At 49.5% G+C, this 144,179-nt stretch overlaps 1 protein-coding gene across 4 annotated transcripts; it reads left to right on the forward strand.

The window, feature by feature from the left end:
• Positions 1–8,619: 8,619 nt before the first annotated feature.
• PEX6 (peroxisomal biogenesis factor 6) lies at positions 8,620–105,411 on the forward strand. Of its 4 annotated transcripts, none has more exons than XM_073671653.1 (17): positions 8,620–9,765; positions 29,083–29,234; positions 30,901–30,984; positions 52,515–52,611; positions 54,190–54,326; positions 54,397–54,508; positions 54,580–54,788; positions 54,875–55,070; positions 55,280–55,356; positions 57,647–57,770; positions 58,525–58,730; positions 58,933–58,994; positions 60,700–60,808; positions 68,204–68,320; positions 82,885–82,962; positions 84,389–84,528; positions 96,051–96,292. In XM_073671653.1, exons 1-17 carry the CDS (start codon positions 8,629–8,631, stop codon positions 96,275–96,277), a joined length of 3,264 nt encoding a protein of 1,087 aa, XP_073527754.1. In that variant the 5' UTR covers positions 8,620–8,628; the 3' UTR covers positions 96,278–96,292. The 4 variants fall into 4 exon arrangements, with proteins under 4 accessions (XP_073527754.1, XP_073527756.1, XP_073527758.1 ...); XM_073671655.1 differs by having other exon boundaries at positions 54,400–54,508; XM_073671656.1 differs by lacking the exon at positions 96,051–96,292 and adding an exon at positions 100,381–105,411 and having other exon boundaries at positions 8,621–9,765.
• The last annotated feature ends 38,768 nt before the right edge of the window (positions 105,412–144,179 follow it).

The following is a 144,179-nucleotide window of genomic DNA, read 5'->3' on the forward strand; positions in this document are numbered from 1 at the left end:
GTGATGGGGGACAGCAGCTGTACAGCCATAGTATACTATAACTACAGGATGTGATCACTGGAGGCAGTGATGGAGGACAGCAGCTGTACAGCCATAGTATACTATAACTACAGGATGTGATCACTGGAGGCAGTGATGGAGGACAGCAGCTGTACAGCCATAGTATACTATAACTACAGGATGTGATCACTGGAGGCAGTGATGGAGGACAGCAGCTGTACAGCCATAGTATACTATAACTACAGGATGTGATCACTGGAGGCAGTGATGGGGGACAGCGGCTGTACAGCCATAGTATACTATAACTACAGGATGTGATCACTGGAGGCAGTGATGGAGGACAGCAGCTGTACAGCCATAGTATACTATAACTACAGGATGTGATCACTGGAGGCAGTGATGGGGGACAGCGGCTGTACAGCCATAGTATACTATAACTACAGGATGTGATCACTGGGGGCAGTGATGGGGGACAGCAGCTGTACAGCCATAGTATACTATAACTACAGGGTGTGATCACTGGAGGCAGTGATGGAGGACAGCAGCTGTACAGCCATAGTATACTATAACTACAGGATGTGATCACTGGAGGCAGTGATGGAGGACAGCAGCTGTACAGCCATAGTATACTATAACTACAGGATGTGATCACTGGAGGCAGTGATGGGGGACAGCGGCTGTACAGCCATAGTATACTATAACTACAGGATGTGATCACTGGAGGCAGTGATGGGGGACAGCGGCTGTACATCCATAGTATACTATAACTACAGGATGTGATCACTGGGGGCAGTGATGGGGGACAGCGGCTGTACAGCCATAGTATACTATAACTACAGGATGTGATCACTGGAGGCAGTGATGGAGGACAGCAGCTGTACAGCCATAGTATACTATAACTACAGGATGTGATCACTGGGGGCAGTGATGGGGGACAGCGGCTGTACAGCCATAGTATACTATAACTACAGGATGTGATCACTGGAGGCAGTGATGGGGGACAGCGGCTGTACAGCCATAGTATACTATAACTACAGGATGTGATCACTGGAGGCAGTGATGGAGGACAGCAGCTGTACAGCCATAGTATACTATAACTACAGGATGTGATCACTGGAGGCAGTGATGGAGGACAGCAGCTGTACAGCCATAGTATACTATAACTACAGGATGTGATCACTGGAGGCAGTGATGGAGGACAGCGGCTGTACAGCCATAGTATACTATAACTACAGGATGTGATCACTGGAGGCAGTGATGGAGGACAGCGGCTGTACAGCCATAGTATACTATAACTACAGGATGTGATCACTGGAGGCAGTGATGGAGGACAGCAGCTGTACAGCCATAGTATACTATAACTACAGGATGTGATCACTGGAGGCAGTGATGGAGGACAGCAGCTGTACAGCCATAGTATACTATAACTATAGGATGTGATCACTGGAGGCAGTGATGGGGAGGACAGCGGCTGTACAGCCATAGTATACTATAACTACAGGATGTGATCACTGGAGGCAGTGATGGAGGACAGCAGCTGTACAGCCATAGTATACTATAACTACAGGATGTGATCACTGGAGGCAGTGATGGAGGACAGCAGCTGTACAGCCATAGTATACTATAACTACAGGATGTGATCACTGGGGGCAGTGATGGAGGACAGCAGCTGTACAGCCATAGTATACTATAACTACAGGATGTGATCACTGGAGGCAGTGATGGAGGACAGCGGCTGTACAGCCATAGTATACTATAACTACAGGATGTGATCACTGGAGGCAGTGATGGGGGACAGCGGCTGTACAGCCATAGTATACTATAACTACAGGATGTGATCACTGGAGGCAGTGATGGAGGACAGCGGCTGTACAGCCATAGTATACTATAACTACAGGATGTGATCACTGGAGGCAGTGATGGGGGACAGCAGCTGTACAGCCATAGTATACTATAACTACAGGATGTGATCACTGGAGGCAGTGATGGAGGACAGCGGCTGTACAGCCATAGTATACTATAACTACAGGATGTGATCACTGGAGGCAGTGATGGGGGACAGCGGCTGTACAGCCATAGTATACTATAACTACAGGATGTGATCACTGGAGGCAGTGATGGAGGACAGCGGCTGTACAGCCATAGTATACTATAACTACAGGATGTGATCACTGGGGGCAGTGATGGAGGACAGCAGCTGTACAGCCATAGTATACTATAACTACAGGATGTGATCACTGGGGGCAGTGATGGAGGACAGCGGCTGTACAGCCATAGTATACTATAACTACAGGATGTGATCACTGGAGGCAGTGATGGAGGACAGCAGCTGTACAGCCATAGTATACTATAACTACAGGATGTGATCACTGGAGGCAGTGATGGGGGACAGCAGCTGTACAGCCATAGTATACTATAACTACAGGATGTGATCACTGGGGGCAGTGATGGAGGACAGCAGCTGTACAGCCATAGTATACTATAACTACAGGATGTGATCACTGGAGGCAGTGATGGAGGACAGCAGCTGTACAGCCATAGTATACTATAACTACAGGATGTGATCACTGGGGGCAGTGATGGAGGACAGCGGCTGTACAGCCATAGTATACTATAACTACAGGATGTGATCACTGGAGGCAGTGATGGAGGACAGCAGCTGTACAGCCATAGTATACTATAACTACAGGATGTGATCACTGGGGGCAGTGATGGGGGACAGCAGCTGTACAGCCATAGTATACTATAACTACAGGATGTGATCACTGGAGGCAGTGATGGAGGACAGCAGCTGTACAGCCATAGTATACTATAACTACAGGATGTGATCACTGGAGGCAGTGATGGAGGACAGCAGCTGTACAGCCATAGTATACTATAACTACAGGGTGTGATCACTGGAGGCAGTGATGGAGGACAGCAGCTGTACAGCCATAGTATACTATAACTACAGGATGTGATCACTGGAGGCAGTGATGGAGGACAGCAGCTGTACAGCCATAGTATACTATAACTACAGGATGTGATCACTGGAGGCAGTGATGGGGGACAGCGGCTGTACAGCCATAGTATACTATAACTACAGGATGTGATCACTGGGGGCAGTGATGGGGGACAGCAGCTGTACAGCCATAGTATACTATAACTACAGGGTGAGATCACTGGGGGCAGTGATGGAGGACAGCAGCTGTACAGCCATAGTATACTATAACTACAGGATGTGATCACTGGGGGCAGTGATGGAGGACAGCGGCTGTACAGCCATAGTATACTATAACTACAGGATGTGATCACTGGAGGCAGTGATGGAGGACAGCGGCTGTACAGCCATAGTATACTATAACTACAGGATGTGATCACTGGAGGCAGTGATGGGGGACAGCAGCTGTACAGCCATAGTATACTATAACTACAGGGTGTGATCACTGGAGGCAGTGATGGAGGACAGCAGCTGTACAGCCATAGTATACTATAACTACAGGATGTGATCACTGGAGGCAGTGATGGAGGACAGCAGCTGTACAGCCATAGTATACTATAACTACAGGATGTGATCACTGGGGGCAGTGATGGAGGACAGCAGCTGTACAGCCATAGTATACTATAACTACAGGATGTGATCACTGGGGGCAGTGATGGGGGACAGCAGCTGTACAGCCATAGTATACTATAACTACAGGGTGTGATCACTGGGGGCAGTGATGGGGGACAGCAGCTGTACAGCCATAGTATACTATAACTACAGGATGTGATCACTGGCGGCAGTGATGGGGGACAGCGGCTGTACAGCCATAGTATACTATAACTACAGGATGTGATCACTGGAGGCAGTGATGGAGGACAGCAGCTGTACAGCCATAGTATACTATAACTACAGGATGTGATCACTGGAGGCAGTGATGGGGGACAGCGGCTGTACAGCCATAGTATACTATAACTACAGGATGTGATCACTGGGGGCAGTGATGGGGGACAGCAGCTGTACAGCCATAGTATACTATAACTACAGGGTGTGATCACTGGAGGCAGTGATGGAGGACAGCAGCTGTACAGCCATAGTATACTATAACTACAGGATGTGATCACTGGAGGCAGTGATGGAGGACAGCAGCTGTACAGCCATAGTATACTATAACTACAGGATGTGATCACTGGAGGCAGTGATGGGGACAGCGGCTGTACAGCCATAGTATACTATAACTACAGGATGTGATCACTGGAGGCAGTGATGGGGGACAGCGGCTGTACAGCCATAGTATACTATAACTACAGGATGTGATCACTGGGGGCAGTGATGGGGGACAGCGGCTGTACAGCCATAGTATACTATAACTACAGGATGTGATCACTGGAGGCAGTGATGGAGGACAGCAGCTGTACAGCCATAGTATACTATAACTACAGGATGTGATCACTGGAGGCAGTGATGGGGGACAGCGGCTGTACAGCCATAGTATACTATAACTACAGGATGTGATCACTGGAGGCAGTGATGGGGGACAGCGGCTGTACAGCCATAGTATACTATAACTACAGGATGTGATCACTGGAGGCAGTGATGGAGGACAGCAGCTGTACAGCCATAGTATACTATAACTACAGGATGTGATCACTGGAGGCAGTGATGGAGGACAGCAGCTGTACAGCCATAGTATACTATAACTACAGGATGTGATCACTGGAGGCAGTGATGGAGGACAGCGGCTGTACAGCCATAGTATACTATAACTACAGGATGTGATCACTGGAGGCAGTGATGGAGGACAGCGGCTGTACAGCCATAGTATACTATAACTACAGGATGTGATCACTGGAGGCAGTGATGGAGGACAGCAGCTGTACAGCCATAGTATACTATAACTACAGGATGTGATCACTGGAGGCAGTGATGGAGGACAGCAGCTGTACAGCCATAGTATACTATAACTATAGGGTGTGATCACTGGAGGCAGTGATGGAGGACAGCGGCTGTACAGCCATAGTATACTATAACTACAGGATGTGATCACTGGAGGCAGTGATGGGGGACAGCGGCTGTACAGCCATAGTATACTATAACTACAGGATGTGATCACTGGAGGCAGTGATGGGGGACAGCGGCTGTACAGCCATAGTATACTATAACTACAGGATGTGATCACTGGAGGCAGTGATGGAGGACAGCAGCTGTACAGCCATAGTATACTATAACTACAGGATGTGATCACTGGAGGCAGTGATGGAGGACAGCGGCTGTACAGCCATAGTATACTATAACTACAGGATGTGATCACTGGGGGCAGTGATGGAGGACAGCAGCTGTACAGCCATAGTATACTATAACTACAGGATGTGATCACTGGAGGCAGTGATGGAGGACAGCAGCTGTACAGCCATAGTATACTATAACTACAGGATGTGATCACTGGGGGCAGTGATGGGGGACAGCGGCTGTACAGCCATAGTATACTATAACTACAGGATGTGATCACTGGAGGCAGTGATGGGGGACAGCGGCTGTACAGCCATAGTATACTATAACTACAGGATGTGATCACTGGAGGCAGTGATGGGGGACAGCAGCTGTACAGCCATAGTATACTATAACTACAGGATGTGATCACTGGGGGCAGTGATGGGGGACAGCAGCTGTACAGCCATAGTATACTATAACTACAGGATGTGATCACTGGAGGCAGTGATGGAGGACAGCAGCTGTACAGCCATAGTATACTATAACTACAGGATGTGATCACTGGGGGCAGTGATGGAGGACAGCAGCTGTACAGCCATAGTATACTATAACTACAGGATGTGATCACTGGAGGCAGTGATGGGGGACAGCAGCTGTACAGCCATAGTATACTATAACTACAGGATGTGATCACTGGAGGCAGTGATGGAGGACAGCAGCTGTACAGCCATAGTATACTATAACTACAGGATGTGATCACTGGGGGCAGTGATGGAGGACAGCGGCTGTACAGCCATAGTATACTATAACTACAGGATGTGATCACTGGGGGCAGTGATGGGGGACAGCAGCTGTACAGCCATAGTATACTATAACTACAGGATGTGATCACTGGGGGCAGTGATGGAGGACAGCAGCTGTACAGCCATAGTATACTATAACTACAGGATGTGATCACTGGGGGCAGTGATGGAGGACAGCGGCTGTACAGCCATAGTATACTATAACTACAGGATGTGATCACTGGAGGCAGTGATGGAGGACAGCAGCTGTACAGCCATAGTATACTATAACTACAGGATGTGATCACTGGAGGCAGTGATGGAGGACAGCGGCTGTACAGCCATAGTATACTATAACTACAGGATGTGATCACTGGAGGCAGTGATGGAGGACAGCAGCTGTACAGCCATAGTATACTATAACTACAGGATGTGATCACTGGGGGCAGTGATGGAGGACAGCAGCTGTACAGCCATAGTATACTATAACTACAGGATGTGATCACTGGGGGCAGTGATGGAGGACAGCAGCTGTACAGCCATAGTATACTATAACTACAGGATGTGATCACTGGAGGCAGTGATGGAGGACAGCGGCTGTACAGCCATAGTATACTATAACTACAGGATGTGATCACTGGAGGCAGTGATGGAGGACAGCAGCTGTACAGCCATAGTATACTATAACTACAGGATGTGATCACTGGGGGCAGTGATGGAGGACAGCAGCTGTACAGCCATAGTATACTATAACTACAGGATGTGATCACTGGAGGCAGTGATGGAGGACAGCAGCTGTACAGCCATAGTATACTATAACTACAGGATGTGATCACTGGGGGCAGTGATGGGGGACAGCGGCTGTACAGCCATAGTATACTATAACTACAGGATGTGATCACTGGAGGCAGTGATGGGGGACAGCGGCTGTACAGCCATAGTATACTATAACTACAGGATGTGATCACTGGAGGCAGTGATGGGGGACAGCAGCTGTACAGCCATAGTATACTATAACTACAGGATGTGATCACTGGGGGCAGTGATGGGGGACAGCAGCTGTACAGCCATAGTATACTATAACTACAGGATGTGATCACTGGAGGCAGTGATGGAGGACAGCAGCTGTACAGCCATAGTATACTATAACTACAGGATGTGATCACTGGGGGCAGTGATGGAGGACAGCGGCTGTACAGCCATAGTATACTATAACTACAGGATGTGATCACTGGAGGCAGTGATGGAGGACAGCGGCTGTACAGCCATAGTATACTATAACTACAGGATGTGATCACTGGGGGCAGTGATGGAGGACAGCGGCTGTACAGCCATAGTATACTATAACTACAGGATGTGATCACTGGAGGCAGTGATGGAGGACAGCAGCTGTACAGCCATAGTATACTATAACTACAGGATGAGATCACTGGAGGCAGTGATGGAGGACAGCAGCTGTACAGCCATAGTATACTATAACTACAGGATGTGATCACTGGAGGCAGTGATGGAGGACAGCAGCTGTACAGCCATAGTATACTATAACTACAGGATGTGATCACTGGAGGCAGTGATGGGGGACAGCAGCTGTACAGCCATAGTATACTATAACTACAGGATGTGATCACTGGAGGCAGTGATGGGGGACAGCAGCTGTACAGCCATAGTATACTATAACTACAGGATGTGATCACTGGAGGCAGTGATGGAGGACAGCAGCTGTACAGCCATAGTATACTATAACTACAGGATGTGATCACTGGAGGCAGTGATGGGGGACAGCAGCTGTACAGCCATAGTATACTATAACTACAGGATGTGATCACTGGGGGCAGTGATGGAGGACAGCAGCTGTACAGCCATAGTATACTATAACTACAGGATGTGATCACTGGAGGCAGTGATGGGGGACAGCAGCTGTACAGCCATAGTATACTATAACTACAGGATGTGATCACTGGAGGCAGTGATGGGGGACAGCAGCTGTACAGCCATAGTATACTATAACTACAGGATGTGATCACTGGGGGCAGTGATGGAGGACAGCGGCTGTACAGCCATAGTATACTATAACTACAGGATGTGATCACTGGGGGCAGTGATGGGGGACAGCAGCTGTACAGCCATAGTATACTATAACTACAGGATGTGATCACTGGGGGCAGTGATGGAGGACAGCAGCTGTACAGCCATAGTATACTATAACTACAGGATGTGATCACTGGGGGCAGTGATGGAGGACAGCGGCTGTACAGCCATAGTATACTATAACTACAGGATGTGATCACTGGGGGCAGAGGCTATGTGAGGCCATTATACTGTTTCGGCTGCAGAGTGCGCGCTCCCTGGGCCGTAGTGATCGGCTGTAGTGCGCGCTCCCGGGGCCGTAGTGATCGGCTGTAGTGCGCGCTCCCGGGGCCGTAGTGATTGGCTGCAGTGCGCGCTCCCGGGGCCGTAGTGATCGGCTGCAGTGCGCGCTCCCGGGGCTGTAGTAATGAAGGGAACCGCGTCATTCCTGTGAAGTATGACGTAATGTAGCTACGTTTTTTACGCCTAAACAGTGACGTCATTACCTTAATGCCCCGCCCAGTGACGCTATCAGGGGGCGGGTCAGTTTAGCGTCATTTTCGTTTTTCTTAACTAACATTCACGCAGTTTTCGGCGACGGAAGTGATGTCAGAAGGAAGCGCCGTTTGCACTATGATCCCGGAAGTGTCCGCTATGGCGGAATCCCGGTGCCTCGGGGGGTCTTTGTTGTTTGTCCGGACGAGGGGCCCCCTGACCCCTCGGCGCCTCCTTCTCAGCTCGCCTCCTACCCTGGATTGGGTTCTTCTGGGGGTGCAGAGCCGCAGGACGCCGACACCCCGCGGGCCACTGCTCGTCCGCCGGGGAGAAGCGCTGCCTGACTGCGGAGCGCTGGTGCTGGACACCCGGCCAACCCTGCAGGGCATCCTGGGGCCAGAGACCCGCATCAGCCGCATAGCTGTCACAGGGGACGGCGCGGGGCGAGGAGGGGGCCCTCCAGTGACCGAGGGGGGAAGGGGCTCTCCTGTGACCTTAGTGGGAGGGGGCCCTGCAGTGACCGAGGGGGGAAGGGGCTCTCCTGTGACCTTAGTGGGAGGGGGCCCTGCAGTGACCGAGCGGGGAAGGGGCCCTCCATTGACTTTAGTGGGAGGAGACCCCGCAGGGACCGAGGGTGAAAGGGGCCCCCCATTAATCCAGCTTAAGACCGTAAGGGGCCCTGCATTGACCCGGGGGGAAGAGGATCAGAGACCCCAAGTAGTGCAGCTGGAGGAGGGGCCCCCGTCCTGTCTAGGGCCCATTGCCGCTCCCTCTTCGGACTCTCTAGTTGGGGATACTTCGGTCAGTTTTCTGGACGTCTCAGTTGGCGCTCCTGATCTTCATTCTCCTCTGGTCTCCAGTTTTGCTCGGACCCCGCTTCCTGTGAGGCTCCGTGTGGCCCCCATTAATGCAGAGCCCTTGGTTCTGGCCGGGAGGCTGCAGGAAGTTGGGGGCCCTGTGGATCGGGGCTCTGCCTTGTGGGTGAGCAAAAATCAGCTGCGATTGCTGGGTTTGTACCACCGGGAGTGGGTGTGGGTGTCGGCACCAGCGCAGGGGAGCGGGAGGCGCAGCCTGGCGATGATAGTGGCTGCAGAGCTCTGGTTGGGGCATCCACATAAGTACAACCACCTGCTGAGCAGCCCCTGCCTGGCACCAAGGGACGAGGCCACCGGCATCGCTGTGATCTCCGCCACCCTCGCCTTCAACCTGAGCAAAGGAACCGGCGCAGTCACTGAGGTCCTAATACAGGTGAGACTGGGACTGGCCCCCACCGGGACTGGTTCCCAGGCACATAATAGCCTCCCCCCACCGGGACTGGTTCCCATGCACATAATAGCCTCCCCCCACCGGGACTGGTTCCCATGCACATAATAGCCTCCCCCCACCGGGACTGGTTCCCATGCACATAATAGCCTCCCCCCACCGGGACTGGTTCCCATGCACATAATAGCCCCCCCACCTGGACTGGTTCCCATGCACATAATAGCCCCCCCACCTGGACTGGTTCCCATGCACATAATAGCCCCCCCACCTGGACTGGTTCCCAGGCACATAATAGCCCCCCCCCCCCCCCCCCCACTGTGACTTGTTCCCATGCACATAATAGCCTCACCCCCCCCCCCACCGTGACTAGTTCCCATGCACATAATAGCCTCACCCCCCCCCCACTGTGACTAGTTCCCAGGCACATAATAGCCTCACCCCCCCCCCCCACCGTGACTAGTTCCCATGCACATAATAGCCTCACCCCCCCCCCCCCCACCGTGACTAGTTCCCATGCACATAATAGCCTCACCCCCCCCCCCCCCCCCACCGGGACTGGTTCCCATGCACATAATAGCCCCCCCACCGGGACTGGTTCCCATGCACATAATAGCCCCCCCACCGGGACTGGTTCCCATGCACATAATAGCCCCCCCACCGGGACTGGTTCCCATGCACATAATAGCCCCCCCACCGGGACTGGTTCCCATGCACATAATAGCCCCCCCCCCCCCCACCGGGACTGGTTCCCATGCACATAATAGCCCCCCCACCGGGACTGGTTCCCATGCACATAATAGCCCCCCCACCGGGACTGGTTCCCATGCACATAATAGCCCCCCCACCGGGACTGGTTCCCATGCACATAATAGCCTCACCCCCCCCCCCCCACCGGGACTGGTTCCCATGCACATAATAGCCCCCCCACCGGGACTGGTTCCCATGCACATAATAGCCCCCCCACCGGGACTGGTTCCCATGCACATAATAGCCCCCCCACCGGGACTGGTTCCCATGCACATAATAGCCCCCCCACCGGGACTGGTTCCCATGCACATAATAGCCCCCCCCCACCGGGACTGGTTCCCATGCACATAATAGCCCCCCCCACCGGGACTGGTTCCCATGCACATAATAGCCCCCCCCACCGGGACTGGTTCCCATGCACATAATAGCCCCCCCCCCCCCCACCGGGACTGGTTCCCATGCACATAATAGCCCCCCCCCCCCCCACCGGGACTGGTTCCCATGCACATAATAGCCCCCCCCACCCCCCACCGGGACTGGTTCCCATGCACATAATAGCCCCCCCCCACCGGGACTGGTTCCCATGCACATAATAGCCCCCCCCCACCGGGACTGGTTCCCATGCACATAATAGCCCCCCCCCCACCGGGACTGGTTCCCATGCACATAATAGCCCCCCCCCACCGGGACTGGTTCCCATGCACATAATAGCCCCCCCCCACCGGGACTGGTTCCCATGCACATAATAGCCCCCCCCACCGGGACTGGTTCCCATGCACATAATAGCCCCCCCCCCACCGGGACTGGTTCCCATGCACATAATAGCCCCCCCCCACCGGGACTGGTTCCCATGCACATAATAGCCCCCCCCCACCGGGACTGGTTCCGATGCACATAATAGCCCCCCCCACCGGGACTGGTTCCCATGCACATAATAGCCCCCCCCACCGGGACTGGTTCCCATGCACATAATAGCCCCCCCCCACCGGGACTGGTTCCCATGCACATAATAGCCCCCCCCCACCGGGACTGGTTCCCATGCACATAATAGCCCCCCCCACCGGGACTGGTTCCCATGCACATAATAGCCCCCCCCACCGGGACTGGTTCCCATGCACATAATAGCCCCCCCCCACCGGGACTGGTTCCCATGCACATAATAGCCCCCCCCACCGGGACTGGTTCCCATGCACATAATAGCCCCCCCCCACCTGGACTGGCCCCCACCAGGACTGAGCGGTGACTGAGACTGTGCCGCATACTGCCCCCCACCAGTATTCGGCGTCTGGGGCCCCCCTCCCCCCTGTCACGCTGGGTGAGGGAAGGAATAAGTGTACAACGATGGGAAGAGGTGGAGGGAGCCTAACAACTAGGCAAAGGGGGAGTGGAGACCCCTAGGCCGATCTAATATCACCCTGACTACCCTATCGTCTCTATATAGGTTCCACACCTATTGTCGAGCAGGAACCTAAACCGTGAATGTCCCTAGAGCTTGGCCCTAGATAGGGAGGGACAGAGTGAGCACTGATCAGGCCCCACTACAAACTAAAGACAATAAGGTAGACAAACAAAGGGGATAGACTTGGCATTATCTCTCTGGTGTCTGCTCAAGCTAACTGTCCTCCAAGTGCACCAAAGACTAGACTAGCCGACTGCTAATGCTCCAAGCCTGCACAGAGGTACATAGAACTATCACCGGCGACTCTCTGGAGAAATTGAGAGTATTTAACTACCAAGCAAGGGTGTATCAATTAGCAGCAGAAGATGGCGGTCGCTGCTGGGTCCTAAAGGAAGAAAGATATAACTATACTACAGAGATGAGAGGATCAAGAAAGCGTCTGCAATGCCAAGCGCAGTGAACTTCTACAGCCAGATCCGGAGCGACCGTCATGCATTCCTGACACCCATGACAGTACCCCCCTTTCCCTTCTACGAGTGGCCTCCGGATAAGAGGTGTGGAATGAATGAGCCAACCTGGGAGCGTTCACCTCTGATGGTGAAACCCACATCTCTCCTCTGGAGCATAACCTTTCCAGTGCAACAAGTATTGTAGAGAACAACGTTGGAGACGAGAATCTACAATCCCCGAAATCTGAAACTGCAAATTACCATCAACCATTATTGGGGGCAGTGGTAGAGGTGAGGACTCAAGAGGTTCCACATATTTCTTTAGTAGAGACCTGTGAAAGGCGTTGTGTAGCTTAAGGGCCTGAGGAAGCTCAAGATGAAACGCTGCTGGGTTAATGACGGCGGTTATTTTATAGGGACCAATAAACCCAGGTCCCAACTTCCAAGAAGGAACTTTCAATCTTATATTCCTGGTAGACAACCACACAGTCATTCACATTCAGGTCCGGACCTGGCAAGCGTTTTCTGTCAGCCATATGTTTATACCTGTCTCCCATGGTCTTTATATTACACAGAACCCCCCGCCACACCGAGGAGAGCGTAGAGGATTAATTCATCGCACACTCATAGGGTAATTGCAGTGGGTATTTATTAACAGGCATAAAAAATTATAGATCACCATAGGTGTGAAAGCGACAATTTTTGACTCACAAATTGTCGCTTTCACACCTATGGTTTGATCTATTATTTTTTATGCCTGTTAACCCCTTAACGACCTTGGGTCTTTCTGTTTTCATTTTTTGCTCCCCTTCTTCCCAGAGCCAGAACTTTTTTATTTTTCATTCAATATGGCCATGTGAGGGCTTATTTTTTGCGGGACGAGTTGTTCTTTTAAACGCCATCACTGGTTTTACCATATCATGTACTGGAAAACGGGAAAAAAATTCCAAGTGCAGTGAAATTGCAAAAAAATGCAATTCCACCTTTGTTTTTTGGGTCCTTTTTTTACCTCGTTCACTGAATGCTAAAACTGACCGGCCATCATTATTCTCCAGGACATTACGAGTACACGAGACACCAAACATGTATAGGTTCTTTTTTATTTAAGTGGTGAAAAAAAAAATCCAAAGTTTGCTTAAAAAAAAAAAAAAAGACGCCATTTTCCGAGACCCGTAGTGTCTCCATTTTTCGGGATCTGGGGCAGGTTGAAGGCTTATTTTTTGCCCGCCGGGCTGACGTTTTTATTGATACCATTTTGGGGTAGATCCGATGTTTTGATCGCCCGTTATTGCATTTTATTGCAATGTTGCAGCCACCAAAAAAACGTAATTCTGGCGTTTGGAATTTTTTTCTCGTTACGCCGTTTACTGATCGGATTAACTCTTTTTTTTATATTGATCGGGCGATTCTGAATGTGGCGATACCAAATATGTGTATGTGTTGTTTTATATATATATATATATATATATATATATTTATTTTGAAAGGGGGGTGATTTAAACTTTTTTATATTTTTTTTATTTTTTTAATATTTTTTAAAACTTTTTTTCCCACTTTCTGCATGCTTCAATAGTGTCCATAGGAGACTAGAAGCTGCAGTTGTCTGATCACCTCTGCTACATACATGCGATAGCAGATCGCCTGTATGCAAGAGAAATGCTCAACCACAGGCGTCTGCTGCAGACCCTGGGTTGTCATGCCCATCCATTGGTGACCCCGCGATCACGTGACGGGGTCACCGATGGGCGGGGCTTAGGACACACTTCCCGGAAGCGCAAGTTAAATGCTGCTGTCAGAGATTGACAGCGCCATTTGACTAGTTAACAGCCGCGGGTGGATCGCGATTCCACCCGCGGCTGTTGCGGGCACATGCAGTGCACAAGAAATAGGCTGAACTGGATGGACGCTTGTCTTTTTTTCGGCCTTATAAACTAGGTATGTCAGCTGTAATAATCAGCTGACGTCCTCGGTTCAGTGCGGGCTCAGCGCCGGAGCCCCCGCTGAACCGGCCTTCCCGATCTGGTGCATACTATTACTGACCAGGTCGGAAAGGAGTTAATAAATACCCACTACAATTATCCTATGAGTGCGATGAATTAATCCTCTACATGACCCAGGCATTACAGGCCTGTTCCATCAGCACCTCTCTATTATAACTGAGTGCACGCTAATTATCTACGTACAGACTAATACCGATGAGAGCGACAAAGCAAACCGTTCCTCCTCAGGAACTTCTGAAGGTACCAAACTGTGGGTGATAACTGTATGCACCAAAGAACGGTGACCTGCCGGTGGATTCTTGACGATTATTATTAATGGCAAATTCTGCCAGTGGTAAGTAGGATGCTGTAGCAGTGGCGTCTCTGCCTCCTGCCAGGCAGAGACGCCGTCCCTCTCACCGCTGCGCTCCCCGCTCGGCGTCCTCCAACACTCCTCTTCCTGCTGCTGTCGGCACGCGCAGCTTCCCGGGCACTGTGCTTAGGGGGCGCGCGCACACTCCCTCCCTCTTAAAGGGGCCGCGCGCGCCGTCCTAAGGAGTCCCCGGCCAATTGCCGGAGGTCCTCCCATATATAAGGCACCGCCTCTAAAATGGAGGTGCCCGAGCAATAGTTGTTGCACAGTGTACTTACCTCTGCTTCAGCCCTCAGGTCCCGCTGCCAGCCTGACTACTAGTCCTGCCTGCCAGCCTGACTACTAGTCCTGCCTGCCAGCCTGACTACTAGTCCTGCCCGCCAGCCTGACTACTAGTCCTGCCCGCCAGCCTGACTACTAGTCCTGCCCGCCAGCCTGACTACTAGTCCTGCCCGCCAGTCTGTCTATGGGCTTTGCCCGCCTGCTTACCTGGAAGCACCTGCCCGCTACCTACCGTGCCTACCTGGAGGCTCCTGCTTGTCACCTGCCGTGACCACCTGACAGCCTACCTAGAGGCTCCCGCCTGTTGCCTTCCGTGTCTGCCAGTCCATCCACCCGGATCACTAGTCAGCCTGCCTGCTGTGCCCATCTGCTATACAGGTCAGTCCCTGCCATCTGTACCGTGGGAGCCACCTGCTCCTCTACAAGGTCGTCCCCAGAGTAGCACCTGGTCCCTCTTCTCGGACTCTCCCTGGTCACGGAGTCGATTGAGCCGCCGTACGACCTAGGTCGCTCCGAGTTGATACCTAGTTACGCCCCTCTGGTCCCTCCTTGCACCGCAGCACAGAGGTTCCACCACCCGGATCCGTAACTGATGCCCAATTCTCCTGATTTTCGGAGACGAAACACCTGAGGTATGTCTCCAAGTTCTGATTGGACAGACCGAGCGGGTCGTTCGACTGAGGGTGGAAGGCAGAGAAAAAGAACCGCTGCACCCCCAGTCGAGAACAGAATTCCTTACAGAACTTGGAAACCAACTGGGTTCCCCGATCTAACCCCACATCGGAGGGAACCTCATGAAGCTTCAAGATCTCATTTATAAACACCTGAGCAAGTGTCTTGGCATTTGGAAGTGCAGGTAATGCAACAAAGTGAACCATTTTACTGAACCTATCTACAACCACCAAAACCACCTTTTTGCCTGGAGAAACCGGTAGATCAGAAATAAAATCCATGGACAAGTGTGTCAATGGCCTACTAGGGATAGGTAGCGGAAGAAGAGTACCAGACGGACGGGTATGTGAAACTTTAGAACGTGCGCAAATACTACAAGCAGATACATGTTCAACCACATCCCGATGCAACCCCGGCCACCAAAAACGACGAGAGAGGGGGTCCGCGGTGGCCTTACCACCTTTATGACCAGCAAGCGCAGAGTTATGATGTTCCTTAATTACTTTACGGCGCAGATCAGATGGTACAAATAACCTTCCTGAAGGGCAGGAGGCAGGGGCGTCCCCCTGAGCCTCCAACACCTCACCCTCTAGGTCAGGGTACAGTGCCGAAATGACTACCCCTTTCTGTAATATCAGGGCAGGGTTCTCATGGTCACCACCACCAGGGAAGCTCCGGGACAAAGCATCAGCTTTGACGTTTTTGACCCCTGAACGAAAAGTGACAGCAAAATTGAACCTAGTAAAAACAGGGACCGTCTGGCTTGCCTAGGGTTGAGACGTTAAGCTGACTGGAGATATGACAGGTTCTTATGGTCAGTCATAACAGTAATAGGATGAACAGCCCCCTCCAACCAGTGTCACCATTCCTCGAATGCCAATTTGATCTCCAAAAGTTCCCTATTACCCACGTCATAATTTCTCTCAGCTGAAGACAATTTTTTAGAAAAGAAGGTGCATGGACGTCATTTACCAGGGGATGAACCCTGAGACAACACAGCCCCAACCCCGACATCTGACGCATCAACCTCCACAATAAAGGGTTGAGAAACATCAAGTTGACGGAGTATAGGTGCAGTGGCAAAATGATTCTTTAGGGAGGAAATAGCCTGGAGGGAGGTATCCGACCATTTAGAAAGATCAGACCCCTTAGTCATGTCAGTAAGGGGTCTCACAATTACCGAATAATTTTGGGTACATTTCCAGTAAAAATTAGTAAAACCCAGAAAACGTTGTAGGGCCTTCAGGTTCTAGGGACGGTCCCAATCAAGGACTACACGGATCTTCTCCGGATCCATCCGAAAACCAGAAGATGACAACAAGTACCCCAAAAACTGCACCTCCTGAACAGCAAAAACACATTTCCCTAGTTTGGCATATAGTTTATCCCTTAATATCTGGAGCACCTGTTTAACATGCCCCCTATGTGTCTCAAAATCAGGTGAATAAATCAAAATATCGTCCATATAGACCACCACAAACCTCCCCACCAAATGATGGAAAATATCATTTATGAAATGCTGGAATACCGCAGGTGCATTGGTCAAACCAAAAGGCATAACCAGACTCTCAATGTCCTTCAGGGGTATTGAACGCTGTTTTCCATTCATTCCCTTCTCTGATTCTAACCAGGTTGTAGACTCCCCTTAAATCCAACTTGGAGAATACCTTAGCTCCAACAACCTGGCTGAACAAATCAGGAATCAGAGGAAGAGGGTATGGATCACGGATGGTAATTTGATTTAATTCCTGGAAATCTAAATAGGGACGTAGACCGCCATCTTTCTTTACAAAGAAGAACCCTGCCGCCACGGGCGAAGATGAGGGTCTGATGTGTCCCTTCTCCAGACTTTCCGCAATGAAATCCTTCATGGCTTGTCTCTCAGGGCCAGAAAGATTATACAGTCTGGACTTGGGTAGTTTAGCTCCAGGGGTCAGGCTAATAGGACAGTCATATGCATAATGAGGAGGCAAATCCTGACACCCCCTCTCAGAAAAAACATCCTCAAAACCAGACAGAAAAGCAGGTAATATTTCCGTAAATCTCCCCATTCAATAATCTCCCCAGTTTGCCAATCCACCAACGGATTATGTTTAACAAGCCAAGGTATACCCAAGACAGTCGGTGTGGGAAGATTGTCCAGGACATAGCAAAGGATTATTTCACAATGAACTGACCCCACCCTCAGTTTTACATTATGTACAATCTGAGTCAGAGCTTTCTGTGCAAGTGGCGCCGAGTCAATTGCAAAGATGGGAATAGGCTTAGCTAAAGCACAGCAAGCGAGACCGTGAGTTCTCACAAACTCAGCATCAACCATGCTGAGCCCGGCTCCACTGTCAACAAACAGACATTTTCTGTCCTGTTCTCTAGCACCACCTCTCTGTCAGGACAAACCGAGAACTACAGGTTGACGACAAACATGCCTTATTTATCCTTCTCCAGACTACCAAGGGTTAATCGAGTTTTATTTTGCTTTGGAATTGAGGGACAGGCCCCAATACAATGTGCACAAAAAAAAACATTCCCTTTTTTTTCGGATCTCAGGGGAAATGTATGAAGCAGAGGCACCCCCTAACTGCATGGGTTGTTTCACCTCCACCAGTACTGGTTCACCCCCAGACTGCCCCCTTCCCTTCTGGCAAAGGAGCATTACCCCGAAAAGAGGGCTCCGGAGAAGGTAGTCGCACCCGTCTATCCCGAAGGCGTCTATCAACACATATAGCCAAAGACATGGCAGCCTCCAAGGACTCTGGGGTTTCATATACTGCCAAGGCATCTTTAAACCTTTCTGAAAGGCCCTGACAAAATTGGCTTCTAAGCGCTGAGTCTTTCCATTTGGTATCAGTTGCCCATGTGCGCAATTCAGAGCTTTACGTCTCCACTCCCCGATTCCCCTGCTGAAGGCTACGCAGCCTGGACTCAGCCAAGGAGATTCGGTCAGGATCATGGATGAGGGCCAGAGCCCCGAAAAACCCCTCCACTGACTGGAGACAAACAGAAACCTGGGGCAAATAGCCCAGGATTGAGGATCCCCTTGCAACAGTGAGCTCACAATCTCCACTTGCTTTGTATGCACTTCCGGTGATAATGTTGCGCAAGGTGAGGGAAGGAATAAGTGTACAACGACGGGAAGAGGGGGAAGGGAGCCCAACAACTAGGGAAAGGTGGAGTGGAGACCCCTAGGCAGATCTAATATCACCCTGTTTACCCTATCTTCCCTATTTAGGTTCTGCACCTATTGCCGAGCAGGAACCTAAGCCCTGAATGTCCCTAGAGCTTGGCCCTAGATAGGGAGGGAGAGGGGTAAGTACTGGTCAGGCCCCACTACAAATTAAAGACAACAAGGTAGACAAACAAAGGGGATACACTTAGCTTGATAAGACACCAGAGAGATAATGCTAACTGTCCTCCAAGGGCACCAAAGAAGAAACTAGCCGACTGCTAGTACTTCAAACCTGCACAGAGGTACATAGTTCTATCACCAGTGATTCTCTGGAGAAACGTAGAGTTTTTAACTACCAAGCAAGGTTGTGTCAATCAGCAGCTGAAGGTGGAGATCGCTGCTGGGTCCTAAATGAAGAAAGATATAACTATACTACAGAGATGAGAGAATCAAGGCGTCTGCAATGCCAAACACAGTGACCTTGTACAGCCGGATCCAGAGCGACTGTCTGCCACACCTGTGACACCCCCAGTATGTGGCGTTGTTGTATACTGAATGTTATCATTGGATGGGGCCTCCAGGGTCATCCTGTCCAGCCCCTGCTCAATGCAGGAGTCACTAATCCATCTCAGACAGATGTCTGTCCGGCCTCTGAAGACTTAGATTGAAGGAGAACTCACCACCTCTCGTGGCCGCCTGTTCCACTCATTGATCACGGTCAGGCCTTCCTCCACCCCCCCCTCCTTGATGCAGTAATTAATGCAAAAGGAGCCCGACTAAGTATTGAGGCATTTACTGAACAGACATTTCAGTAGGACGACATTGTAGATTGTAAAAACATTTCTCAAGCTGTTATAAAGTATTCTAATTTACTGAGATAATGACTTTAGTGTTTCATTGGCTGTAAGCCATAATCATCAACATTAACAGAAATAAACACGTGAAATAGATCCCTCTGTGTGTAATGACTCTATATAATAGATCCCTCTGTGTGTAATGACTATATAATAGATTCCTCTGTGTGTAATGACTCTATATAATAGATTCCTCTGTGTGTAATGACTCTATATAATAGATTCCTCTGTGTGTAATGACTCTATATAATAGATCCCTCTGTGTGTAATGACTCTATATAATAGATCCCTCTGTGTGTAATGACTCTATATAATAGATCCCTCTGTGTGTAATGACTCTATATAATAGATCCCTCTGTGTGTAATGACTCTATATAATAGATCCCTCTGTGTGTAATGACTCTATATAATAGATCCCTCTGTGTGTAATGACTCTATATAATAGATCCCTCTGTGTGTAATGACTATATAATAGATTCCTCTGTGTGTAATGACTCTATATAATAGATTCCTCTGTGTGTAATGACTCTATATAATAGATTCCTCTGTGTGTAATGACTCTATATAATAGATCCCTCTGTGTGTAATGACTCTATATAATAGATCCCTCTGTGTGTAATGACTCTATATAATAGATCCCTCTGTGTGTAATGACTCTATATAATAGATCCCTCTGTGTGTAATGACTCTATATAATAGATCCCTCTGTGTGTAATGACTCTATATAATAGATCCCTCTGTCTGTAATGACTCTATATAATAGATCCCTCTGTCTGTAATGACTCTATATAATAGATCCCTCTGTCTGTAATGGCTCTATATAATAGATCCCTCTGTCTGTAATGGCTCTATATAATAGATCCCTCTGTCTGTAATGGCTCTATATAATAGATCCCTCTGTCTGTAATGGCTCTATATAATAGATCCCTCTGTCTGTAATGGCTCTATATAATAGATCCCTCTGTCTGTAATGACTCTATATAATAGATCCCTCTGTGTAATCGCTCTATATAATAGATCCCTCTGTCTGTAATGGCTCTATGTAATAGATCCCTCTGTCTGTAATGGCTCTATATAATAGATCCCTCTGTGTGTAATGACTCTATATAATAGATCCCTCTGTGTGTAATGACTCTATATAATAGATCCCTCTGTGTGTAATGACTCTATATAATAGATCCCTCTGTGTAATCACTCTATATAATAGATCCCTCTGTCTGTAATGACTCTATGTAATAGATCCCTCTGTCTGTAATGACTCTATGTAATAGATCCCTCTGTCTGTAATGACTCTATGTAATAGATCCCTGTCTGTAATGACGCTATGTAATAGATCCCTCTGTCTGTAATGACGCTATGTAATAGATCCCTCTGTCTGTAATGACGCTATGTAATAGATCCCTCTGTGTGTAATGACGCTATGTAATAGATCCCTCTGTGTGTAATGACGCTATGTAATAGATCCCTCTGTGTGTAATGACGCTATGTAATAGATCCCTCTGTGTGTAATGACGCTATGTAATAGATCCCTCTGTGTGTAATGACGCTATGTAATAGATCCCTCAGTGTGTAATGACTCTATGTAATAGATCCCTCTGTGTGTAATGACTCTATGTAATAGATCCCTCTGTGTGTAATGACTCTATGTAATAGATCCCTCTGTGTGTAATGACTCTATGTAATAGATCCCTCTGTGTGTAATGACTCTATGTAATAGATCCCTCTGTGTGTAATGACTCTATGTAATAGATCCCTCTGTGTGTAATGACTCTATGTAATAGATCCCTCTGTGTGTAATGGCTCTATGTAATAGATCCCTCTGTGTGTAATGGCTCTATGTAATAGATCCCTCTCTGTGTAATGGCTCTATGTAATAGATCCCTCTCTGTGTAATGGCTCTATGTAATAGATCCCTCTCTGTGTAATGGCTCTATATAATAGATCCCTCTCTGTGTAATGGCTCTATATAATAGATCCCTCTGTGTGTAATGGCTCTATATAATAGATCCCTCTGTGTGTAATGGCTCTATATAATAGATCCCTCTGTCTGTAATGGCTCTATATAATAGATCCCTCTGTCTGTAATGGCTCTATATAATAGATCCCTCTGTCTGTAATGGCTCTATATAATAGATCCCTCTGTCTGTAATGGCTCTATATAATATAGGAGTTTCACTTTTTGGATTGAACTGACATTAACTTTTTGATGATATTCTAATTTAGTGAGAAGCACCTGTATCTCCACTCTTCTTTGGCCCTTTGATGCCAGAGCTGTCAATCAAAGAGGAGGTGGGGGGAGATGGAGTGAAAGCAAGCAGGTGGGAAGGTGTAGTTAAATGAGGGGCCGAGTGTTGGTACCTGGTGTGCACTGTCATTCTGTGCTGACTGTCCCCTTAAAGGGAATCTGTCCCCCTGGGAGATATCTGACCTCTACTATGGGCATACAGGTGATAGAAATGTAACTCTATACCTACCTGTATGGCCATAGTAGAGGTCTGATGGGAATCTGCCCCCCCTGGGAGATATCTGACCTCTACTATGGACATACAGGTGATAGAAATGTAACTCTATACCTACCTGTATGGCCATAGTAGAGGTCTGATGGGAATCTGTCCCCCCTGGGAGATATCTGACCTCTACTATGGACATACAGGTGATAGAAATGTAACTCTATACCTACCTGTATGGCCATAGTAGAGGTCTGATGGGAATCTGTCCCCCCTGGGAGATATCTGACCTCTACTATGGACATACAGGTGATAGAAATGTAACTCTATACCTACCTGTATGCCCATAGTAGAGGTCTGATGGGAATCTGTCCCTCCTGGGAGATATCTGACCTCTACTATGTACATACAGGTGATAGAAATGTAACTCTATACCTACCTGTATGGCCCATAGTAGAGGTCTGATGGGAGTCTGTCCCCCCTGGGAGATATCTGACCTCTACTATGGACATACAGGTGATAGAAATGTAACTCTATACCTACCTGTATGGCCATAGTAGAGGTCTGATGGGAGTCTGTCCCCCCTGGGAGATATCTGACCTCTACTATGGGCATACAGGTGATAGAAATGTAACTCTATACCTACCTGTATGGCCATAGTAGAGGTCTGATGGGAGTCTGTCCCCCCTGGGAGATATCTGACCTCTACTATGGCCATACAGGTGATAGAAATGTAACTCTATACCTACCTGTATGGCCATAGTAGAGGTCTGATGGGAATCTGCCCCCCCTGGGAGATATCTGACCTCTACTATGGGCATACAGGTGATAGAAATGTAACTCTATACCTACCTGTATGGCCATAGTAGAGGTCTGATGGGAATCTGTCCCCCCTGGGAGATATCTGACCTCTACTATGGACATACAGGTGATAGAAATGTAACTCTATACCTACCTGTATGGCCCATAGTAGAGGTCTGATGGGAATCTGTCCCCCCTGGGAGATATCTGACCTCTACTATGGGCATACAGGTGATAGAAATGTAACTCTATACCTACCTGTATGGCCCATAGTAGAGGTCTGATGGGAGTCTGTCCCCCCTGGAGATATCTGACCTCTACTATGGGCATACAGGTGATAGAAATGTAACTCTATACCTACCTGTATGGCCATAGTAGAGGTCTGATGGGAGTCTGTCCCCCCTGGGAGATATCTGACCACTACTATGGACATACAGGTGATAGAAATGTAACTCTATACCTACCTGTATGGCCATAGTAGAGGTCTGATGGGAGTCTGTCCCCCCTGGGAGATATCTGACCTCTACTATGGACATACAGGTGATAGAAATGTAACTCTATACCTACCTGTATGGCCATAGTAGAGGTCTGATGGGAATCTGTCCCTCCTGGGAGATATCTGACCTCTACTATGGCCATACAGGTGATAGAAATGTAACTCTATACCTACCTGTATGGTCCATAGTAGAGGTCTGATGGGAATCTGTCCCTCCTGGGAGATATCTGACCTCTACTATGGCCATACAGGTGATAGAAATGTAACTCTATACCTTCCTGTATGGCCATAGTAGAGGTCTGATGAGAGTCTGTCCCCCCTGGAGATATCTGACCTCTACTATGGGCCATACAGGTGATAGAAATGTAACTCTATACCTACCTGTATGGCCATAGTAGAGGTCTGATGGGAATCTGTCCCCCCCTGGGAGATATCTGACCTCTACTATGGGCCATACAGGTGATAGAAATGTAACTCTATACCTACCTGTATGGCCATAGTAGAGGTCTGATGGGAATCTGTCCCCCCTGGGAGATATCTGACCTCTACTATGGACCATACAGGTGATAGAAATGTAACTCTATACCTACCTGTATGGCCATAGTAGAGGTCTGATGGGAATCTGTCCCTCCTGGGAGATATCTGACCTCTACTATCGGCCATACAGGTGATAGAAATGTAACTGTATACCTACCTGTATGGCCATAGTAGAGGTCTGATGGGAGTCTGTCCCCCCTGGAGATATCTGACCTCTACTATGGGCATACAGGTGATAGAAATGTAACTCTATACCTACCTGTATGGCCATAGTAGAGGTCTGATGGGAGTCTGTCCCCCTGGGAGATATCTGACCTCTACTATGGGCCATACAGGTGATAGAAATGTAACTCTATACCTACCTGTATGGCCATAGTAGAGGTCTGATGGGAATCTGTCCCCCTGGGAGATATCTGACCTCTACTATGGGCATACAGGTGATAGAAATGTAACTCTATACCTACCTGTATGGCCATAGTAGAGGTCTGATGGGAATCTGTCCCCCTGGGAGATATCTGACCTCTACTATGGGCATACAGGTGATAGAAATGTAACTCTATACCTACCTGTATGGCCATAGTAGAGGTCTGATGGGAGTCTGTCCCCCCTGGGAGATATCTGACCTCTACTATGGGCATACAGGTGATAGAAATGTAACTCTATACCTACCTGTATGGCCATAGTAGAGGTCTGATGGGAGTCTGTCCCCCCTGGAGATATCTGACCTCTACTATGGCCATACAGGTGATAGAAATGTAACTCTATACCTACCTGTATGGCCCATAGTAGAGGTCTGATGAGAGTCTGTCCCCCCTGGGAGATATCTGACCTCTACTATGGGCATACAGGTGATAGAAATGTAACTCTATACCTACCTGTATGGCCATAGTAGAGGTCTGATGGGAATCTGTCCTCCCTGGAGATATCTGACCTCTACTATGGACATACAGGTGATAGAAATGTAACTCTATACCTACCTGTATGGCCATAGTAGAGGTCTGATGGGAGTCTGTCCCCCCTGGGAGATATCTGACCTCTACTATGGCCATACAGGTGATAGAAATGTAACTCTATACCTACCTGTATGGCCCATAGTAGAGGTCTGATGGGAATCTGTCCCCCCTGGGAGATATCTGACCTCTACTATGGCCATACAGGTAGGTATAGAGTTACATTGCTATCACCTGTATGGCCATAGTAGAGGTCAGATGGGAGTCTGTCCCTCCTGGGAGATATCTGACCTCCACTATGGACATACAGGTGATAGAAATGTAACTCTATACCTACCTGTATGGCCATAGTAGAGGTCTGATGGGAGTCTGTCCCCCCTGGGAGATATCTGACCTCTACTATGGCCATACAGGTGATAGAAATGTAAATCTATACTTACCTGTATGGCCATAGTAGAGGTCTAAGGGGAGTCTGTCCCCCCTGGGAGATATCTGACCTCTACTATGGCCATACAGGTGATAGAAATGTAAATCTATACTTACCTGTATGGCCATAGTAGAGGTCTGACTGCAGAGAAAAGTAGTTTTATCTTTTTGGCTTTCAACAGGCTTGGAGTCCGGGGGAGGCCAAGCAATGCCGCCTATCTGATTATTATTCCCCTAAATCGCCGCCTATCAGCCCAGTTACCATGTTCCCTCCCCCGCACGTCAAAGGGCACTGTGACGTGCGCTTTCCTTCCTCAACTTTCTGGGGCGTGCGCCTTCCTTCCTCACCTTTCTGGGGCGTGCGCCTTCCTTCCTCACCTTTCTGGGGCGTGCGCCTTCCTTCCTCACCTTTCTGGGGCGTGCGCCTTCCTTCCTCACCTTTCTGGGACGTGCGCCTTCCTTCCTCACCTTTCTGGGGCGTGCGCCTTCCTTCCTCACCTTTCTGGGGCGTGCGCCTTCCTTCCTCACCTTTCTGGGGCGTGCGCCTTCCTTCCTCACCTTTCTGGGGCGTGCGCCTTCCTTCCTCACCTTTCTGGGGCGTGCGCCTTCCTTCCTCACCTTTCTGGGGCGTGCGCCTTCCTTCCTCACCTTTCTGGGGCGTGCGCCTTCCTTCCTCACCTTTCTGGGGCGTGCGCTTTCCTTCCTCACCTTTCTGGGACGTGCGCCTTCCTTCCTCACCTTTCTGGGACGTGCGCCTTCCTTCCTCGCCTTTCTGGGGCGTGCGCCTTCCTTCCTCGCCTCGCTGTGGCGTGCGCTTTCCTTCCTCGCATCGCTGTGGCGTGCGCTTTCCTTCCTCGCATCGCTGTGGCGTGCGCCTTCCTTCCTCGCCTCGCTGTGGCGTGCGCCTTCCTTCCTCGCCTCGCTGTGGCGTGCGCCTTCCTTCCTCGCCTCGCTGTGGCGTGCGCCTTCCTTCCTCGCCTCGCTGTGGCGTGCGCCTTCCTTCCTCGCCTCGCTGTGGCGTGCGCCTTCCTTCCTCGCCTCGCTGTGGCGTGCGCCTTCCTTCCTCGCCTCGCTGTGGCGTGCGCCTTCCTTCCTCGCCTCGCTGTGGCGTGCGCCTTCCTTCCTCGCCTCGCTGTGGCGTGCGCCTTCCTTCCTCGCCTCGCTGTGGCGTGCGCCTTCCTTCCTCGCCTCGCTGTGGCGTGCGCTTTCCTTCCTCGCCTCGCTGTGGCGTGCGCTTTCCTTCCTCGCCTCGCTGTGGCGTGCGCCTTCCTTCCTCGCCTCGCTGTGGCGTGCGCCTTCCTTCCTCGCCTCGCTGTGGCGTGCGCCTTCCTTCCTCGCCTCGCTGTGGCGTGCGCCTTCCTTCCTCGCCTCGCTGTGGCGTGCGCCTTCCTTCCTCGCCGTGGCGTGCGCCTTCCTTCCTCGCCTCGCTGTGGCGTGCGCCTTCCTTCCTCGCCTCGCTGTGGCGTGCGCCTTCCTTCCTCGCCTCGCTGTGGCGTGCGCCTTCCTTCCTCGCCTCGCTGTGGCGTGCGCTTTCCTTCCTCGCCTCGCTGTGGCGTGCGCTTTCCTTCCTCGCCTCGCTGTGGCGTGCGCTTTCCTTCCTCGCCTCGCTGTGGCGTGCGCTTTCCTTCCTCGCCTCCCAGCTCTTATAGACCCGGCCGGAGGAAACAAAGCGCGCTCTATAAGAGCCGGGAGGTGAGGAAGGAAAGCGCACGTGACAGCGAGGTGAGGAAGGAAATCGCACGTGACAGCGTCGTGTGACTTGTGGGGGAGGGAACATTGTAACTGGGCTGATAGGCAGTATTGCTTGGCCTCCCCCGGACTGCAAGCCTGTTGAAAACCAAAAAGATAAAACTACTTTTCTCTGCAGTCAGGCCTCTGCTATGGCCATACAGGTAGGTATAGAGTTACATTCCTATCACCTGTATGCCCATAGTAGAGGTCTGATAGCGCCCAGGGGGGACACGTTCCCTTTAAACACATCCCTCCGGAGGCATTCCTACTTTTCCAATGTTCTGGCATTCTTGCCTTCACATTCTTTGACCACTCTCTTTGCTGTCTTTCCTTGTGGTTTCTGGATCCATACTTTCCACCCAAGCTCCCTCAGGTCTTTAACACCCTTAGCTTGTTTCTTGGTGTGTAGGTCTGGATCACATGCCACGTCAACACCCCATATAACACAAACTCAGGGAAAGGACTACAGGACACCTCTTCTGTTGACTCCTGTCATCAGCCAAACACGACACAGTAACACCAGTAATCCTCAAAGTAGGACGAGCGCAGTGTTCCGCGCCCGTACGCCGCAGTGTTCCGCGCCCGTACGCCGCAGTGTTCCGCGCCCGTACGCCGCAGTGTTCCGCGCCCGTACGCCGCAGTGTTCCGCGCCCGTACGCCGCAGTGTTCCGCGCCCGTACGCCGCAGTGTTCCGCGCCCGTACGCCGCAGTGTTCCGCGCCCGTACGCCGCAGTGTTCCGCGCCCGTACACCAATTCCATCACATACACACGGGTCACAAAGGCAGAGGGATCTTTTCAGATCTTGGACTATTTAATCCAAAATGCAGGAGGACCAAACTTACAGTGAAAGTGAAGCAAAAATATAAGAATAAGCTTCTTCCCGTACGCTGCAGCTTTAGGTTCACTGTCTCTGGAGTCTCGAGATCCGGACGGTACATTGCGTGTCTGGTCCCTGTTCAGGCACCAATTTTCAATGAGTGAATTGAACTCCTCTATTGCCTTTTGAACTCCAAATAAGTTTCTGAACGCTCAGGAAATGAAACAGCACAACCTTAGCATGGTGTATTAAGTAGGATATTTAGTTTATTGGCAGCACGGTGGCTCAGCCGTTAGCACTGCAGCCTTGCAGCGCTGGAGTCCTGGGTTCAAATCCCACCAAGGACAACATCTTCAAGGAGATTGTATGTTCTCCCCATGTTTGCGTGGGTTTTCCCCCGGGTTCTCCGGTTTCCTCCCACACTCCAAAGACATACTGATAGGGAATGTAGATTGTGAGCCCCAATGGGGACAGTGCCGATAATGTCTGTAAAGCGTTGTGGAAATAATGGCGCTATATAAGTGAGAGAAATAAATTGTCATGCAGCCCAACCTAAAATACAGTCACAAAAGACTTCCCCCGAAAGATGTAGCCAATAGGAACTTAGGGGCGTAAACAGAAATGTGAAACGTCTCCGCCCATCAGTTATTTCAAAAGACAGAGATAAAATGGAGTACGTTCTCTCACAACAGGGGGTGTCCACCAAACCTTTGACCGGCACTGTATATTAGTGTACAGGAAAGGAAGTGTGATTGATGGCGTCACTAACCTGCTCTTGTGGCAGGGGGCGTCGTTGGCCTGCTCTTGTGGCAGGGGGCGTCGTTGGCCTGCTCTTGTGGCAGGTGGCGTCGTTGGCCTGCTCTTGTGGCAGGTGGCGTCGTTGGCCTGCTCTTGTGGCAGGTGGCGTCGTTGGCCTGCTCTTGTGGCAGGGGGCGTCGTTGGCCTGCTCTTGGGGCAGGGGGCGTCGTTGGCCTGCTCTTGGGGCAGGGGGCGTCGTTGGCCTGCTCTTGGGGCAGGGGGCGTCGTTGGCCTGCTCTTGGGGCAGGGGGCGTCGTTGGCCTGCTCTTGTGATCTGATGTTATTAACCTGTTGTGGTCTCTATAGGTCGCCAGCTGCTGCTAGGAGCCATTGGAGCACAGAGTCTTTACTCCTCCTTGTTCTCCCCTACACTACAGCGCTTTAACACTGAGCCCACGCGGGAAGGACGATCTGCTCTTGTGGAGCCACCAGTTGCCACGTTGCTTCATGTCAGTGTGGTGAAGTCTCCGGCTTACAGCTGTGATGCCGATTTCCAGGAAGCCTTGTGCCGGCACTTCCAGACACCCAGGTCAGCTCCTTGAATGCTCATGTCATATGCCCACAGCTTAAAGCCTTTCCTCTATGAGCTCACACCGCCATGTACAGTGGCTTGCTAAAGTATTCACACCCTTGGCATTTTTCGTGTTTTGCTACCTCACAACCTGGAATTTCACCGTATTTTTTTCAGGGTTTGCACCAGTTCATGTAAAGAACATGTCGACAACTGTGAACATTTGTTTTTCTTTTTATTGTGAAGCAAACAACAAATTGGACAAAATAACTGAAAACTTCAGTGTGCATAACTATTCACCCCCTAAAGTCAGTACTTTGTAGAGCCTCCTTTTGTGCCAATTACAGCTGCAAGTCACTTTGGATACATCTCTAGGAGCTTTCCACATCTAGGATTTTTGCCCATTCCTCAAGGCAAAACTGCTCCTGCTCCTTCATGTTAGATAGTTTCCTCTGATGAACAGCGATCTTCACGTCTGACCACAGATTCTCCATTGGATTAAGGTCTTGGCTGTGACTTATTGTGGTCGTTTGGACAGATACTCCAGTCTCTGCTTGGTAACTCTGCAGCTCCTTCAGGGTTACCTGTGGTCTCTGTGCTGCCTCTCTGATTAATGCCCTACGTGCCCGGGCTGAAAGTGGAGGTGGGCGTCCTCTCTTGGCAGGTTTGTTGTGGTACCATTTGATGATACTGATTTGATGGTGCTCTGGGGATCATCAGAGATTGGGAGACTTTTTTTTTTTTTTTTTTTTTTTTTTTTTTTAGAACCCAACCCTGACTTGTACTTCTTAACAACTTTGTCTCTGACTTGTTTGGAGATCTCCTTGGTCTTCCTGGTGGTGGTTGGAGATCTCCTTGGTCTTCCTGGTGGTGGTTGGAGATCTCCTTGGTCTTCCTGGTGGTAGTTGGTTAGTGGTGCTCATGTTAATGGTGTTGCTGTCTCCGTGGCCTTTCAGAAAGGTAAAGTGTATATACTGACAGACATGTTAAATTATGTTGCACACAGGGGGATGTCCGATCACTAAGCATGGGGCTTATGAAGGTATGAAGGGAATTGCTTGCACCAGAAATTTTTAGAGGCTTCATAGCAAAAGGGGTTAATACATATGCACATGACAATTTTTACTTATTTTATCCCATAAATTCAGCTGCCCCCACCCCCCCGGCTCCAGGCTGGAAGGCTGCCCCCCCCCCCCCCCCCCGGCTCCAGGCTGGAAGGCTGCCCCCCCCCCCCCCCGGCTCCAGGCTGGAAGGCTGCCCCCCCCCCCCCCCCCGGCTCCAGGCTGGAAGGCTGCCCCCCCGGCTCCAGGCTGGAAGGCTGCCCCCCCCCCCCCCCCCCCGGCTCCAGGCTGGAAGGCTGCCCCCCCCCCCCGGCTCCAGGCTGGAAGGCTGCCCCCCCCCCCCGGCTCCAGGCTGGAAGGCTGCTCCCCCCCGGCTCCAGGCTGGAAGGCTGCCCCCCCCCCGGCTCCAGGCTGGAAGGCTGCCCCCCCCGGCTCCAGGCTGGAAGGCTGCCCCCCCCGGCTCCAGGCTGGAAGGCTGCCCCCCGGCTCCAGGCTGGAAGGCTGCCCCCCGGCTCCAGGCTGGAGCATTGACTATATTTTTGTGTTTTGGCTAGCACTCGTCCTTATTTTTCCTTGACCACCCTTCCTGTTGTGTGATATGTCTCATTTCTCCCTTTCTTTAGGGCAGTTCAGGTCGGTGATGTCCTTTGTGTCTCATGTTTCTCACATTCTGACTTTGAGCTCAACAAGTCACAGATGCCAGTAAGGTTTGTAGGTGCACGAAGATGTGTGTGTGATCCACAAGTATGTAAGCTGAGTATCTTTAGTGCTCGTCTGTCGGGTGTATGGAAGCCTGTACGTGAAGACCCGGGGTCTTCCGTGGGCGTAACGCTACTCAGACAATGCAGGGTGCGGGTAAAACAGTGTGGCAATACTTTACTGAACCACAAAGCGAACAAAAAACACACAGAACAGTCCCAGCAAATACCCAAGATGGTGAAACATTACACAGTCCTTACCCTTCCTTCTCCGCCCGCCTGGGATAGAACAGCTGCGACTTTGGGACTTCCAGGGCCAACTACCTCAACCAGGGGCCCCTGCTTCTGGCAGGCCCCCACAGAGAGGAGGTAGCGGCAAGCTTAGGAAGCTAGCAGTCCATCGAGGTACAAGGCCAGGAGACCTGAGTCCCATCCTGGCCTCTCCGAGAGTTTCCATGGGACCAGATGACCGGCTGGTCCCTCCTGGCAACCCCAAACAACATATCCATGGGGCCAGGTGACTTTTTCATTCCAGCCTTGCCTCCCCAAAATGTATCCATGTCTCTCTGATGGTTAATGAAGCAGACCTGTATCTTTCCAGTCAGGGTTGGTACCCTTAGGCTAGAATCATGTAGAATCCAAATCTGTGTCTCTTTGGAGGGAAAGCCATGCCACCAAGCTGCTGATCTCAGAGTCTGATCCTTGACTCTCCCTGTAAAGTCTCTTTCCAATTTCTGTCCCAAGTCTCTTTTCAGCAGTATAGATAAACCCTTTTTTCTATTTGCATATAAAGGTCATCAGTCACAGGTCGGGGTTAGGGAAGGCATTACTCACAGGGCTTAGCTCTCATTGTTTGAGCTAATCTATTTACATAGTTGGTATCGCAGGGGCTATTGTAAATAAACTTTCAGCTGACTTAATAGAATATGTAATTAGCATAGTAACAAACAACATTGTTCACCGAAGGAAGAGGAAACAGCAATCAGGGTTATACAAATACTGGTCTGTCCTTTAGAAATACACAAACATATACTAGTCAATTTAAACGCAATAGTGTATCTCTCTTGGCTTAACTAATCTAATCGTCTGGCTTATTAAGATTCTAGGCTGTATCATCACACTAGGTCCAGGTACCCAAGTGCTCATCTGTCGGGTGTGTGGAAGCCTGGGGCCCGGTACCCGAGTGCTCGTCTGTCAGGTGTGTGGAAGCCTGGGGGCCTGGTACCCGAGTGCTCGTCTGTCAGGTGTGTGGAAGCCTGGGGCCCGGTACCCGAGTGCTCGTCTGTCAGGTGTGTGGAAGCCTGGGGCCCGGTACCCGAGTGCTCGTCTGTCAGGTGTGTGGAAGCCTGGGGCCCGGTACCCGAGTGCTCGTCTGTCAGGTGTGTGGAAGCCTGGGGCCCGGTACCCGAGTGCTCGTCTGTCGGGTGTGTGGAAGCCTGGGGCCGGGTATCCGAGTGCTCGTCTGTCGGGTGTGTGGAAGCCTGGGGCCGGGTACCCGAGTGCTCGTCTGTCGGGTGTGTGGAAGCCTGGGGCCGGGTACCCGAGTGCTCGTCTGTCGGGTGTGTGGAAGCCTGGGGCCGGGTACCCGAGTGCTCGTCTGTCGGGTGTGTAGAAGCCTGGGGCCGAGTACCCGAGTGATCGTCTGTCAGGTGTGTGGAAGCCTGGGGCCGGGTACCCGAGTGATCGTCTGTCAGGTGTGTGGAAGCCTGGGGCCGGGTACCCGAGTGCTCGTCTGTCGGGTGTGTGGAAGCCTGGGGCCAGGTACCCGAGTGCTCGTCTGTCAGGTGTGTGGAAGCCTGGGGCCGTGTATAGTAATCGCGCTATGGCAAGTTTCCCGTCTCAGCAGTGCTCTGCTCGTCTACATATCCCGGTATACAGGTCAGAGGGTTACTAGTCACCACACACTCATAGGCTGACTGTATAGCCCAAAACTGCTCCCCAATATGTGTGTAAATGCGGGCATGTCCATAACATGTGCAATATCCCTGCTTCCTGTTGGGCGCACCTCGGGCATCCAGAATCAGTACTTAGACCTATTTTAAACATGATTTTAGGTGATCTGTACACTCTGTGAATCACATAGAGCTGCGAGAGTCGTTTGGGGTCACTAAGCGAAAGATTGGGTTTGTATTCCAGCACCGAAGCCCCCTCATCATCTGTGATCACACCAATATCTGTCTCCCATTTCCATTTAACCAACAGAGGGAAGTTCTTAAGGAAGACAACGAGAAGGTCATCGTAGGCGCTGGATATGACCCCCTTCATGGCTCCATCTGAGCACATCGTGTCCCATACCACGTCTCTCTTCCCCTTTACATTGGGCTCTATAGACGTGTTTGAGTTGACCGTATTGGTAGAAGCAGCTATCAGGTCGACGGAGCGCTTTTTGCAGATAGTCAGAGGATTTAAGCCCCTCATTGCCGATCACCTGGTGAACGTACTGTATACCCATATTCTTCCAGTTCCCAAACTCGCTTAATTTGGCAAATTCTGAAAGTAAGCCATTATTCCAGTTAGGTGTGTGCATTGATAAGTGTTCGACCGCTCTTATTTGACTTTACACCAAACCTTGAAAATTAAGTCCAATGTAGGGTATACTGAGAGACCCCCAAACCTCCCCACCTCCAAGCTTTCCACAAGGGGTCCCTGTCCCACAGTGTTTGAATACTTTTGCAGACTGAACCGCCCGTGTCCTTTTCTTTCCATCCCTTCATATGTTGGCATTGGGCCGCCAGGGAATATAAGCGTGCATTGGGCAGTGCCAGCCACCGGCGTCTTTTGGTCTCTGCAATGTTTCTAGTCTTATCCTGGATTGCCCTTAGGGTTAGATCAGATCAAATCTCTGAGAAGCGTTTATCTCATGGACTCTACATAGCAGGAGCCAAATGGCAGCATTATGTAGAATCTATCACATCTGAGGCATTAGCACCATCTTCATAAGCTTCTGCCCACCACAGAGTTGGTGTTTACACCATGCCGTTATCTGTCTGGAAGAGGCCGCAGATTCTGGTTTTCATCATCTCTAAGAGGGTACGATGTTACCAGCCCCAAGTACTTGAACTGGGAGACCACCTCTATCTGGGTATGCTGAATGTCTGAACGGTCTACCGGGCAATCTAAGGGGAATAATACAGATTTATCCCAGCTAATAGACCTGACAACCGCCCAAACTGTTTAAGGCTGTGCGCCCACCATGCGTTTTTTAACCGTTTCTGCAGCTGTAATTCCGCTGCAGAAACGCTTAAACGCTTGGTAGAAGGTCTGCCACGTCCCCCACTGATAATCCGCATGCTGTGCACATGCTGCTGAAATTTCCGCTGCGGATTATCATTGCGGAAAAAAACGCAGCACTAACAATTATTTTGCGGAAGCTCGGCGCTTTCGCCGCCATTGACTTGCATTGGAACGCATGTAATCCGCATCACTGGATCTGTACATGCAGAATCCATGCGTTCAATGTGCGGATGGTACCCGGGTGTGGAGGACAGGAGACTCTCGTCCGGACTCGGGTACCATAGAACCTGTAAAAAAAAGAATAAAATAAAAAATAAATATTAGATTTACCTTCTGACGGCCCCCGCTGCACTCTTCTTCGCTTGCCGGCAGCACGCAATGGACTGAAGGACCTGCTCTGACGCCATTTAGTCATGTGACGGGTCACTGACGTTGGCATGTCCTTCGGTGTACCGTGAGCTGCCGGCAAGCCGATATGCATCGAATAAAGACACCGGGGGCCATCGGAAGGTAAGTATAGATTTATTTTTTATTTTTAACCATTCTTTTACAGTCACACTATATATGCCGGTTGCATGGATTTATATAGTGTGACCAAGTTGTCAAGCACTTTCCAAGTGATGCTAAAATCACAACCTGCATGCGGAAATGCATGTGAAGAACGCTTCACATCCGCATGTCCCTGGCAGGAAACCGCATGTACAATCTGCATGTACAACCCGCATGTACAACCCGCACGGGAGGGAGATGCAGAAATGCTCAGGAAAAATTTCTGCATCGTGGGATTGTGGGCACATAGCCTTAGTATATCCATTACACTATTCAGGGATCTACCATGGTCTCCCAGAAATAGCAGAAGGTCGTCCGCATGCTGTGCAATCTTCTCTTCTATGTTCCCATATTGAAATCCTCTAACTTCAGAAGAATTCCTCACTACTCGCTAAAAGTCCTATTGCAATGGCAAACAATAATGGGGACAGAGCGCACCCTGTCCTGTGCCTCTATATACTCTGAAGCTTTCAGACTGCTCACCGTTTGCTTTGATTTTAGCTGTAGTCGAGGAGTATAGCGACTGTACCCATGATATAAACGTGGGTCCGAACCCCATTTTCTCCACTACCTATTCCATTGAGTGCGGCATCCAATGACCGCACCGCTCTGTGCCCAATGTTATCTGCGGCATCCAACGACCGCACCGCTCTGTGCCCAATGTTATCTGCTGGCATCCAACGACCGCACCGCTCTGTGCCCAATGTTATCTGCTGGCATCCAACGACCGCACCGCTCTGTGCCCAATGTTATCTGCTTCATCCAATGACCGCACCGCTCTGTGCCCAATGTTATCTGCTTCATCCAATGACCGCACCGCTCTGTGCCCAATGTTATCTGCTGGCATCCAACGACCGCACCGCTCTGTGCCCAATGTTATCTGCTGGCATCCAATGACCGCACCGCTCTGTGCCCAATGTTATCTGCTTCATCCAACGACCGCACCGCTCTGTGCCCAATGTTATCTGCTTCATCCAATGACCGCACCGCTCTGTGCCCAATGTTATCTGCTTCATCCAACGACTGCACCGCTCTGTGCCCAATGTTATCTGCTGGCATTCCAACGACCGCACCGCTCTGTGCCCAATGTTATCTGCTGGCATCCAACGACCGCACCGCTCTGTGCCCAATGTTATCTGCTTCATCCAATGACCGCACCGCTCTGTGCCCAATGTTATCTGCTGGCATCCAACGACCGCACCGCTCTGTGCCCAATGTTATCTGCTGGCATCCAACGACCGCACCGCTCTGTGCCCAATGTTATCTGCTGGAGCTGCACATTCAACAAGAGGTGCCGCAGATCAATCGCTGTGGGGTTGTGGCCATGAAGCCCTTTTGCTCTGGATCTATCACACATAATTCCTGACAGCCTATTAGCTAATATTTTAGCCAATATTTTGATATCCACCATGAATAGAGAAATCGGTCTAGATGACCCAGGGAGCTGAGGATCTTTCCCTTTTTTACGGATAACAGTAATAATTGCCTCTCATGGAAGGTGGTAACGACCTCACTGTAGGGAGTGGTTGTATAGTTGTAGCAAATTTGGGAGTAATATCTTTTTAAACCGTTTATACACCTCCGCCGAGAGGCCACCTCCGCCTGGAGCTTTACCCCCCGGCATAGGAGTTACAGCCTTGTCTAGTTCCTCCAGTGACAGGGGACCATCCAGAGCCCTCCGCTCATCTTCAGACAACCTGGCCATTCCTAAGAAATGTGAAATTTCTCCTTCCGGGGGTCTAACCTTTGAAGAGTATAATGGCTCGTAAAATGAAAGCGGAACCTCCAGAATCTCCCCCGTAGATTCTGCCCAACCCCCATTTTGAGAGCGAAGCTTGTGAATATGGGACGGATCCCTTTGCGCTGCAGTAACGAGAGATAGTAAATGTCCTACTCTTTCACCTTCAAAAAAGGTGATTCCCTGAAAGGCTTTTTTCCTCTCAGCATTTTGCAGTACGGTCCGTGGAGCCGGGGACCGGGCTAGTGCCGTCCGTGGAGCCGGGGACCGGGCTAGTGCCGTCCGTGGAGCCGGGGACCGGGCTAGTGCCGTCCGTGGAGCCGGGGACCGGGCTACTATAACCCTTTTGAGCATTGGGTGTAGGATGATCTATCACGTTAATTTCAGCCTGCCTGAGTTCCTGAAATATTGCCTGATGACCCAGTTATTTCTCTAATAACTCTCCCTCTCGGGTGGGCCTTCATAGACTCCAGACCATGGGAGTAGATGCTGCTCCATTATTCATTTGGTCTACCGTCACTTTTTCTACACTTACGATCTGTAGCCAGAGCTGATTTATTTTCCAGAGCCTGGGGGGTTTAGGCCCAATTTGAGTGAAACCTGAAGAGGACTGTGATGCGCGATGACTGTAGGTAAGTACTGAGCATCTCCCGCCGGCGATCCATAGCCGGCGATCCATAGATCCATAGCCATATTCCCCAGCGCCACATCTATGCGTGATAAGGAATCGTGTTGTTGAATATCAGGAGTATTGATCGGTGTCAGGAAATCTATGTCTCCATAAATCTACTAGCGCAACCTCTTTAATGAAGGACCCAAAGGGTGTTCTATTCCCTTCTTGTCTAATGGGGTCATGTTTCCCTTTATCCCAATGGAAGTCCATAATGTTAACATCTCCAATAATCAAGAGGTTAGACGCAGATGAAGCTTATATTTTTTGCCTTACCATAATCCGGAGATGGGACGTAGACCGAAGCGATGGAGATCACTAGATCAGAGATCTTACCAGTTAAATGTGCAAATCCTCTTTGTATCGACTTTAATTAGATTAAACGGTAAAGAAGCGCGAATCCTAGAGACTCCCCTGGAGTATGAGCAGGAGATTGAGTGCTAGCTCGCCTGCGTCCATCTTGTCTTCATAGTATGAAGCGAGATGTTTCTTGTAAACCTACTATGGAGGGATTTTGTAACTGAATATATTAGAAGATCGCTGCTCGTTTTGTCCCATCTGAAAGGCCCCTGACGCTTCTAATCTCAATTGTTCCAGACATTATGGCTAGGATCATATATTGTACTCAGGATCTTGTTGTGAAAGCCATTACATTGTGCCTTTTTACCATGCCGGTACCTCAAGGGCTGATCCTGTGAATGCCCCCCATACATAGCAAATACCCTTCCCTGTCCCCTCCCCAAACAGTGCAGGATTGTTTTCCGCTCCTAAAGCCCCCGTCTCACTTAGCGACATCGCTGCTGTGTCACGGTTTTGGTGACGCAACAGCGACCTCACCAGCGACGTCGCTATGTGTGACACTTTGCAGCGATCAGGCCCCTGCTGTGAGGTCGCTGATCGCTGCAAAGTGTCCTGGACCATTTTTTGGTCGTTGCTCTCCCACTGGTCAGCACACATCGCTGTGTGTGACCAGCGGGAGCAGCGATCAGGCTGGTATCCATGGTAAACATCGGGTTACTAGGGGCACACGCACATCTAGTAACCCGTTGTTTATCAAGGTTACGAGCCTGCTAAAGTGAGCGATAACCTCCCGCTCACTGTAGAAGAGTGGTAACCATGATAAACAACGGGTTACTAGGTGCGCGTGTGCCCCTAGTAACCCGATGTTTACCATGGTTACCAGCCTGCTCCTGCTTCAGCAGGCTGGTAACCAGGAGCAGGACATCGTGGAAAGATTCTTTCCACGATGTCGCTGCTCCCCTGATCGTTGGTGATCCTGCCTGTTTGACAGCTCACCAGCGACCACATAGCGACGCAGCAACGATCCCTGACAGGTCGTATCGTTGTCGGGATCGTTGCAGCGTCGCTAAGTGTGATGGGGCCTTTACCCAGAGAGTATTAGAGAATACAATTAGCAGGACAGCAACCATTAACACCATAGAGCTCCGGTAAATGTCCTGCCATTACATCTATCTCTGCATATGCTTCATTGTATTATACCTATAACCTAAATCAAGTAGTAGGGAGGGAAAAGAAAAACCATTATAATAAGTTAAAGTCTGATAACCGCCCCCACCAGGAGTCTCTACTACACTGCTCAAAAACATAACGGGAACACCTACACAACAGAATATAGCTCCAAGGAAATGACACTAATGTGACATCAAACTGTCCACTTAGGAAGCAACGCTGATTGACAATCAATTTCACATGCTGCTGTGCAAATGGAATAGACAATAGATGGAAATTATTGGCAATTATCAAGACCCCCTCAATAAAGGAGTGGTTCTGCAGGTGGGGACCACAGACCACATCTCAGTACCAATGCTTTCTGGCTGATGTTTTGGTCACTTTTGAATGTTGGTTGTGCTATCACACTCGTGGTAGCATGAGACGGACTCTACAACCCACAGAAGTTGCTCAGGTAGTGCAGCTCATCCAGGAATGCACATCAATGCGAGCTGTGGCAAGAAGGTTTGCTGTGTCTGTCAGCGTAGTGTCCAGAGGCTGGAGGCGCTACCAGGAGACAGGCCAGAGCACCAGGAGACGTGGAGGGGGCCGTAGGAGGGCAGCAACCCAGCAGCAGGACCACAACCTCGGCCTTTGTGCAAGGAAGAACAGGAGGAGCCCTGCCTGAGCCCTGCAAAATGACCTCCAGCAGGCCACAAATGTGCATGTGTCTGCACAAACTGTTAGAAACCGACTCCATGAGGGTGGTATAAGGGCACGACGTCCACAGATGGGGGTTGTGCTCACAGCCCAACACCGTGCAGGACGCTTGACATTTGCCACAGAACACCAGCATTAGCAAAGTGGCCACTGGTGCCCTGTGCTCTTCACAGATGAAAGCAGGTTCACACTGAGCACATGTGACAGACGTGACAGAGTCTGGAGACGCCGTGGAGAGCGATTTGCTGCCTGCAACAGCCTTCAGCATGACCGGTTTGGCAGTGGGTCAGTAATGGTGTGGGGTGGCATTTCTTTGAAGGGCCGCACAGCCCTCCATGTGCTTGCCAGAGGTAGCCTGACTGCCATTAGGTACCGAGATGAGATCCTCAGACCCCTTGTGAGACCATATGCTGGTGCGGTTGGCCCTGGGTTCCTCCTAATGCAGGACAATGCCAGACCTCATGTGGCTGGAGTGTGTCAGCAGTTCCTGCATGATGAAGGCATTGAAGCTATGAACTGGCCCGCCCATTCTCCAGACCTGAATCCGATTGAGCACATCGTCACGTTGCACCACAGACTGTCCAGGAGTTGGCGGATGCTTTAGTCCAGGTCTGGGAGGATATCCCACAGGAGACCATTCGCAACCTCATCAGGAGCATGCCCAGGCGTTGTAGCGAGGTCATACAGGCACGTGGAGGCCACACACAATACTCAGCCTCATCAGGAGCATGCCCAGGCATTGTAGGGAGGTCATACAGGCACGTGGAGGCCACACATAATACTGAGCCTCATCAGGAGCATACCCCGGCGTTGTAGGGAGGTCATACAGGCACGTGGAGGCCACACACAATACTCAGCCTCATCAGGAGCATGCCCAGGCGTTGTAGGGAGGTCATACAGGCACGTGGAGGCCACACACAATACTCAGCCTCATCAGGAGCATGCCCAGGCGTTGTAGGGAGGTCATACAGGCACGTGGAGGCCACACACAATACTCAGCCTCATCAGGAGCATGCCCAGGCGTTGTAGGGAGGTCATACAGGTACGTGGAGGCCACACACAATACTCAGCCTCATCAGGAGCATGCCCAGGCATTGTAGGGAGGTCATACAGGCACGTGGAGGCCACACACAATACTCAGCCTCATCAGGAGCATGCCCAGGCTTTGTAGGGAGGTCATACAGGCACGTGGAGGCCACACAGAATACTGAGCCTCATCAGGAGCATGCCCAGGCGTTGTAGGGAGGTCATACAGGCACGTGGAGGCCACACACAATACTCAGCCTCATCAGGAGCATGCCCAGGCGTTGTAGGGAGGTCATACAGGCACGTGGAGGCCACACACAATACTGAGCCTCATCAGGAGCATGTCCAGGCGTTGTAGAGAGGTCATACAGGCACGTGGAGGCCACACACAATACTCAGCCTCATCAGGAGCATGCCCAGGCGTTGTAGGGAGGTCATACAGGCACGTGGAGGCCACACACAATACTCAGCCTCATCAGGAGCATGCCCAGGCGTTGTAGGGAGGTCATACAGGTACGTGGAGGCCACACACAATACTCAGCCTCATCAGGAGCATGCCCAGGCATTGTAGGGAGGTCATACAGGCACGTGGAGGCCACACACAATACTCAGCCTCATCAGGAGCATGCCCAGGCTTTGTAGGGAGGTCATACAGGCACGTGGAGGCCACACACAATACTGAGCCTCATCAGGAGCATGCCCAGGCGTTGTAGGGAGGTCATACAGGCACGTGGAGGCCGCACACAATACTCAGCCTCATCAGGAGCATGCCCAGGCGTTGTAGGGAGGTCATACAGGCACGTGGAGGCCACACACAATACTCAGCCTCATCAGGAGCATGCCCAGGCGTTGTAGGGAGGTCATACAGGCACGTGGAGGCCGCACACAATACTGAGCCTCATCAGGAGCATGCCCAGGCGTTGTAGGGAGGTCATACAGGCACGTGGAGGCCGCACACAATACTCAGCCTCATCAGGAGCATGCCCAGGCGTTGTAGGGAGGTCATACAGGCACGTGGAGGCCACACACAATACTCAGCCTCATCAGGAGCATGCCCAGGCGTTGTAGGGAGGTCATACAGGCACGTGGAGGCCACACACAATACTCAGCCTCATCAGGAGCATGCCCAGGCATTGTAGGGAGGTCATACAGGCACGTGGAGGCCACACACAATAATCAGCCTCGTCAGGAGCATGCCCAGGTGTTGTAGGGAGGTCATACAGGCACGTGGAGGCCACACACAATACTCAGCCTCATCAGGAGCATGCCCAGGCGTTGTACGGAGGTCATACAGGCACGTGGAGGCCACACACAATACTCAGCCTCATCAGGAGCATGCCCAGGCGTTGTAGGGAGGTCATACAGGTACGTGGAGGCCACACACAATACTCCGCCTCATCAGGAGCATGCCCAGGCGTTGTAGGGAAGTCATACAGGCACGTGGAGGCCACACACAATACTTAGCCTCATCAGGAGCATGCACAGGCGTTGTAGGGAGGTCATACAGGCACGTGGAGGCCACACACAATACTCAGCCTCATCAGGAGCATGCCCAGGCGTTGTAGGGAGGTCATACAGGCACGTGGAGGCCACACACAATACTCAGCCTCATCAGGAGCATGCCCAGGCGTTGTAGGGAGGTCATACAGGCACGTGGAGGCCACACACAATACTCGGCCTCATCAGGAGCATGCCCAGGCGTTGTAGGGAGGTCATACAGGCACGTGGAGGCCACACACAATACTCTGCCTCATCAGGAGCATGCCCAGGAGTTGTAGGGAGGTCATACAGGCACGTGGAGGCCACACACAATACTCAGCCTCATCAGGAGCATGCCCAGGCGTTGTAGGGAGGTCATACAGGCACGTGGAGGCCACACACAATACTCAGCCTCATCAGGAGCATGCCCAGGTGTTGTAGGGAGGTCATACAGGCACGTGGAGGCCACACACAATACTCAGCCTCATCAGGAGCATGCCCAGGCGTTGTAGGGAGGTCATACAGGCACGTGGAGGCCACACACAATACTCGGCCTCATCAGGAGCATGCCCAGGCGTTGTAGGGAGGTCATACAGGCACGTGGAGGCCACACACAATACTCTGCCTCATCAGGAGCATGCCCAGGAGTTGTAGGGAGGTCATACAGGCACGTGGAGGCCACACACAATACTCAGCCTCATCAGGAGCATGCCCAGGCGTTGTAGGGAGGTCATACAGGCACGTGGAGGCCACACACAATACTCAGCCTCATCAGGAGCATGCCCAGGCGTTGTAGGAAGGTCATACAGGCACGTGGAGGCCACACACAATACTCAGCCTCATCAGGAGCATGCCCAGGCGTTGTAGGGAGGTCATACAGGCACTTGGAGGCCACACACAGTACTCAGCCTCATCAGGAGCATGCCCAGACGTTGTAGGGAGGTCATACAGGCACGTGGAGGCCACACACAATACTCGGCCTCATCAGGAGCATGCCCAGGCGTTGTAGGGAGGTCATACAGGCACGTGGAGGCCACACACAATACTGAGCCTCATCAGGAGCATGTCCAGGCGTTGTAGGGAGGTCATACAGGCACGTGGAGGCCACACACAATACTCAGCCTCATCAGGAGCATGCCCAGGCGTTGTAGGGAGGTCATACAGGCACGTGGAGGCCACACACAATACTCAACCTCATCAGGAGCATGCCCAGGCGTTGTAGGGAGGTCATACAGGCACGTGGAGGCCACACACAATACTCAGCCTCATCAGGAGCATGCCCAGGCGTTGTAGGGAGGTCATACAGGCACGTGGAGGCCACACACAATACTCGGCCTCATCAGGAGCATGCCCAGGCGTTGTAGGGAGGTCATACAGGCACGTGGAGTCCACACACAATACTCGGTCTCATCAGGAGCATGCCCAGGCGTTGTAGGGAGGTCAAACAGGCACGTGGAGGCCACACACAATACTCAACCTCATCAAGAGCATGCCCAGGCGTTGTAGGGAGGTCATACAGGCACGTGGAGGCCACACACAATACTCAGCCTCATCAGGAGCATGCCCAGGCGTTGTAGGGAGGTCATACAGGCACGTGGAGGCCACACACAATACTTAGCCTCATCAGGAGCATGCCCAGGCGTTGTAGGGAGGTCATACAGGCACGTGGAGGCCACACACAATACTCAGCCTCATCAGGAGCATGCCCAGGTGTTGTAGGGAGGTCATAAAGGCACGTGGAGGCCACACACAATACTCAGCCTCATCAGGAGCATGCCCAGGTGTTGTAGGGAGGTCATACAGGCACGTGGAGGCCACACACAATACTTAGCCTCATCAGGAGCATGCCCAGGCGTTGTAGGGAGGTCATACAGGCACGTGGAGGCCACACACAATACTCAGCCTCATCAGGAGCATGCCCAGGCGTTGTAGGGAGGTCATACAGGCACGTGGAGGCCACACACAATACTCAGCCTCATCAGGAGCATGCCCAGGCATTGTAGGGAGGTCATACAGGCACGTGGAGGCCACACACAATACTCCGCCTCATCAGGAGCATGCCCAGGCGTTGTAGGGAAGTCATACAGGCACGTGGAGGCCACACACAATACTTAGCCTCATCAGGAGCATGCCCAGGCGTTGTAGGGAGGTCATACAGGCACGTGGAGGCCACACACAATACTCAGCCTCATCAGGAGCATGCCCAGGTGTTGTAGGGAGGTCATACAGGCACGTGGAGGCCACACACAATACTCAGCCTCATCAGGAGCATGCCCAGGCATTGTAGGGAGGTCATACAGGCACGTGGAGGCCACACACAATACTCGGCCTCATCAGGAGCATGCCCAGGCGTTGTAGGGAGGTCATACAGGCACGTGGAGGCCACACACAATACTCTGCCTCATCAGGAGCATGCCCAGGAGTTGTAGGGAGGTCATACAGGCACGTGGAGGCCACACACAATACTCAGCCTCATCAGGAGCATGCCCAGGCGTTGTAGGGAGGTCATACAGGCACGTGGAGGCCACACACAATACTCAGCCTCATCAGGAGCATGCCCAGGTGTTGTAGGGAGGTCATACAGGCACGTGGAGGCCACACACAATACTCAGCCTCATCAGGAGCATGCCCAGGTGTTGTAGGGAGGTCATACAGGCACGTGGAGGCCACACACAATACTCGGCCTCATCAGGAGCATGCCCAGGCGTTGTAGGGAGGTCATACAGGCACGTGGAGGCCACACACAATACTCTGCCTCATCAGGAGCATGCCCAGGAGTTGTAGGGAGGTCATACAGGCACGTGGAGGCCACACACAATACTCAGCCTCATCAGGAGCATGCCCAGGCGTTGTAGGGAGGTCATACAGGCACGTGGAGGCCACACACAATACTCAGCCTCATCAGGAGCATGCCCAGGCGTTGTAGGAAGGTCATACAGGCACGTGGAGGCCACACACAATACTCAGCCTCATCAGGAGCATGCCCAGGCGTTGTAGGGAGGTCATACAGGCACTTGGAGGCCACACACAGTACTCAGCCTCATCAGGAGCATGCCCAGACGTTGTAGGGAGGTCATACAGGCACGTGGAGGCCACACACAATACTCGGCCTCATCAGGAGCATGCCCAGGCGTTGTAGGGAGGTCATACAGGCACGTGGAGGCCACACACAATACTGAGCCTCATCAGGAGCATGTCCAGGCGTTGTAGGGAGGTCATACAGGCACGTGGAGGCCACACACAATACTTAGCCTCATCAGGAGCATGCCCAGGCGTTGTAGGGAGGTCATACAGGCACGTGGAGGCCACACACAATACTCAACCTCATCAGGAGCATGCCCAGGCGTTGTAGGGAGGTCATACAGGCACGTGGAGGCCACACACAATACTCAGCCTCATCAGGAGCATGCCCAGGCGTTGTAGGGAGGTCATACAGGCACGTGGAGGCCACACACAATACTCGGCCTCATCAGGAGCATGCCCAGGCGTTGTAGGGAGGTCATACAGGCACGTGGAGTCCACACACAATACTCGGTCTCATCAGGAGCATGCCCAGGCGTTGTAGGGAGGTCATACCGGCACGTGGAGGCCACACACAATACTCAGCCTCATCAGGAGCATGCCCAGGCGTTGTAGGGAGGTCATACAGGCACGTGGAGGCCACACACAATACTCAGTCTCATCAGGAGCATGCCCAGGCGTTGTAGGGAGGTCATACAGGCACGTGGAGGCCACACACAATACTCAGCCTCATCAGGAGCATGCCCAGGCGTTGTAGGGAGATCATACAGGCACGTGGAGGCCACACACAATACTCAGCCTCATCAGGAGCATGCCCAGGCGTTGTAGGGAGGTCATACAGGCACGTGGAGGCCACACACAATACTCAGCCTCATCAGGAGCATGCCCAGGCGTTGTAGGGAGATCATACAGGCACGTGGAGGCCACACACAATACTCAGCCTCATCAGGAGCATGCCCAGGCGTTGTAGGGAGGTCATACAGGCACGTGGAGGCCACACACAATACTGAGGCTCATCAGGAGCATGCCCAGGCGTTGTAGGGAGGTCATACAGGCACGTGGAGGCCACACACAATACTCAGCCTCATCAGGAGCATGCCCAGGCGTTGTAGGGAGGTCATACAGGCACGTGGAGGCCACACACAATACTCAGCCTCATCAGGAGCATGCCCAGGCGTTGTAGGGAGGTCATACAGGCACGTGGAGGCCACACACAATACTCAGCCTCCTCAGGAGCATGCCCAGGCGTTGTAGGGAGGTCATACAGGCACGTGGAGGCCACACACAATACTCGGCCTCATCAGGAGCATGCCCAGGCGTTGTAGGAAGGTCATACAGGCACGTGGAGGCCACACACAATACTCGGCCTCATCAGGAGCATGCCCAGGCGTTGTAGGGAGGTCATACAGGCACGTGGAGGCCACACACAATACTCAGCCTCATCAGGAGCATGCCCAGGCGTTGTAGGGAGGTCATACAGGCACGTGGAGGCCACACACAATACTCAGCCTCATCAGGAGCATGCCCAGGCGTTGTAGGGAGGCCATACAGGCACGTGGAGGCCACACACAATACTCAGCCTCATCAGGAGCATGCCCAGGCGTTGTAGGTAGGTCATACAGGCACGTGGAGGCCACACACAATACTCAGCCTCATCAGGAGCATGCCCAGGCGTTGTAGGGAGGTCATACAGGCACGTGGAGGCCACACACAATACTCAGCCTCATCAGGAGCATGCCCAGGCGTTGTAGGGAGGTCATACAGGAACGTGGAGGCCACACACAATACTCAGCCTCATCAGGAGCATGCCCAGGCGTTGTAGGGAGGTCATACAGGCACGTGGAGGCCACACACAATACTCAGCCTCATCAGGAGCATGCCCAGGCGTTGTAGGGAGGTCATACAGGCACGTGGAGGCCACACACAATACTCGGCCTCATCAGGAGCATGCCCAGGCGTTGTAGGGAGGTCATACAGGCACGTGGAGGCCACACACAATACTCGGCCTCATCAGGAGCATGCCCAGGCGTTGTAGGGAGGTCATACAGGCACGTGGAGTCCACACACAATACTCGGTCTCATCAGGAGCATGCCCAGGCGTTGTAGGGAGGTCATACCGGCACGTGGAGGCCACACACAATACTCGGTCTCATCAGGAGCATGCCCAGGCGTTGTAGGGAGGTCATACCGGCACGTGGAGGCCACACACAATACTCAGCCTCATCAGGAGCATGCCCAGGCGTTGTAGGGAGGTCATACAGGCACGTGGAGGCCACACACAATACTCAGTCTCATCAGGAGCATGCCCAGGCGTTGTAGGGAGGTCATACAGGCACGTGGAGGCCACACACAATACTCAGCCTCATCAGGAGCATGCCCAGGCTTTGTAGGGAGGTCATACAGGCACGTGGAGGCCACACACAATACTCAGTCTCATCAGGAGCATGCCCAGGCGTTGTAGGGAGGTCATACAGTCACGTGGAGGCCACACACAATACTCAGCCTCATCAGGAGCATGCCCAGGCATTGTAGGGAGGTCATACAGGCACGTGGAGGCCACACACAATACTCAGCCTCATCAGGAGCATGCCCAGGCGTTGTAGGGAGGTCATACAGGCTTGTGGAGGCCACACACAATACTCAGCCTCATCAGGAGCATGCCCAGGCATTGTAGGGAGGTCATACAGGCACGTGGAGGCCACACACAATACTCAGCCTCATCAGGAGCATGCCCAGGCGTTGTAGGGAGGTCATACAGGCTCGTGGAGGCCACACACAATACTCAGCCTCATCAGGAGCATGCCCAGGCGTTGTAGGGAGGTCATACAGGCACGTGGAGGCCACACACAATACTCAGCCTCATCAGGAGCAGGCCCATGCGTTGTAGGGAGGTCATACAGGCACGTGGAGGCCACACACAATACTCAGCCTCATCAGTAGCATGCCCAGGCGTTGTAGGGAGGTCATACAGGCACATGGAGACCACACACAATACTCAGCCTCATCAGGAGCATGCCCAGGCGTTGTAGGGAGGTCATACAGGCACGTGGAGGCCACACACAATACTCAGCCTCATCAGGAGCATGCCCAGGCGTTGTAGGGAGGTCATACAGGCACGTGGAGGCCACACACAATACTCAGCCTCATCAGGAGCATGCCCAGGCGTTGTAGGGAGGTCATACAGGCACGTGGAGGCCACACACAATACTCAGTCTCATCAGGAGCATGCCCAGGCGTTGTAGGGAGGTCATACAGGCACGTGGAGGCCACACACAATACTCAGCCTCATCAGGAGCATGCCCAGGCTTTGTAGGGAGGTCATACAGGCACGTGGAGGCCACACACAATACTCAGTCTCATCAGGAGCATGCCCAGGCGTTGTAGGGAGGTCATACAGTCACGTGGAGGCCACACACAATACTCAGCCTCATCAGGAGCATGCCCAGGCATTGTAGGGAGGTCATACAGGCACGTGGAGGCCACACACAATACTCAGCCTCATCAGGAGCATGCCCAGGCATTGTAGGGAGGTCATACAGGCACGTGGAGGCCACACACAATACTCAGCCTCATCAGGAGCATGCCCAGGCGTTGTAGGGAGGTCATACAGGCTCGTGGAGGCCACACACAATACTCAGCCTCATCAGGAGCATGCCCAGGCATTGTAGGGAGGTCATACAGGCACGTGTAGGCCACACACAATACTCAGCCTCATCAGGAGCATGCCCAGGCGTTGTAGGGAGGTCATACAGGCTCGTGGAGGCCACACACAATACTCAGCCTCATCAGGAGCATGCCCAGGCGTTGTAGGGAGGTCATACAGGCACGTGGAGGCCACACACAATACTCAGCCTCATCAGGAGCAGGCCCATGCATTGTAGGGAGGTCATACAGGCACGTGGAGGCCACACACAATACTCAGCCTCATCAGTAGCATGCCCAGGCGTTGTAGGGAGGTCATACAGGCACATGGAGACCACACACAATACTCAGCCTCATCAGGAGCATGCCCAGGCGTTGTAGGGAGGTCATACAGGCACGTGGAGGCCACACACAATACTCAGACTCATCAGGAGCATGCCCAGGCGTTGTAGGAAGGTCATACAGGCACGTGGAGGCCACACACAATACTCAGCCTCATCAGGAGCATGCCCAGGCGTTGTAGGGAGGTCATACAGGCACGTGGAGGCCACACACAATACTCAGCCTCATCAGGAGCATGCCCAGGCGTTGTAGGGAGGTCATACAGGCACGTGGAGGCCACACACAATACTCAGCCTCATCAGGAGCATGCCCAGGCGTTGTAGGGAGGTCATACAGGCACGTGGAGGCCACACACAATACTCAGACTCATCAGGAGCATGCCCAGGCGTTGTAGGGAGGTCATACAGGCACGTGGAGGCCACACACAATACTTAGCCTCATCAGGAGCATGCCCAGGCGTTGTAGGGAGGTCATACAGGCACGTGGAGGCCACACACAGTACTCAGCCTCATCAGGAGCATGCCCAGGCGTTGTAGGGAGGTCATACAGGCACGTGGAGGCCACACACAATACTCAGCCTCATTGTGACTTGTTTTATGGACATTACATCACAGTGGGATCAGCCTGTAGTGGGTTTTTCCACTTTAGTTTTGGGGGTGACTCCACATCCAGGCCTCCGTTGGTTAATAAATGTGATTTCCATTGATGATTTTTGTGTGATTTTGTTCTCAGCACATTCAGCTTTCTACAGAATAAAGTCTTCAATGAGAAGATTTCATCCATTCAGATCTAGGAGGAGGGATTTCAGGGGTCCCTGTATTTTTTTGAGCAGTGTATATAAACTGATAAGCCTGGACCCGCAGCTCTGCTCCATCTTCTTCCACCTCTCTCTTCAGCACTCAGCGGCTTCAGGTGGCGTTATGACGTATTTCTTTCATGCTGATCTAGCCACTTCATGATCTCTTCTGGACCTGGAAAAACTGGGTTTCTTTGAGAGCAACCATTCGCAGAGGAGCCGGAGCCATCATGGAGTATGACAGTCCCAGGTTTGCACCTTGGTGAAATAATCTGGAAAGATGGAGATCTTATGTCCATTAATTGACAGATCAGTCATATCCCCTGTCCTTCCTCAGGATAGTGTCTCGATCCCTATAGTGGAGAATTTTTGCCAGCATTGGTCTAGGAGGATGACCCGGTGGCAGGGGTCTGGAAGGGATCCGGTGGGCTCTCTCCACAGCAAACCGTGCAGACAGGACTTCTGCCCCTTGTTTTTAAGCCAGTTTTCTGTGAATTCAGTGGAGGCGTTCCCTTCTGTTTTTTCAGGAATCTCTTTTATTCTCAAATTATTCCTTCTCAGGCGATTTTCAAGGTCGTCTGTTTTAACAATCAGTTGAGAAATACGCTGGCCTGACCTCTCCTGGACCCTCTTAACGTTGGTAATGTCATCCTCATTTGTGCCCACTCTCTCTTCCACTGCACTTGTCTTTCCTGTTACTGTTTTAAGATCTGCTTTGATATTAGAATTGTCCTCTTTAATGCCGCCCATTTGCTGAGTCAGGGTACTTAATACGGCTTTGCAAAAGGATACCACCGCAAATACATCTTTAATAGTGGGTTCTGGTGATTCTCCATTCCCCTCAGCTTGCTGCAGGCTCTGCTGGGGGTAGTTGTTCCTCCCCCTCCTTGTCTGAAAGTTGCAGCATATTAGCGGCCTCACTTTCCAAGCGAGCAAACCGCTCCAATTTAGCAGCTACTTCAAGCCTTTTTGCGAGGGCTGCATTAGCTTGTGCAGGCAGCACTGATTCTGAGTGCTTACCGTGGCCCCAGGATCTTTCTGCCTTTTTCGGGTCATTCTGCATGCCAGCTGTTAAAAAAAATACTTATTTGCGTATATTTTTATAGAGGACTTCTTATCAGATGTGATTGATTAAAGAATATATATCACAATATTCTTATAAAAAAATGTAGCAGTTTATTCTTGGATTGTCCGTTAAAAAGAACAAATGCAGTAGTTACATAAAATAGGTGAAATAGTTACAAAGTGATTGATTCATGAGTGTCCATCTTTCCTTGGATCCTGAAGGATATCTCCCGTCCATCTGTGTCAAGCACACGTCCGGGTAAAGCGCGTGTCTCTTTGGGCCTACATCAGCAGCTGTTTCCTCAGCCAGTGTAGATCCTCGTCCAGTGTCCTGTGAAATCGCCAGCAAACCCCTCCTTCTTACAGGGATTATATAGCCCTCTCATAGCATCTGTTCATCATATATGGCACTCACACTGAGCTAAGAATAGCCTGAATGTCTAGCACGAGGCTGATACAATCTTATGCAATGTACAGAATTCAAAATTAAGAATAAAAATTAATATCCATAATTAATATTTAACACCAGGTACACTCAGATGGTTGATCCTTAGCCTCCAGGAACTCTCCCCCTTCGTCTGGGTGTGTTAGATAAGTGTTTCAGAGCAAAGGTCAGGATAAAAGCAATAAATCTCAGCAGGAGTTCTCTGCTGCTTCCTACTTCATGCCGTGCTAGGCCACACCCCACAGCTTAAAATCTTAATTATGCCAGACGTTCTTTCTGATGACAAGAGCAGCATACCTTTATTTTGATGTTGACTCTTTAATCTGTGTTCTTCTTTAGTTGATTAACACGGACTATTATTTGTATAACCCTGAATGTTATCTCCTCTCTGATTCTGAAATGATGTGTATTTACAAGAGGCTCTGTGATACCAACTATGTAAATAGATTAGCTAGAACAGTAAATGTTTGCTAGATATGTTAAATACCATTGTAGGGTGTTTGCCAGTCAATCTTAGGGAATGAGCTGTGGATACTCAAGCCCTGTGGAATAATATCATCCCTACTTCTTACCTGTGGATGTGTATTTAAGAAGGTACATGTGTTTTTGTAAGAGTCAGACTTGAGCCCAGAGAAACAGAGAGAATCTTGGGACAGAGATTCAGAAGGACTTTGGAAGGAGAATGGGAGACATCCTTCAGGAAAGTAGATGGATTGCATGGCATCTAAAGAGACACAGATTTGTATTCTACATGATTCTAGTCTAAGGATATCGGCCCTGACTGGAAGGAAATATACTGGTCTGCTCCATTAACCATCAGAGAGACATGGATACATTTTGGGGAGTCCAGGAGAGGACTAAGTCACCTGGTCCCATGGATATGTTGTTTTGGGGTTGCTAGGAGGTACCCATCAGTCGCCTGGTCCCATGGAAACTCTCAGAGAGGCCAAGTTAGGACTCTCAGGTCTCCTGGCCTTGTACCTCACTGGACTGCTAGCTTCCTAAGCTTGCCGCTACCTTCTCTCTGTGGGGGCCTGCCAGAAGCGGGGGGGCCACTGGTTGAGGTAGTCGGCCCTGGAAGTCTCCAAAGTCACAGCTGTTCTATCCCAGGCGGGCCAGCGGAAGGGTGAGACACTGTAATGTTGTATCATCTTGGGTATTTGCTGGGACTGTTCTGTGTGTTTATTGTCCGCTATAAAGTATTGCCACGCTGTTTTACCCGCACCCTGTGTTGTCTGAGTAGCGTTACGCCCACAGAAGACCCGGGTCTTCACAGCTCGTCTGTCAGGTCTATGGAAGCTTCAGGTTTTTTTTATATTTTCTTGTCCTCCTCACATCACGGATTTTCGTTTTCATCCTCCAGGTTTCCTGATCTCTACTTTAAGGTACAGAAAACTGATGGAGAGCACGGAAGTGATGGTGGCTACGTAGCGGACAGCATTCACACCACACTCTATCAGGTACAAATAAACAGAGAATGTACATGTGGCATGTATCAGGCCTGTGGAGTCGGCAAGCCAAACCTACGACTCCTCAATTTCCATGACTCCAACTCTAACTCCCTCATACACGGCTCATGTTTAAGTGATAAATTTACTGTAGCACAGATTCATCTCAGCTAAAAGTCCAGACCCTGAGATCAGGACTAGGACAGACATTTATAGGACATTTCATAACTTTCCCAAATTCTTATGAAAAAAATATTCCCCACTGTGACGATACAGAGTAAAATCTTAATTATGCCAGACATACATTCTGATGGCAAGAGCAGCATTCCTTTATTTTTATGTTGACTTTTTAATCTGTTCTTCTTTAGTTGATTAACACAGAATATTATTTGTATAACCCTGAATGTTATCTGCTCTTTGATTCTGAAACGATGATGTGTATTTACAAGAGCCCCTGTGGTACCAACTATGTAAATAGATTGCCTCAAACAATGATAGGTGAGCCCTGCACCTTTACCTCTGACATGTGATATGCACACTTAGCTTTGGGGGAGGTGGGTGAGAGCAGTTCTGCCGTTCAGGGGGCTGAGCCCAGAGAAGCAGAAGGAACATGAGTTTTTTGTAAGAGTCAGGCTTGAGCCCAGAGAAGCAGAAAGGAGACGTGCTTCTGAGACAGAGGGAGTCTTGGGACAGAGTCAGACAGACTTTAGAAGGAGAATAAGAGACATCCTTCAGGACCACAGATGGATTGCATGGCATTAACCAAAGAGACACAGATGCTGAATTCTATAGTATTATAGCCTAAGGGTACTGGCCCTGACTGGAAAGATACAGATCTGCTCCATTAACCATCAGAGAGACATGGGTACATTTTGTCGAGTCCAGGAGAGGACCAAGAAGTCACCTGGTCCCATGGATATGTTTTGGGGTTGCTAGGAGGGACCCACCGGTCACCTAGAACCCATGGAGACATCCCAACGGTCGCTTGGCCCCATGGAAACTCTCGGAGAGGCCTGATTTGGACCCTTAGGTTTCCTGGTCTTGTACCTTGATGGACTGCTAGCTTCCTAAGTTTGCCGCTACCTCCTCTCTATGGGGGCCCGCCAGAAGCTGGGGGCCCCTGGTTGAAGTAGTTGGCCCTTGAAGTCTCCATAGTCACAGCTGTTCTATCCCAGGCGGGCCAGCGGAAGGGTGAGACTGTGTAATGGTGTACTATCTTGAGTATTAGCTAGGACTGTTCTGTGTGATTATTGTCCGCTTTGTGGTTCAATAAAGTATTGCCACAATGTTTTACCCGCACCCTGTGTTGTCTGAGTAGCGTTATGAGTAGCGTTACACCCACGGAAGACCCCGGGTCTTGACACCCACAAACTGCATTGAACTACTGTCCCCATTTTATTATATATTTTCGGAGTCGGTCCATTTTATACCGACTCCAACTCCACCAAATTGGTTTGGCGACGGAGGACGGTGGGTCGGTGGGTGGGCCGGGCTGGCGACGGACAGTGGGTGGGTCGGTCGGGCTGGCTTATATGTCCACTGTCCGATGATGGGGTGTCTCCTCACACTAACCTTTGTGTCATATGACAGGTGGGCAGTGTATGTAGCTTTGTCCCCTCCTTTCCATCCCGTGATGGTCATGTATTCTGGAGCAGTATGTTCCCGGCAGGCCTCTCGCATTCGGTGGATGACGTATGTCGGATTCTCCTGCCTCATCTGCAGAATACGTAAGTTCTCGGACCCTGTAACGCTGTACTCCGCCCTAGAACCTGTTAACCCTTTATCCTCCCCTCACAGAAGTGATGTTCTGGGAGAAGGAGGTCGTGTTCTACTCACTGGTCCTAAAGGCAGTGGTAAGACGACGGTGGTGCGAGCCACCTGTAGTCGCCTGAATTTACACCTGTACCAGGTTGGTGTCTGTGTCTGGGGTTCTCCAAAACCTCCTCAGATCCTTTCGGTGAGACTCAATGTGTTTTTTAGGTTGAGTGTGCAAGACTATGCCGGGACAGCAGCGCCAGCAGCATCGCACGCCTGCGCTCCGTCTTCTCTCACGCCCGAGATTGTGGAGCCTGTCTGCTCCTACTCTGTCACCTGGATCTGCTGGGGAAGGACAGAGATGGATCTGGAGAAGACGCAAGAGTCATCTCTGCTCTCTGCAGTCTTCTTCTTGGGACAAGTCACTCAAAGCTGTATGTCTAATGCCGGATTATGAGTTGGATATTTATAGTACCCCTCATATATCAAGTGCCCCCTCATGCCGGCTCTGTCTTTACAGGGAGCTGCCTTTCCTGGTGGTCGCCACTACCTCTCGGGCACAAGAGGTCCCTCTGGATCTTCAGTCTTGCTTTCTTCATGAGGTTTGCCTGAATGCCCCCACAGAAGAGCAGCGCCTGTCCCTCCTCACTGTTCTGACTGCTCCGCTCCCTCTTAGCAGAGAGGTGGACCTCGCTCACCTGGCGAGAAGCACTGCGGTGAGTTTTGTGGTGGTTGTGCAGATGAGAAGGTGGTGCCCCCCAACAGAAGCCTGGACTGGTGGAGACATGCACCGATAAGCTGATGCTGTAGTGTGACCACACGGGAATCCCAGCTGCCATCACATTCTGCTAGTTGTCAGCTCTGTTTCATCTGCTGTGACCTCGGGGACAGCGGTGACTGTGACCGTTCTTTTTGTCCTCCGCAGGGCTTTGTGGTTGGGGATCTCTGTGCTTTGCTGTCAAGAGCTGGACGCATCTCCTGCACCAGAATCCGCAGTTCCTGGTTAGTCCCCCTTCTATTCCTAGTTCTGGATTTCATCATCTCTTGTTTTTCCTGCTGTTCTTGTCCCATCAGGCACCTTCTCCTACACAACCTCTTCTGGTTCCTCCTTCCCATCCACACTACATAATGTTTTCTTTGGCTCCCCCCCCATGGCTCTGACCACTCCCATCTTAGCCCCCTCCCCTCTCTGCTCTGTGCCCTCGCTCTATTCATCTCTGCAGTGTTCTGTCGGATGAGGACGGCCTATTGGCTGCTGGTTTCTCTGGCTCCTCCCCTTCTCTGCTGATTCCATCCTTTCTGCCCCTACTCTTTCTTCTCTCTGTCCTCACTGTGTTTCTCTCTGCAGTGTTCTGTCGGAGGAGGATGAGGACGGCCTATTGGCTGCTGGTTTCTCTGGCTCCTCCCCTTCTCTGCTGATTCCATCCTTTCTGTCCCCTACTCTTTCTTCTCTTTGTCCTCACTGTGTTTCTCTCTGCAGTGTTCTGTCGGAGGAGGATGAGGACGGCCTATTGGCTGCTGGTTTCTCTGGCTCCTCCCCTTCTCTGCTGATTCCATCCTTTCTGTCCCCTACTCTTTCTTCTCTTTGTCCTCACTGTGTTTCTCTCTGCAGTGTTCTGTCGGAGGAGGATGAGGACGGCCTATTGGCTGCTGGTTTCTCTGGCTCCTCCCCTTCTCTGCTGATTCCGTCCTTTCTGTCCCCTACTCTCTCTTATCTTTGCCCTCACTGTGTTTCTCTCTGCAGTGTTCTGTCGGAGGAGGACGGCCTATTGGCTGCTGGTTTCTCTGGCTCCTCCCCTTCTCTGCTGACTGTCCTTTCTGTCCCCTACTCTTTCTTCTCTCTGTCCTCACTGTGTTTCTCTCTGCAGTGTTCTGTCGGAGGAGGATGAGGACGGCCTATTGGCTGCTGGTTTCTCTGGCTCCTCCCCTTCTCTGCTGATTCCGTCCTTTCTGCCCCTACTCTTTCTTCTCTCTGTCCTCACTGTGTTTCTCTCTGCAGTGTTCTGTCGGAGGAGGATGAGGACGGCCTATTGGCTGCTGGTTTCTCTGGCTCCTCCCCTTCTCTGCTGACTCTGTCCTTTCTGTCCCCTACTCTTTCTTCTCTCTATCCTCACTGTGTTTCTCTCTGCAGTGTTCTGTCGGAGGAGGATGAGGACGGCCTATTGGCTGCTGGTTTCTCTGCTGACTCTGTCCTTTCTGTCCCCTACTCTTTCTTCTCTCTGTCCTCACTGTGTTTCTCTCTGCAGTGTTCTGTCGGAGGAGGATGAGGACGGCCTATTGGCTGCTGGTTTCTCTGGCTCCTCCCCTTCTCTGCTGATTCCGTCCTTTCTGCCCCCTACTCTTTCTTCTCTCTGTCCTCACTGTGTTTCTCTCTGCAGTGTTCTGTCGGAGGAGGATGAGGACGGCCTATTGGCTGCTGGTTTCTCTGGCTCCTCCCCTTCTCTGCTGATTCCGTCCTTTCTGTCCCCTACTCTCTCTTATCTTTGCCCTCACTGTGTTTCTCTCTGCAGTGTTCTGTCGGAGGAGGACGGCCTATTGGCTGCTGGTTTCTCTGGCTCCTCCCCTTCTCTGCTGACTGTCCTTTCTGTCCCCTACTCTTTCTTCTCTCTGTCCTCACTGTGTTTCTCTCTGCAGTGTTCTGTCGGAGGAGGATGAGGACGGCCTATTGGCTGCTGGTTTCTCTGGCTCCTCCCCTTCTCTGCTGACTCTGTCCTTTCTGTCCCCTACTCTTTCTTCTCTCTATCCTCACTGTGTTTCTCTCTGCAGTGTTCTGTCGGAGGAGGATGAGGACGGCCTATTGGCTGCTGGTTTCTCTGGCTCCTCCCCTTCTCTGCTGACTCTGTCCTTTCTGTCCCCTACTCTTTCTTCTCTCTGTCCTCACTGTGTTTCTCTCTGCAGTGTTCTGTCGGAGGAGGATGAGGACGGCCTATTGGCTGCTGGTTTCTCTGGCTCCTCCCCTTCTCTGCTGATTCCGTCCTTTCTGTCCCCTACTCTCTCTTATCTTTGCCCTCACTGTGTTTCTCTCTGCAGTGTTCTGTCGGAGGAGGATGAGGACGGCCTATTGGCTGCTGGTTTCTCTGGCTCCTCCCCTTCTCTGCTGACTCTGTCCTTTCTGTCCCCTACTCTTTCTTCTCTCTGTCCTCACTGTGTTTCTCTCTGCAGTGTTCTGTCGGAGGAGGATGAGGACGGCCTATTGGCTGCTCGTTTCTCTGGCTCCTCCCCTTCTCTGCTGACTGTCCTTTCTGTCCCCTACTCTTTCTTCTCTCTGTCCTCACTGTGTTTCTCTCTGCAGTGTTCTGTCGGAGGAGGATGAGGACGGCCTATTGGCTGCTGGTTTCCCTGTTAACTCTCAGGATTTGGATTGTGCTCTGGCTGAGTTGCAGGAGGCTCATTCTAAAGCCATTGGGGCGCCTAAGGTGAGTCCCGCCCTGCAGGTCCTGCCCCTGGTGTCTGGGGATGATCTGCAGGGTGTTGACAGGAAAGTTTTCCTGAATCTGGAGAGTGTAAAGATTTAGTACACTAACCCTAATTCATATGCAAATGATGAGGCTTCTGTGCAGCCTGGGCGTGGCCAAGTTCTTGGTGCACCCTTAAGGCCCCCTCACTTGCGTATTGGGGCTTTTCCCTTACTGTGGGTTGACCAATGCTCGCTTCCCAGAGCGTGCACTGTCTAAATGCTGCCGCCGAGTGCCCGGCCCTGTTCGGTCCGCCCGGCCGGCCCTGTTCGGTCCGCCCGGCCGGCCCTTTCTTACACCCCCGATCCCTACTGTTGGTAATATGCTGAGCATGTCGCACCCCCCTGTCTGGTGGCCACTGATTACGGACTTGGCTTGTGGATTAGGGTTCTGCTCCTGGTTCCTCCGGCTGTTGGAGCTCCATGGTCTCGGTCAGTCTGATATCGGACTCGTTGTCGTACACTATATTCGGCAGAGAGCACTATTTGCCGGTGGTAAAATCTCGTCTAGCGACCGGGAACCTGCAGGTGTCTCTCGTTGGTGTGATGAGGTTTCTCTTTTTTCTGCTCCTCTATTTCTATACAAGGTGAGACGGAGGTGGTGGACTCTCTATTGTTTTGTACTTGGAGATCTTTAAGCCTCATTTACGGTGACCCCACACTGTCCTGATGGTCTGCAGGGATCCTGTATAACCCTGTCCCCTCTGACTTCTCAGGTTCCCTCTGTGCACTGGGCTGATGTGGGCGGATTAGAAGATGCAAAGCGTCAGCTCTTGGACACAGTGCAGTTTCCCCTGGAGCACCCTGAGATGCTGTCCTTGGGGCTCAGTAGGTCGGGAATTCTGCTTTATGGGCCTCCAGGAACCGGAAAAACCTTGTTGGCCAAAGCTGTTGCAACAGAATGTGCCATGACGTTCCTCAGGTAGGGAGTGATCTGGGGGGTGAGCGGCCGGTGCCGATCCCTTGTTCCACCCTCCTGCCTCCTTGCCCTCAGTGTTAATCCGTAATGCTCTGATCTCTGTGGTTATTGGTATTGTAATGGGTGTACGTTTCCTGTAGAGAGGCGCACACACCCGCTACACCCTACAATTGTGTTTAATATTATCACCCATTTTTCTTTGCAGTGTGAAGGGACCGGAATTAATTAACATGTACGTAGGACAGAGTGAAGAGAACGTCAGAGAGGGTGAGTCTCAAAGCTCCTACAACTCCCGGGCTCTCTGTTTCTGCCGCCTGCCTTCCTCCCTGGCTCTCTGTTTCTGCCGCCTGCCTTCCTCCCGGGCTCTCTGTTTCTGCCGCCTGCCTTCCTCCCGGGCTCTCTGTTTCTGCCGCCTGCCTTCCTCCCGGGCTCTCTGTTTCTGCCGCCTGCCTTCCTCCCGGGCTCTCTGTTTCTGCCGCCTGCCTTCCTCCCGGGCTCTCTGTTTCTGCCGCCTGCCTTCCTCCCGGGCTCTTGGTCCCCGCCGCTGCCCCCCTCCCGGGCTCTCGGTCCCCACCTCCTCGATGCTGTGAAGACCCGGGGTCTTCCGTGGGCATAATACTACAACACAGGGTGAGGGTAAAACAGTTGTTCCAATACTTTATTGAACCACCAAACAGACAATAAACACACAGAGCAGTCCCAGCAAATACCCCAGATGGTTCAAAATTACACAGTCTCACTCTCCTGCTGGCCCACCGGGAATAGAGCAGCCGCGACTTTGGGACTTCCAGGACCAACTACCTGAACGAGTGGCCCCCCCACTTTGGGTGGACACCCACAGAGAGGAGGTAGCAGGAAGCTGACAGTCCATCGAGGTATGTTGCCAGGAAACCCGAGGGTCCCACCCTGGCTTCTCTGAACATATCCATGGAACCAGGTGACCGTATGGTCCCAACCTGGCTTTCTCAGAACATGGGACCAGGTGACCAGAGGGTCAAAATCCTGGCTTCCCCAAACGTCTCCATGGGCCAGGCGACCGGATGGTCCCAACCTGGCTTCTCAGAACGTCTCCATGGGCCAGGCGACCGGATGGTAACAACCTGGCTTCTCAGAACGTCTCCATGGGCCAGGCGACCGGATGGTCCCAACCTGGCTTCTCAGAACGTCTCCATGGGCCAGGCGACCGGATGGTCCCAACCTGGCTTCTCAGAACGTCTCCATGGGCCAGGCAACCGGATGGTCCCAACCTGGCTTCTCAGAACGTCTCCATGGGCCAGGCGACCGGATGGTCCCAACCTGGCTTCTCAGAACGTCTCCATGGGCCAGGCGACCGGATGGTCCCAACCTGGCTTCTCAGAACGTATCCATGGGAACCAGGTGACCGGATGGTCCCAACCTGGTTTCCTCAAATGTATCCACAGGTTCTGTCATAGTCAATGGTGCATATCTGTATCCCTTCAGCTGGGGCTGGGGTCCCCTAGGCTGACATCCTGTAGTATCACATCTATCTCCCTCTGGATGGAGCCATGTGTCCTGGTTGCTGTCCTGAAGAGTCTCTCTGATTCACTTTGGAGCACAATAGAAATCTCTTTTTATATTTAAATCTGTGGATCAGGTCATCATTCACAAGTCAGGGGGGAAGGTGCAGGGCTGAGGTCTCATTGTCTGACCATTTAATCAATTTGTGTGGTTTGTCCTTTTGTTTTGTGAGTCAACAAGCTAGCTGGCCTGGTTCAATATGTAATTAACATGTCAGCAAACATTATTGTTGTTTTAACCTGAGTCACTGTCCTTCTTGACCAGCCAAAGAAAAACGCACAAATTCAAAAGTCAACATACACTTTTATGTTTTTCTTCTGGCCTAAGGAATTTAGATGTCTGATGACACAGCTTCTACTCTTAATCAGCCGCAGATGCTTTTTTTCCGTTCTTGCCTTGTCCAGCGCGTCTCATTATTGTCCTCTCTCTGCAGTTTTCTCCCGGGCTCAGGCTGCTTCTCCCTGCATTATATTCTTTGATGAGTTGGACTCTTTGGCCCCGAATCGAGGAAGGAGTGGGGATTCTGGAGGAGTGATGGACCGGTAAGACTGTTCTCTGCCTTCCATTATGGAGTAGGTGATGTAGTAATTATCCTCATGTGATACAAAGATAGAATTCTGCACTGATTATTCATTGCTTGTTTATGTTTTGCATATTTTTTTCTATCATTTTTTTTTTCCCTGCTGGCGCCTGCCCATTGGCTCTGAGTTGCGTGGGCTTTGTGTGTCATCGCCTATATCCTGTTGGCGGGGACGTGCAGGTGATCATTGTGGTGGCATGAGTTGGAGGCGGGTCGGTCATGGAATCTCTCCATACCTTCTTCACTGTGCATAATAAATCTAAGTCCTATCAGAATGATCACAGCTTATAAGGAAATAGACAAGTAGTAAACAAATCACCATTGGATAGCAGTCAAAATGATCAAGGCACATATAGTAAAGGATATCAAAGACCTGTATGGACCTGATGAACCCCGACGCGCGTTTAGCTTGTTGTTTCTTCCAGGGGGTGTAGGGAACGGTCATAATTTCAGCTATTTTAAATGTAGCTCACCCAATGGGACAGCAATTTCTATGGCGCGCAGCAGGCCCTCGATCATGAACTGTCTACTGCCGGTACAGGGAGCAACAGGCCCCCCGATCATTAACAGTCTACAGCCAGTACAAGGAGCAGCAGGCCCCCCGATCATGAACTGTCTACTGCCGGTACAAGGAGCAGCAGGCCCCCAATCATAACTGTCTACAGCCTTTACAGGGAGCAGCAGGCCCCCGCTCATGAACAGTCTACAGCCGGTACAAGGAGCAGCAGCCCCCCCCCCCGATCATGAACTATGTACAGCCGGTACAAGGAGCAGCAGGCCCCCGATCATTAACAGTCTACAGCCAGTACAAGGAGCAGCAGGCCCCCACCATCATTAACCGTCTACAGCCGGTACAAGGAGCAGCAGGCCCCCGATCATTAACAGTCTACAGCCGGTACAAGAAGCAGCAGGCCCACCCGATCATGAACTGTCTACAGCTGGTACAAGGAGCAGCAGGCCCCCGATCATGAACAGTCTACAGCCGGTACAAGAAGCAGCAGGCCCCCCGATCATGAACAGTCTACAGCCGGTACAAGAAGCAGCAGGCCCCCCGATCATGAACTGTCTACAGCCGGTACAAGGAGCAGCAGGCCCCCCGATCATGAACTGTCTACAGCTGGTACAAGGAGCAGCAGGCCCCCGATCATGAACAGTCTACAGCCGGTACAAGGAGCAGCAGGCCCCCGATCATGAACTGTCTACAGCTGGTACAGGGAGCAGCAGGCCCTCGATCATGAACAGTCTACTGCCAGTACAAGGAGCAGCAGGCCCCCGATCATTAACAGTCTACAGCCGGTACAAGGAGCAGCAGGCCCCCGATCATGAACAGTCTACTGCCGGTACAAGGAGCAGCAGGCCCCCCGATCATTAACCGTCTACAGCCGGTACAAGGAGCAGCAGGCCTCCGATCATTAACCGTCTACAGCCGGTACAAGGAGCAGCAGGCCTCCGATCATTAACCGTCTACAGCCGGTACAAGGAGCAGCAGGCCTCCGATCATTAACCGTCTACAGCCGGTACAAGGAGCAGCAGGCCCCCCCGATCATTAACCGTCTACAGCCAGTACAAGGAGCAGCAGGTCCCCGATCATTAACCGTCTACAGCCGGTACAGGGAGCAGCAGGCCCCCGATCATTAACCGTCTACAGCCGGTACAAGGAGCAGCAGGCATCCCCTCTGGTACACCAACTACATCAGCGTTAGTGGATCGGCTGCTAGACTTATTGATCTATTGAGCTATTCCTGCCTCTCCACAGAGGATGACCCTACGCTTGGATTAACCCATGGTATCACCCATGAACTTCTCCACGTGCAGTCTGCCGGTCGCTATTGTGTACATTCAACCTTTAACTTGTGTTTTTGTGTTTTTAATGTATATTAACAATATTAAATATTTACTTTTGGATCAGCTCTGGTTTTCTTCTGAGCCCTGTCAGTCCAGCGCAGATACCACTTTATCATTAGTACTGCAGCGTTGCTGTAATCGTCTGCTGCCGGTCTCAGAGGCCCTTACCAGCGCCCCTACCTAATAGTCATACATTAACTTGAAAACTGGTCATTTTATCCTCTATGGGGTTTTTGTCTTTTGTGATGTCTTTTTATTGACTTTTTACTGTTTGATATTTTATTATGTAATCAATAAAGATTTAAATTCTTCACTTTGGTGGTGTTACTCCGATTTTTGAATTCTGTAGGATTATATTCTAATCATTGGGTCATTTATTTGTATACTTTGTGTCTCCGACCACCACCCCGCCATACAGTACATAGGAGCTATCCAGCCCGGCTACATCCCCCATCTGTGCAGCGTGTGGAGCTCTGCTCGCTGGGTCTATCCAGCCCGGCTACATCCCCCATCTGTGCAGCGTGTGGAGCTCTGCTTGCTGGGTCTATCCAGCCCGGCTACAGCCCCCATCTGTGCAGTGTGTGGAGCTTGGCTCGCTGGGTCTATCCAGCCCGGCTACAGCCCCCATCTGTGCAGTGTGTGGAGCTTGGCTCGCTGGGTCTATCCAGCCCGGCTACAGCCCCCATCTGTGCAGTGTGTGGAGCTCGGCTCGCTTGGTCTATCCAGCCCGGCTACAGCCCCCATCTGTGCAGTGTGTGGAGCTTGGCTCGCTGGGTCTATCCAGCCCGGCTACAGCCCCCATCTGTGCAGTGTGTGGAGCTCTGCTCGTGGGTCTATGCAGCCCGGCTACATCCCCCATCTGTGCAGTGTGTGGAGCTCGGCTCGCTGGGTCTATCCAGCCTGGCTACAGCCCCCATCTGTGCAGTGTGTGGAGCTCGGCTTGCTGGGTCTACCAGCCTGGCTACAGCCCCCATCTGTGCAGTGTGTGGAGCTCGGCTCGCTGGGTCTATCCAGCCCGGCTACATCCCCCATCTGTGCAGCATGTGGAGCTCGGCTCACTGGGTCTATCCAGCCTGGCTACAGCCCCCATCTGTGCAGTGTATGGAGCTTGGCTCGCTGGGTCTATCCAGCCCGGCTACAGCCCCCATCTGTGCAGTGTGTGGAGCTCGGCATTCTGGGTCTATCCAGCCTGGCTACAGCCCCCATCTGTGCAGTGTGTGGAGCTCGGCTTGCTGGGTCTATCCAGCCTGGCTACAGCCCCCATCTGTGCAGTGTGTGGCGCTCTGCTCGTGGGTCTATCCAGCCTGGCTACAGCCCCCATCTGTGCAGTGTGTGGAGCTCGGCTCGCTGGGTCTATCCAGCCCGGCTACGGCCCCCATCTGTACAGTGTGTGGAGCTCGGCTCGCTGGGTCTATCCAGCCCGGCTACAGCCCCCATCTGTGCAGTGTATGGAGCTTGGCTCGCTGGGTCTATCCAGCCCGGCTACAGCCCCCATCTGTGCAGTGTGTGGAGCTCGGCACGCTGGGTCTATCCAGCCTGGCTACAGCCCCCATCTGTGCAGTGTGTGGAGCTCGGCTTGCTGGGTCTATCCAGCCTGGCTACAGCCCCCATCTGTGCAGTGTGTGGCGCTCTGCTCGTGGGTCTATCCAGCCTGGCTACAGCCCCCATCTGTGCAGTGTGTGGAGCTCGGCTCGCTGGGTCTATCCAGCCTGGCTACAGCCCCCATCTGTGCAGTGTGTGGAGCTCGGCTCGCTGGGTCTATCCAGCCCGGCTACAGCCCCCATCTGTGCAGTGTGTGGAGCTCGGCTCGCTGGGTCTATCCAGCCCGGCTACAGCCCCCATCTGTGCAGTGTGTGGAGCTCGGCTCGCTGGGTCTATCCAGCCTGGCTACGGCCTCCATCTGTACAGTGTGTGGAGCTCGGCTCGCTGGGTCTATCCAGCCTGGCTACAGCCCCCATCTGTGCAGCGTGTGGAGCTCGGCACGCTGGGTCTATCCAGCCTGGCTACAGCCCCCATCTGTGCAGTGTGTGGAGCTCTGCTCGTGGGTCTATGCAGCCCGGCTACAGCCCCCATCTGTGCAGTGTGTGGAGCTCGGCTTACTGGGTCTATCCAGCCCGGCTACAGCCCCCATCTGTGCAGTGTGTGGAGCTCGGCTCGCTGGGTCTATCCAGCCAGGCTACAGCCCTCATCTGTGCAGCGTGTGGAGCTCGGCTCGCTGGGTCTATCCAGCCTGGCTACGGCCCCCATCTGTGCAGCGTGTGGAGCTCTGCTCGCTGGGTCTATCCAGCCTGGCTACGGCCCCCATCTGTGCAGCGTGTGGAGCTCTGCTCGCTGGGTCTATCCAGCCTGGCTACAGCCCCCATCTGTGCAGCGTGTGGAGCTCGGCACGCTGGGTCTATCCAGCCTGGCTACAGCCCCCATCTGTGCAGCGTGTGGAGCTCGGCTCGCTGGGTCTATCCAGCCTGGCTACAGCCCTCATCTGTGCAGCGTGTGGAGCTCGGCTCGCTAGGTCTATCCAGCCCGGCTACAGCCCCCATCTGTGCAGCGTGTGGAACTCGGCTCGCTGGGTCTATCCAGCCTGGCTACAGCCCTCATCTGTGCTGCGTGTGGAGCTCGGCTCGCTGGGTCTATCCAGCCTGGCTACAGCCCTCATCTGTGCAGCGTGTGGAGCTCAGCTCGCTGGGTCTATCCAGCCCGGCTACATCCCCCATCTGTGCAGCGTGTGGAGCTCGGCACGCTGGGTCTATCCAGCCTGGCTACAGCCCCCATCTGTGCAGCGTGTGGAGCTCGGCTCGCTGGGTCTATCCAGCCTGGCTACAGCCCTCTTCTGTGCAGCGTGTGGAGCTCTGCTCGTGGGTCTATCCAGCCCGGCTACATCCCCCATCTGTGCAGCGTGTGGAGCTCGGCTCGCTGGGTCTATCCAGCCTGGCTACAGCCCTCATCTGTGCAGCGTGTGGAGCTCGGCTCGCTAGGTCTATCCAGCCCGGCTACAGCCCCCATCTGTGCAGCGTGTGGAGCTCGGCTCGCTGGGTCTATCCAGCCTGGCTACAGCCCTCATCTGTGCAGCGTGTGGAGCTCGGCTCGCTGGGTCTATCCAGCCTGGCTACGGCCCCCATCTGTGCAGCGTGTGGAGCTCTGCTCGCTGGGTCTATCCAGCCTGGCTATGGCCCCCATCTGTGCAGCGTGTGGAGCTCAGCTCGCTGGGTCTATCCAGCCCGGCTACATCCCCCATCTGTGCAGCGTGTGGAGCTCGGCACGCTGGGTCTATCCAGCCTGGCTACAGCCCCCATCTGTGCAGCGTGTGGAGCTCGGCTCGCTGGGTCTATCCAGCCTGGCTACAGCCCTCTTCTGTGCAGCGTGTGGAGCTCTGCTCGTGGGTCTATCCAGCCCGGCTACATCCCCCATCTGTGCAGCGTGTGGAGCTCGGCTCGCTGGGTCTATCCAGCCTGGCTACAGCCCTCTTCTGTGCAGCGTGTGGAGCTCTGCTCGTGGGTCTATCCAGCCCGGCTACATCCCCCATCTGTGCAGCGTGTGGAGCTCGGCTCGCTGGGTCTATCCAGCCTGGCTACAGCCCTCATCTGTGCAGCGTGTGGAGCTCGGCTCGCTAGGTCTATCCAGCCCGGCTACAGCCCCCATCTGTGCAGCGTGTGGAGCTCGGCTCGCTGGGTCTATCCAGCCTGGCTACAGCCCTCATCTGTGCAGCTTGTGGAGCTCGGCTCGCTGGGTCTATCCAGCCTGGCTACAGCCCCCATCTGTGCAGTGTGTGGAGCTCGGCTCGCTGGGTCTATCCAGCCTGGCTACAGCCCCCATCTGTGCAGCGTGTGGAGCTCGGCACGCTGGGTCTATCCAGCCTGGCTACAGCCCCCATCTGTGCAGTGTGTGGAGCTCGGCTCGCTGGGTCTATCCAGCCTGGCTACAGCCCTCATCTGTGCAGTGTGTGGAGCTCGGCTCGCTGGGTCTATCCAGCCTGGCTACAGCCCTCATCTGTGCAGCGTGTGGAGCTCGGCTCGCTGGGTCTATCCAGCCTGGCTACAGCCCTCATCTGTGCAGCGTGTGGAGCTCGGCTCGCTAGGTCTATCCAGCCCGGCTACAGCCCCCATCTGTGCAGCGTGTGGAGCTCGGCTCGCTGGGTCTATCTAGCCTGGCTACAGCCCTCATCTGTGCAGCGTGTGGAGCTCAGCTCGCTGGGTCTATCCAGCCCGGCTACAGCCCCCATCTGTGCAGCGTGTGGAGCTCGGCTCGCTGGGTCTATCCAGCACGGCTACAGCCCCCATCTGTGCAGTGTGTGGAGCTCGGCTCGCTGGGCCTTACAGCCGGGCCTCTGGTTCTGGGCTCCTGTGCTCACAATACCCGGAGGTTCTGTCCTGTGGATGCAGACTCGCTAATATTACTGTACTGATGTTATAAATTTCTTTACGCTTGTGTTTTCAGAAGCCGCAATAACACAAACCAATGCAATAAGTAGCGATCGAAACATAGTATGTAACCCAAAGTGATATAATAAATGCACCAACTCGCCAAGAACAAGCCCCTGCACAGCTTCATTAACATGGCGAGACAAACAGATTTAGTTACTTTACAAAATTCTAAATTTAGGAATTTAGTAGTAAAAGATGTGTGGGGCATCCCCGCAGTCATAGTGACCTAAACTCCCCCCAACCAAGGCACTCAGCCAGAACGCGCCTCGGGGTCCCGGCCCCCTCCGCCAGAGGTTACTGTATGCTTAACCTGCTGCATTGTTACTTTGTCATAGCTTTGTTTGTCACATGTTCACACTAGTTTGCATTCTGCATGTTCGGTAGACTTGTTGCTTTCACCGTTCTCTACACTGCCTCTTGGATGTGTTGTGGCGCCGTCCATTGGATGCATTTTATATGTTTGATGTTTTTTACTCCTCCTTTTGGTTCATTTGTTCATACATTTTTCCCCTTGTTCAATCATAGTGATCTGTAGAATTGTTTCTGGCTCATTTTTACCACAAAATTAACCATAAAACTAAAAAAACTGGCGGAATTATGTTTTGCTTTTTTTTCCCAACCTTTCACTACACTTGGACTTTATCTGCAATTTTTCCTTTATGGTAAAATGTATGGTGTCATTGAAAACTACAACCCACGCTGCAAAAATCCAGCCCTCCTACGTCAGTCAGTGCAAAAAAAAAAAGTTCTGTCTCTATGAAAAGGTGGGAAAAATTAAAAGCAGAAAACTGCCTGTGTACTTCAAGGTTAATTGCCACCTCTGGGGACAGGGTAGTGAAGCACACCCATGATGGGGGACCATTGCCAGAAGGACCCCTTTAGCCTCCAGTTAGAGTATGCTGGTAATACATGACAACACACAGGGGCCCATGGATTAGTTTAGGGATGGGGTGTCCAGGTAATGGAAAAGCACCAAAAGTTGTGTGCCATTCCCAATATGTGATACTACGGGGTCTGTCTTTATAAAGCGGGAGGGCTGCGTATACTCTACTGTGTAAGATGTGAATGAGCCCCGCTGCGGTGTCTGTCTTCAGGGTGGTCTCCCAGCTGCTGGCAGAGATGGACGGCCTGCACTCCTCCAGTGACGTGTTTGTGATTGGAGCCACGAATCGCCCGGATCTCCTGGATCCCGCTCTGCTTCGCCCTGGAAGGTAACTCCCTAATGTGTCTCATCCTGCTGGGGGTCTTCTACACCCGGGGCTTGCTTCTACACCTTGGGGGGTCCTCCACACCAGGCAGCATGGAGGAGGCTGCAGACATCCCAGATGGTGAATGTGGCCCATCCAGGACCTGATAATGTTCTTTAAACTCTGCTCACTGCAGCTGCTAATTTTGTGCCATTTCTGTGTATTTCATGGTAATCTATGTACAGGAAAGGAGGAAGGCTGTATTGGGGTACTTGTACTGTCATTACTGAGATGTACTATTGCAGGGGTGTGCAACATTTTTTGGTCCAAGGGCCGCATTGTCATACTGAACCAATCCCAAGGGATTCAACAATTACATGAACAATATCACCAGAACTCAAGTTTTCAGTAGGTTTTGGATAGTTTCTGCTAAAGAAATAAGCGTGAAAACACTCTCTTATACTCTTTTGGAGCAGAAACTCATCAAATCCTCCTTATAATTTCAAATGTTTGTTTTGATTATTTTTAAGCTTCAATATAGACATGAAGACATAGATTGCTACATATGTACAAGATCAGAAACACCATCAGTACATGAATAAAACACCAGAACCACCATCAGTACATTGAATACAGTGCCAGAAACAGTCAGTTCATGAAAGCAGCACCAGAAACACTGTCGGCACATGATTGCAAGGTCAGAAACGGTCAGTACATGAATGCAGCATCACAACCACCATCAGTACATGCAAATTAATGTGACTGCGTGGTACTCCTAAGTCAGTGAGTGACAAGTAGGATTCTACTCCAATCGTAATCAGTTATATGAGACTTGGCACTCCAAAATAGATGCAAGGAAACGGTATATTTATTCACATAAGCAATCCACTTAATCACTTTGACGTTTTGGCCAATTATTTGGCCTTCATCAGAACGAATCGCACCAAGAAGAAAGGTACAGCAGCAAGGTGTAGGTGAAACGTGAGCAGCGCGAAGAGGAAAAGCTCGTCCGTGCTGTAGGTAAGGAGTCATCAAGTGGTTAAGTGGATTGCTTATGTGAATAAATTTACCATTTCCGTGCATCTATTTTGGATTGCCAAGTCTAATAAATTGTCACCATCAGTACATAAATACAGCTCCAAGCTTAGTATAGCGATCAATGGTAATGTCAGGTCAGCCCCATATATAATTGTATTGCATGAACCTACAATTCCCAGTATGTCTTTAACAGTAAATAGATATTGGGAGTTGTGTTACCAGTCATCATCAGATTGCGGACTATACAGGAACCACAGCACTAATGAGAAGCGGGCACGATCACAAATAAACATTTGCATCCAGGTGCCTTATAGGTGAAATCTTCTCTGACTGAAGTCCTTCCCATCCCTTTTATCTCCATGTAGCACAGACGCCATGATGAGATGTCACACCCAGACCTAAGCTCTCCAGACTTTCCTCTTCTCAGTCTTCAGCAGCACCTCCGGACAAAGTGCCCTTAATAAGAAAAGTGTCATTATACTGCCCCATAAAGAAAATGCCTCCCAAGCTGTGTGTTAGGAACTGACCTGGGTTGGAGTAGTGGTATTGCAGCCACTGGTGGCAGCCCTGGCCGGTAGCGCAGTCAGGAAAAGCCAGAAGTCTGTACACGGGAACGGCCAGAAGGCTGTACACGGGAACGGCCAGAAGGCTGTACACGGGAACGGCCAGAAGGCTGTACACGGGAACGGCCAGAAGGCTGTACACGGGAACGGCCAGAAGGCTGTACACGGGAACGGCCAGAAGGCTGTACACTGGAACGGCCAGAAGGCTGTACACGGGAACGGCCAGAAGGCTGTACACGGGAACGGCCAGAAGGCTGTACACGGGAACAGCAGCAGGTGAAGGGAGAGCGTGACTAAAAGCTGGAAGCTCAATAATCTCACAAGAGATTATATAGGGTGTTCAATCAGGAACTCACAGGGTGGAGCCACTCAGGAATAACACAGGTACTAGTGTCTGGGTTAGCCAGGAACTGTCCAGCGAGCTGAATAGCTCAGAGGGAAGAGCTGCTGCTGGGTGAGTCCTGACAGTAGTTCCCTCCTTCTAGGATGGCTTCTGGACATCTCAGGCGCTGTCTTCTTTGGATTCCACTGATGAAAGTCTCTTGTAAGCCTGGGTGCATGGTCATTGCACTTCGGCTCCCATGAATTATCTTCTGGTCCGTAACCCTTACATTCACCAAATTTTGTAATCTTCCTCTAAATTGTCTTCTAGAGTCCAGAATTTTATCCACGAAGTCCTCTTCCTCACCATGGATTATGGTGGAGGAGGTGGCTTATTTCTTCCTGGAAACAGGTTCTCACTGAATGGCTTGAGCGAGGATACATGGAGCACAGGGTGAATTTTCAGGCTGTTTAGGACGTTTTAAACAAAGTAACTTTGTTAATTTGTGCAGAAATTTGAAACGTTCCTATGAATTTTTGACCCAGTTTCGATGACTGTACGATTGTTTTCAGATTTTTTGTAGAAAGCCAAACCTTGTGACCGACCTGGAGGGAAGGAGCTGCTCTGCGCTGTTTATCTGCTGCTTCTTTATAGTCTTCTTGGGTCTTCTCTAGCAGCTCAATTATTTCTTTCTGAGATTTCTGCGGCTTCGTCAGTCTGTCAGTAACAGCAGGAACCGAAGTATTACATGGAAGATTAGGAATAAATACTGGGTGAGAGCCATAGTTGGCAAAAAATGGACTTCGGGACGTAGAGCTGTGTTTTGAGTTATTATAGGCAAATTCTGCTATTGGTAAATAGTCCACCCCGTCATCCTGCAGGTAAGAGATAAAACCGCGCAGGTATTGTTCCAGAGTTTGGTTAGTCCTTTCAGTCCGGTCATTGGATTGTGGATGGAAGGTAATAGACAAATTGACAGTTTCCAAAATTTTGATGTATACTGAACACCTCGATCAGGAATTCCATGCGGCCTGAATATCTCTGACCATTATTTCTGCGGTTTGTTCAGCGGAAGAAATCCCTTTAGCTGGAATAAAATGGGCCATTTCTGTGAGCCGATGCATCACAACAAGGAGAACAGTGACTTCTTTAGATGGAGGTAGGTTCACGATAAAATCCATTGAGATTGATCCCCAAGGCCTGGATGGTACTGGAAGAGGTTGAAAAAGTCATAAAGGAGAAGATCCTGGCGTCTTGTTCCGTGCACATGTTAAACAGGAGGAAACCTATTTTCTCACATCCTTCCTACAAATAGGCCACCAAAAAGAATAGAGAAGTAGCTCTTGAGTGTTCATGACTCCAGGGCGTCCCACAAGTTTGGACTCATGGACCAGTTTGATGACTTCAAGTCGAACAGATTCAGGGACATATATTTTGGTGCTTCTGCATCCTAAATCTCTTTTATAAAGAAAGATCAACATCTTTAGAAGGATGGTTAAGAAAAAAGTCAGTGTGGTATCCATCTTTAATCTTCATAAAAAAAAATTCTTTAGTGTCCAGTATTCCCAAGAAATTTTTTTGGAGGAAGAATGGTATAGTCAGTGTTAGACCTCTCCTGAAGTTCCGTAGATCCTGGACAGACAATCAACCTTGCCGTTTCTTGAACCAGGCCGAACAAAATTGCAAAATTAAACCTGGATAAAAATAAGGCCCAGCGTGCTTGTCTTCTACATTTTTGTGGTCAGTGAGAACAATCACTGGATGATTAGCCCCTTCCAAAAGATGTCTCCATTCTTTGAAGATGACTTTAATAGCTAAAAGTTCTTTATTTCCAATGTCCTAGTTCTTTTCTGCAGATGACATGGCATGAGAAAGGAATGCACATGGATGATGCTGCATCTTGTCTCCAACTCGCTGTGACAATACTCGACGTCTACTTCAACCACAAACGGCAGTCCAGGATTTGGATGGACTAGTAATGGTGCAGAGGTGAAAATAATCTTTAGTTTATCGAACGCCTCTTGTGCCTCTGGAGACCAGGAAAACACTTTGGTTTTCTTTGTGAGTGAAGTAATTGGCAGAATGATTTTTGAAAAGTTTTTAATGAATCTTTAATAGAAATTTGCAAATCCTTTTTAAATGTCTTGGGGTAGGCAAGTCATCTACCGCTCTGATTTTACTGGGATCCATGCTTAGACCTTCTGGGGAGATGATGTATCCCAGAAGTTGAGTCCTGGTTTGTTCAAATTCACATTTTTCGAGTTTGATATAGAGATGATTGTCCTGTAGATGTTCCAGGACTAACTGGACATGCCTGCGATGCTCCTCCGAGGTGTCTGAAAATATAAGAATGTCATCGAGATAAACAACAACAAATCGATCTCAGAAATCTCGGAAAACATCATTAATGAAGTGCTGAAAGGTGGCAGGGGCGTTACTAAGGTCAAAGGCATAACCAGGTATTCAAAATGTCCATATCTAGTTCTAAAGAGTTAGAAACAAATAGTGAAAATGGCCAGCACATCCTAACTAATGTGAACAGGACCCAACTAAAAAAATTCAAGCTATAAAAAAAAGCTCAAAGTTGCCTCCTAAATTGCTAAGAGTGATTGCTCTAAGACATTGAAACTGCATTACTGCAATAGAAACATAGAAACCTTGACGCGGGCTGTTGGGCACACATACAGTACAGACCAAAAGTTTGGACACACCTTCTCATTTAAAGATTTTTCTGTATTTTCATGACTATGAAAATTGTACATTCACACTGAAGGCATCAAAACTATGAATTAACACATGTGGAATTATATACTTAACAAAAAAGTGTAAAATAACTGAAAATATGTCTTATATTCTAGGTTCTTCACAGTAGCCACCTTTTGCTTTGATGACTGCTTTGCACACTCTTGGCATTCTCTTGATGAGCTTCAAGAGGTAGTCACCGGAAATGGTCTTCCAACAATCTTGAAGGAGTTCCCAGAGATGCTTAGCACTTGTTGGCCCTTTTCCCTTTACTCTGGGGTCCAGCTCACCCCAAACCATCTCAATATGGTTCAGGTCTGGTGACTGTGGAGGCCAGGTCATCTGGCGTAGCCCCCCATCACTCTCCTTCTTGGTCAAATAACCCTTACACAGCCTGGAGGTATGTTTGGGGTCATTGTCCTGTTGAAAAATAAATGATGGTCTAACTGAAAATATGTCTTATATTCTAGGTTCTTCACAGTAGCCACCTTTTGCTTTGATGACTGCTTTGCACACTCTTGGCATTCTCTTGGTGAGCTTCAAGAGGTAGTCACCGGAAATGGTCTTCACTTCACAGGTGTGCCCTGTCAGGTTTAATAAGTGGGATTTCTTGCCTTATAAATGGGGTTGGGACCATCAGTTGTGTTGTGCAGAAGTCTGGTGGATACACAGCTGATAGTCCTACTGAATAGACTGTTAGCTGCTTTTTTCTTGCCATAATACAAATTCTAAGTAAAGAAAAACGAGTGGCCATCATTACTTTAAGAAATGAAGGTCAGTCAGTGCAAAAAGTTGGGAAAACTTTGAAAGTGTCCCCAAGTGCAGTTGCAAAAACCATCAAGCGCTACAAAGAAACTGGCTCACATGAGGACCGCCCCAGGAAAGGAAGACCAAGAGTCACCTCTGCTTCTGAGGATAAGTTTATCCGAGTCACCAGCCTCAGAAATCGCAGGTTATCAGCAGCTCAGATTAGAGACCAGGTCAATGCCACACAGAGTTCTAGCAGCAGACACATCTCTTCAACAACTGTTAAGAGGAGACTTTGTGCAGCAGGCCTTCATGGTAAAATAGCTGCTAAGAAACCACTGCTAAGGACAGGCAACAAGCAGAAGAGACTTGTTTGGGCTAAAGAACACAAGGAATGGACATTAGACCAGTGGAAATCTGTGCTTTGGTCTGATGAGTCCAAATTTGAGATCTTTGGTTCCAACCACCGTGTCTTTGTGCGACGCAGAAAAGGTGAACGGATGGACTCTACATGCCTGGTTCCCATCGTGAAGCATGGAGAAGGAGGTGTGATGGTGTGGGGGGGCTTTGCTGGTGACACTGTTGGGGATTTATTCAAAATTGAAGGCATACTGAACCAGCATGGCTACCACAGCATCTTGCAGCGGCATGCTATTCCATCCGGTTTGCGTTTAGTTGGACCATCATTTATTTTTCAACAGGACAATGACACCTCCAGGCTGTGTAAGGGCTATTTGACCAAGAAGGAGAGTGATGGGGGGCTACGTCAGATGACCTGGCCTCCACAGTCGCCAGACCTGAACCCAATCGAGATGGTTTGGGGTGAGCTGGACCCCAGAGTAAAGGCAAAAGGGCCAACAAGTGCTAAGCATCTCTGGGAACTCCTTCAAGATTGTTGGAAGACCATTTCCGGTGACTACCTCTTGAAGCTCATCAAGAGAATGCCAAGAGTGTGCAAAGCAGTCATCAAAGCAAACGGTGGCTACTGTGAAGACCCTAGAATATAAGACATATTTTCAGTTGTTTCACACTTTTTTGTTAAGTATATAATTCCACATGTGGTAATTCATAGTTTTGATGCCTTCAGTGTGAATGTACAATTTTCATAGTCAGGAAAATACAGAAAAATCTTTAAATGAGAAGGTGTGTCCAAACTTTTGGTCTGTACTGTATATTGGCCAATCTATGCGCTAAGTAACTTCCTTTACTGTAATTTTTCATATTAATGAGATTTTTTTTTTTAAATATTTCATGTGCACATTTTGTAGCGCTTTCTTATGTTTCTATTGCAGTTTCAATGTCTTAGAGCAATCACTCTTAACAACTTAAAAGACAACTTTGACCCTTTTTTTTATAGTTCTAAAGGCGGTTTTCCACTCATCTTCTTGGCGATTTTGTATGAGATTAGAAGCCCCTCGTAGATTTAGTTTGGTACAAATCTTGGCAGAGCAGAATCTCTCCAGCAACTCTGGAGTTAAGGAGAGTGGCAGCGAGTCTTGGGGTAATCTTATTCTTCTGTAATCATTGCACAGCTTTCTTCTTACTGCAGACCCCCCCTGAGCTGCTGCTATGGAGGTGGTCCTTTATCAGAATTCTCATGACCAATCTCAGATACTTGAATTACCTGTTCTCAGACACATTAATCACAGCAATTGTTCTTACAGTACTCAGGGGGAAAGGTAATGGTCCTCGATGCCCAGTTGATACAAGGGTTATGGGGTTAATTACCAGGGACTTCCTAGAATAACTGGACATTTTGGAGAGAAAATAAGATGAAAACTAACAGCTTCATGATGATTTGGTTCAAAACAGATTTCAAGTTCAATTGTCTGAGTAACAGATCCAGAAGATAAAGGTGATCCATCCACCGTTTCCATATGGATTGGAATGGATTTAGTCCTAGCTGCAATGTTATTATCAAGAGGGAATTGTAAGTCCATGAAATCCCCTCCTGCTCCAGAATCCAACATGGCAGAACATTGTGTTTTTTGATTCCCAATTATGACCTGTATGGGAGACGATGGTGATTGCTCCGTGCCTTTATCCTGCATTACAAATGAGATGGTCTGCATTACAGATGAGATGCTCTGCATTACAGATGAGATGCTCTGCATGACCCGGTCTAGCTGTTCAGAAAGGTCCACATCGCTTGCAGTTTTGGGATTTGTGAAGGCAATAGTCCTTTTTATTAGGACAGTTAATGTCCCGAGCCCCCACTATAGAGGCATACATTTTCTGTACGTCGCCTCTCCTCCACTGCAGAGAGGATTTCGGATCAGTTTCCATAGGTCCAGGAACACTTTCCATTTCCTGTTGGTTTCTTAATGCTGATTGAGTAAAGGAGTAGTTAGGGTTGTTTCCAAATACTCAGTGTTTCCTTTCTTCGTTCAGTGAGTCTCTGATCAATTCGGATGCACAATTGAATAAAATCTTCTAAATTATCAGGGGTCTCGATCCTGGCAAGTGCCTCCTTTATTAGCTCTGAATATCCTCTTCGAAATTGACTCCTCTGGGCAGCTAATCTCCATGTGGTGTCGGCCACCCAGCGGCGGCATTGTGAGGTGTATTCAGCTCCAGAGCGCCGCCCTTGGCATCAATTATGCAACTTTGTTTCAGCAGTAGGACAACAATTCGGGTCATCAAACACTTTATTCATAGCTGTGATGAAGGAAACTAAGTCATTGAGGAGGTCACAATTCTTTTCTACAAAAGGCGAGGCCCATGCAAGATCTTCATCAGTCAGGAGATGAGCAGAACCTTTTCCCTGTCACTGGTAGACTGAGAAGGTTGCCTTTAGAGATGGATACGACATTAAGGAATCCACGGTAGTGATGACGCTCCCCTCTGAACTTTGCAGGCAGTGGCGTATGTGCGTTTGATTCTGATCCAGAGTTGCACAAATCCACAAGTTGCCTATGCAGCTCAATCATTTGTTTTTGCTGATCCAACACCTGCTTGCGGCTTAGAAAATTTTTCTTGGTATGTGGCACCAAAATCCTTAAGTTCAGCAACTTGTTTTCTCAGGGTGCCTGCAGAAGACTCCATATTGTGTGCGAGATTATTCTGTTAGAAACTGACCTGGGTTGGAGTAGTCGCTTTACAACCTCTAGGGCAGCACCGGCAGGTAGTGTAATCAGGATTAGCCAGGAGTCTGTACACAGGAAAAGCAGTATAATCTTGTATGAGGCAGCAGGTGAAGGGAGAGCGTGACTAAAGGCTGGGAGTGCAGTAATCTCACAAGGAAGGACGTGCCGGGCCAGGTTTATATAGGGTGTTCAATCAGGGACTCACAGGATGAAGCCAATCAGGAACAACACAGGGCGGAGCCACTCAGTAATAACACAGGTATTAGAATCTGGGATAACCAGGAACTGTCCAGCGAGCTGAATAGCTCAGAGGGAAGAGCTGCTGCCTGGTGCTCTGAATAAATAATTTACCCTCGCTGTGCTTCCTGCACAAAATATCCCACCACACTGCCCCTCTGCATAATATCCCCCCACACTGCTCCTCTCCATAATATCCCCCCACACTGCCTCCATAATGTCCTCACCACATTGTCCCTCTGCATAATATCCCCCACACTGCCTCTCTCTAATGTCCTCACCACACTGCCCCTCTGCATGATCTCCCCCCACACTGCTCCTCTCCATAATATCCCCCACACTGCCTCTCTCCATAATGTCCTCACCACACTGCCCCTCTGCATAATCTCCCCCCACACTGCTCCTCTCCATAATATCCCCACACTGCTCCTCTCCATAATGTCCTCACCACACTGCTCCTCTCCATAATATCCCTCACACTGCCTCACTCCATAATGTCCTCACCACACTGCTCCTCTCCATAATATCCCCCACACTGCCTCTCCCCATAATGTCCTCACCACCCTGCCCCTCTGCATAATATCCCCCACACTGCCTCTCTCCATAATGTCCTCACCACACTGCCCCTCTGCATAATCTCCCCCCACACTGCCTCTCTCCATAATCTCCCACCACACTGCCCCTCTGCATAATATCCCCCACACTGCCTCTCTCCATAATGTCCCCCCACACTGCTCCTCTCCATAATATCCCTCACACTGCCTCACTCCATAATATCCTCACCACACTGCTCCTCTGCATAATATCCCCCACACTGCCTCTCTCCGTAATCTCCTCACCACACTGCCCCTCTGCATAATATCCCCCACACTGCCTCTCTCCATAATCTCCTCACCACACTGCCTCTCTCCATAATCTCCTCACCACACTGCCCCTCTCCATAATCTCCTCACCACACTGCCCCTCTGAATAATCTCCCCCCACACTGCTCCTCTCCATAATATCCCCCACACTGCCTCTCTCCATAATGTCCTCACCAACCTGCCCCTCTGCATAATCTCCCCCCACACTGCTCCTCTCCATAATATCCCCCACACTGATCCTCTCCATAATATCCCCCACACTGCCCCTCTCCATAATCTCCTCACCACACTGCTCCTCTCCATAATACCCCCCACACTGCCTCTCTCCATAATCTCCTCACCATACTGCCCCTCTCCATAATATTCCCCACACTGCCTCTCTCCATAATCTCCTCACCACACTTCCCCTCTGCATAATATCCCCCACACTGCCTCTCTCCATAATCTCCTCACCACACTGCCCCTCTGAATAATCTCCCCCCACACTGCTCCTCTCCATAATATCCCCCACACTGCCTCTCTCCATAATGTCCTCACCAACCTGCCCCTCTGCATAATCTCCCCCCACACTGCTCCTCTCCATAATATCCCCCACACTGATCCTCTCCATAATATCCCCCACACTGCCCCTCTCCATAATCTCCTCACCACACTGCTCCTCTCCATAATACCCCCCACACTGCCTCTCTCCATAATCTCCTCACCATACTGCCCCTCTCCATAATATTCCCCACACTGCCTCTCTCCATAATCTCCTCACCACACTTCCCCTCTGCATAATATCCCCCACACTGCCTCTCTCCATAATCTCCTCACCACACTGCCTCTCTCCATAATCTCCTCACCACACTGCCCCTCTCCATAATCTCCTCACCACACTGCCCCTCTCCATAATCTCCTCACCACACTGCCCCTCTGAATAATCTCCCCCCACACTGCTCCTCTCCATAATATCCCCCACACTGCCTCTCTCCATAATGTCCTCACCACACTGCCCCTCTGCATAATCTCCCCCCACACTGCTCCTCTCCATAATATCCCCCACACTGCCTCTCTCCATAATGTCCTCACCACACTGCCCCTCTGCATAATCTCCCCCCACACTGCCTCTCTCCATAATATCCCACACTGCTCCTCTCCATAATCTCCTCACCACACTGCCCCTCTCCATAATGTCCTCACCACACTGCTCCTCTCCATAATATCCCTCACACTGCCTCACTCCATAATGTCCTCACCACACTGCTCCTCTCCATAATATCCCCCACACTGCCTCTCCCCATAATGTCCTCACTACCCTGCCCCTCTGCATAATATCCCCCACACTGCCTCTCTCCATAATGTCCTCACCACACTGCCCCTCTGCATAATCTCCCCCCACACTGCCTCTCTCCATAATCTCCCACCACACTGACCCTCTGCATAATATCCCCCACACTGCCTCTCTCCATAATGTCCCCCCACACTGCTCCTCTCCATAATATCCCTCACACTGCCTCACTCCATAATGTCCTCACCACACTGCTCCTCTGCATAATATCCCCCACACTGCCTCTCTCCGTAATCTCCTCACCACACTGCCCCTCTGCATAATATCCCCCACACTGCCTCTCTCCATAATGTCCTCACCACACTGCCCCACTGCATAATCTCCCCCCACACTGCTCCTCTCCATAATATCCCCCACACTGATCCTCTCCATAATATCCCCCACACTGCCCCTCTCCATAATCTCCTCACCACACTGCTCCTCTCCATAATACCCCCCACACTGCCTCTCTCCATAATCTCCTCACCATACTGCCCCTCTCCATAATATTCCCCACACTGCCTCTCTCCATAATCTCCTCACCACACTGCCCCTCTGCATAATATCCCCCACACTGCCTCTCTCCATAATCTCCTCACCACACTGCCCCTCTCCATAATCTCCTCCCCACACTGCCCCTCTGAATAATCTCCCCCCACACTGCTCCTCTCCATAATATCCCCCACACTGCCTCTCTCCATAATGTCCTCACCACACTGCCCCTCTGCATAATCTCCCCCCACACTGCCCCTTTGAATAATCTCCCCCCACACTGCTCCTCTCCATAATATCCCCCACACTGCCCCTCTCCATAATCTCCTCACCACACTGCTCCTCTCCATAATACCCCCCACGCTGCCTCTCTCCATAATCTCCTCACCATACTGCCCCTCTCCATAATATCCCCCACACTGCCTCTCTCCATAATCTCCTCACCATACTGCCCCTCTCCATAATATCCCCCACACTGCCTCTCTCCATAATGTCCTCACCACACTGCCCCTCTGCATAATCTCCCCCCACACTGCCTCTCTCCATAATCTCCACACCACACTGCCCCTCTCCATAATCTCCTCACCACACTGCCCCTCTGAATAATCTCCCCCCACACTGCCCCTCTGAATAATCTCCCCCCACACTGCCCCTCTGAATAATCTCCCCCCACACTGCCCCTCTGAATAATCTCCCCCCACACTGCTCCTCTCCATAATCTCCTCACCACACTGCCCCTCTGAATAATCTCCCCCCACACTGCTTCTCTCCATAATCTCCTCACCACACTGCCCCTCTGAATAATCTCCCCCCACACTGCTTCTCTCCATAATCTCCTCACCACACTGCCTCTCTGAATAATCTCCCCCCACACTGCCTCTCTGAATAATCTCCCCCCACACTGCCCCTCTGAATAATCTCCCCCCACACTGCCTCTCTCCATAATCTCCCCCCACACTGCCCCTCTGAATAATCTCCCCCCACACTGCCCCTCTGAATAATCTCCCCCCACACTGCTCCTCTCCATAATCTCCTCACCACACTGCCCCTCTGAATAATCTCCCCCCACACTGCTTCTCTCCATAATCTCACCACACTGCCTCTCTGAATAATCTCCCCCCACACTGCCTCTCTGAATAATCTCCCCCCACACTGCCCCTCTGAATAATCTCCCCCCACACTGCCCCTCTGAATAATCTCCCCCCACACTGCCCCTCTGAATAATCTCCCCCCACACTGCCCCTCTGAATAATCTCCCCCCACACTGCCCCTCTGAATAATCTCCCCCCACACTGCTCCTCTCCATAATCTCCTCACCACACTGCCCCTCTGAATAATCTCCCCCCACACTGCTTCTCTCCATAATCTCCTCACCACACTGCCCCTCTGAATAATCTCCCCCCACACTGCTTCTCTCCATAATCTCCTCACCACACTGCCTCTCTGAATAATCTCCCCCCACACTGCCTCTCTGAATAATCTCCCCCCACACTGCCCCTCTGAATAATCTCCCCCCACACTGCCTCTCTCCATAATCTCCTCACCACACTGCTCCTCTCCATAATATCCCCCACACTGCCTCTCTCCATAATCTCCTCACCACACTGCCCCTCTGAATAATCTCCCCCCACACTGCCCCTCTGAATAATCTCCCCCCACACTGCCCCTCTGAATAATCTCCCCCCACACTGCCTCTCTCCATAATCTCCTCACCACACTGCTCCTCTCCATAATATCCCCCACACTGCCTCTCTCCATAATCTCCTCACCACACTGCCCCTCTGAATAATCTCCCCCCACACTGCTCCTCTCCATAATATCCCCCACACTGCCTCTCTCCATAATGTCCTCACCACACTGCCCCTCTGCATAATATCCCCAAGCTGTCCCTCTGCATAATATCCCCAAGCTGTCCCTCTGCATATAATATCCCCCCGCACATCTCCTCTGCATATAATATCCTTTCAAACTTCCCCTTTCCATATCTCACATTGCCTCCCTGCATGAAGTCCCCCATACCAATCTGCCCCTATACTATGACCTGGCAGTAACACAACCCACCGCTCCCCCAGTCTTCTCGTCTAAACTGATAGCACATTTAATCTTGCACCCCTCCATGAAGCACGTACCAGGTGCCCTGACGAGTCCACTTTATCTGTGGCGCCAGCATGCTGATCTCATCACACCGCTGCTGGTCTCGCCCGGGGCTCCTGAGCTCCACTCGGTCCCAGTCCCAGCGCCAAAAGTTCAATGTATTCACATATGAAAGCGCAAATCTAGGAAGAAGGGAGCACCGTCTCCCGGAACAGCTCTGCCGCAAACCCCTGGCAGGACACCTGCTGACCGTATGCTGTGCACGCCTGTGCTTGTGTATGGTCTGGGGGATGGGGGTGTCCTGAGACTGCAGGCAGTACTGGGATGTACTATTGTATAATATGGGGGTGTCCTGAGACTGCAGGTAGTACTGGGATGTACTATTGTACAATCTGGGGGTGTTCTGAGACTGCAGGCAGTACTGGGATGTACTATTGTATAATATGGGGGTGTCCTGAGACTGCAGGCAGTACTGGGATGTACTATTGTACAATCTGGTGGTGTTCTGAGACTGCAGGCAGTACTGGGATGTACTATTGTACAATCTGGGTGGTGTTCTGAGACTGCAGGCAGTACTGGGATGTACTATTGTACAATCTGGGTGGTGTTCTGAGACTGCAGGCAGTACTGGGATGTACTATTGTATAATATGGGTGTGTCCTGAAACTGCAGTCAGTACTGGGATGTACTATTGTATAATCTGGGGGTGTCCTGAGACTGCAGTCAGTACTGGGATGTACTATTGTATAATATGGGTGTGTCCTGAGACTGCAGTCAGTACTGGGATGTACTATTTTATAATATGGGGGTGTCCTGAGACTGCAGTCAGTACTGGGATGTACTATTATATAATATGGGGGTGTCCTGAGACTGCAGTCAGTACTGGGATGTACTATTGTATAATATGGGTGTGTCATGAGACTGCAGTGATTACTGGGATGTACTATTGTATAATATGGGGGTGTCCTGAGACTGCAGTCAGTACTGGTACGTACTATTGTATAATCTGGGGGGTTCTGAGACTGCAGTCATTACTGGGATGTACTATTGTATATTTTAGGGGTGTTCTGATCTAATCTCTTGCTTTCCTCCCAGATTTGATAAATTGGTGTATGTTGGGTTAAATGACAACCGTAACTCCCAGCTGAGAGTCCTGGAAGCCATAACGCGCAGGTGAGTAGTAATCCCATCATCCACCTGGCCACATACAGTTGTGCTCAAAAGTTTACATACCCCGGCAGAATTTTTCCTTTCTTGGCCTTGTTTCAGAGAATATGAATGATAACAAAAAACCTTTCTCTCCGCTCATGGTTATTGGTTGGGTGAAGCCATTTATTGTCAAACTACTGTGGTTTCTCTTTTTAAATCTTAATGACAACCAAAAACATCCAAATGACCCTGATCAAAAGTTCACATACCCCAGTTCTTAATACTGTGTATTGCCCCCTCTAACATCAATGACAGCATGAAGTCTTTTGTGGTAGTTCTGGATGAGGGTCTTTATTTTCTCAGATGGTAAAGCTGCCCATTCTTCTTGGCAAAAAGCCTCCAGCTCCTGTAAATTCCTGGGCTGTCTAGCATGAACTGTACGCTTGAGATCTCCCCAGAGTGGCTCAATGATATTGAGGTCAGGAGACTGAGATGGCCACTCCAGAACCTTCACTTTGTTCTGCTGTAGCCAATGACAGGTCGACTTGGCCTGTGTTTCGGATCGTTGTCATGTTGGAACGTCCAAGTAATTCCCATGAGCAGCTTCCAGGCTGATGAGAGCAAATTTGCCTCCAGTATTTGCTGATAACCTGCTGCATTCATCTTTCCTTCAACTTTTACCAAGTTTCCTGTGCCTTTGTAGCTCACACATCCCCAAAACATCAGCGATCCACCTCCGTGCTTTACTGTAGGAATGGTGTTCCTTTCATGATAGGCCTTGTTGACCTCTCTCCAAATGCAACGTTTATGGCGAAGAAGTTCAATTTTGGTCTCATCACTCCAAATTACCTTGTACCAGAAGTTTTGAGGCTCGTCTCTGTGCTGTTTGGCGTATTGTAGGCTACTTTTCCCGTAGATCCGTTGACAATTCTTTTGCTTTCCCCATGACTCACAATCCACAAACATCAGTGGCTGGATGAAAGATGCAAGAGTCTGTCTGGATCCCAGAAACTCACTCAGCTTTTATGCACACACACTGATTACAAGCAAACAGGTCACAGATGAGGATGTTACCTTTAGGAGCCATTCAAACCAATTTGTGTCAAATTCTGTGCACCTTATCAGGCCAAAATCACCAGGGTATGTGAACTTTGGATCAGGGTCATTTGGATGTTTTTGGTTGTCATTAAGATTTAAAAAGAGAAAACACAGTAGTTTGACGATAAATGGCTTCACCCAACCAATAACCATGAGGGGAGGAAAAGGCTTTTTGTTATTCATATTCTCTGAAACAAAGCCAAGAAAGGAAAAATTCTGCCGGGGTATGTAAACTTTTGAGCACAACTGTACATCCGGGGGCCACTGTTGTGTAATGGGGGTCCTTTGACTGTTTGAGGGGGCGGTTTGGGTCCTTTTCCAGCAGTTTGGCTGAAGCCCCAGTTTCTGGCAGGTTCTCTCTGGACCCCGCAGTGGACCTCGCTCACGTCTTACAGTCCTGTCCTGCCGCTCTGACCGGGGCCGACCTGTACGCGCTGTGCGCCGACGCCATGATGAGCGCCATCAAAGACCAGATCCGGCACCTACCGGAAGGTGAGGACAGGGGGCTGCAACTGGGGGGATGGCAGCCGGTGTCGGCTTATAATGTACCGTGTTATGCAGTAGACAGAAGAATATTACAGTGTGAGCGGCCTTCGTGGCTGATCCTTTATGATGGCAGAGTGCAAATAACTGGCCTGGGAACATATTTAATCAGTCTGACGTCCCCCACAGTGAGCAGTAATGATATTGCCGGTGTACTTATTATTATTATTATTATTTATATAACGCCATTGATTCCATGGTACTGTTAATGAATGAGAAGGGGCCACATACAAAATACAGATATCACTTACAGTAAACTAACAATGATAGACGGGTACAGAGGGAGGAGGACCCTGCCCCTGCGGGCTTACATTCTACAGATACATTGTATATTATTATTATTTATATAGCACCATTGATTCCATGGTGCTGTACATAAGAAGGCGTTACATACCAGATACAGATATCACTTACAGTAACTAACAATGATAGACGGATACAGAGGGAGGAGGACCCTGCCCCTGCGGGCTTACATTCTACAGATACATTGTATATTATTATTATTTATATAGCTCCATTGATTCCATGGTGCTGTACATGAGAAGGGGTTACATACCAGATACAGATATCACTTACAGTAAAGAACTAACAATGATAGACGGGTACAGAGGGAGGAGGACCCTGCCCCTGCGGGCTTACATTCTACAGATACATTGTATATTATTATTATTTATATAGCGCCATTGATGCCATGGTGCTGTACATGAGAAGAGGTTACATACCAGATACAGATATCACTTACAGTAAACAATGATAGACGGGTACAGAGGGAGGAGGACCCTGCCCCTGCGGGCTTACATTCTACAGATACATTGTATATTATTATTATTTATATAGCTCCATTGATTCCATGGTGCTGTACATGAGAAGGGGTTACATACCAGATACAGATATCACTTACAGTAACTAACAATGATAGACGGGTACAGAGGGAGGAGGACCCTGCCCCTGCGGGCTTACATTCTACAGATACATTGTATATTATTATTATTTATATAGCTCCATTGATTCCATGGTGCTGTACATGAGAAGGGGTTACATACCAGATACAGATATCACTTACAGTAAACTAACAATGATAGACGGGTACAGAGGGGGGAGGACCCTGCCCCTGCGGGCTTACATTCTACAGATACATTGTATATTATTATTATTTATATAGTGCCATTGATGCCATGGTGCTGTACATGAGAAGGGGTTACATACCAGATACAGATATCACTTACAGTAAACTAACAATGATAGACGGGTACAGAGGGAGGAGGACCCTGCCCCTGGGGGCTTACATTCTACAGATACATTGTATATTATTATTATTTATATAGCGTCATTGATACCATGGTGCTGTACATGAGAAGGGGTTACATACCAGATACAGATATCACTTACAGTAAAGAACTAACAATGATAGACGGGTACAGAGGGAGGAGGACCCTGCCCCTGGGGGCTTACATTCTACAGATACATTGTATATTATTATTATTTATATAGCTCCATTGATTCCATGGTGCTGTACATGAGAAGGGGTTACATACCAGATACAGATATCACTTACAGTAAAGAACTAACAATGATAGACGTGTACAGAGGGAGGAGGACCCTGCCCCTACGGGCTTACATTCTACAGATACATTGTATATTATTATTATATATATAGCGCCATTGATGCCATGGTGCTGTACATGAGAAGGGGTTACATACCAGATACAGATATCACTTACAGTAAAGAACTAACAATGATAGACGGGTACAGAGGGAGGAGGACCCTGCCCCTGGGGGCTTACATTCTACAGATACATTGTATATTATTATTATTTATATAGCGCCATTGATGCCATGGCGCTGTACATGAGAAGAGGTTACATACCAGATACAGATATCACTTACAGTAAAGAACTAACAATGATAGACGGGTACAGAGGGAGGAGGACCCTGCCCCTGCGGGCTTGCATTCTACAGATACATTGTATATTATTATTATTTATATAGCGTCATTGATTCCATGGTGCTGTACATGAGAAGAGGTTACATACCAGATACAGATATCACTTACAGTAAACTAACAATGATAGACGGGTACAGAGGGAGGAGGACCCTGCCCCTGGGGGCTTACATTCTACAGATACATTGTATATTATTATTATTTATATAGCACCATTGATTCCATGGTGCTGTACATGAGAAGGGGTTACATACCAGATACAGATATCACTTACAGTAAAGAACTAACAATGATAGACGGGTACAGAGGGAGGAGGACCCTGCCCCTGGGGGCTTACATTCTACAGATACATTGTATATTATTATTATTTATATAGCGCCATTGATGCCATGGCGCTGTACATGAGAAGAGGTTACATACCAGATACAGATATCACTTACAGTAAAGAACTAACAATGATAGACGGGTACAGAGGGAGGAGGACCCTGCCCCTGCGGGCTTACATTCTACAGATACATTGTATATTATTATTATTTATATAGCGTCATTGATTCCATGGTGCTGTACATGAGAAGAGGTTACATACCAGATACAGATATCACTTACAGTAAACTAACAATGATAGACGGGTACAGAGGGAGGAGGACTCTGCCCCTGCGGGCTTACATTCTACAGATACATTGTATATTATTATTATTTATATAGCACCATTGATTCCATGGTGCTGTACATGAGAAGGGGTTACATACCAGATACAGATATCACTTACAGTAAAGAACTAACAATGATAGACGGGTACAGAGGGAGGAGGACCCTGCCCCTGCGGGCTTACATTCTACAGATACATTGTATATTATTATTATTTATATAGCGCCATTGATGCCATGGTGCTGTACATGAGAAGGGGTTACATACCAGATACAGATATCACTTACAGTAACTAACAATGATAGACGGGTACAGAGGGAGGAGGACCCTGCCCCTGGGGGCTTACATTCTACAGATACATTGTATATTATTATTTTTTATATAGCTCCATTGATACCATGGTGCTGTACATGAGAAGGGGTTACATACCAGATACAGATATCACTTACAGTAAAGAACTAACAATGATAGACGGGTACAGAGGGAGGAGGACCCTGCCCCTGCGGGCTTACATTCTACAGATACATTGTATATTATTATTATTTATATATCGCCATTGATTCCATGGTGCTGTACATGAGAAGGGGTTACATACCAGATACAGATATCACTTACAGTAAAGAACTAACAATGATAGACGGGTACAGAGGGAGGAGGACCCTGCCCCTGCGGGCTTACATTCTACAGATACATTGTATATTATTATTATTTATATAGCGTCATTGATTCCATGGTACTGTTAATGAATGAGAAGGGGCCACATACAAAATACAGATATCACTTACAGTAAACTAACAATGCTGGATGGGTACAGAGGGGAGAGGACCCCCCCCGGCCCCTGCGGCTCACAGTCTACAGGAGTTCTCCTTTATACTCATTGTAGCTAACCGGAAAGAATTGGAGGAGATGGAAAATGCTCAAAAAGTAATATGCGACTATATTACAAATGAGGAAACGTTATCAATACATCTGAAAGCATTTTGTGCAGTATATAAGGAGATCAGAGGAAATGAGAACACAAGTAGAAACCGAGCCGAGTGATCCTCGAATATTCGTATGGGAAAACAATGATCTCTGTGCTTCACGTGCTAATACACAGCAACGTGTGCATAGAAATATATATAATTATATTGTAGCGTCAGCGTCTCTGCCTCCTGCTGGTAAGAGACACCAATCCCCTCACCGCCGCCGTCCCGGTCTGGCATCCTCCGGCTCCCTTGCTGCATCTGCCCGGGCTGCACGCACCACGCGCAGTTCCCCGGGCACTGTACTTAGGGCGCGCGTGCCGTCCTAAAAAGTCCCTGGCCAATGGCCGGAGGACTGACCTTATATAAGGCACCTCCTCCAAAATGGAGGTACCTGCGCAAGGTGGTTGTTTGTGTGCTAACACTCTTTCCAGCCCTCAGGTTCCATTGCCCGCCTGCCTGTCTATCTGCCGTGCCCGCCTGCTTGTCTACCCTCATCAACTGCCTGTCTACCAGCCTTACTCATCTGCTGTGCCTGTCTGCTTCGGCCATCAGTCCCGTGGGAGTCGCCTGCTCTCACACAAGGGTGGTCCCAGAGTGGCACCTGGTTTCCCTTCCCGGTCCCTCCTTGGTTCACGGAGTCGACTAAGCCGCCGTGTGGCCAGGGTCGGTCCGAGTAGGCACTTAGTTACGCCTCTCTGGTCCCTCCTTGTATCACAGTACAGAGGTTCCACCACCCGGATCCTTAACAGTTTGCACAGGCCAATGGAATCCGGTGGCTCCCAGGCTCCTTCGCTCTCAGACCTGTACCAAGAGGTCTCTAGCCAGAGATCCCAACAGGATACTATCCTGTCCTATCTGCGGACAGTCAACTCCCGCTTGGACGCGCTGTCCACCCCGACTGTGTCCGCCTCTAACCAAGCGGCACCTCAACCCAGTGGCGTTGTGGTATCCGGCTTAGGACCCCGGCTATATCCTACCACGTTTTGGTGGTGACCCTGCCCTATGTCAGGGCTTCATAAATCCGTGCACTCTGCACTTTGAGCTCCTGGCACATCAGTTTGCCTCCGACCGGGCCAAGGTGGCATTCATCATGTCTCATCTCACCGGAGAGGTGTTGTCGTGGCTTAACCCTCTGTGGGAGGGAGGGGATCCTCTGGTGTCCGACCTCCAGGCTTTTCTCTCGGCTTTCCAGAAGGTGTTTGAGCCCGCCCGAAAATCTTCGTCTGCCTCCTCTCTTCTACGACTCCGCCAAGGGAGTCTCTCTGTGGGACAGTATGCCGTGCGTTTCCGCAACCTGGCATCTGAACTTGCCTGGAACAATGAGGCTCTGGGAGGGCCTTTCCGGATGGATCAAGGATGAGCTAGCCGGTCGTGACATACCTCCCTCTCTGGACGACCTGGTGTCATTAGCTACACGGATCGACATCCGTTTTCAGAAGTGTTCCAAGGAGGCGAACCGTGAGAGAAGACCCCTACGCCTCGTACCAACCTTCCAAAGGCCAGTCTCGCAACCAGCATCCCCTCCGGTGTCTTCTCCATAGTCTATGCAAATATACCAAGTTAAGATGGTCAAGTCTCGCCAGGAGGCCCGCCGCGCCGAGGGGAGTTGCTTCTACTGTGGCAGTATAAAGCATGTAATCCGCTCCTTTCCGGTGAGATCGGGAAACTCCAGTGTCTAGGACCGCTTGGAGAGGTCGTCCTAGACAAAAGTTCTTCCTCTCCACCCTTGATTCTGTCCGTTTCGGTTGTTGCCAGTGGTGAGACCCGCTTCTTCGAGACTACCTATCCGCTTCTTCGAGACTACCTATCTGAATTACGGAGCCGCTGGGAATCTCAACAGGCCGTTGTGGAGCGATATCAGATTCCTACCATACGTCTGGCTGATCCTTTAGCGGTTTCCTCTGTGGATGGAAAGCTTCTCTCTGAAACCATCTTGTTTGTCACTGAGCCTGTAAGTCTTCAGGTGGGAATGCTACAGGTGGGATCTCCTTCTACGTGCTGTCCGGTCTCTCTCATCCCCTCTTGCTTGGCCTGCCTTGGTTACAGAGACTTGAGCCCGTCCTGAATTGGAGCTCGGGTGAGGTGCTCCGTTGGGGTCAGGAATGCCATAAGTCCTGTCTGGTTCCGGTTCGTCCTGCTCGACCCCCGTCTACTCCTGCTAACCTACCTGGCCTGCCGGCACCCTACTGGTCATATACGGACGTCTTTGATAAAAAGGAGGCAGAGACACTACCACCTCATAGGCCGTATAATTGCCCTATCGACCTAATACCTGGTGCTTCACCTCCTCGTGGGCGAATCTACCCCTTGTCGCTGGCCGAGATCCGTGCTATGTCTGAGTACATAAAAGAGAATCTTGCTAGGGGATTTATCCAGAAATCCACCTCTCCGACTGGAGCAGGATTCTTCTTAGTCAAAAAGAAAGATGGCTCTCTTCGTCCATGTATCGACTATAGGGGCCTAAACCAGATTACCATCAAAAATAAGTACCCCCTGCTTCTCATCTCGGAGCTGTTTGACCGCCTAAAAGGCGCGAAGATCTTCACTTAGCTCGATCTTCGTGGGGCATACAATCTGGTCCGGATTCGCCAGGGAGACGAGTGGAAGACTGCATTCAACACTCGGGATGGTCACTACGAGTACCGCTTGATGCCCTTCGGTCTCTGTAATGCTCCAATCGTCTTTCCGGAGTTAGTGAATGACATCTACCGAGATCTCCTGTATTCCTGCGTGGTGGTGTACCTGGACGATATCTTTGTGTTCTCCTCTGATCTGCCTTCTCATCGGAGGGATGTTCGTCAGGTACTGCTGAGGCTCCGGAAGAATCGCCTGTATGCAAAGTACGAGAAATGCCTCTTTGAGTAGACCTCCCTACCATTTTTTGGGGTATATCATCTCTGAGACCGGACTGTGGATGGATCTCGAGAAGGTGTCTGCCGTCTTAAAGTGGCCCCGACCTGAGGGGTTAAAGGTTATTCAGCGGTTTCTGGGATTCGCTAACTATTACCACCTCTTCATTCCTCATTTCTCCTCCCGGACTGCTCCCTTCTCTGCGGTCACCCGTAAAATGGCAAATCCCAGGGAATGGACTTCCAAGGCGGAAAGTGCCTTTGTCTCTCTTAAGCATACCTTCTCCTTCGCTCCAGTGGTACATCGTCCAGATTGCAATAAACAGTTCTTTCTGGAGGTTGATGCCTCTACCTCCGGGGCCAGTGCAGTGCTCGCTCACCCAGAAATCCTCGTCCGGGCGAATGGTGACCTGCGGCTTCTTCTCCAAACTCTTTTCTCCGTCCGAGCGCAAATACTCCATAGGACATCGAGAACTGCTGGCCATCAAATTAGCGCTGGAGGAGTGGCGCTACTTGCTTGAGGGGGCTCTGCACTCGGTGGTCATCTACACTGACCATAAAAACCTTGCTTACTTGCAGACCGCCCAAAGACTAAATCCACGTCAGGCCATATGGTCTTTGTTGTTTGCTCGTTTCAGTTTCGCTCTCCGTTACCGCCCGGCAGACAAGAACATTAAAGCTGACGCTCTATCCCGCTCTTTCCTGTCTACCGACCAAGAGGAGGAGCCTCTACACATCATTGACCCCTCCAGAATAATGACTGTTGCTCCGCTTGACCGGTCTACCTCCTGATCAGAACTTTGTAGCGGCTCAGGATCGAAGAGGGTCTTACTCTGGGGTCATTCGTCCAAACTGGCTGGTCATGTCGGCCAGAGGAAGACGCTTCTGCTCATTGCCGACATTATTGGTGGCCCACTCTGCGCAAGGATGTTGCGGATTTTGTCGCGGCTTGTTCCTCCTGTGCCTGTAACAACATACCTAGGCACCTCCCAGCGTGTCGTCTTCTTCCTCTCCCCGTGCCTTCTGCTCCTTGGCAACACATTGGTATGAACTTCATCACTGATCTTCCGGTATCTGCCAGTTCTACCATCATATACGGTAGAAGCTGACTGCTTCTCCAAGATGGCTCACTTAATTCCTTTGCCTGGTCTTCTGTCCGCACCTGCGCTGGCTAAAGACTTCATCCATCACATCTTTCGTCTCCACGGCTTACCCCTCCACATTGTCTCTGACAGAGGAGTTCAGTTCACTTCTCGCTTCTGAAAAGCCACGTGCAAGCTGCTAGATGTCACTTTAGACTTTTTTTCGGCCTATCATCCTCAGTCAGTCAGTTTTCTTCGTCACTTTGTCAACGCTCACCATAGCGATTGGGTAGAACTTCTGCCTTGGGCTGAGTTTTCTTATAACAACTATGTGAGTGAGTCCTGTGCTAAGTCTCCTTTTTTTGTGGTTTACGGTCGACACCCCCGAATACTGTTTCCCTTCTCTTCTTCAGTGGACAATCCTGCCGCGGAGTCTCTCGTCAGTGACTAAGGTGATTTGGGAAGACACTAGATCTGCGCTTATTCAGTCCTCCGAGTGGATGAAGAGACACGCTGATAAGAGACGTCTGGATCAGTCTCTATTTCGTCCTGGAGACAAGGTCTGGCTTTCCTCCAAATATGTCCGTCTCAAGATACCATCATAGAAGTTGGGCCCGCGGTTCATCGGACCTTTCGAGATTCTGAACCAAATAAATCCAGTGGCGTACAAGTTGAAACTCCCTGCCTCCTTACGGATTCCCAATTCCTTTCATGTTTCTCTCCTCAAGCCTGTTGTCCTTAATCCTCTCTGACGATCCAGGTACCACTCCAGCTCCAGTCTCCGCTGAGGACGTCTTTGAGGTGGAGAACATTTTGGCCATCAAGAGGATAAGAGGAAAGACTTTCTTTCCTGTGCATTGGAAGGGGTTTGGCCCTGAGGAGAGGTCTTGAGAGCTCAGGGAAAACATTCATGATCCTCATGTTGTAGAAAAATTTCTTGCGGACTTAAAGAAGAGGGGGTGTAAAGGGGGGGGGGGTTACTGTAGCGTCGGCATCTCTGCCTCCTGCCTTGCAGAGAAGCCGATCTCCTCACCGCCGTGGTCCCGGTCCGGTGTCCTCCGGCTCCCCTGCTGCATCTGCCTGGAGTCTGCGCACCACGCGCAGTTCCCCGGGCATTGTACTTAGGGCGTGCTGTCCCTCCCTCTTAAAGGGGCCGCGCGCCGTCCTAAAGAGTCCCTGGCCAATGGCCGGAGGACTGCCCTTATATAAGGCACCTCCTCCAAAATGGAGGTGCCTGTGCAAAGTTGTTTGTGTGCGAACACTCTCTCCAGCCCTCAGGTTCCATTGCCTGTTTGCTTGTCTACCCCCATCACCTGCCTGTCTACCAGCCGTGCTCATCTGCTGTGCCTGTCAGCTTCGACCATCAGTCCCGTGGGAGTCGCCTGCTCTCAGACAATGTCGGTCCCAGAGTGGTACCTGGTTCACCTTCCCTGTCCCTCCTTGGTTCACGGAGTCGACTAAACCGCATATATATATATTTATATACAGGGTGGTCCAAAAGTAGGTGGACAGAAAGTGTAATAAGGTTATGAAGGGGGAGATTTATCAAACATGGTGTAAAGTGAAACCCCAATGGATTTTTTCTTTAGGGGAGTACTCAAGGACAAAGTTTATAGTCGAAAAACAAAAAGTTTCAGTGATTTGAAAAATTACCTAAGAGATGCATTTCAAGAAATTATTACCCAAAGAGACTTGTGCAGAAAAGTTTGTTGAAGAGGCGACTTCAAAGCTGTGCAAATTGTAATGGAAAACAGTGTGAGCCCCTACGGTAATAAAATTTAAGGGCTTTTGTCTTATTGTTCAGAATAAAATGTAATTGTCAATGTTATGCTTCTGTTAGTAAAAATAATTTGATTTATAAATCAAATTTATTTTATTTATAAATCAAAATAAATGTTATTTTCTGGCCACCTACTTTTGGACCACCCTGTGTATATGTGTACACTGCACAAGAAATAAAGGGAACACTTAAACAACAAATAAAACTCCAAGTGAATGAAACTTCTGTGAAATCAAACTGTCCACTTAGGAAGCGACACTGATTGACAATCAATTTCACATGCTGTTGTGCAAATGGAATAGACAATAGATGGAAATTATTGGCAATTATCAAGACCCCCTCAATAAAGGAGTGGTTCTGCAGGTGGGGACCACAGACCACATCTCAGTACCAATGCTTTCTGGCTGATGTTTTGGTCACTTATGAATGTTGGTTGTGCTTTCACTCTCGTGGTAGCATGAGACGGACTCTACAACCCACAGAAGTTGCTCAGGTAGTGCAGCTCATCCAGGATGGCAAATCAATGCGAGCTGTGGCAAGAAGGTTTGCTGCTTCTGTCAGCGTAGTGTCCAGAGGCTGGAGGTGCTACCAGGAGACAGGCCAGTACACCAGGAGACGTGGAGGGGGCCGTAGGAGGACAACAACCCAGCAGGAGGACCGCTACCTCCGCCTTTGTGCAAGGAGGAACAGGAGGACCACTGCCAGAGCCCTGCAAAATGACCTCCAGCAGGCCACAAATGTGCATGTGTCTGCACAAACGGTTAGAAACCGACTCCATGAGGGTGGTATGAGGGCCCGACGTCCACAGATGGGGGTTGTGCTCACAGCCCAACACCATGCAGGACGCTTGGCATTTGCCACAGAACACCAGGATTGGCAAAGTGGCCACTGGCGCCCTGTGCTCTTCACAGATGAAAGCAGGTTCACACTGAGCACATGTGACAGACGTGACAGAGTCTGGAGACGCCGTGGAGAGCGATCTGCTGCCTGCAACATCCTTCAGCATGACCGGTTTGGCAGTGGGTCAGTAATGGTGTGGGGTGACATTTCTTTGGAGGGCCGCACAGCCCTCCATGTGCTTGCCAGAGGTAGCCTGACTGCCATTAGGTACCGAGATGAGATCCTCAGACCCCTTGTGAGACCATATGCTGGTGCGGTTGGCCCTGGGTTCCTCCTAATGCAGGACAATGCCAGACCTCATGTGGCTGGAGTGTGTCAGCAGTTCCTGCAAGATGAAGGCATTGAAGCTATGGACTGGCCGCCCGTTCCCCAGACCTGAATCCGACTGAGCACATCTGGGACATCATGTCTTGCTCCATCCACCAACGTCACGTTGCACCACAGACTGTCCAGGAGTTGGATGCTTTAGTCCAGGTCTGGGAGGAGATCCCACAGGAGACCATCCGCAACCTCATCAGGAGCATGCCCAGGCGTTGTAGGGAGGTCATACAGGCACGTGGAGGCCACACACAATACTCAGCCTCATCAGGAGCATGCCCAGGCGTTGTAGGGAGGTCATACAGGCACGTGGAGGCCACACACAATACTCAGCCTCATCAGGAGCATGCCCAGGCGTTGTAGGGAGGTCATACAGGCACGTTGAGGTCACACACAATACTCAGCCTCATCAGGAGCATGCCCAGGCGTTGTAGGAATGTCATACAGGCACATGGAGGCCACACACAATACTCAACCTCATCAGGAGCATGCCCAGGCGTTGTAGGGAGGTCATACAGGCACGTGGAGGCCACACACAATACTCAGCCTCATCAGGAGCATGCCCAGGCGTTGTAGGGAGGTCATACAGACACGTGGAGGCCACACACAATACTCAGCCTCATTGTGACTTGTATTAAGGACATTACATCACAGTTGGATCGGCCTGTAGTGTGTTTTTCCACTTTAGTTTTGGGGGTGACTCCACATCCAGGACTCCATTGGTTAATAAATGTGATTTCCATTGATGATTTTTGTGTGATTTTGTTCTCAGCACATTCAGCTTTCTACAGAACAAAGTATTCAATGAGAAGATTTCAGTCATTCAGATCTAGGAGGGGGGATTTCAGGGGTCCCTTTATGTTTTTGAGCAGTGTGTGTGTGTATGTATATAGTATAGGATAGGAATAGTCCAAATAAATCAACAAGTAAATGCACGAAAAAATGTTCCTAGTTCAGAGATAATGATTGTGTGTATATCTGCAGAATGGTTCTTCAAACACCCGCATAGTATAAGAGTCACAGTGCCAAGTGCAGAGGCGGCAGATGCAAAACACTCGTGTACTGCAGGTATGAGACCGTCTACTAAACACGTCTCGGCTAAAGGATGTAGGGTCAACCTCACAATACTCATGAAAGCAGGAGATTGTCATATGAGCGTATCCAGTGAATCACTTGGTAGTGCATTGAGCTGTAGGGTGGACTGCTGCTAAAAGGGGAAAAAAAAACCTCTTTAAATCTTCTTCCTTAGCGAGTGTGACCGGAGCCTAAGTGTGACCCTTGTGATTCAGTGACTTTAGACTCAGGGAGTTTGGAAGGGAGGAATTTGGACTGAATTGCTGTCTGTATTTTATTAATTCTTTACATTTCTTTTTACTTAACGTTTCTGTCTAGTGCAATCCCCATTAGGAAATGAGCTCCATTATTGACAATGCTATCCAGTGTACATCTTGCCACGTGTGTGCAATCCTTGAACAGCCGGTCATGGGTGCATACTGCTGCACGAGATGTGTGCACGTTGTGCGATTGGAAGCCCAGATACTGGATCTAAATGAGCAGCTGGCAACACAGATCCATAGAGAATATGGAAAGGAGTCTGCTGCTCACTGGGGTAGATGTGAGAGAGGGTGGTAGTAGGGAGCTGCAGGACAGTGAGGCAGCTAGTTGGGTGACAGTTAGAAGGGGGGGGTAGAGGGAAGAGTGCCAGGGAGGCTAGTCCTGATCTGGCACACCCCAATAAGTTTGCAAAGTTGGCAGATGACGGGGGTGTCGGTACAGGGGTAGCACTGCTGAAGCATGGCAGGTCCTCTGAAAGCCAGAGGAGTGTCAGCTCCAGTAAGGGGGGAAATAGGAGAGCAGGGCAGGTCAGGCAGGTGCTGGTAGTGGGGGATTCAATTATTAGGGGAACAGATAGGGCAATCTGTCACAAAGACAGGGATTGTCGAATAGTGTGCTGCCTACCTGGCACTCGAGTCTGGCACAACACTGATCGGGTTGACAGATTACTGTGAGGGACTGGTGAGGATCCAGCGGTCATGGTGCACATTGGCACAAATGACAAAGTTAGAGGTAGGTGGAAGGTCCTTAAAGATGATTTCAGGGAATTAGGCTGCAAGCTGAAAGAAGGCCCTCCAAGGTTGTATTCTCTGAAATACTACCTGTACCACGTGCCACGCCAGAGAGGCAACGGGAGATTAGGGAGATAAATAAGTGGCTCAGGAATTGGTGTTGGAAGGAGGGGTTTGGGTTCCTGGAGAACTGGGCCGACTTCTCAGTTGGCTACAGGTTCTACGCTAGGGACTGGCTGCACCTCAATGGGGAGGGTGCAGCTGTGCTGGGGGAGAAAATGGCTAGAAGGTTGGAGGAGTGTTTAAACTAGGGATTGGGGGGGAGGGTATTCATTTTATAGGTGGGGAAGATAGTGCAGATAGTGACCTGGGCACAAATAAAGAAATTGGGGGTGGGGTTAGAGCAGTCAATAAAGTAAGAAGGAATAGAGGTACAGAGAGATACATAAAATGCATGTACACTAATGCCAGAAGCCTCACCAACAAAATGGAGGAATTAGAATTAATTTTGTTGGAAAATAATTATGACATGGTAGGGATATCTGAGACGTGGCTGGACGAGAGCCATGACTGGGCAGGTAATTTACAGGGCTATAGTCTGTTCAGAAATGACCGTACAAACAAGAAAGGGGGGGGGGTGTTTATATGTAAAATCATCCTTAAAACCCATCTTGCAGGAGGATATAGGTGAAGCTAATGAAAATGTAGAGTCCCTGTGGATGGAGATAAGGGGAGGGGGAAAAATAATAAATTACTGATAGGGGTTTGTTATAAGTCTCCAAAAATAATGAAAGTAGCGGAGAATATCCTCGTAAAGCAAATAGATGAAGCAGCGACTCAAGGAGAAGTCATTATTATGGGAGACTTCAACTACCCTGAAATACATTGGGGGACAGAAACATGTAGTTCAAGCAAAGGTAATAGGTTACTGACAACTATGAGAGACAATTACCTTTCACAACCAACAGGCCAGACCGCATATCAAATATACGAGTTGGGGGTCACTTGGGTAATAGTTATCACAAAATAATACGTTTTCATGTAACCTTTAATAAGATGTGTAGTAGAGGGGTTACAAGGACACTAAACTTCAGGAAGGCAAATTTCCAACAGTTGAGAGATGATCTTAGTGCAATAAACTGGGACGATATCCTGAGACATAAAGCTACACAAAGCAAATGGGAGACATTTATTAACATCCTGAATAGGAACTGTGCACAATATATACCCTATGGGAATAAACATGCTAGAAATAGGAGGAAACCACTATGGCTAAATAGAGCTGTAAGGGGCGCAATAAGTGACAAAAAGAAAGCATTTAGAGAACTAAAGCAAGTAGGTAGTGATGAGGCATTAAATAAATATAGAAAATTACATCAATTATGTAAAAAACAAATCAAGGCAGCAAAGATTGAGGCAGAGAGAATCACTGCCAGAGAAAGTAAAAATAACCCCAAAATATTCTTTAACTACATAAATAGTAAAAAACTAAAAAATGATAGTGTTGGCCCCCTTAAAAATAGTCTGGGTGAAATGGTGGATGAGGAAAAAGCCAATATGCTAAATGATTTTTTTTCAACTGTATTTACACAAGAAAATCGCATGATAGAAAACATGATTAGTGATAACAAAAATTCTCCATTATTTTTAATCTTTAAGGATTCCATAATAACAGGGTCTGTACCATAGGAAATAAAGGGTGGTTATTAATAGAACACACTCAGACTGGGTCACAGTTAACAGTGGGGTACCACAGGGGTCAGTATTGGGCTCTCTTCTTTTTATCATATTTATTAATGACCTTGTAGGGGGCATACATAGTAATATTTTAGTATCTGCAGATGACACTAAACTCTGCAGGGTAATCAATACAGAGGAGGACAATTTTATATTACAGGAGGATCTATGTAAACTAGAAGCTTAGGCTGATAAATGGCAAATGAGCTTTAATGGGGATAAATGTAAGGTAATGCACTTGGGCTGAGGAAATACAATGTATAATTATATGCTTAATTGTAAAACACTGGGCAAAACTGTCACTGAAAAAGACCTGGGTGTATTGGTGGACGACAAGCTCACGTTTAGTGGCCAGTGTCAGGCAGCTGCTGCAAAGGCAAATAAAATAATGGGATGCATTAAAAGAGGCATAGATGCTCATGAGGAGAAGATAATTTTACCTCTATACAAGTCATTAGTGCGACCACACTTAGAATACTGTGTACAGTTCTGGTGTCCGGTGTATAAGAAAGACATAGCTGAACTAGAGCGGGTGCAGAGAAGAGCGACCAAGGTTATTAGAGGACTGGGGGGTCGGCAATACCAAGACAGGTTATTAGAGGACTGGGGGGTCGGCAATACCAAGACAGGTTATTAGAGGACTGGGGGGTCTGCAATACCAAGACAGGTTATTAGAGGACTGGGGGGTCTGCAATACCAAGACAGGTTATTAGAGGACTGGGGGATCTGCAATACCAAGACAGGTTATTAGAGGACTGGGGGGTCCGCAATACCAAGACAGGTTATTAGAGGACTGGGGGGTCCGCAATACCAAGACAGGTTATTACACTTGGGGTTATTTACTGTGGAAAAAATGAAGGCTTAGGGGGATCTTATTACTATGTACAAGTATATGAGGGGACAGTACAAAGACCTGTCTACTGATCTTTTTACTCTGAGGCCTGAGACGGGGACAAGGGGGCATCTTCTACGTCTGGAGGAAAGAAGGTTTAATCATAATCACAGACGCGGATTCTTTACTGTAAGAGCAGTGAGACTATGGAACTCTCTGCCGCATGATGTTGTAATGAGGGATTCACTACTAACATGTAAGAAGGGCCTGGACGCCTTTCCTGAAAAGTATAATATTACAGGTTATAAATACTACATTCCTTGATAGGGCGTTGATCCAGGGAACTCGTCTGATTGTCGTATGAAGTCGGGAAGGAATTTTTTCCCCAATGTGGAGCTTAGTGTTTGCCACATGTTTTTTTTGCCTTCCTCTGGATCAACATGTTCGGCTATGGGGTGAACTAGATGGACTTAGTCTTCCTTCAACCTTAAAACCTATGTTACTATGTTACCTATCAGGACTTTGTTATGCCGCTGGATCCCCTTGCACGGGGGGCTCATAAGACCTCTGTTGTCTATGTAAGAGCGGGGTCAGGCTGGAGGATGGTGGGTGACGGCGCTGTCTCGGCAGGGCGGGGGCTGCAGCCGTTCTGCTCCTCACTTCTCCATCTTTCCTACAGGAGCAGAGGATGCGGCGGAGCTCGTCCTTCGTATGGAGCACTTGGCGCAGGCAGCGGAGCGACTCCAGCCGTCTGTGTCACAGAAAGAGCTGCAGCGATACGAGCGGATCCACAGGCACTTCTCCATATCTGCTGGGGTGTAATGTGTGTACCCTCCAGCCCCTCATATGCTGTGTCTCCCTCCCCCCCCCAAAAAATAAAGAGGAAAAGCCCTTTGTGCCAGATCAGAAATGTATATACTCGTAACGTCATGTCTCCTACTCCAGTCACCTCCAGAGCTGCACTCACTATTCTGCTCCTCAGTCGTCTGTTATTCTATTCACTTCCAATCTGTCTGTGGGCTCCTCCCAAAGTATACAGTAATGTATGTACACAGTGACTGCACCAGCAGAATAGTGAGTGCAGCTCTGGGGTATAATACAGGAGGTAACTCAGGATCAGTAATGTATGTACACAGTGACTGCACCAGCAGAATAGTGAGTGCAGCTCTGGAGTATAATACAGGATGTAACTCAGGATCAGTAATGTAATGTATGTACACAGGGACTGCACCAGCAGAATAGTGAGTGCAGCTCTGGAGTATAATACAGGAGGTAACTCAGGGTCAGTAATGTAACGTATGTACACAGTGACTGCACCAGCAGAATAGTGAGTGCAGCTCTGGAGTATAATACAGAAGGTAACTCCGGATCAGTAATGTAATGTATGTACTCGGTGACTGCACCAGCAGAATAGTGAGTGCAGCTCTGGAGTATAATACAGGAGGTAACTCGGGATCAGTAATGTATGCACACAGTGACTGCACCAGCAGAATAGTGAGTGCAGCTCTGGAGTATAATACAGGATGTAACTCAGGATCAGTAATGTAATGTATGTACACAGGGACTGCACCAGCAGAATAGTGAGTGCAGCTCTGGAGTATAATACAGGAGGTAACTCAGGGTCAGTAATGTAATGTATGTACACAGTGACTGCACCAGCAGAATAGTGAGTGCAGCTCTGGAGTATAATACAGGAGGTAACTCTGGGTCAGTAATGTAACGTATGTACACAGTGACTGCACCAGCAGAATAGTGAGTGCAGCTCTGGAGTATAATACAGAAGGTAACTCCGGATCAGTAATGTAATGTATGTACACGGTGACTGCACCAGCAGAATAGTGAGTGCAGCTCTGGAGTATAATACAGGAGGTAACTCAGGATCAGTAATGTAATGTATGTACACAGTGACTGCACCAGCAGAATAGTGAGTGCAGCTCTGGAGTATAATACAGAAGGTAACTCCGGATCAGTAATGTAATGTACAGTGCCTACAAGTAGTATTCAACCCCCTGCAGATTTAGCTGGTTGACACATGCGGAATTAACTTGGCATTGTGACATTTGGGAAATGCACTGCAGCAAATTTTTTTTTTTTTTTTTTTTTAAAGTTAATTCAGAGTGTCATTTATTATTCAACCCCTCAAACCACAAGAATTCTGTTTGGTCCCCCTAAAGTATTAAGAAGTAGTTCAGGCACCAAGAATAATGACCTTCACATGTGTGGATTAAAGATCTCTTTTGCCAGCCTTTTCTGACTATTTAAGACCCTCCCCAAACTTGTGAACAGCACTCAGACATGGTCAACATGGGAAAGACAAAGGAGCATTCCAAGGCCATCAGAGACAAGATCGTGGAGGGTCACAAGGCTGGCAAGGGGTACAAAACCCTTTCCAAGGAGTTGGGCCTACCTGTCTCCACTGTTGGGAGCATCATCCGTAAGTGGAAGGCTTATGGAACTACTGTTAGCCTTCCACGGCCTGGACAGCCTTTGAAAGTGTCCTCCCGTGCCGAGGCCAGGCTTGTCCGAAGAGTCAAGGCTAACCCAATGACAACAAGGAAGGAGCTCCGGGAAGATCTCATGGCAGTGGGGACATTGGTTTCAGTCAATACCATAAGTAACGTACTCCACCGCAATGGTCTCCGTTCCAGACGAGCCTGTATGGTACCTTTACTTTCAAAGCGTCATGTCAAGGCTCGTCTACAGTTTGCTCATGATCACTTGGAGGACTCTGAGACAGACTGGTTCAAGGTTCTATGGTCTGATGAGACCAAGATCGAGATCTTTGGTGCCAACCACACACGTGACGTTTGGAGACTGGATGGCACTGCATACGACCCCAAGAATACCATCCCTACAGTCAAGCATGGTGGTGGCAGCATCATGCTGTGGGGCTGTTTCTCAGCCAAGGGGCCTGGCCATCAGGTCCGCATCCATGGGAAGATGGATAGCACGGCCTACCTGGAGATTTTGGCCAAGAACCTCCGCTCCTCCATCAAGGATCTTAAGATGGGTCGTAATTTCATCTTCCAACAAGACAATGACCCAAAGCACACAGCCAAGAAAACCAAGGCCTGGTTCAAGAGGGAAAAAGTCAAGGTGTTGGAGTGGCCTAGTCAGTCTCCTGACCTTAACCCAATTGAAAACTTGTGGAAGGAGCTCAAGAATAAAGTCCACATGAGACACCCAAAGAACCTAGATAACTTGGAGAAGATCTGCATGGAGGAGTGGGCCAGGATAACTCCACAGACCTGTGCCGGCCTGATCAGGTCTTATAAAAGACGATTATTAGCTGTAATTGCAAACAAGGGTTATTCCACAAAATATTAAACATAGGGGTTGTATAATAATTGACCCACACTTTTATGTTTAAAATTTAATAAAATTCAACTGAGCAACATAACATTTTGGTTTGTAAGATTTATGCTTCTGTTCATAAAACCTACTCTCGTTTGCAGTTTGAAGGCTCTAACTTATTTGCATCTTATCAAACCAGCTAAATCTGCAGGGGGTTGAATACTACTTGTAGGCACTGTATGTACACAGTGACTGCACCAGCAGAATAGTGAGTGCAGCTCTGGAGTATAATACAGGAGGTAACTCAGGATCAGTAATGTATGTACACCGTGACTGCACCAGCAGAATAGTGAGTGCAGCTCTGGGGTATAATATAGGAGGTAACTCAGGATCAGTAATGTATGTACACAGTGACTGCACCAGCAGAATAGTGAGTGCAGCTCTGGAGTATAATACAGGATGTAACTCAGGATCAGTAATGTAATGTATGTACACAGTGACTGCACCAGCAGAATAGTGAGTGCAGCTCTGGAGTATAATACAGGAGGTAACTCTGGATCAGTAATGTAATGTATGTACACAGTGACTGCACCAGCAGAATAGTGAGTGCAGCTCTGGGGTATAATACAGGAGGTAACTCAGGATCAGTAATGTATGTACACAGTGACTGCACCAGCAGAATAGTGAGTGCTGCTCTGGAGTATACTACAGGATGTTACTCAGGATCAGTAATGTATGTACACAGTGACTGCACCAGCAGAATAGTGAGTGCAGCTCTGGAGTATAATACAGGATGTAACTCAGGATCAGTAATGTAATGTATGTACACAGTGACTGCACCAGCAGAATAGTGAGCGCAGCTCTGCTCAGCAATTGCTCACTGTGGTGATTGTGGGTCTGGTGGTTGCTGATCCTGCTGTGAGCTCCTGAAAAGCAACACCTCTCCACCTGGGGACCTGATCTCTCTCCTACCCAGGGAAGGATTGGGTTTCGTGAGATGTGCGATGGAGCCAAGTCCCAGGCTTCTGTTCTCCAAACCAGGCCGGTGGGGAGCAGGAAAAGCCAGAAATCGGCCTTCACATCAGAGGACTCAGGGGTGAGAAGCTCCACCAGGAGTCACAGCAATGTGGCTCCTACTCCCCCCAGGACTGTGGAGACCCAGACAACTCGCAAGGCTTCCAACATGGAGGAAAAACCTGCCAGCGTGTATGATAGTGGTACTTCTGGAGGAAAGCCGATTGCGCACAGAAATGAGTCCGACCTCACTGAGGAAGGTTGGGGGCTGCAGAGACCCCGGGAATCTGTGTCCACCTGTGCCTCCCGGGTCATGAGCCACCTCCTTGAGTATGAAGAAGCGAGTAAGATCATCAGGAGCCTCCAGGAGGAGCTGTGCTGCACAAGCACCAAAGCTGCTGGTGCCTCCAAACCGAAGAAGACAAAACTCCAGGTGGAGATTAAGAGACTTAAGCTTGATATTAATGAGCTGGAAATAAGGAACGTATTTGTCATGGAAGTGTTAAGAAAATATTAACAATTTCCCCCAAACTTCTCTTCATCCCTCTTCCCCTATAGTATTTGTCAGAAGAGAGGAGCTGACCATCTGCCTGTATGCTAATTACCACCCATGGCAGAAGTGGTTTGGACAGATGCTGGCACAAGAGAGGTGCTACCAACCCAATTAAAATGCGAGTGTAGCTTTCCTCTGACACAAACTTGCGACACTTTACATCTAGCTGAGAAGGACGCAGCTTGTTAAATACAAACACACTAACAACTCCCGGCTGCAAGCTGGCAGCATGGCCGGAGCCGACACGAAATATGGGATAACTGAAGTTCCATAATTCTGATAATAATGGGACCCATCATTTTTAGTGACAGGGTCTGGTAAGGAACAATATGCTTATTTTTTCGTAGCTGTAAGCCCCTCTGGGGAGCTGTGGCGCAAAAGTAACAAAATAACAGACCGCAGCTATGTCATGTGTGGTCTCCGGAGAAAGGTAAAATCATAACGGAAAATATGGTATTATTTTCAGGCTGCTGCTGTCAAACAGCAATAAGTTATCACAAAAGCCAGATATTTTAATAAAATATGGAGGGTGGAGCCCAGCCCACATGAAGTCAGCACAGGGGGTGTGTAGGCAGGTCTCCTCCTTCGGCATCAAAGAATCCACAGAGGATGGATCAGGACTCATTGCTGGGAGTATATGTATCATAAGCAAAGGGTCACGTTCACTGACTATAGCTCCCCTCCAGCTATATTGAGTCGTCTCTGTGAACTATATCGTAACTTTCTTCTTTAATCCTGTTTATTTTGTGTAACTGTATATTCTGGATTATAATGTCTCCCTTGTAAAATCCTTGTATATTTTTCCTAAACACTGCCTCCCTTTTGAATTAAATATAACATTTAATAGTCCTGTTTCTTTTGCTCTGTAATCATTCCCGAAGCAATACGCTACCAGAACGCAGGCGTCCTGCCAGGCCTTTGTTATATTTCAAACTGGGCCGGTGGTGGCAGCTAATATTAATAATTGGGCTATTGTGAAGCTGGCAGTAACCGTACTGGGGCGTATACACACATTCCATGAGTTGGAATCCGGAGGTGTGACGCCATACGCTTTCTGCTCGCTTGCCGATAGCTGCGTAGTGAGTAGTCTGGATCGTGTGCGCACGGATCCCTGACAGAGTGATGGCAGCAATGAGATATTGTGTGATCTCCCCAGTGTCGTCACTGTGGAACCCTGACAAATTGGTGTCAGCGATGGGATATTACAGAACATCAGTAGCTGGATTGAGCAATCATTCCTGTCACTGAAAACTTGCACGGTTTTTGCGAGAATTCGGTGCAACGTTTTAAGAAATCAGACTCTGTGTTTTAATATTTTTTATCTGAGACATTACTGTACGTGTAGCAGTTGCATCCCCTCTCTTCTCTTGTTTTTCTGTCTAATCTTTCATTTGCCAATGATGGCTACGCGGGAAGAGCCCTGGTATACCCAGCAGTCAAAGGCCACTCTCACTGCCATCTGTGAGCTGAGACAGATTGACCCCACAGGCAAAAACAAGTCCCACATGATTGCTGAACTTTTGCAAGGTGCCGCAAAGCCAATCCAAGAGCAGAGCCCTGATGATGGGGCGGCCAGCCAAGGCCCGGATGGCGCTGCTGCAGGAGTCCCACCTGTGATTGCCAGCCATACCCGCAGCCAGAGTAGTGTTGACCACCACCTTCAGATGGCCTTGGAGCAGTTCGCCACAGACGACCATGATGGATGACTACAGCTGATCCTGAAGTTCCAGGAGCGAGGTGAGCGAAAGGCCCAGGCTGAGCAGGGCAACGTGCCCAAGCCGACCGAGAGGCTGCTGAGTGACAGGCCCAAGCCAACTGACAGTACCAGCTGGAGCTATCCCGGATTCAGAAGGAGCCATCCTCCACACAGACCCGTGAGTCCAACAGTGCCAACAGCTTTAAACCCCGTCCCGAGCATTTTCCGGTAATGGAGAAAGACAGGAACTAAGACATACGAGCCCTCCAACGTGGACCACATGACCGCTACAGTGATGTGGTGGATGGGTTCAGGACCAAATTTGAGCAGTGGGTCCAAGGACGTTCGATCACCACCTTCTAGTACCTGAAGGATCTGATGGTGAAGGACCAGTTTTTTCATCTTTGTCCTGTGGAAGTGCGACAGTTTGTACTTGACCGGGAGCCAAAGGAGGCCGCCAAAGCAGCCCAGATCGCAGATGCCTATAGGGCCAACCGCACACCGGAGGTGCGAAAGTCAGCCACCGCCAACTGGAAAAGGGGTAAGCCGACCACCAACCCCAGTGTTCCAGCCAGCCGGTCCTCCGCGGGTCCTGCTCCATTTTCCAGCACCTGGCCTGCATCTGACTTACGCCGGTGCTATACCTGTGACAAGACTGGTCACATCAGCCTCACCTGCCCGCAGAAGAAGAACCCCACATCTAAGGCCCAGGGGCCTACTGCAGCAGTTCATTTTGTGGGTGGGGCGTTTGGGGGGGGTGGGGTCTGTGACAATTTACAATCAGTCACTGTGGGTAATAGTCACTATAGGGTCAAGGACACCAGAGCCGAACGAACCCTCATCCACCCTGAGTTGGTGTCCCCTGAAAACCTTATCCCTGGGAAAACCCTGACCATTACCGGGATTAGGGAGCTTCACCGTCCTTTGCCTGTGGCCCTGGTTTTCCTAGACTGGGGTGCGGGGAGAGGGTTGCGGGAAGGGGGGGGGTGTCAGAGAACCTCCCAACCAATGTTCTATTGGGGACTGATCTGGGACTGTTGATTGCCCAATATGTTCTTGACAACTCTCCCAGATCTGATAATGTCTGTGATGAAAATGCTGATGATATGAAAGATAACATGATGCATAAAGATAATATGTCTTGTTGTAGCGGAGTGCTCAGCCAGGTCGCCCTGCGGGGTGATTTCGCTTAGGACCCCCAAAGAGGAGCCAGCGTGAGTGCTAAGTGTGATGGGAGTAGGCACGGGGACTTGGAAGCCAGCGGTCCCGTGCCTCCTACCAGTGTCACGACATACTGTGACTTGGCCGGTCGTAGCTGCCCCATGATTGGCACAGCTCCTGAGGTATTGGGGGATGATGGGGAGATGGTGCCCCCAGCTTGTCAGGCTGATGGTAAAGGGTTTTTTCCAGTGAGGTTGGGGCCTTAACGTTTCTTCTGGCTACCTCCAGCCAGGAGTTCCAGGCGTTTCTGCGCACAGATCCAGAGACATTGAGGGACCTTGCAGAGAAGCCCATCTCCAAATCCGAAAAGGAGAGGGTATTCTGGGATCAAGGGAGGTTGTAACGGGAAACAGTCCCATGTAACCCCCAACAAGAGTGGATGAGGGAGAGACAGCTGGTCGTGCCCTATCAGTTTAGGGAGGAGTTGTTGCGGGTTGCCCATGAGATTCCACTAGCTGAACACTTGGGGGTCCGCAAAACCAAGGCCAGTCTGTTGCACCACTTCTATTGGCCCCAAATGGGGACAGATGTTGTCAACTACTGCCTCTCCTGTCTCACGTGTCAGAGTGGGGAAGTCGGGGCGTGCCCCCAAGGCTCCCCTGATCCCTTTGCCAGTGATAGAGGAGCCATTTCAGAGGATTTGCTGTGGACATCATTGGTCCGCTGGCCATCCCCAGCAGCCCCAGGAAACAGTCCATCCTTACTGTGGTAGACTATGCTACCCAGTACCTGGAGGCAGTAGCTCTGTCCTCCTTTCAAGCTGTTAAGGTGCCAGATGCCCTTCCGGCCATTTTTTCAAGAGTAGGATTTCCCAGGGAGATGCTTATGGACCAAGGGACTCAGTTCATGTCCCGGTTAATGGAAGCTCTCTGTAAGAAAATGCAGGTGCAGCACCTGGTATCAAGTTTGTATCACCCACAGACCAATGGCTTGTGTGAGCGATTCAGTGGTACCCTTAAGCAGATGCTTAAGATGCCGGTCGAGTCCCATGGGCGCGACTGGGAGCGGTACTTCCCAAACCTGCTCTTTGTTTACAGAGAGGTACCACAGGCCTCAACGGGGTTCTCCTCCTTCAAGCTCCTGTATGGCCGACGAGTCCGGGGGCCCCTTGGTCTGGTAAGAGAATCCTGGGAAGGGGAACTGAACGCACCCGAAGTGTCCGTCATGTCATGCTGCTCCGTGACAGAATGTAGGTAATGATGCAGCTGGTGCATGAGAATATGGTGCAGGCCTGCTGAGGTCAAACAGCGATAAGTTATTACAAAAGCCAGATATTTTAATAAAATATGGAGGATGGAGTCCAGCCCACGTGATGTCATCACAGGAGGTGTGTGGGTAGGTCTCCCCCTTTGGTATAAAAATCCACGGAGGATGGATCAGGACTCCTTGCAGTGAGTATATGTATCATAAGCAAAGTGTCACGTTCGCTGAACGGTCATAGGAGAGCTCCACTCCAGCTATATTGAGTCGTCTCTGCGTACTATATAGTAAGTTTCTTCTTAAATCCTGTTTGTTTTGTGTAACTGTATATTCTGTATTGTAATGTCTCCTTTGTAAAATCCTTGTATATTTTTCCTAAACACTGCCCCCCTTATGGATTAAATATAAAATGTAATAGTCCTGTATCTTTTGCACTGTAATCGTTCCCTCCCCCCGAAGCCATTCGCTACCAGAACGCAGACTATTGTGTGATCTCCCCGGTGTCGTCACTGTGGAACCCTAACCGCTTTCCTAAGAGAAAAGAGTGGTCCTTTCAAGGGAAAACTGATTAATGAAGATTGATTTAGAGAAATGGCTGATAACAACATAGAACAAAGGCAAATGGGGCTGCTACCTTAGACCCAGGTCGATGTTGATAGTGATGATGACCAGCAGAAAGCCCCACCTGGAAGCTTGCAAAGTCACCTGTAGGCCATGTGCAGAGAGCTCCCTGCAGGTCAGGCGACAATGACATCCGGTCGCAGTTCTGCCGGCTCTGGGGAAAAGTGGAGATTATTATTTATTATTATAGCGCCATTCATTCCATGGTGCTTTACATGTGAAAGGGATATACATAGCACAAACAATTACAATAAATTTTGAACAATACAAGTTGGCGACTGGTACAGGAGGAGTGAGGACCCTGCTCGTGAGGGCTCATAATCTACAATGGATGGGTGAGGATACAGTAGAAGGGGGTAGAGCTGGTCGTGCAGCGAATGGTGGAGCGAAGGTTACTGCAGGTTGTAGACTTGTCGAAAGAGGTGGGTCTGCAGGTTCCTTTTGAAGGTTTCCACAGTAGGCGAGAGTCTGATACGTTGGGGTAGAGAATTCCAGAGTAAGGGGGATGCACGGGAGAAATCTTGTATACGATGGTGGGAAGAGGAGATAAGAGGGGAATAGTGAAGGAAATCTTGTGAGGATCAGAGGTTGCATGTAGGTGAGTACCAGGAGACTACATCACAGATATATGAAGGAGACAGGTTGTGGATGGCTTTGTATGCCATGGTTAGGGTTTTGAACTTGAGTCTCTGGGCAATGGGGAGCCAGTGAAGGGATTGACAGAGAGGAGAGGCGAGGGAATAGCGGGGGGACGGGTGGATTAGTCGGGCAACAGAGTTTAGGATAGACTGGAGGGGTGCGAGAGTGGTAGAAGGGAGGCCGCAAAGCAAGAGGTTGCAATAGTCGAGGCGGGAGATGATGAGGGCGTGCACTAGTGTTTTTGCAGATTCGTGGTTGAGGAATGTGCGGATCCGGGAGATATTTTTGAATTGGAGTCGGCAGGAAGTAGAAAGGGCTTGGATATATGGTTTAAAGGAGAGGTTACAGTCCAGGGTTACTCCGAGGCAGCAGGCTTGCGGGACTGGGGAGAGTGGGCAGCAATTGACTTTGATGGATCGGTCAGTTGAGGGGGTTGAGTGAGACGGTAGAAAGATGATGAATTCAGTTTTGTCAATGTTAAGTTTTAGAAATTTGTCAGAGAAGAAGGGTGAGATAGCGGACCAACATTGTGGGATTTTGGTTAGTAGGGAGGCGATATCGGGTCCAGAGAGGTAAATCTGTGTGTCATCAGCATAGAGGTGATACTGGAAGCCATGGGACTCTATGAGCTGTCCCAGGCCAAAGGTGTAGATGGTGAAGAGCAGGGGTGCTAGGACTGAACCTTGGGGGACACCAACAGATAGTTGGCGAGATGAGGATGTGGTGTGTGAGTGGAAGACACTGAATGTCCTGTCTGTTAAGTATGAGGAGATCCAAGATAGGGCCAAGTCTTTGATGCCAAGAGAAGAGTCTGTAGTAAGAGGGAATGGCCCACTGTGTCAAAGGCAGATGACGGGTCCAGGAGGAGGAGGACAGAGTAGTGTCGCTTGGATTTGGCAGTTAGTAGGTCGTTGGAGACTTTAGTCAAGGTAGTTTCAGTGGAGTGGTGCGGTCGGAAGCCAGATTGGAGGCGGTCAAAGAGGGAGCAGGAGGAGAGGTGGGAGGACAGTTCGGAATAGACATGTTCCAGTAGTTTTGAGGCGTAAGGGAGAAGTGATATGGGGCGATAGCTAGTCAGAGAGGATGGGTGTGATCGGGGCATGTTTGAAGCATGAGGGTAAGACACCAGCTGTTAGTGACCGGATGAAATGGTGGGTTAGAGTTGGGATGAAGACTGTGGTGAGGTTAGGGATGAGGTGGGACGGCATTGGGTCAAGTTCACAGGTGGTGAGGTTTGATTTTGAGAGTAAAGAGGAAAATTGATCTTCCGTAATGGTTGAGAAGCTGGTTTTGGAGGAGGATGGTTGAGTAGGTGTGAGGAGGGGCTGTGGGGACTTTAGGCAAAAGCTTTGTCGGATGTTATCAATCTTCTGCTTGAAGAATGAGGCAAACTATTTAGATGAGAGGAGAGGGAGGAGGCGCTGGGGGACTGAGGAGAGAATTGAAAGTTTTGAATAGCTGTTTAGGGTTGTGTGATGGAGGATATGAGAGATGAGAAGTATGTTTGTTTTGCTGCAGTAAGTGTGGACTTGAAGGTAGTGAGGGACTGTTTGAATGTGATGAAGTGCTCGTTGGAGTGGGACCTTTTCCATTTCCGCTCAGTAACCCTGTAGGTCCATCGCTGTTCTTTAGTCAGGTTGGTGTGCCAGGGTTGCCGGTTGAGTGGGCGAGCTGTGATATGTGTGAGGGGGCGACCGAATTGAGAGCTGCAGCTGTTGTGGTGTTATATAAAGTGGCAGCAGCATTTGCATTGTGTAATCAACTTATGCCTGTGAGAGGGAGAAGGAATTCAGAGAGTGAGTGTAGGTCAAGGTGTTTGAGATTTCTTCGAGGGTGTGCATGTTTGTGGAGTGGGGATTGTGCACCTGGAGAGGAGAGGGAAGAGAATGTGAGTAGGTTATGGTCAGAACGAGGGAGAGGTGAGCTAGAAAGGTTAGATAGGGAACAGAAGCGGGTGAAGATGAGGTCCAGTGTGTGGCCATCTTTGTGAGTGGGGGCTGAAGACCATTGAGCAAGGCCGAAGGAGGAAGTGAGGGATAGAAGCTTGGAGACAGATGGGTGGGATGTGTCAATGGGGATGTTGAAGTCACCCATGATGATAGTGGGGATGTCAGTGGAAAGGAAATGAAGCAGCCAGGTGGTGAAATGGTCAAAGAAGGTGGTAGCTGGTCCTGGTCCTGAGATAAGACAGTCCTTTTAAGGATTTTCTTCAGAGCCTGGTACCCTTACTGGATCTTTGTAGTAGTAAGTCAGGATGGTGGGAGATGTTCAAGAAAAGGGTGGCGAGATTCCGGTCTGGGGTGATTTAGTGAATCCTGCTTTGAGCGGGGGTTGGACCAGATGACCCAGTAGGTCCCTTCCAACTCTACCATTGTATGATTCTTCCACCAGCTCTCGAACCTCAGGAGTCTGGACATGTACTGCCTGTACTAGGGCCTGAGGAGGAAACTCGAGCATCTTGTCTCAAATGGAGGTAGCCACGAGGAGATCTCCAGAGTGAAAGCTTTGCTAATGAGGTCAGTATGATACACACGCATCTTTGGTTTTTGAGAGGGATTATGGGAAGTAACGCTCCCCCGACCCTTACAGAAACTGCAAGATGTCAGTGAATAGTAAAGCTGTTACAGGACTGGTTGACACTGCGGGGTACCTAAAAAGATCCAGATCAGGGATCTTGGAGGTCGTCAGATCCTTCTACTCGCACCTCTTAGGGAAAAGGGATCTGGACTGGGATGAGATGTCGGCTTTTCTGGCTGAAGCCGTCCCCGAACCAGGGGTAGACCCCTATCTTGGCGTTTTGACAGAGATGATCAGGGAAGAGGAAGTTAGGTTGGCGATTGAAGGACTTGCCCTAAAGAAATCTCCCGGTCCAGATGGCTTAACATTTGAATTCTATAAGACCTTTAAGGACGCCTTGGTTCCCCTCTTGACTGAGGTATTCAATAAGTGTCTTTCCTCGTGCTCTGTGCCGAAGTCAATGAGGAGGTCTGCCCTGATCATCTTGTCAAAGGGTAAGGACCCATCTTTCATTGAGAATTGGCGTCCCATAGCACTTTTCAATGCAGACAGGAAGGTTTTGGCAAAAGTGCTGTTTAATAGGCTGGTGAAATTCGCGCCCGGGTTCCTTTTGGGGGGGCCTGGCATTGCTCTGTTCCAGGCCTCAGTACAATTAGTGCTGTGCTCTGTGTCCAAGAGGCAGTGGATCAGGGTAGGTCCGGCCACTGAAAGGGGTACATTGTCACGGGTGTGTCAGGTGACAGACAGTCGCCCTGCAGTTGGTTGCAGCAGATCTCTACGTTTGGCATTGCAGACAGATTCTTAGATAAGAGGCTGTATTTAGTACCGAGCGGCTCCTCCCTGTTGCTAATTAGCTCTCTGGCCTGGGTGTGTCTGAGAGGGAGTCGCCGGCTATACTCATTTCTACTTGTTTGGCTTAGCAGGAGCAGTATTTCGTCCTCTCTGGAGCTTGAGGCCATGTACATATTTGGAGACTTCTTAAAGCTAAGCAATTTCCCCCTGTTTTGTCTTCCCTTGTTGTTTTTAGTGGAGGTTGACTAGGGCTCATCTCCTTCCATCCCTAGCCGTATACATACGCCAGGGAAAGTAGGGCAAGGCACGCGTGCGGCGTGTAGCATCGGCGTGTCTGCCCCCTGCCAGGCAGAGACGCCACCCCCCTTACCGCCGCGGTCCTGGTCCGGCGTCTTACAGCCTCCCTGCCGCTGGTGCACGCTGCTTCCCGGGCACTGTGCTTAGGGTGTGCGCACTCCCTCCCTCTTGTAAAGGGACCACACGCGCCGTCCTAAAATTCCCCGGCCAATGGCAGGAGGACTTTCCCTATTTAAAGCACCTCCTCCAATATGGAGGTGCCCGTGCAAGGTTGTTGCTCTCTGTTCTTACTGTTGCTTCAGCCCTCAGGTCCCTCTGTAAGTCAATCCTGTCCCCCAGTCTGTTCTTCTGTCCAGCCCACCAGTCTGACTACAATCCAGCCCGACAGTCTGTCTACAGTCCAGTCCGCCAGTCTGTCTATGGGCTCTGCCCGCCTGCTTATCTAGAAGCACCTGCCAGTTACCCGTTGTGCCCGCCAGCCTGCCTACCCGCAGCACCCATCTGACTATCATCCGAATCAGCCTGCTTATCCGCTGTACCTTTCTGTTCCTGCCATCTGTCCCGTGGGAGTCACCTGCTCTCATACAAGGTCGGTCCCAGAGTGGCACCTGGTCCCCCTGCTTGGTCCCTCCCTGGTTCACGGAGTTGACTGAGCCGTCGTGCGACCTTTGTCAGGCCGAGTAGGTACCTAGTCACGCCCCTCTGGTCCCTCCTTGCACCGCAGCACAGAGGTTCCACCATCCGGATCTGTAACAGTTTGTACGGGCCATGGAACCCGGTGGCCCCCAGGCTCCTTCGCTCTCTGACCTGTACCAGGAGGTCATACGTCAGAGATCCCAACAGGAGACTATCCTGACCTATCTGCGGAATGTCAATTCCTGCGTGGACACGCTGTCCACCCTGCCCGTGTCCGTCTCTAGCTGAGCGGCACCCGCTTCAGGGGCACCTCAACCAACTGGCGCTATAACACCCGGATCTGGACCCCAGCTCTCTGCGCCTCCACGTTTTGTGGTGCACGCTGCACTTTGAGCTCCTGGCACATCAGTTCCACTCCTACCGGGCCAAGGTGGCGTTCATCATGTCTCACCTCACCGGGGAGGCATTGGCATGGCTAAACCCTCTGTGGGAGAGAGGGGATCTCCGGCCCGTTCGAAGTTCTGAACCAAATCAATCCCGTGGCTTACAAGCTAAAACTCCCGGCCACCTTACGGATTCCCAACTCCTTCCACGTATCTCTCCTCAAACCAGTTGTTCTTAATTCTTTTTCTGACGATCCTGGTACCACCCCAGCTCAGGTCTCCACTGAGGACGTCTATGAGGTAGAGAACATTTTGGCCACCAGAAGTATAAGAGGTAAAACCTTTTTTCTGGTGGATTGGAAGGGGTTTGGCCCAGAGGAGATGTCTTTGGAACCCAGGGAGAACATCCATGCCCCTCCTCTTCTTCTTAAAGAATTTCTTGCAAGCCTAAAAAAGAGTGGGCGTAAAGGGGGGTTACTGTAGCATCGGCGTCTCTGCCCCCTGCCAGACAAGGACTTTCCCTATTTAAAGCACCTCCTCCAATATGGAGGTGCCCGTGCAAGGTTGTTGCTCTGTGTTCTTACTGTTGCTTCAGGTCCCTCTGTAAGTCAGTCCTGTCCGCCAGCCTGTTCTTCAGTCCAGCCCGCCAGTCTGACTACAATCCAGCCCGACAGTCTGTCTACAGTCCAGTCCGCCAGTCTGTCTATGGGCTCTGCCCGCCTGCTTACCTGGAAGCACCTGCCAGTTACCCGTTGTGCCCGCCTGCCTGCCTACCCGGAGCACCCGTCTGGCTATCAGCTGAATCAGCCTGCTTATCTGCTGTACCGTTCTGTTCCTGCCATCTGACCCGTGGGAGTCACCTGCTCTCATACAAGGTCGGTCCCAGAGTGGCACCTGGTCCCCCTGCTCAGTCCCTCCCTGGTTCACGGAGTCGACTGAGCCGCCGTGCGACCTTGATCAGGCTGAGTAGTTACTTAAAACAAAAACCGATAATAATTATCCTACAAACCGGCCATATATAAAAAGGGAATCTTTATTGAAACATTAAAACATGATATGTGGTGGCACAGAAAGCGCATCCACTACATAGCATAAGTGGAAAGGTATATAATAAATAGAGCCAAAGTGTAATACAAAAACAAAGTCAATTTTAGTACAAAAAAAAAAAAGCCAAAGCATAATACAAAAACCCAGAATCAGTTCTACTATATAAAGGTATCAATATATATAAGGTGACTAAATAGCTCATCCAGTAGGTAAAAGACACCAAGGGGCGTTGTTGGCAACTGTATTAGGAATATATATGTGGAAGGTACAGGGGTAAAGTGTAAAACCTGGTAGGTCTAAGTATACCAGGATAAATCAATGGTATATAGCCAAGTTGCAACAAAGTATGTGGAGATATTACCTTATATCAAAGTAAGGGCTTAAGACGCTGGCTCAGCTTGTGCTCCTGCTATGTATGCGGACAGCTCACCCCGACGCGCGTTTCGTTTGCGTCCTTCCTCAGGGGGGGAGTTCACTTTGATATAAGGTAATCTCTCCACATACTTTGTTGCAACTTGGCTATATACTATTGATTTATCCTGGTATACTTAGACCTACCGGGTTTTACACTTTACCCCTGTACCTTCCACATATATATTCCTAATACAGTTGCCAACAACGCCCCTTGGTGTCTTTTACCTACTGGATGAGCTATTTAGTCACCTTATATATATTGATACCTTTATATACTAGAACTGATTCTGGGTTTTTGTATTATGCTTTGGCTCCCTTTTTTTTTTTGTACTAAAATTGACTTTGTTTTTGTATTACACTTTGGCTCTATTTATTATATACCTTTCCACTTATGCTATGTAGTGGATGCTCTTTCTGTGCCATCACATATCATGTTTTAATGTTTCAATAAAGATTCCCTTTTTAAATATGGCCGGTTTGTCGGATAATTATCGGTTTTTGTCTTATGCTTCTCCAATGGTCTATATATTGTAGTCCACAGTGATAGTCTGTATTATGTGGATATTTAAGGCTAATGCCCTACAGAAGTATAAATTTAAATCTATATCATCTGTCTTTTCATTGCAATTTTCGAGTAGTTACTTAGTCACGCCCCTCTGGTCCCTCCTTGCACCCAGCATAGAGGTTCCACCATCCGGATGCGTAACACGGCGATTGCTGAAGAGGCAATATAGGGACGTTAGTTGAGACAGGGTGACGCTAGACCAGATTAGGAGGTCTCCATTTCCCCCTTTCCCTAGTGTCTGGGCTCCCTTTCCCTTTTCCCTCTGTGTTGCACTAACACCTGGCGTGACATTCATGCTGTCTTTGGACCAGGCAAAAGCATTTAATCGGGTTAATCATGAGTACCTCTAGTCTGTCCTTCTGAGGTATGACCTGCCGGGGGGGTTTGTTGATTGGCTTAAGACCTTGTACACTGGGGCAGAGAGTTTCCCGCTTATGAAGGTTGGATTGGCAGCTCTTTTGAGGTTGGGTGTGGTGTTCGCCAGGGTTGTCCCTTGAACCCGCTTCTGTATGTGTTTGCAATTGACCTGCTTCTTAGGAGGGTGGAGCGTGGACTGTTGGCTGAGTTTGGGATGGACTGGACAGCACCTGAAGTCGCTCTGAGAGTGGTGGCATATGCCGATGATGTCACTGATTTTGTTTCTTCTGATGGGAAGGCAGAGTGGATGATGTCAGAGGTAAATCGCTACTCGAGGGCATCCGGGATAAGTGTGAAAGTCTCTTGCTGGGAAGAGGAGATCCTGGTTTTAATTTCTGACACCCTTCCAGGACCCAAAGTCTTTGCAAAAGTTCATGGCATCGAACTTGGCCAGGGGGATTACCCCAAACAAAATTGGGACAAAAGGGTAGAGGTCACCACTCAGAAGGTGAACCAATGGAAGGGTTGGACTTTGACCCTTAGGGAAAGGATAAACCTGATCAAAACTTACCGCTCCCTTTGCTGATCTATCTGGGCAGTGTGTGCATCTTGCCGGAGCATCTCTGGACGCGGGTCTACAGTTTGTTCTTCCTACTGTTTTGGGGAAATAAAGTGAACCTGGTCAAGAGGGAGGTTACTTACCGTACGAGGAGACTAGGAGGGTTGGGTATGTTCAACCCTGTGGTATTCCTTCTGAATACCTTCATTAAAGGGGTTTTCCCATGAGCGAAAGTTGATTTTAATCAATAGATCTTGGAATGATAATAATTTCCACAGTTGAATATATTTAAATAAAATGTTCCTGTGCTGAGATGGTCTTATATATGTGTCCCTGCTGTGTACTGTGTAATGGCCGTGTCTGACCGTGCACAGAACATGGTCTTATCATACCACATCTCCTGGGCAGGGGGGAAAGCAAAAGAGTATACAGACATTACAGCAGGGGATCACAGCTGATTCTTTGAATTAAAACATTGTTTAAAAACAGTCGGGGAAATGTTTTACTTCACAAAAAGAATCAGCAGTGCTCCCCTGGTGTAATGTCTGTATACTCTTTTGGTTCCTCCCCTGGTGTAATGTCTGTATACTCTTTTGGTTCCTCCCCTGGTGTAATGTCTGTATACTCTTTTGGTTCCTCCCCTGGTGTAATGTCTGTATACTCTCCTGCCTCCTCCCCTGGTGTAATGTCTGTATACTCTTTTAGTTCCTCCCCTGGTGTAATGTCTGTATACTCTCCTGCGTCCTCCCCTGGTGTAATGTCTGTATACTCTTTTGGTTCCTCCCCTGCCCAGGAGATGTGGTATAATCAGGTTTGTGTTCCTGTACGGTCAGACACGGCCATTACACAGGGGGAACATTTTATAAGATTATCTCAGCACAGGAACATCTTATTTAAACACATCCAAGTGTGGAAGTTATTATTATTCCACGATCTATTGATTAAAATGAACTTTCGTTCGTGGGAAAACCCCTTTAAGATTAATATTGCAAACCTCTGGAAAGAAAGGGCTCCTCCATGGGTATTCTCCTGTAGGGTATGGTTTCAGCCTTTCTTCTAGGAATGAGAGACAGGAGGGCAAGTGAAGGATCTTTGCACACCGCATGGACATCTTCCGGCTTACGCTACCCTGGTTCTGAAGGTAATTCGCCGGTGGGGTCTGGGAATGTGGGAGATCAGGACTCTACAAAGGAAGCTTCTTGACAAATAGGTTCTGTTGGCCCATTTTCAGAAGCCTCTGGCTCTCAGGGATTGCCCAAGTCGGGATCTTGGGGTGGCTCTGCATTTTTTGAAATCTATCGGGGTCACCTCGAAGTTTTGGGATTTGGCTCGGCGCTGCTTCCATGGGAAACTGTGTGTGAGGGACAATCTGAAGTGTAGGAGCTCTGAGGAGAGGAACTGTCCTCGGGAGCATTGTGGTACCATGCTGGAAAGCATGGACCACTTCCTGCTTCGTTGTCCCTTTAACACAGAGGTGTACAACTGGGTGGGCTCTTCCATTGGCTGGCCCCGGCTGGCCGGTCTCTTTTTTTATGCGGAATGAGCCTATGGAGCATTTGGAGACCTGGGTGGTTGGGACCGCTGCACCTTATTTCTAGTTAGCGCAATGGTTAGGTATCACACGTGGAACGCACGGTGCTTAGTATCGACACAACGGAAAATCCTCCCAGTGGACGATGTGTTTAGGACCATACTCGGTGACCTGGTGAAGGTGCGTTCTCTGGAGTATGAGAGACTGGGTACACGGAGGGCCTCTCTCCTGTGGAGGGGCTTTTCTTTTAGTGTGCCCTAGTCTGGTCATCTCCTTTCCTGGTGGTGGGCTGCTGCTTTCACCCTAGATTTTTGTTTTGTTTTGATCAGTAGACAGTGATATTGGGCTGCAGGCACCGAACTTGGGCTTTGTTGGTTGATGTTATTGTAGTGTTTTTCTGTATATATTGTATATATGTGTATATAAGCATATAGATTTGAGTGTAGGTGTTAGGTTGGGTGGTGGGAAAAGGGGGAAGGTGGGTTCATCTTGTGCGATTTCGGGACACTGGGGTGTTTGGGTGAAAAACTGGCACTGCCTAATCTGGCCTATGGACCTTGGACATGGACTGAGGCATGAGATGCAGGACTAGCTCTCAGGTCAGTGTGGGGGCTGGTAATGGTGGGCTTGAGTGTGGGGTGGTTAGTTTAGTCTTGTATATATTTGTATAGTTAGAGTTTATTTAATAAAAAAAAAAATGTATGTATATATTTTTGCCAGCTATGGTTTATTTTATTTATGGTTATTTTGTTTGGTAACCGTACCAGAAGTAAGTAGTTATTATTAGTTGTTATTCTGTATATATGCATTATATGTATATTATGTGTGTGAGGAGAGAGTGAGTGGCTGGACCAGTTTCATTCTAGTGATTATTTTCTGGTTGATATTTTTGTGATGTTTCTGTTATTATTGTTATGTTTTTCATTTTTATAATAAAAAGATCTACAGGAGGTAACTGTGAATCGGTACAGGATCAGTAATGTGACTGTGACAGTGACTGCACCAGCAGAATAGTGAGTGCAGCTCTGGAGTATAATACTGGAGGTAACTCAGGATCAGTAATGTAATGTATGTACACAGTGACTGCACCAGCAGAATAGTGAGTGCAGCTCTGGAGTATAATACAGGATGCAGTACAGCATCAGTAATGTATGTACACAGTGACTGCACCAGCAGAATAGTGAGTGCAGCTCTGGAGTATAATACAGGAGGTAACTCAGGATCAGTAATGTAATGTATGTACACAGTGACTGCACCAGCAGAATAGTGAGTGCAGCTCTGGAGTATAATACGGGCTCAGTACAGGATCAGTAATGTATGTACACACTATTCTCCTGGTGCAGTTACGAAGTGCTCTGATTAGCTGTTGTTCACTGTGGTGTGTGAGGGTGTGGTTGTTACTGATCCTCCTGTGTGCTCCTGAACTCTAGAGAACCAACACTTCACCTGGGGACCTGCTCTCTTTCCAACCCGGGGTGGGAGTGGGTTTCCTGGGATGAGTGATGGAGCCAAGACCAAGGCTTCTGTTCACCGAAAAAGGCCGGCAGGGGGCAGGAGAAGCCAGCAACCGGCCTGCACATTGGAAGACTTGGGGGTGAGATGCTCCACCAGGAGTCGCAGCAATGTGGCTCATACTCTTCCCAGGTATGTGGAGACCCAGAGTCAGGTCTGTCACCAAGAATTTCATGGCTCCATACTGGCAAAATTTTGGGGCTCCCTTGAGATTCCGCCCAGGCTCCACCCCAGTTCCTCTTCCACCCCTCGAACCTTCTACAGTCCCACCGCCCACTCTTGGAAAAACTCCACTTCTGCATCACGTCCTCGCCATTTACAGTTCCCCTTGAACACCATATCGCTCACATAGCCATCAACTTTTATTTTGGTTAAAAGTTTTGATAAGCCGCCACCATGACAAGGTAGACTCTTCTGGCTGGGCCCTACTCTGCTCTAACCTATTAACCATTTGTTAAAATACCCCATACTCTTTTAGAGATAGATAGTTAGATATATATATGTGTGTGTATGTGTTATTTTTTTTTTTTTTTAAAGGAAAGTGTCACATACAGTACAGACCAAAAGTTTGGACACACTTTATCATTTAAAGATTTTTCTGTATTTTCATGACTATGAAAATTGTACATTCATACTGAAGGCATCAAAACTATAAATTAACACATGTGGAATTATATACTTAACAAAAAAGTGTGAAACAACTGAAAATATGTCTTATATTCTAGGTTCTTCAAAGTAGCCACCTTTTGCTTTGATGACTGCTTTGCACACTCTTGGCATTCTCTTGATGAGCTTCAAGAGGTCGTCACCGGAAATGGTCTTCCAACAATCTTGGAGTTCCCAGAGATGCTTAGCATTTGTTGGCCCTTTTGCCTTCACTCTGCGGTCCAGCTCACCCCAAACCATCTTGATTGGGTTCAGGTCTGGTGACTGTGGAGGCCAGGTCATCTGGCGTAGCACCCCATCACTCTCCTTCTTGTTCAAATAGCCCTTACACAGCCTGGAGGTGTGTTTGGGGTCATTGTCCTGTTGAAAAATAAATGATGGTCCAACTAAACGCAAACCGGATGGAATAGCATGCCGCTGCAAGATGCTGTGGTAGCCATGCTGGTTCAGTATGCCTTCAATTTTGAATAAATCCCCAACAATGTCACCAGCAAAGCACCCCCACACCATCACACCTCCTCCTCCATGCTTCACGGTGGGAACCAGGCATGTAGAGTCCATCCGTTCACCTTTTCTGCGTCGCACAAAGACACGGTGGTTGGAACCAAAGATCTCAAATTTGGACTCATCAGACCAAAGCACAGATTTCCATTGGTCTAATGTCCATTCATTGTGTTCTTTAGCCCAAACAAGTCTCTTCTGCTTGTTGCCTGTCCTTAGCAGTTGTTTCCTAGCAGCTATTTTACCATGAAGGCCTTCTGCACAAAGTCTCCTCTTAACAGTTGTTCTAGAGATGTGTCTGCTGCTAAAACTCTGTGTGGCATTGACCTGGTCTCTAATCTGAGCTGCTGTTAACCTGCGATTTTTGAGGCTGGTGACTCGGATAAACTTATCCTCAGAAGCAGAGGTGACTCTTGGTCTTCCTTTCCTGGGGCGGTCCTCATGTGAGCCAGTTTCTTTGTAGCGCTTGATGGGTTTTGCAACTGCACTTGGGGACACTTTCAAAGTTTTCCCAATTTTTCAAACTGACTGACCTTCATTTCTTAAAGTAATGATGGCCACTCGTTTTTCTTTACTTAGCTGCTTTTTTCTTGCCATAATACAAATTCTAACAGTCTATTCAGTAGGACTATCAGCTGTGTATCCACCTGACTTCTGCACAACACAACTGATGGTCCCAACCCCATTTATAAGGCAAGAAATCCCACTTATTAAACCTGACAGGGCACACCTGCGAAGTGAAAACCATTTCCGGTGACTACCTCTTTAAACTCATCAAGAGAATGCCAAGAGTGTGCAAAGCATTCATCAAAGCATAAGGTGGCTACTTTGAAGAACCAAGAATATAAGCCATATTTTCAGTTGTTTCACACTTTTTTGTTAAGTACATAATTCCACATGTGTTAATTCATAGTTTTTATGCCTTTAGTGTGAATGTACAATTTTCAAAGTCATGAAAATACAGAAAAATCTTTAAATCAGAAGGTGTGTCCAAACTTTTGGTCTGTACTGTACATTTTTTAAAATGACCATTAATATCACAAACAAGGGACAAATACCATCACACCATGACTGGACCACATAATACCACCACATAGTGACCAAATAGTACCACATACAAGGAACAAATACCGTGACCAGACCACATATTATCACCACATAGTGACTGAATAATACTGCATACAAGGGACAAATACCTTCACACCATGACCTGATCACATATTACCACCACATAGTTACCGAATAATACCACATACAAGAAACAAATACCGCCACACCATGACCAGATCACATATTACCACCACATAGCGACCCAATAATACCACAGACAATAAACAAATACTGTGACCAGACCACATATTATCACCACATAGTGACTGAATAATACTATATACAAGGGACAAATACCTTCACATCATGACCAGATCACATATTATCACCACATAGTGACTGAATAATACCTCATAGTAGGGGCAAATACCACCACACCATTACCAGACCACATATTACCTCCAAATATATATAGTATACAGTGTATAGTGTCAGTGTACATGTAACACACTGACTCACCGGTGACGTCTCTAGTTGAAGTCCTTCATCTTCACTTTTCTTCATCCAGCGCAGACCGCTATGACTTCTTCCAGCTATGACTCTTCTCTGCATAAAATAACAGTTATCTAGAGCACCGCTTCCAGAGCACATTCCCAAACTACATTATGTTGCTGAATACAGACTTGCACCCACCATTAATATATAATTAGTTATTATGCAACCCACCATTCCAAATATAAATTGTAATCCACCACTGCGCCCCCACTAACTATAAATGGCCACTTTCCCCACCCAATAAATATATAAATTAATTAGCACCTGTACTCTTTCCCCAATTCTTTACCAGTTACACTGTCATCCTTAATGCCCCACTGTGTACCTCCCGCTCCCCCAATTCATTATATTTATATGCACCCATCCGCCCCAATTCATTGTCATGTCCTCTCTCTTTCCCACCCCCACTCTCTATTCATCATCATTTGTTGTCTCCCACCCTCAATTCATAATTTGCTGTCCCAACCACCCACCTTCAATTCATCATTTGCTGTCCCAACCACCCACCTTCAATTCATCATTTGCTGTCCCAACCATCCACCTTCAATTCATCATTTGCTGTCCCAACCATCCACCTTCAATTCATCATTTGCTCACCGCCCACCCTCAATTCATTATTTGCTCTCCCCCACCCCCACCCTCAATTCCTCATTATTTGCTCCCCCACCCTCAATTCTTTATTTGATCTTCCCACCCCCAACTCTCAATTTGTAATTTTCTTTCCCCACTCTCAATTTGTAATTTTCTTTCCCCACTCTCAATTTGTCATTTTCTTTCCCCACTCCCAATTTGTCATTTTGCTCTCCCCACTTCCAATTTGTCATGTGCTGTCCCCCAAGACCATTTAATTCTATTAAAAAAGCTCCACTCCACCAGTGCATCACAAGTGGTGGAGGGACTCCCTTAGAGTTGCACTGCCATTCAGTTTTGACGTCTGTGTGAGCTCCAAGAAGGCTCCCTGCACCGAGATGTACCGCGTGCGGGCACACGACACCCCAGGGCACAGTGAGCAGAAGCACTAGAGCGGGAGGGGGTCCCCATACAGCAGTAAGGTCAGTAATGCCCAGATGGCGGCCATGCCCACAGAAGCTGCAAGGTTTCCAACATGAAGGATAAACCTGCTAGTGTGCGTGATGGCGGTCCTTCTGTAGGAAAGATGAGTGCTCACGGAGGTGAGACTGAACTCACTGAGGAAGGTTGGGGGCTGCAGAGACCCTGTGAGGCTGTTTCCACCTATTGCTCTCGGGTCATGAGCCACCTCCGTGAGTATGAAGAAGCAAGCAAGACCATCAGGAGGCTCTGGGAGGACCTGCGCTGCACAAGTGCCAAAGCTGCAGGTGCCTCCAAACCGAGGAAGACACAACTCCAGGCAGAGGTAAAGAGGCTGAAAATTGACATTAATGAGCGGGAAGTCAGGAAAGCCATCATCAGAGAAAAGTGGCCCTTTTCAAGGAAAAACTATTGAATGAGGTCAGATTTAGAGAAATGGCTGATACCAGAGAGCAAAGGCAGATTGGGCTGCAGCCTGAGAGCCAGGTGGATGATGATCAGCAGAAAGCTCGAACTGACAGCCTGCAAAGTCACCCTCAGGCCACGTGCAGTGAGCTGTTTGCAGGACAGGTGACACTGACATCCGGTCGCAGTTCTGCCTGCTCTGGGGAGGACAGTGACAACAGCCACCAGGGAGGGGTGCTAGTGGTGGAGATAAAGCACATGGAGTCCCCAGTGTGCCTTCAGAACTTCCATCTTGGTGATGATCTACCAGAGGAGACACCTGGGGACCAGAAGAAATGGGCTAAAAAGACCAAGCCAAAGCTGCAGGAAGCTGTAAGCTACTTGTATGCCCCCTCCCTGTACCCCCTGAGTTGGCTGCAGGGTCAGCTCGCTGTATAAGCCCCGTTTCTCAGCCCAGGTTCTGCTGTGGATTCGGTGAAAAGGCGCGGGGAGATTACAAAGCAAGGTGGAGAGGCGCAGAGCTCTGTCTCTGCTTGTAGTAGTGGGGGTGTAGCAGGAGGTACATCAGCCTAGAGGCTGGACAGTGAGGGTGGCCCAGCAGTGGTTGTTTGGTCAGGCCATTATACTGTGGTGTGCTCGTCAGTGGGAGGGGGGAGTGGCCCAGTGTTGGGGGCAGCTTTGGTAGTCTTTGTGCCTTTGAATGCTGTTGCCGCTGGTCCAGCAAGAGAAAATGTGGTGGGTGTGAAAGAGGCAAATTCATTGCCTAGTGGTATGGTTACTGGTTTGGTGGAGGGTGAGATGGTGATAGAGGTGAGTAATAGTGATGTTGTTGGGGCTGATGTATTCACTGGTTCGGTTGCCCCCCTGGAGGTGGCAGAGCATATCATGAGTTAAGCCGGTGTCACTTCCGGGGAAATGGGGCATCCTACTCATCTCCAGGCTCCTGGGGCGGCATGTTGCAGCGGTGTCTCCTGGAGGCTCTAAAGAAGGGGGAGAGATCACTGGTGGTAGAGGGTCGAGAGGTTGATCTTTCCTTCTGGATGGAAAGGCATGGCCTCGGAGCCTACCGAGAGCAAAATTGGGGGGATACAGTGTGGTTCCTCCCAACAGCCGGGCTGGGCAGTGTGTGTAGGAATGTGGTCTGTCTTCGGGTGGAGGGGCAGTGATGCGTGTCCTAAAAAGGTGTAAGGTTGTGGAGCTCCTGCTGAGGATGGGTTTCAAGGCGATTGACATCTACACCTTGATACATCCCTATTTCACACCTGAGTTTGATGTCGGATTTGTACGGCCAGAGGGGCTTGAGCTCTTCTGGTCAAATTATGAATTGGCAAAAAATGAGCCTGGCTGGCGAGACTTTGCCGTTCAGGCAGTGTCTTGCCAAAACCAAGTCAAGAAAGTGACCTTGATGACTTGTAGCGAGTTGCTTTCTTGTTATAATGTCATAATGTGGCTTGGCTGGTATGGAGAGGTGGTAGAGATGCCAAAGAAAAACCGCAGCGAGTTTGATATCTGGTCAGGGGCCTGTAAGTTTATTGTAAAACTTAAAATGGCCGTGTACAAAAGAAGCCACTATCTTAATTACCCAGGTTAATTACCATGCCAAAGAGCACCTGGTAGCACAAAGACCAGGAAGATCTATATTGTGCATAGACAAAGAGCCATATCCTTGACACGTAATAGAGACGTGTGACGAATAGACACTGTTTAACATATGGGCCCAGGGACTGAATGAGGATGTGTATTGTGTAGCTAGAGAATGCAAAACCTGAACAGATAGGAAACATCTCGTTAAGCATCAAAGGGAATATATCACACTCTTTAGAATAGCATGATCCTTCACATTTGCACATTCCTTTCATCCCCAGGCATCTGCTGGACAGAGGCACCAAAAGAAAATATAGAATAGCGGAATTTCTATAATTCCGATTGTGATGAGACATATATTTTTAGCGGCAGGGATAATTGGGGAACAATATGCATATTTTGCCATATATGTGAGCAATAAATCAACAGCAAAAAGATAAGTGATGCAGTTGGGTCATGCTTGGTCTCTAAGGAAAGATAAAATTCCAATAAAAAATATGGCGGCACTCTACAACGTGTAAGACGATCCTGCGAGGAGTTATCATATAAATTGGGGATTTTATAATATCCTGAAGGGCTGAGACCAGCCCACCACCTGGCCCATGTGAGGTCATCACAGGGGAGTGAGTGGGTGGGACCCAATTAGGCATAAAAGATCAAGCCGAATGATGATCTGTGTTCGTGCTGAGAGATACATATCTGTGTATGTATGTAGGGACCTTTAAGGGACTCCTTGATTCCCCTCTTGATTGAGGTATTCAAAGAGTGTCTTTCCACGGGCACTCTGCCAAAGTCAATGAGGAGGTCTGCCCTGATAATCTTGTCAAACGGTAAGGACCGGTATGGCATTGAGAACTGGCATCCCATAGTGATTCTCAATGCAGGCATCAAGGTTTTGGGAAGAGTGCTGTTTAATCGAATGGTGAAATTTGCACCCTGGCTCCTTTCGAGGGCCCAGCATTGCTCTGTTCCAGACCACAGTACATTTTTAGTGCTGTGCTCTGTGTCCAAGAGGTAGTGGAGCAGTGTAGGTCCAGCCACTGGAAGGGGTAGATGCTGTCATTGGATCAGGCAAAAGCGTTTGATCGGGTTAATCATGAGTAGTGTTGAGCCACCCCCGTAGTGTTCGGGTTCGGTTCGGTTCGTCGAACACCGGGATGTTCGAGGAACTGTTCGTCGAACACCTTAGAACACCGTCGAACACCGTTAAAACCAATGGCAGGCAAACAAAAACACATAGAAACACATAGAAAACACCTGCAAAGGTGTCCAAAAGCTGACAAACTGCTCAGAAGACACTCTCTTTAAAAAAGCCGGCCGGCAAATTCAGCAGCGGCAGACACCGGTACCCGACAATTTAGACAAGAAGTAATAGAGCATCACACATAGATTAGATAGATAGAAACATGTCAGTCACACATATAAGAAGCACAGTGACAGTGTTGGTTACTGCACTTGTCATTTAGTGTAAAGGATTTATTAAAAAAAATATTAGTGTTTTCATGCACCGTCTCTTTAAAAAAGCCGGCCGACAATTTAGAACAGAAAGAATAGAGCTTCACACATAGATTAGATAGATAGAAACATGTCAGTCACATATATAATAAGTACAGTGATAGTGTTGCTTACTGTACTTGTCATTTAGTGTAAAGGATTTATTTAAAAAAATAATAGTGTTTTCATGCACTGTCTCTTTAAAAAAGCCGGCCGGCAATTCAGCAGCGGTACCCGACAATTTAGAACAGAAAGATAGAGCATCACACATAGATTAGATAGATAGAAACATGTCAGTCACATATATATGAAGTACAGTGATAGTGTTGGTTACTGTACTTGTCATTTAGTATTAAAATAAAGGATTTATTATTAAAAAAATTGGCGTGGGGTTCCCCTTAATTTTAGGCTCTAGCGGAGGTTAAGCAGACGGCTGGGGCAGATGTTTGAAGCCTGGGAAGGGGGTAATACCCACGGAGCTTCCCAGGCTACTAATATCAGCCCCCAGCTGAATACATAGCCTTTACTAGCTATTAAAATGGGGGACCCCCCAAAAAAAATGACGTGGGGTCCCCCCTAATTTAATAGCTAGCAAAGGCTAGGCAGACAGCTGGGGGCTGATATTAATAGCCCAGGAAGGGAGCCATGAATATTGGCCCCCTCCCAGGCTAGAAACACCAGCCGTCAGCCGCCCCAGAAATGGCGCATTCATAGGATGCGCCAATTCTGGCACTTAGCCTCGCTCTTCCACGCTGCCCTGGTGCGGTGGCAGGGGGTAATAGGGTTGGGGTTGATGTCAGCTTATAATGCCAGCTGACATCAAGCCCAGGTTAGTAATGGAGAGGCGTCTATAAGACACCCCCATTACTAACCCCATAGTCAAAGTTAAAAAAAACACAAACACCCAGAATAAAGTCCTTTAATTGAAATAAAGACACAATCCTTTATTGTTCTAAATTAAACCATACTTACCGTCACGCCCATTCCAGCTGAAGCCAACGATCTCCTGCAATAAAAGAAAAATAATAAAGCAACCTCATCCTTACCTTTCCATGGTTCCCACGACAGCTTCAGCTCTGCTACATCGAGATGACAGGCTGGACCGCAGCAGAACGCTGCCATCCAGCCTGTCATCCCGCAGACACTGAGAAGCGCAGGCTTGCTTGCGCTGCTCAGCGTCTCTCTGTGACGACATCCAGATGAGCCGAGTTCATGTCCAATGAACTCGGCTCACCTCATGCACGTCACTGACAGCGTGGGAAAATTCTCACGCTGAAGCGCTGATTGCAGGAGAATTTTCCCACGCTGTCAGTGACGTGCAGGAGGTGAGCTGAGTTCATTGGACATGAGCTCACCTCATGCACATCACTGACAGCGTGGGAGAATTCTCCTGCACTCAGCACTTCAGCGTGAGAATTTTCCCACGCTGTCAGTGACGTGCATGAGGTGAGCCGAGTTCATTGGACATGACCTCGGCTCATCTGGATGCCGTCACAGCGAGACAGTGAGGAGCGCAAGCATGCCTGCGCTTCTCAGTGTCTGCGGGATGACAGACTGGATGGCAGCGTTCTGCTGCGGTCCAGCCAGTCATCTCGATGTAGCAGAGCTGAAGCTGTCGTGGGAACCATGGAAAGGTAAGGATGAGGTTGCTTTATTATTTTTCTTTTATTGCAGGAGATCGTTGGCTTCAGCTGGAATGGGTGTGATGGTAAGTATGGTTTAATTTAGAACAATAAAGAATTGTGTCTTTATTTCAATTAAAGGACTTTATTCTGGGTGTTGTGTTTTTTTTAAATACTTTACTAGAAATTCATGGCGGTCATGTCTAATACTGGCGTGACCCCATGAATTTTGGGCTTGGGGCCAGCTGATAATACCAAGCTGGCCCTAACCCCTTTATTACCCAGTGAGCCACCGCACCAGGGCCCTGGATGAGTTGGGTACAGCGCCAGAAGATGGCGCTTCTATGAACGCGCCATTTTCCGGGGTGGCTGCGGACTGCAATTTGTAGCGGGGGGGGGCCCAGAAAGCTTGGGCCTCCCTGCGCTGCAGATTCCAGCCCCCAGCTGCCTAGTTGTACCTGGCTGGACACAAAAATAGGGCGAAGCCCCACGTACTTTTTTTTTAATTATTTCATGAAATTCATGAAATAATTAAGAAAAAAAGGCCTTCCCTATATTGTTGTGTCCGGCCAGGTACAAATAGGCAGCTGGTGGTTGGGGGCAGCCCGTTCCTGCCTGCTGTACCTGGCTGGACACAAATATAGTGCGAAGCCCCACGTCAATTTTTTTTAAATTATTTCATGAAATAATTTAAAAAAAATTGACGTGGGGCTTCGCACTATATTTGTGTCCAGCCAGGTACAGCAGGCAGGAACGGGCTGCCCCCAACCACCAGCTGCCTATTTGTACCTGGCCGGACACAACAATATAGGGAAGCCCTTTTTTTCTTAATTATTTCATGAAATAATTTAAAGAAAATTGACGTGGGGCTTCGCCCTGTTTTTGTGTCCAGCCAGGTACAACTAGGCAGCTGGGGGCTGGAATCCGCAGCGCAGGGAGGCCCAAGCTTTCTGGGCCACCCCCGCTGCAAATTGCAGTCCGCAGCCACCCCGGAAAATGGCGCGTTCATAGAAGCGCCATCTTCTGGCGCTGTACCCAACTCATCCAGGGCCCTGATGCGGTGGCTCACTGGGTAATAAAGGGGTTAGGGCCAGCTTGGCATTATCAGCTGGCCCTAAGCCCGAAATTCATGGGGTCACGCCAATATTAGACATGACCACCATGAATTTCTAGTAAAGTATTTAAAAAAAACACAACACCCAGAAAAAAGTCCTTTAATTGAAATAAACACACAATTCTTTATTGTTCTAAATTAAACCATACTTACCATCACGCCCATTCCAGCTGAAGCCAACGATCTCCTGAAATAAAAGAAAAATAATAAAGCAACATCATCCTTACCTTTCCATGGTTCCCATGACAGCTTCAGCTCTGCTACATCGAGATGACCGGCTGGACCGCAGCAGAACGCTGCCATCCAGCCTGTCATCCCGCAGACACTGAGAAGCGCAGGCTTGCTTGCGCTCCACAGTGTCTCTCTGTGAGGGCATCCAGATGAGCCGAGTTAATGTCCAATGAACTCGGCTCACCTCATGCACGTCACTGACAGCGTGGGAAAATTCTCCTGCACTCAGCGCTTCAGCGTGGGAGAATTCTCACACTGAAGCGCTGAGTGCAGGAGAATTCTCCCACGCTGTCAGTGACGTGCAGGAGGTGAGCTGAGTTCATTGGACATGAGCTCACCTTATGCACGTCACTGACAGCGTGGGAAAATTCTCCTGCACTCAGCGCTTCAGCGGGAGAATTCTCACGCTGAAGCGCTGAGTGCAGGAGAATTCTCCCACGCTGTCAGTGACGTGCAGGAGGTGAGCTGAGTTCATTGGACATGAGCTCACCTTATGCACGTCACTGACAGCGTGGGAGAATTCTCCTGCACTCACCGCTTCAGCTTGAGAATTTTCCCACGCTGTCAGTGACGTGCATGAGGTGAGCCGAGTTCATTGGACATGAACTCTGCTCATCTGGATGTCGTCACAGAGAGACGCTGAGCAGCGCAAGCAAGCCTGCGCTTCTCAGTGTCTGCGGGATGAGAGGCTGGATGGCAGCGTTCTGCTGCGGTCCAGCCTGTCATCTCGATGTAGCAGAGCTGAAGCTGTCGTGGGAACCATGGAAAGGTAAGGATGAGGTTGCTTTATTATTTTTCTTTTATTGCAGGAGATCGTTGGCTTCAGCTGGAATGGGCGTGACGGTAAGTATGGTTTAATTTAGAACAATAAAGGATTGTGTCTTTATTTCAATTAAAGGACTTTATTCTGGGTGTTTGTGTTTTTTTTAACTTTGACTATGGGGTTAGTAATGGGGGTGTCTTATAGACGCCTCTCCATTACTAACCTGGGCTTGATGTCAGCTGGCATTATAAGCTGACATCAACCCCAACCCTATTACCCCCTGCCACCGCACCAGGGCAGCGTGGAAGAGCGAGGCTAAGTGCCAGAATTGGCGCATCCTATGAATGCGCCATTTCTGGGGCGGCTGACGGCTGGTGTTTCTAGCCTGGGAGGGGGCCAATATTCATGGCTCCCTTCCTGGGCTATTAATATCAGCCCCCAGCTGTCTGCCTAGCCTTTGCTAGCTATTAAATTAGGGGGGACCCCACGTCATTTTTTTGGGGGGGTCCCCCATTTTAATAGCTAGTAAAGGCTATGTATTCAGCTGGGGGCTGATATTAGTAGCCTGGGAAGCTCCGTGGGTATTACCCCCTTCCCAGGCTTCAAACATCTGCCCCAGCCGTCTGCTTAACCTCCGCTAGAGCCTAAAATTAAGGGGAACCCCACGCCAATTTTTTTAATAATAAATCCTTTATTTTAATACTAAATGACAAGTACAGTAACCAACACTATCACTGTACTTCATATATATGTGACTGACATGTTTCTATCTATCTAATCTATGTGTGAAGCTCTATTCTGTCTGTTATGAATTGTCGGGTACCGCTGCTGAATTGCCGGCCGGCTTTTTTAAAGAGATGGTGCATGAAAACACTATTATTTTTTTTGATAAATCCTTTACGCTAAATGACAAGTACAGTAAGCAACACTGTCACTGTACTTCGTATATATGTGGCTGACATGTTTCTATCTATCTAATCTATGTATGATGCTCTATTCTGTCTGTTATAAATTGTCGGGTACCGCTGCTGAATTGCCGGCCGGCTTTTTTAAAGAGACAGTGCATGAAAACACTATTATTTTTTTAAATAAATCCTTTACACTAAATGACAAGTACAGTAATCAACACTGTCACTGCACTTCTTATATATGTGACTGACATGTTTCTATCTATCTAATCTATGTGTGATTCTCTATTCCTTCTATTCTAAATTGTCGGGTACCGCTGCTGAATTGCCGGCCGGCTTTTTTAAAGAGACGGTGCATGAAAACACTATTATTTTTTTTGATAAATCCTTTACGCTAAATGACAAGTACAGTAAGCAGCACTTTCACTGTACTTCGTATATATGTGGCTGACATGTTTATATCTATCTAATCTATGTGTGATTCTCTATTCTTTCGGTTCTAAATTGTCGGGTACAGGTGTATGCCGCTGCTGAATTGCCGGCTTTTCATGTTTCACTGTTGGCACTGTTCCCATCGATTTGGGCAATCACTGTAATGCCACAACCACCATGGCTGTGGCATTACAGTGAGTGGCAGACAATCCCTGCATGATTGGTGCTCTAAATAGCGCCAGACATGCAGGACACGCTTTTGGTGCACGAACAGTTATCGAACATAACCTCGAACAGCCGAATTTTTTGCAAATCGTTCGGGTTCGTCGAACAACTCGAACACCGCCCAAAACAGCTCGAATTTGAGATTGGCGAACAGTTCTAGTCGAACACCGCTCATCTCTAATCATGAGTACCTCTGGTCTGTCCTTCTGAGGTATGGCCTGCTGGGAGTTTTGTTGATTGGCTTAAGACCTTGTATGCTGGGGCGGAAAGTTTCCCGCTTGTTAACGGTTGGATTGGCAGCTCTTTTGGGATCGGGTCTGGTGTTCTCCATGGTTGTTACTTGAGCCCGCTTGTTTGCGATTGACCCACTAAGGAGGGTGAAGCATGGACCGTTGGCTGGGGTCGGGATGGACTGGGCAGCATCGGAAGCCACTCTGAGAGTGGTGGCGTATGCCGATGACGTCACCGTTTTTGTTTCCTCTGATGGGGAGGCAGAGTGGCTGATGTCAGAGGTAAATCGCTACTCTGAGGAATCTGGGTCTAAAATCAACGGGGATAAGTGTGAGAGTCTCTGGCTGGGAGGAGGAGATACTGGTTTTGATCTCCTGGACACAGTTCTAGGACCCAAAGTCTCTGCAAAAGTTCTTAGCATCGAACTTGGCCAGGGGGATTACCCCAAACAAAATTGGGACAACAGGCTAGAGATCGCCACTCAGAAGGTGAACCAATGGAAGGGTTGGTGTTTGACCCTAAGGGAAAGGGTAAACCGGATTAAAACTTTAAAACTTACCTGCTCCCTTTACTGATCTAACTTGGCAGTGTGTGCATCTTGCTGGAGCCTTTCTAGACTCCGGTCTACAGTTTGTTCTTACAACTGTTATGGGGAAATGGACTAAACCTGGTCAAAAGGGAGGTTACTTGCCGTACGAGGAGATTAGGAGGGTTGGGTATGGTCAACCCCATTATATTCCTTGTGAATACCTTCATTAAGATCAATATTGAAAACCTCTGGAAAGAGAGGGCTCCTCCGTGGGTATTCTCCTGCAGGGAATGGTTTCAGCCTTTCTTCCATGAATGGAAAGACCCCTCCTGCAAGTGAAGGATCTTTGCACACCACATGAACATTTTACAGCTTACCCTGGTTCTGAAGGTAATTCGCTGGGAATGTGGGAAATCAGGACTCTACAAAGGAAGCTGCTTGACAAACTGGTTCTGTTGACCCATTTTCAGAAGCCTCTGGCGCTCAGAGATTGCCCAAGATCCCTCTTGGGTGGGTCTGCATCTTTTGAATTCTATTGGGATCCCCTCAATGTTTTGGGACTTGGCTTGGCGCTGCTTCCACAGGAAACTGTGTGTGAGGGACAATCTGAATTGTAGGAGCTCTGAGGACAGGAACTGTCCTCGGGAGCATTGTGGTACCGTGCTGGAAAGCATGGACCACTTCCTGCTTCGTTGTCCCTTTAACACAGAGGTGTACAACAGGGTAGGCACCTTCATTGGCTGGCCGGTCTCTCTTATGAGGAATGGGCCCATGGAGCATTCTGACTTGTGTCCGGACCTGGGTGGTCAGGACCGCTGCACCATATTTTTAGTTAGCACAGTGGTTAGGAACACGTGGAACTCACGGTGCTTAGTATCAACAAAACGGAAAATCCTCCTAGTGGATGATGGATGTGTTTAGGACCATACTCGGTGACCTGGTGAAGGTGCGCTCCCTGGAGTATGAGAGACTGGGCTCACGTAGGGCTGCTCACCTCTGGAGGGTTTTTACTTTTAGTGTACCCTAGTCTGGTCATCTCCTTTCCTGGTGGTGGGCTGATTTATGTTTTGTTTTGATCAGTATACAGTGATGTAGGGCTGCAGGCACCGAACTTGGGCTTTGTTAGTTGTGGTTATTGTAATTTTTGTTTCTGTATATATTGTATAAATAGGGATATAGATTTGGATATAGGTGTTAGGTTAGGTGGTGGGAAAAGGGAGAAGGTGGTTTCATCTTCTGGGACTTTGGGACATTGGGGTGTTTGCGTGAAAAAGTGGCACTGCCTTATCTGATCTGAGGCATGAGACGCAGGACCAGATATCATGTCAGTGCGGGGGTTTGGAATGGTGGGCTTGAGTGTGGAGGTGTTTAGTTTAACTCCTTTAAGTTCAATGACAAACATAGCACATCATGAGTGGGTGTCAGTTCCCGCTCCTTGCTGTGCTATATGTCTGTCATGCATTTTGTCAGGCAAAATGTATTTTTGTCCTAGTTTTAAAAATGTTGAAAGGGCAGCCAGAGATGTCTTAAATCTCCACCCCCTGTTCGTTTGGAAGAGACTTCCATAGAAACTACTCTTGCTTCCCCTCAAACAAGGAATTTTTATAACCGCCATAAAACGTCAGCAAGCATACTGGTCTACCCTGGATTTTTCCTCCAAAGCCCTATTGTGTGACTGTACAAACTTTTAATGTCGAGTTTAATAAGGCACATGACTGTCACAAACACGTGGACCACATTTTTGGGATGCTCACCTTTTTCCTGTTATGATGGTGTATCTTTCATAACTGGGAAACCACCAGAAACCTAGAAAATGGGTTCTGAGCTTCTGAACGTCAGAGAAATATCATATTTTATATCAATCTCCGTGAATATTGGGACGGCAAACATGATGTATCCATCTTGGATGTGGGCCCCCCCCCCCCATACCAAGATATGGAAGATGAAGGATTTTTATGTCTTGTGCAGCTGGGTGGGTTCACAAAACCGAGCCCCAGTGTGAGGTAAACAACATGGGTGTGTCCTAGTGTTTTGCCTCCTTAGTGAAAACCAAAACGGCCATCTTGGCTCATTCCAACCAGGGACGTCAGACGCATGCACTCCTCGCTGCGTGGAGGAATCACACCTAATTTCCAGGGAGCCGTCCCCCCCCACAGAATCTGAGACCATCACCTCGTGGCTCAGGTTTTGCTATTACTTATCCCTTTTATTTTAATAACTGTTTTATGCATATACGTAAATTGTCTTTTATAATATCTTGTATATTTTTTGTAAACACTGCCAACTTTCGGGAGTAAATTCTTATTATTTACCAGCTTCGTTCTTCTTGTCCTATGTCGAGCAAACACGTTCCTCACCCGCTAATTTCACGTTACCTAACGGGTAACCGATCCACCTGTTAAGCGATCGGTGGTGGCAGTATACCAGTATTTATGTGATATTGTTGTTTGAGGGTGGCTGGACGGAGGTATATATACGTTCCTGGGAGAAACTGGTGGTATATATACGTCCTGTCACCTCACATGCCGCAATAGTCGACATAAATGAGAGCAGCTGCGCCCTGTTGCTTATCCTCGGTCAATACCGTGTTTGACCAGCAGGATAAGGGGGCGCCAGAGGGCTGCAAGGTCTGACCAAGTGTTTCCTGACAATTGGTGGCAAGCGGTGGGATCATAGGACATTAGTGATCTGGTTTGAGCAATCATTCCTCTCACTAAAAACTTGCACGGTTCTTACCTGGACCCTGCACAAAAGTTTTGAAGATCGAACTCAGTGTTTATTAGATCTGAGACAATACTGTATGTGTAGCAGTTACCCCTACCCTTCTTCGTTTTTTCTTTTCTATTTTTATTTTGGTGATCATGGTCGTAGTTGGGGAGTTCTGGTACAGCCAGCAGAAAAAGGACACTCTTATTGGAATATGTATAACCAAAGGCATTGACCCCCTCAGCAAAAACAAAGAACAAATGGCTGCTGCACTGGCGCAACTGGAGGCCGAGCAAGCCCTTCTCCAGACCTCAGCAGGGCCAGCGGTCAGCCGAGATATGGACAGTACTGCTGCAGGGGTCCCACCTGTAGACGCACTCCGCGTCAGCGACCAGGGCAGCCTGGACTCCTATCTGCACATGGCTCTACAGCAACTTCCTGCAGAGGATCATGAAGGACGGCTGAAAGTAATTCAGCAGCACCAGGAGGCTGCCGAGCGAGAGGCCGAGAGAGCCCAGCGAGAGGCTGCCGAGCGGCGAGCAGAGGCCCAAGCTCAGAGGGCCCATGAACTGCAGATGGCCCAACTCGGGATCTCAACATCCACCTCACGGAACGGTGAGACCAACAATGCGACCCTGTTTAAACCCCGTCCAGAGCATTTTCCGGTGATGGAAAAGGACGGCGACCTCGACACTTTTCTGAGGGGTTTTAAAACGACTTGCAGACAATACCAGCTGCCCGAGGGCCAGTGGGCCCGATACTTAACTGCAAGGCTGCGAGGCAAAGCTCTGGATTTATTTGTGGCTCTTCCTCAGAGCCTCGTTGGGAACTATGATGCCATTAAGCAGGCCCTAATCCAGAGGTTCCAACTGACTCCTGAGGTGTACCGTAAAAAGTTCTGGAACCTCCAACGTGGACCGTACGACAGTTACAGCGATGTGGTGCAATGGCTCAGAACCAACTTTGAGCAGTGGATCCAAGGACTGTCAGCGACCACCTTTGAGCAGCTAAAGGATCTGATGGTGAAAAAACAGTTCCTGCATCTGTGTCTGACTGAGGTACGGCAGTTCGTGATGGATCGGGAGTAGTGTTGAGCCACCCCCGTAGTGTTCGAGTTCGGTTCGTCGAACACCCGTGTGTTCGCCGAACTGTTCGTCGAACACCGTTAAAACCAATGGCAGGCAAACAAAAACACATAGAAACACATAGAAAACACCTTCAAAGGTGTCCAAAAGCTGACAAACTGCTCAGAAGACACAACTAACACATGGAAAAGTGACAAGTACATATAGTCATGCGAAAAGAAAAGAGGTGGAGGAGTAAAAGGAGGGGGAGACACAAATATAGGCATGTCATGCCCTTCTAAAATCCAAAAAGTGAGAAGCCGACACGTTCAGTCCGCTCATGCCCGTGCCACCTCCGTATCGCCGGGTTTGTGCCAGAGCCGCGGTGAACCCTGACGGCCAACCCCCCTCTCCCAATACTGGTGCCTGTCCGCTGGTGGGTCGAGCGAGCCCCCCTGTGGTGGAGGCAGCTCTAAGCTTTTTAATTTAAATTGTCTCTCTAATTTGAATGAATACACTTTAAATCCATTTACAAGGATCTATTGGAGGGCAAGTCTCATGCCAGCAGCCACGTAATTCCAGCTCCAGTAGCGTCCACTAAAGCTGCTGCAGTTAAAATGCTTTTATAAGGATCGAGCTCGGCTGTCCACCGCAAGGCATCCTACTGCCAGTCCCAGCCCCTATGCCTTGGGGTGCCTCCTGATGCTCTTCACTGAGTATCCCGTGGTCCCGAAGCATTTCCTTTGAAAAAATTAAGTGTCCAAACTACAGGTGGTGTAGCTTGCTTAACAGCCGGGATAATCCGCTGACTAGCAGACACTGCTACTAGGCACAAAGTATTTCCTGGGCTAGATGCAGTTAAAAATTTGTAATTAGATACTCTCGTTGGATGCTGAGAAAGCATTCCATAGAGTCTCCTGGCACGCCATATATGATTCTCTTAAAAAGCTTGGAGTAGGGGTCTAGGGGACCCTTTTATAGCCAAAATCACGCCCTGCATCACAATACGTCACCTAGGCTGAAGATAAGTGGAACTGTAGCACCCTGAGGGCTCGGTTGCTACAGAGGTATTGCACCTCACCCAGAGGTGTGATATCTCACTCTCAGGTAAGGATGGAGTGTGGATCAGGACCCGACACCTGCATGCATTACACCACATTGCCGTGGGGCAGGGCGACCAATATGCCTCTGAGATGGGCACGATAGTCCCTGTCCCTGGCTGGAGTGGGGGGAGGGAACACTGAGGAAGGGGAACCCTGTAGTGCAGGAGCAGGGAGGAAGCAGTTCCTGGGTGCATTGAGAAGGGAGTATAAAAGGTGGGCACCATCTTAGTTCAGTGCAGAGAAGTCTGAGCAGAAGTGGCAGGGAGCAGGGGCTCTGCATGAGCTCTGCTCCGGAGGCGGGCCTAGTAACAGAGGCCCAGGCCTGGAAGAGGGAGAAGGAAGGAAGAGGAGCGGAGAAGGCTCCAGGAACGAGGAATGAAGGGATCCCAGGGGTGCGGACGGGCGAGTCGCCACCGCACGCCCGAATCCACCTGCGTGGAGGGGTCAGGCCAAAGGGGGAGACCGGTCCCCGAAACTAGTGGAGGCAGGAAGCGACCCTCAGCTAGAAACCGGAGGCTCTGACATTTTATGTGGCGCAGCCCCTCGCTACACCCGCTAGGAAGGCACCACATAGGGTCAGGGAAACTGGCGCCAAGTTTACAAAGAGGAGGCCCGAGGCAGCCGGACAGAAGGGTTGGTAAGAAAGGCCAGACAAAGGACACACAAAGGGGGTCCTGTGAAGCGCTCCAAAGTTATCTGGGAGTTGTCTGAGCCCCTCACCTGGTGAGCACAGTACGACGTGGGCAGCCGTTACCTGCAGACGTGGTCTGGATAATAAGAACTGTGAGTAAAGGCCCTGGACTGCATCACTGACTCCGTGTCGTTACTGCTGCTGCCCTGCACCATCACCCCCATCCTCCGCATACACTGCCCTGAGGCTATACTCCTCCCGTGGGGAGTTATGCTACGCTCTGCTGCACCCACAACACCAGCCTCAGCGGTCTGCCCTGCAGCGGCGGTTCACTTTGACCGCAATCCACGGGTGGCGTAGTCGGACATTTAAACATCAAAACCACATAAATAGTTCCGCCACTGGTTTGACCACCCTGAGCCACGGAACCGGGTCGCCGCCACGAAGACTACAACCACCAGCATCCACCAAAACTGGGTCCGGCTCCGGGTGTCCCAAGGCCCAGGGGGTGCATCAGAACATTTTCATCACCTTTCACAATCACCAATGGGACAAGGCAGGGATGTCCTCTGTCCCCTCTCTTATACATCCTAGTGACGGAGCACCTGCTCTCATCAATTCGCCATAACCCCAATATTAGGTGGATTGAGGTGGGAGGCACCGAGTACAAGTGCTCTCTATTTGCTGATGATGTCCTAGTATATATCACTCAATCACATATATCCATCCATGCTGTTATGGCTGAAATAGATCACTTTGTTACATGGTCAAATTTTAAAATCAATGCAGCGAAGTCTGAGGCCCTCGATGTCTCCCTCCCCAAATCCATATAGGATTCCATCCAGTCCAACTTTCCCTTTGCCTGGCCCTCACAGGGTATCAAATACTTAGGAATTCCTATTCATAGAGACCTCTCCCATCTATGTTATCTTAATTTTGGGCCCTTTATTGAACAACTCCATACAGACCACGGTTGGCAAGTTAGAACTGTAAGATTCACTACGTGAACCACTGGTGTTTTGTGGAAAAGCACATGTACACTGTGTTCCAAATTATTATGCAAAAAGTGTTTAGGAGTGATAAGGGAAGAATTTGTTTGTCAGTTAAACTCATTGATGGTGATGTGTGTCAGGGCTCTTTATATCACTGTAAGCAATTGCAGACACCTGTGCTAATTAGTTTGGCAGGTGTGTCCAATGAAAGGCAAGACTACTTAAGAAGGCTGTCTCACATTATTAAGCAGCCTACATTTTCTGCCAAAATGGGAAAGAAAAAGGATGTGTCGGCTGCTGAGAAGCAACAAATTGTGGAGTGTTTAGGTCAAGGCATGACTACAATCAACATTGTGCGATGATCAGGATGAAGTGTCTTGGCAATCAAGAAGTATGTAGCTGATTCACAGTACACACGTGTGTGTGCTGATAAGGGCAAATTGAGGACTCTTTCCTACAGGCAATTACGTCAGGTTAAAAGAGCAGCGGCAAAAAAGCCTTGTCATAGCAGCAGACAAGTTTTTGAAGCTGCTGGTGCCTCCAACGTCCCCCGAACAACAAGATGCAGGGTCCTTCAAAGGTTTGCAGCTGTGCATACGGCATCCTGTCGACCTCCTCTATCCACTTCACACAAGCAGAAACTGCTCCAGTGGGCTAAACATTACATGAAGACTGATTTCAAAACTGTTTTGTTCACGGATGAGTGCCGTGCAGCGCTCGATGGTCCAGATGGATGGAGTGGAGGATGGCTGGTTGATGGACACCCCACACAAACACGGCTACAGCGCCAACAAGGAGGAGGTGGAGTAATGTTTTGGGCTGGAATCATGGGGAGAGAGATTGTCGGCCCCTTTAGGATCCCTGAAGGCGCTAAAGATGAACTCCATAATGTATGTGGATTTTCTCAAACAGCACTTCCTGCCATGGTTCAAGAAGAAGAACCGTGTATTTCACAGCAAGATCATTTTTTTGCATGATAATGCACCATCTCATGCTGCACATAAAACATCTGCATCTCTGGCTGATATGGGCATAAAAGGGGACAAACTTATCGTGTGACCCCCATGCTCCCCTGAACTCTACCCCATTCAGAACCTCTGGAGCATCATCAAAAGGAGTGTCTATGATGGCGGGAGGCAGTTCACATCTAAGCAACACCTCTGGGAGGGTATTCTGTCCTCATGCAAAACAATTGAAGCAGAAACCATCCAAAACCTGACAAATTCAATGGACGAGAGAGTTCAGAAGCTCCTTTCGAACAAGGGGTCCTATGTGAAAATGTAACATCACCTAGAATAAAGTTTTGAGTTGAAAACTGTTTGATTTCAGTTTCTAATAACCTGCTAATGCTTATAATTTCAAAAATGACCATTTTTTTGGTCTTTATTAAAATGAAAAGGTTGATCGAAAAGTTTGGGGGATCTAAGAGTGTGGCAACCCAGTAGTCATGATTACTTCGAATTCTGACAATATGAGGGTCATGTTGCAGGTAGTGCAGCAAGAAGGCACTTATGTGTCTTGCGCATCTCGGAGCCCCAAAATTATTTTCCGGGCTAGATGCAGCTAAAAATTATTATTAATTTTAAATCTGGTGGAGCTTAGTATAGATGGCCTAATAGGATCAGTGCTGCACACTGCTACAAAGCCCAAATTATTTTCCAGCCAAGATACAGATAAACATGATTAGTAATTTGAAAGCTTAAAACGGTTGGTAGGGTGATTTTAACCAATCATCAAGCTTTTACTCTCCCCAGGATGACACAGGGGTAGAAAAGTCGTTTCGGATCCATGATTTGTTCATCTTTATGAACGTGAGTCTATCTACATTATCAGTGGAGAGCCGCGTGCGCTTATCTGTCAGCACACCACCAGCAGCGCTGAACACACGTTCAGACAGAACGCTGGCTGCGGGGCATGACAAGATCTCCAAGGCGTAAGTGGCTAGCTCCGGCCATTTATCCAGATTGGAAGCCCAAAAAGAGCAAGGGTCCAGTGACACAGTCATGGCTTCAATGTTTACTTGGAGATACTCCTGTACCATCGTCTCTAGGCATTGACTATGTGTCAGACTTCTTGTCTCCTGTGGCCTTGCAAAGGATGGGCTAAAAAAGTGGTGAAATGATTCCGCAAAATTGATGTTACCAGCAGATACTGTGGTTCTGTTACGGTTTGAGTGCTGAACACTTGACGGTCCCACGGTTGGCAAGTTGGAACTGTGAGATTCACTACGTGCACCACTGGTGTTTTGTGGAAAAGCACATGTAAGATTCTGCAACAGTCTCTGCTGATACTCCTGCATGCGTGCATCCCTTTCTATGGCAGGAATAATTTCGGCAAATTTACTTTTGTACCGGGGATCTAACAGTGTGGCAACCCAGTAGTCAGGATTATTTCTAATTGTCACAATTCGAGGGTCATGTTGCAGGTAGTGCAGCAAGAAGGCACTCATGTGTGTTGCGCATCCAGGAGCACCAAGTCCCTGTTGTGTTGGTGGCGAGGTAACAATCATGCTTCCTTCCTCTGTCCTCTCCCCCCAACCTCGCACAACAGAAATGTGATCAAGGTCTCCCTCATCTGATGAGTCTTCCATCAGTTCGTCCTCCACTTCTTCCTGGGCTCCTGCACCTTCCTCACTAGTTTGGCTGCTACCATGCACCCTGGTAAAACCATCTCCCCCACCCTCACATGCCTGCCGCCTTGGTGCTGCCGACCGTCTGGACCTTGCAGATGTTTAGCCCTTCCGCATACAACTCCTCCTCCTCTACTTCCTCCACCTCCTCTTGTGCCACCACCTGACTCCGAATTCTGTTTAACATGTGCTCCAGCATGTAAATCACCGGAATAGTCATGCTGATAATGGCATCGTCAGCACTAAACATCTTCGTCGCCATTTCAAAACTGTGCAGAAGGGTGCATAGGTCCCTGATCTGAGACCACTCCTCCAGCGTGATTTGCCCCACCTCTGGATCTCGTTGGCCCAGGCTATACGTCAGAACGTATTGCACCAGGGCTTGTCGGTGCTGCCACAGTCGCTGCAACATGTGCAGAGTTGAATTCCACCGGGTAGGCACATCGCATTTTAGCCGGTGAAGTGGCAGGCCCAACGACTTCTGTAGAGATGTAAGTCGCTGAGCTGCGGGATGCGAACGGCGGAAGTGAGCACACAGCGACCGTGCCCTCTGCAGAAGGCCATCTAGTCTGGGATAGTGGGCTAAAAATTGCTGGACAACCAGGTTCAACACGTGAGCCATACAAGGCACGTGAGTGACATTGCCCTGGCGAAGGGCCGCACCCAGGTTTGCAGCATTGTCGCACACGGCCTTCCCTGGTTTCAGGTCCAGTGGAGACAACCATTCATGAAATTGGTTCTCCAGAGCTGACCACAACTCCTCAGCTGTGTGACTCACATTTCCCAGACATTTCAAAGTAAAAACCGCTTGATGACGTTGAGCCCTACTGCCAGCATAGTAAGGAGGTGTGCAGGATCCCTTCTGTGCAGTTAGAAAGCTTGTGGCATGACCAGACAGGCTTTGGGTGCAGGTGGAAGACCGAGAGGAGGTTGAGGAGGCAGAAGCAGTGGAGGAACTTTGACATAAAGAGGATTGACGCACAACTCGTGGGGACGGCAAGACTTGGACAGCAGCCCCTTGTCCTGCTGTCACCATAGTTACCCAGTGCCCAGTCAGCGACATGTAACGCCCCTGTCCATGCCTACTCGTCCAAGTGTGTGTGTGGTGAAATGTACCCTGTCACACACAGAGTTTCTCAAAGAAG

This window comes from Phyllobates terribilis, unplaced genomic scaffold, assembly GCF_046119375.1.
Source record: "Phyllobates terribilis strain yellow unplaced genomic scaffold, ASM4611937v1 Scaffold_3__8_contigs__length_932513732, whole genome shotgun sequence".
Taxonomy (NCBI): Eukaryota; Metazoa; Chordata; class Amphibia; order Anura; family Dendrobatidae; genus Phyllobates; species Phyllobates terribilis.

Bases quoted from the DNA above. Each gene is read 5' to 3' on its own strand.
- PEX6 (XM_073671653.1), top strand. From the start codon at position 8,629: ATGTCAGAAGGAAGCGCCGTTTGCACTATGATCCCGGAAGTGTCCGCT. The intron at 30,985-52,514 runs GTTTGTAGGTGC...TTCATCCTCCAG, and splicing joins AAGTCACAGATGCCAGTAAG to GTTTCCTGATCTCTACTTTA. The intron at 58,995-60,699 runs GTGAGTCTCAAA...CTCTCTCTGCAG, and splicing joins TGAAGAGAACGTCAGAGAGG to TTTTCTCCCGGGCTCAGGCT.